The sequence below is a fragment of the Diadema antillarum genome, unplaced genomic scaffold (genome assembly GCF_040938485.1).
Source record: "Diadema antillarum isolate AM-2024a unplaced genomic scaffold, OU_Dant_1.0 seq00001832_RagTag, whole genome shotgun sequence".
Taxonomy (NCBI): domain Eukaryota; kingdom Metazoa; phylum Echinodermata; class Echinoidea; order Diadematoida; family Diadematidae; genus Diadema; species Diadema antillarum.
Genome location: NW_027272505.1, coordinates 72,701 through 216,879, shown reverse-complemented (window position 1 = coordinate 216,879; position 144,179 = coordinate 72,701). Strand labels below are relative to the sequence as shown.

Genomic DNA, 144,179 nt, shown 5'->3' with positions numbered 1-144,179 from the left:
GTAACGTTTAGTTTTATTCCATTTTTTTTTTTTTTTTTTGTAAAACGAAGGATGCGAGCTACGTCCACGTGCTCTTCGCTGTTCGAGAGCCATCCATCGGCATTTTTTACTTTTTCTTCTTGAACTACATGGAGAGCATGATGAAAATCCTGGAGCAAAGGTGGCCGGACATCGTTTCCGACATCGAGCGAGGGACTATCCACAAGGACATCGAACTCGACGATGGCGTCAGGGCGGCTCTGGAGGCCACCTTGGGCTCAGGCGACCGAGAGAGGGCCAGACAACTGCGAAGCGAGTTTGAAAAGGGGTTCAAGGGGATTATGACGAGAATTTGGCCCGACATGGCCATGGTTGTGGGCATTGATAATACTAAGATCTGGCCCACAATGGAGGCAAAGTATGCACCAGGTAATCCAAACACAAGTAATAATAATGGATAAATGAATAATGTCTGTGCTGTAAGACTGATATCTTCGTTGTTGTTCTTTTAAAGAAAAAGAAAGAGAGAGAGAAAAAATTGGGGCCCTATAAAAATGATTTGCACCAGACAATACTAACATAAAACAAACATTATAGACCTTAGAGCTATTAAACAAGAATATTAAATATATACCATGTCTCCACGAGGGAGCTCATAATGGACGCCTCCGCAAAGGACTCATATAGGAGACACAAATGTTAAAATATCAGTTATCAAAATAATATCCAATACCAACAATGATGATCCTGTCTCAAAAAATGAGCTCAAATCTATTCAAGTTTTTATATCTATTCAAGTTTTTATATACTCTGCACAGAAAAATAAGCATAATTACCATACGTTTTTCTTTTATCATTTGCATCATTTAAGTTATCAAAATAATGTTATAACTGTACATAGATGAATTGTGCAAAATGTACGTTATTGACATTTTGATTTTCAAGTGATCCACGTTTTACAAGCTTCGCTTTGAGAAGATTTGTTACCATTTGTTACATTGCAGAGTGTGGGTTGTTTTCTATTTATGTTATTTGTAATCGTTTCTTGTGTTCGTACATGCATTTTGCATAACACTTTATGGCTTGTACTTCTCACAATTTGTTAAACGATATGCTTTGGCAAATGTATACTTTGTATTATGTATTACTTTTCGTTAGATAGAAAAGTGGAATTGAACTGAATTGAACAGAATTGAATAGAATAGAATAGAATTGCATTGAACTGAATTGAATTGAATTGAATTGAATTGAATTGCATTGAATTGAAAAGAAAATATGCTCAGTCGGCATTGGATCAGCCCAACAAATTAGAAGTCCCTGGGATTCGAGTCCTCGGGGATTAGAGTCCCAATGAGCTGCATGCTTATTCCAGCTCCAAAAAGCTCTATACTTATGATAGTTTAAATCATTCGCTGGTGACTGCAGGATCGTACCTGATTTGAGGCCGACACCTAAAATCATGGCAGACTATTAAAATGCAAGGATGAACACAAACAAGAATAAGAAAATTATGGAATTTGCAACTTTTCCCCATGTTTTCACACAAATCGGTTACAACGGCGTAGTTTATGCCATTACAGAAGAAAAATTGACGTCAACGCGATTGCCTTATAATTCCCTACTGGCCTTACTCAAAGTTTTCATAATTATCTTCATCATTATTTAGTAACTACAATCATTCCCCACTCCAAAAACTAGAATGTCATCATTTTTAAAAGATAGAAACTTTACAGTTCATAAAATTTTAATTCTAATTGCCATTGCTTTGCAGTGTATATGATTAGCAAATCTGATAAAACTGTGTTGGCAATTATGGGTGAGAGAATTGTCGAGTTATTGATGTATTACTCGTACCAGTATTCGTAAATTATCGTTCATCATTGATAATTCAAAATCTCCCATCCAGTTTCATTTGAACATCAGTTGTGGAGTCATTTTCATGTACTCACACAAAATATCATCACCTTTACATCCTTCTTTTTAGGGATTCCTTTGCTTCCATTTGTGTACGGATCATCCGAGGCCATTTTGGGTCAGGCCGTCTGGTTCGCCAAGAAACAAAGAGGCTATTACCCTGTCAGCACTGAACTCATCTTCGAATTCATCGAGTTAGCAGATACGTGAGTATGATATGGAGAGTTTGATTTCAACATTGTGTCCTCGATTTTTGATTTCAAGATGACACATACAACGTGACAAATGCCTACGTAAAGAGGGTTTTTTGAGCTGCAGAGCTGAAAACAAGAAATAGGCCTCTTTGGAAGGTAACTTGAACACAAGGAAAAACTTTACCTTCCAAGGACTAGGTGATGAGCATGACAAGTGGCACATCCGCAGCTCTTCATAGGGGACTCGATGGAGAAATGAACTCGGGGTCATCCCACGAGATCGACGCCGACGAGTCATACAGTTCGACATTGAATAAAGGTCCGCAATTAGTCATACAGACCACGAATTATGCAGCCCATGAGCGTGATGAGTTCGACACTAGGCATGTATATGAGTCCGACACTAGGCAAACGAGGCCCACGAGTTCGACACTAAGTAAAAATGCCCACGAATTCGACACTAGGTAAAATGGCCCACGTCTGTCATGTAGACCTACTTTCATTACCGCATTGTATCGTTTGCTTTTGAAAATATAGATATATGAATATAATCTGAAGTGATTCTGAAAGTAGAATTATTAATGCCCTTGGACGGCACTCACTATATGATGATGTTGTGGTGGTACAGGGATAAAGACCAGCCCAAGACCTACCTACTCGACGAGCTGGAAGTTGGAAAGCAGTACGAGGTCGTCATCACCCAACTCAGCGGTCTCTACCGATATCGTATGGGCGACATCATTCGCGTGGACGCTTTCGATGGCAAAACTCCCATCTTGGAGGTCCTGTACAGGTAGATAGGCCTATATAATTGAGTGATAGACAGACGACCTCAGAGTTTCATTTTGCTTCCAAAGATATTGAACTAGCCAAAACAACATCACAATCTGCATCTGAAAGATTGACAGATTCTCGAACTCCATACACGTGGGTGCGACTCCACAGCTCTCTGAAATGCTAATGAGTAAACAATGAAAAAGACGTTCAGTAAATTACAGAAAGTTTTTTAGTTATCGAGTTTGAAAATCACCTGAGAAATGGCTACGCTGTCAATTTAAAGGGGATGGCTGGTAACTGATCAGTGGGAATCAATGGGAATGCTGGGGGATGATTGTTCCAATCCTTGTGAGATTCATTTAAGAGTTTAAGAGTACATTATATATCTATTGTTGTGTGAAAATTATTTACTTCAGAATGGTCTCATATTCAAGTAATGTGCAGTTCAATGTTTCCAGGTTAGCATGCCTGTATACAGTAACGGGGCGGTTAACGATCGCCCCGTCACTGTACAGGCATGCTTTTGAATAACCATAGATATCCCCATGACGAAGAAAAACATAGGGTGGGTGTAGTTATGGAACGATGGAACAAAATTGCTGCATGTTCTGCACATTGTTTGAGTCATTATCATGTTGCCCTGCTTTTTGCAGGAAGAAAGAAAGTTACAAATCGGCAGTACTGACAGTAATTAGTACATTATTATGTACGTGTTTATTTTGACTTGTAATGTGCTAGTTGGCTTTAAGTGCTTCGCAAAAGCATTTCATCCTGCATAGAGGTCAGACATTCAGACACCGTTCGCAAGAAAGCACGTACTGCTTGCCACTTCATTTCTTTCAGCCAACTGTATATGACATGATAGTTTGTCAGCTCATGTTTTACCTATTACCACTTCTATGTAATACGTGTCTTGTGTTTCTCCACCCATTCATTTCAGAGTTCTGATCACCTCGCAAAGTGGGTGATTTTACATTTTCGATGTTTTAGCCGTCTTTTTCCGTCCGTTTCAACCAACAGGTTGGGAACGATGCTGAATGTACGATACGAGAAGTTGACCGAGGTAGTCGTAAGAGAAAGCATCTACGCAGCAGTTGCCCGCTGGCCCGGCCTGACCGTCTGCAATTATGCGGCAGCGGAGAGTTCCCTCATCCCCGAGACAAGCCCCGGTGAGTTCATTCGGATCCACGGAGGGAAAAACAAACAAACAAACAAACAATAAACTATAGTAGATTTCTAAACCCGTCATGAGTATTCATTTCTTACTCTTGCTTGCAAGATGGTTTCATTTATTACAAGGGAGTCCTAAACGATGACTAACTTAATACCTTGTACATTGACTGAAAATGTTACTCCTTGAACACTGAAAAGCAACTCAGAAAGTGACTATTTTAAGAAGAAAAAGCACTCGATTCGTAATACAGATCGACTAGGCAAATTATATTTGGACAAAACTTGGTTTATTACTGAAACACAGACACAGACACACACACGCAAACATAACAAAAATAATTACATATAATATAAATTTTTGTAATACTATTGAAATTCATATTGAGGATAGAGGCAATATGGTAGGCCTATCTAGCAGGTCGCTTTTAATGTTTTCTCAGACTATGTGTCTATTAATCAAGATGATTAGATTTTACTGTCGTATATCTCGGATTTATCTTTAGGTAGTTAAGTCAAGTCTTCACTTCCTTTTCCTGTCATCTACGAACCACAGTTCCTTAAAAGTTTGTTCGAACTGATATGGTAGATGTGTGTCTTCCAAAATGATTAGCATTGTAAGGCACTGATCTTTAAAGATCAATGCGTGTTGTCAATTAAGTTACTGAACATGTCGTATATAGATGGTAACGCGAGTATGCAGCGAGCGTCACCTATACGTCGAAGTTTCGTCACCACTATGTATTGTGACGAGTACAGATACAAAGCACACAGATGCCATATTCACTGGCAATCTTACAGGGTCATATCGAGAAGCATTCACATTGTGCTTTGTGATTCAATTAATCATCGCTATTGCATCTCTCAGTTGTATTATCATTACAACTGATTCTAATCATTTTAATGCCGTTAATTTCCATTTTCATTTCGTTTATCGCAATGCAACTATACTGCTAACAATAATGGTAACAGTGCACATTTCTATAGAGCAACCCTCCTTCGTCAAAGATATTATGCTCTATGGCAATGCAAGGTTTTATATAGCGGAAGCAGAAGAGAAAGTATTTTGATTTATTTTCGTTTTCTTATGTCATGTCAAACAGACACATATTCATTTAAGAGAGACATTCTAAAATCATGATTCTACTGAGGATGACTGGCGAAGAGTATAATAACAGGAAAATCATTCGAAACTTTTGGTTCAATGCTGGAAAGATCGAGTACCCCATAAAGGCTATAGGTCCCTGCATAAAAATGTAAGAGAACTGGATGATCGAAGCTTGTTGGGAGGGTTATAGCAATACAGAGAATTCTCAGTATATTCAGTTGCAGTTGCTGGACGGCATTATGAGTGGATTATCCTCATTATTGCCATTCTGATAATTTATCACTGTTTGCTACTTTTTTATCACAGCGTTCGAGCCTGATGAGGTCATGCCGTTCTACCTCATCTTCCTAGAGGTGAAACAAGAAAACGGGCACGGAAAAATCACACTCACCGAGGAGCAAAAATCTATGGCAAGTTGATCATTTTACATTTGTACATTTTTTTAAAGGACTATTTATGGCATACGCAGTGAACAGACCCCAATTTGTGTGACACTGTAACTATATCAAATTGGTAGAATCAAACTAGACATCACTAAGGTTTGAAGAAAAATGCAAATAAATCAGCAAAATGTTATTCCCATCTGCGCCATTTTTAGAGGACCAAAGCATAAAACGGGTCGTATTCGTCAACCTTTTAAAAGTCACACTTGTATGCAATACCATTTAAAAATTGATATTTTTTCAGAAAAAAATAGATTAATTTGCTTGATTTTGTTTTGAAGGATCAAAGAAAATAGGGCATAGCACGGAGATTATGTCTCTCCCTATCATAGGAAACACACCATGGGAAATGAATTTCCTGCTACCGCAAAATACAAGATTTACATAATATAAAGTATAAATGTATTATTTAGTACTTCATATGTAACAAGGAAAAGTAGAAATTACACGGTGCGTAATATATGTCCCCGCCGGAAGTAGCATTTTGTAACAAAATGTACAATACAGGTCAAAAAATCAAGGTCAAAGGTCAAAGAAGTCAAAGGTCAAAATTCTGTGTAGAAGTGTTGAAGCCCTCACCTAGTGCCATCACATAAAGCAAACGGAATCGAAATCGGGTTAGAAATGGCGAAGGAGTAGCATTTTGTAGCAAAATGTACAATACAGGTCAAAAAAATCAAGGTCAAAGGTCAAAGAAGTCAAAGGTCAAAATTCTGTGTAGAAGTGTTGAAGCCCTCACCTAGTGCCATCACATAAAGCAAACGGAATCGAAATCGGGTTAGAAATGGCGAAGGAGTAGCATTTTGTAGCAAAATGTACAATACAGGTCAAAAAAATCAAGGTCAAAGGTCAAAGAAGTCAAAGGTCAAAATTCTGTGTAGAGGTTTTGAAGCCCTCACCTAGTGCCATCACATAAAGTAAACGGAATCGAAATCGGGTTAGAAATGGCGAAGGAGTAGCATTTTGTAGCAAAATGTACAATATAGGTCAAAAAATCAATGTCAAAGGTCAAAGAAGTCAAAGGTCAAAATTCTGTGTAGAAGTTTTGAAGCCCTCACCTAGTGCCATCACATAAAGTAAACGGAATCGAAATCGGGTTAGAAATGGCGAAGGAGTAGCATTTTGTAGCAAAATGTACAATACAGGTCAAAAATCAAGGTCAAAGGTCAAAGAAGTCAAAGGTCAAAATTCTGTGTAGAAGTTTTGAAGCCCTCACCTAGTGCCATCACATAAAGCAAACGGAATCGAAATCGGGTTAGAAATGGCGAAGGAGTAGCATTTTGTAGCAAAATGTACAATATAGGTCAAAGGTCAAGGTCAAAGGTCACGACTGAAATTCTGTGTTGAAGTTTCAAAGCTCCCATGTAGTGCTATCATATAAAGCAAACAGAATCAAAATTGGCTCATAAATGACAGAGAAGTAGCAAATTGAAGATTTTGATCACACACGGACGCACACACGGACGGACACACGGACACACACACGTACGGAGCCCGTTTCATAGTCCCCTGCTCGAACTCGTTCGGCGGGGACAAATATTGCATTTTGCGATCGACATTTAAAATATGTACTATTTTTTTTAAGTAGAAGTGGGGATGATATTGTGGATGATGATAATGATAGTTACAGTTTTATTCATATATACCAAAGATTTGGTAGGAACAAAATCATATCACAGAAACACAGTTTATTTCACAGCATTGGCATCTGATGTCTCCTTGATCTTTACAGATCGACACTGAATTGCGTCGCCGAAACAGCGTTTACGAAGGAATGCGCAGAGACAACGGGATTTCACATCCTAGAATTCATCTCGTGAAACCCGACACTTTCGACAAACTCAAGACCTATGTTCTGGCGAACACAGGTGCGACTGCCAACCAGTACAAAACGCCGCGAAAACTCAGGCTCTACGGAATGGTAGAAGTCCTGCTGAATCACATTCAAGATTAGGCCGGATGAGATGTGTCGGGGGAGACGGTTCTTTTTTTCAGTGACAAAGCACGATTAATGCAGTCGTCATTGTTCAAGCTTCTGAATGTTTTCATTAAGATGCACATAATCAGGTGGCGGTAGTGATCAGATGATGGGATCAAAGAAAAACATCTGTTTAATGGTCCATGCGTGTAGTAGGTCCATAATTACAGAAATTATTTTATATATCTTGTTTCTATAACGTCTCTATGTTTATCGTTGTCCTTCGGTTGAATCTCTGTCAATTGCATCTTTTATGTCCCCATCGGGCGTGCTTGGATCTGCCAAGATTTATGAACATCTATATAATGTGATTTATGAATGATATTTGCACACAGCCTGATTTCATTCGTTTTTGTAAAATCATGAAAACTATCTCTTACAGGTCTAGATCACACAATAATTGTAATGTCGTTTTCTCTCATTTCATCTATCTATCTGTTTGGGTGTTTTCCATATCCATGTGTCCTTATTGCATAATGAACACAAAGTAAGAATAAGTTGAGGGTTTTGTACACTAAAACATATATAGCTTACATAAACAGAAGATCAATTGTACAGTGTACATGCAAAATATGTGGTATTACTTGATATTCTTCCAGTGAGGGGCTTGTTACTTGTGGGGCCCTAAAAGCTATTCATGTTTAAGTCCTGTATTTTTTGTTTGTTTGTTGTAACAGTGATTCATATAATCTTTTACAACCTTGATTGGCCTATATGTCTGGGTTTTATGAATCGAAATTGACATTCAAATTGATATAATAATGCAAAATGCCTTCTGGCAAATTCACTTCTTCTACTGTATTCTGACAACTGTTCTTGTGCACGGTCAAATTGTTCGCACAGCTTCAATGTTATACATCTGCCCCAAGATGCTTTCAACTGTACACTTTAACTCAGTTTAAGCAAGTGGTGCAGGATATTCAACTCGGCTAAATGGGAATGGGTTGTTTTTAGCTGCACTGTAGAAAATGTACATAGTTACCCATGGTATTTTAACATGCACTATACATAAACATGTCCACACCCAACTATACACAGGCCAGTCGCTGTAGCATTTTTACAGCGAATGGACTATGTATACACACCATGCCCCAGCCAACAGTACAATACACCAAAGGTGAACTGTCTTGAACAGGAAGAAGAACAATGATGTGCTCATTAAACAACACATGCAAAAGGCTAAAGTGGTCGTGAGAGTGAACCACACAGTGCCAACCAGCCTGGAGGTTGGAAGACTATAATACAGTGGACGACGCTTGAAGAGAAATGGCGTTAAGAACACATGTAAAGCAATTTTTTAAGACACTGCATGGTAGCATGCTAGGCATATATGTGCAAGAACTCAAAACTTTCTTTGGTAACATACACTCATTTGGTACATACAATGCAGGTAAGAATGGGCTCAACTGGGTGATGGTGAATCTATGAAATTCTGTCAACTACACATGCAATTCCACTGCTTTAACATAATCCTTTTGATCCTTTTTTTATCTCATGGGAATATCACTCACAGGTCACTTCATCTTATATATACAGATCACATTTTCTCTTCAGCGAATCCATTACAAATTACAAGCTAAAGGTGTTTTGCCATCAACTGGGCAGTTGTATGAACACAAACACTGCACAATCAAGGACAGTGACAACTACAAACTGTACAAGTGATTATGGCATTTATTTATTCTTCAAACTTGCATGTTATCAAAAATTTTGAAGACAGTTATTTCCGTATTGCACAGATTACATTCAAGACACCCATTCACATCATTGTTCTAATTCAACAATTTGCAATATCTCTCAGCCCATCAACTTCTTGGAAGTGTCTGTTTGGTGCAGAAATCATTATCTGGTAATCATCAAATTGGCACCTCTAAATATCACTGCACATGATAATAATCCTGCAATGGAGAGAAATTTGATGGAACTCACTAAACAGGCAAATCAGATTGTAGCAAATTCCTTGGGACTGGCATTTTTCTTTCATTATATCAAAATTCCATTATGACCAAACAGAATCTTGCACCACAGACTTAAACAATTGTAATTTTGGGCCTTGAATTTCAACAGGAAGTTTGTAGTAATGAAATTTTGTTATAACGGTATTCATTGTAGCTGGAGTGCCCTGTATTCACACTCTGAACAAAGTCAAATTTACAACACACTTGGCAATTGGAGAGAGAACCATGAATGTTATTGTTATTCTTTTAAGACGTGTTGCCCATTTAAGAATGAGCTAAAAATCTAGCAGTCAAGAGGATTTTGACAGTTCTGGAGCCATAGCAATCATAGATGAGCAAAAAAGAGGCTCAAACGAAAGGTACAATGTACATAATATACCAGGGAACCTAGTTATAATGAGCGTTTGCAACCACTGAATTGTCATCATTATATCAAGAATCTCATCATATCCAGGATAAAAAAGCATAAGAATACAAAAGGAATGGCAGGTGGATATTACCTCAAATAGCTATCTCACTATATCTGATCTCATTTTACCGAGGTTGTACTATACACATATAATTAAATCCATTCAGTGGACCTTATGAAACATGGATAATGAATGGTAAAAGTCATAATTAAAAGATATGACATCAAACCACAAAAATATGAAATTGATGGGACTTGCTGAGTTACCAATCTCCAATACTTCCGGTGTGATAGTGTTATTCAATGCATAGTGTGCATCTCGCTTTGGACTTGGGGTACAAAGCTGTACAAAGCACAATTAGGGTGGTCCAGTCCCTCAAGTTCTTTTAGAACTTTTATAGTAGATTTAGTGGAACTTGTGTATCTCATAACAACAACATGGCCCCGTTTTATCAAAAGATATAATTGATTATAAATTTCTTTACCACACAGGCTGCCATAGACTTATGATAGAAATCAGCTATATAACCAATTATAATTCTTCATAAAATAATACCCATGTCTTGTAAACATGACAATCGCAAAGCCCATATTTCTTCAATGGATGCTTTTCTACGCAACATGTCATAATTTAACGGCTTCCACTAAATTTAAGCTGGCCACAGGACTGACGTAACATCACACGTTATCTCACTGCAATGTGCAATATCAACAGGATTACAGACATACATATTGATGCATTATAATAAAAAAAAAAATGTTCACTGTTTTATGATATTTAGTACACCCTGAGTTGTGAACAAAATTATGATTTTTTTTTTTTTTTCAGCATGATTGTTTTTTTTTTTGTCTTATACAAAAATATATTTCACAGACAAAAATTTCATACTCTCTTGTCAATGGAAATATCAGTCCCAGTGATTATGAAAGATGGAATCTGTATTTCATGTCAACAGAAAGCTAAGCTGAATATTCTGCAAAACTGATACAACACAAAATACATCACACCACCTGTAAATTTGTGCTCTTTTTTAACAACAAGAGTTGTTAAAATTCTAACAATCCTTCATCATAGGCATTTGCTACCATTTACATATGCATGTATGCTGAATGTGACATAACTTCTATTTCATATTTCAAAGACACTGCCATCTCATCGTCCTTTCTTCAAATACAAATTCCTTACTGTTTCCTATCACATTAATGGCAATACAGATTGTTCAGGCTCTCAAATATTTGTAGGCACTGTCATAGTATGATTCCAAAGTAAACCTGTAGATGAGAACTTACAGTGTATAAGAGAATGCTGCTTATCTGCTCAAAATACAACCAAACACAAATTAGAAATCATTCCAATTTTCCCCCTACTTTTTCTTCTTTTTTCATCATTTGCCTTTCACAACGTATTATGGTTTGGAGACAGAAAATATACCGACAGTGCTACATCAAAAGATTTCCACATGCCTAGACTTCCATAATTATGATGTCTGGTTATCAGTAAGGCAACTTCATCGATAAATGTCAAAAAAAAAAATATCATCATATCTAACAGCTTGCAGCATTACATGGACAAGAAAACCGCATTGGGTCTTGGCAAGTTAACACCAACATTAATATCCAAGCAACTGCATGATGGATTTCATTTTTATACTGAATGTTGCCATCAGTGACTGTATCTGAGTGTCCTGCCGATGCAAATCCTTTGATTAAATGATGTGGCACAGCGCCCTCTGTAGGTATCTACTTGCCAGGGTAGTAAAAGACGGCTGCAGCACCCATTCCTGTTCCAATACACATTGAAATCACTCCGTATGCCCTGTAGCGTGGGAAAAAAAAAAGAGAGCAAAGAAAAATGTCTTGTAATGTGTACGTGTAACATTTTCTAAATCATGGAGGTTTTTGTATTCTGTTGTCTGGACATGATGAAGTATAATAATACCGGTACATGTTTTCAAGAAAACCTCCTACAGAATCAGCAAGACTGTCAGCTCTGCTTCATTTGAGGTTCTATAGGTTCAAATTTTATTCAGTGCATGCATTGTTGATTGGGACATTTCATCTACTTTGTACATTTTACAAGTCTCTCTTGAGCAACAGGCAAGTGGCAATGCCGACATGATAGTACAGCGCACTTCAATTAACGAAATTGCGGTTACAACGCAGCAAAAATCCAGGTCACAAAATCATCGCCTCTTTGTCTTTTTTATTGTTTATTATATTTGTTCGGTTATAACGAAATTTTGATACAACGAAAGAAAACTGCCGGTCCCGAGGACTTTGTTAAAACGGGAGTCCACTGTACATGAATCTCACAAGGGAATGAATGATATCGCTCACCTGTTACCCCTGCGCTCCATCTCATGAAGGAGGGTGGCTACCTGGCGAGATCCTGTGCAACCCAGGGGGTGTCCGAGGGCTATGGCACCCCCGTTGGGGTTCACTTTCTCCATGGGGATGCCCAGTTTCTGCACACAGTAGAAGGCCTGATACAAGCAGCAACACAAATGAAGTAGAAATGTCACAGAGTGTACGAACACTATCACAGATATTACCAGCATGACACACACGTAGTCAGCAAACCTTAATATTCAGAGACAGATTGTCCCGTTCTCATTTCAAGAGCTATTCTGCCTTGCCAATCGGGAATTTACGTTTAAAACAAATCATTTGGGATTGACGATTGTGCTGTTTGCATCATTATGTCCGTTTAAAAAATTCCATAAAAGTACATCTAACTTTGCAAAGTATACAGTGTGCAGTATGCCAACCTTTCATAGCTGTGCCACTGTATTTAATCAAATTTTAAAGTCTAGCATGCTATTCCGTATCATGATTAGGTTGACTATAACAAAAGTATACAATCATAGACACAAAATAATAGAAGTTTCATTACATAATTTCAGGCTTCATGTTTTGAAGAAATGCTGACATTTGTTACAGCCTCATACATTTTATGCAAGTTGAATTCTGGTAATGAAATATACTCAAAACTCTCAAACTGGTTTGTTCACAAAAGTAATCATACAACATTTGAGTGGATTGATATGTTTTTGTTTTGCTTTGCTTTGTTTTGTTTTGTTTTGGGGTTTTTTGGGGGGTGGGGGTGTCTAATTACACTTTATTTATCAAATACAACTCAAACACGATGTGGAACTGAACTTTAACCTCACCTGACTTGCAAATGCCTCGTTGATTTCGAAGATCTCAATGTCATCAGTTGTTAGACCTGGAAATGACAGAGATAATCTGTGATACGTGGCAGGTCACAATGTGGTAGTGCATGGTATACAAATGCAGCAGGGTAATGAGTTAGGGTGAGATAAGAGTACATAGCGATAGTATCTGCCAGTATATTAGAATGGGCGCATCTTGTGTTGATTATACCCTTTAATACATGTATGCAGCAGAGGCACAAAGCAAGCTTTAGCAGAGGCTCCAACCCTTAGCACATCTTTTAAACAGGAGATTCTACCATCTGGATGCCCTAGAAAACTGGAAACTCTAGACTGTATTCCCCTTTAAGCATGCTCAATATTTATCATACACAGCGTTGCTCGAATAAACCATTCTTTGATTTAGTAAATGTTTTATTGGCAGGGTGATATTTCTTCTCAGATCTCTCGAAAATGATGGAAATATTCTCAAAACTTTTGCATGATAGTGTGTTTTGTCTTGCATTTGAACATCATCAAACCACCCGGTCAGCAGAGTTTTGAAAGTGAGTTCACCACAATACTAAACAGTGCCTGTATTCATAACAATGACAGCATCCGCATGAAAGTAAGACTTTTAAGGATGCTCACCAGCCTTCTTGAGTGCTTCTGGGATGGCGTAGGCGGGGCCGATACCCATGATGGCAGGGGGCACGCCCACCACGGCGTAGGAGACCAGCACCAGTCGGGCGGGTAGGTTGAGGGATTCGGCCGCCGCCCTGCTGGCCATGAGAACGGCAGCTGCTCCATCGCTCACCTGGCTGGAGTTACCTGGAGAAGGTTGGTGAGATTTGTAGGAGGGAAAGAGGAGAGGGAGTTGAAAAGGAGCAGCATGGGAGGGGAAGGGGGTAAAGGAGGGGCGGGGGAGGAGCAGAGTACATCATGAAACAACTGCGCAGTATGAAGAGGATATGTTATGAGTATTTACTGTTTGTTCAATCATGAAAAAAAGATGTTTGTTCATCACTGGTAGACAACAATAAATATATTGAGGTGTGAATTTTCTTCAATTTGTCTCCCTCTACAAATGAAATTTGTAAGATCGCAACTGCTGATCTGTAATTTAACAATTATGCCGGAAAAAAGGAACCACGGGACTCGAACCTGTCATCTACTGCTTTCTGGACAGCAACACTACCACCAGACTATTCCTGGTTGCCGGCAGTGACAATGCTTTCAATGAATATATTAGTCAAACACGATCATACAAACTGACATACAATATACTCACAGTTGTACACACATCTGTTACTGCTCAATCTATAGTGTGCCTGTCTGATGGCTGTCTCTATGAAGCTGGGATAAACTTATTCTCATCACAGCTACAGTTTGCTCAACTTATGTTGTTACTACAGCTGCAATTCAAAATCAATGCTTTTTTAAGGTTATGCCGACACAAAAACAAAACACAAACGAGCTGTTGCTGGACTCATTGTATGCCATCTACCTAGAGAACTTTTTAAACCTCTGTTATTCATCTGAAATTCTATTATTGCATAAGATACAGAAAATCCTTAATGGCATGAAACCATATACCAAAATTAATAATTTTGACAAAATCTGGACACAAGCCCCTGCCTTGCACCACCAATACTGAGGTCACAAAGTAAGAGCTGCTATTTCAATCACTGTCAGGCAAATGCTAGTCTGTAAGTTTTGAATTTGAAAAAAGGCAGTTGAAGTCTAGATATCAAAACTATGACAGGTAGGGTGCTGGTTGCCCTTCATTGACATTTACTGACATACACACACACTGATTTTATTGGAGTGTTTTGGAGTTGTCAACCAGTTGCACTGAGAACAACTCGATGCAAGAATCATTATAATCACTTATGGTAATTTGAATTAGGCTTCTGTTTGTTGATGTGATTTAGAGAGAAATTCTAGGCAAGATAACAGCGTGCTGTAAGTGGATCCGAACCTGCTGTCGTTGTGCCATCCGCGGAGAAGGAGGGTTTCAGTTTGGCCAGACCTTCAAGGGTTGTGTTCGCACGGATACCATCATCTTTGGTCACCTATGGTCAAGTCAAGAGGAAAGTCCATAAAGCAATACATTTTGCCATTTCAAATCAAACAAGATTTCAATTTTGATTACAGTAAAAAATCCATATATTCTTTTTCTTGTTACTGATGTACAATGTACGGTAAGGCCAAAAGGGTAATTTTGTTTTCCCTGCTCTAAAGGAGGCAAGTCGAGAGCTCTTTCACCAATATAAAAATGAAAATGTATGAGATTCTCTTTATAGTGTCCTTTTTCTATTGTTGCACTATTTTGACAACACAAAATACCACTGATAGCCGTTGCATTAAAAAACTAGAGAAGCACTCAGAGAGCGCAGACCTCCACCAAGCATGCAACTCATTTCCACCACTGATCTTGTTCTTCCATAGAGATATCAGTGATTTCCACCCATACGTACTTGTATTCATGCTGAAAGTGTTTATAATAGTGTACTGAAAGTCTCCCGATTTCCCAATATAGAAGCCTTTGTTACGTCATGAACCCTCAGCTGCACAGTGCGCCTTGCCCTAGCAGAAATTAGAGCACGCACTTTAGTGCGCGCATGCAAACCTTAAATACGCGCAGCCTGAACTCCCAAGTTCATTGACCCTACCTGCCAAAATATCAAAAATCCTTCATAAATTCCCCCAAAATTCTCGGATCACTACCAAAAATTAATCGTTTGTTACTTATGTCATTCTCAACCTTTCCTACAAGTTTCATCCTAATCCGTTCCCTACTTTTTGAGTTATTTTGCACACGGACAAACTAACTACAGCTGTAACTAACTAACAAACCAATGGTAACAAAAACATAACCTCCCCCCTTGGCGGAGGTAATAATGGCATGCAGGTATGTAGGTAACTGCTGCATATTTGACCAAAACTTTAAGAATCCATAACTCTCGAACAGACAATCTGGTTGTGCTAAAACATTACTAATTTATTCCAATAATATTTCTGCATTCACTGAATCAACATATTGTATGTCAAAAGGTAATTCCCGTTTAACCCTCTGAAAACCACCATCAACATCACACCACTGACAATGTGCACATTAGTGATGACAAGAGTTAATGATGCTGCTCACCGTGATCTCTGTTTCATTGCCAGACTCGTCTTGGATGACTGTCGTAACGGGGATGATCTCGCGGTCAAAGTAACCTTTTTGCTGTGCGGCTGCAGCCCTGTAAATCATAGGAAGAATTCATACAAAACACATAGAGATTGAAACCTGAGTTCTTAAATCACAAGTCAATTAGTATTTTCATGTATGTCACAGATAGATTGTACTTCTGTTTATTGACATATAAATCAGAAGATTCTCCATTCTTGCTAGTTTCTGATGATGTTTAGATTCAACACTGTATGGCATGTCATTCCATCGGTAGCTCTCCTTTCTCTTTACCAAGTTACACAAATAGCTACAGGGGTACCATGACGGAAACGAAGCATTCTTGTGGTTAAATTTAGCATACACTGCATGTGGATACCAAATAGTTGCCTGGCTGGAATGCTTGCCAGGGAGAGGAGAAAGTACACTGCACTGGACATGCAGGTTTGACCAGAGTGACCGGGGTAAATTGTGAAACAATAATGATTGCAATAGGAAAGTGACCCACAAAAACCAAATTCCACCATCATAATGATGATGGTGGTAATCACTAATCAGTATTATTATCATTACCACCATTGCTACTGCTACTGCTACACCACGTACTATTACTACTACTACTGCTACTACTACCACTACTACTACTGCTACTACTACAACCACTACTACTACCACTACTACTACTTCTACCACCACTACTACTACTACTACTACTACCACTACTACTACTACTACTACCACAACTACTACTACTACTACTACTACTACTACTACTACTACTACTACTACTACTACTACTACTACTACAGCTACTACTACCAGTGCTTTTATCCCCATACATTTCCAACAGTACAAAACCTCATATTCCAAGAAATGACATCAAAACAGATTATTTTGGCATACACATACTCACTTCTTCTGTGATTCGTATGCCATCTGGTCTTGCTGTTCCCTGGTAACTCCAAACTTTGCTGCCACGTTCTCTGAGGTGATCCTGTCAGAATCGAAGTGCAACAGAGTTTGTCAAAAGCCACATCAAGCAGAATGGCATTCATGAGAAGTTAGGAAGCTATTTTACTGCAATAGCTCCATATGTGCATTCTTGGTGTCCACACAAACAGATTATACTACACATTAAAACAAATTGGTCGAGTTTGTATACCAATGATTTAATAAGAAAAGGACGTCAATTGGGAAAATAAACAATTTGGAGCAATATTGGACTCATCTCTTCCAGAGAGATAAGTCAAGGAAAACATAAACACAATAAACAAAAACATTTGACTGACATGCATTTCTACAGACATACGTCATCAAACATGAACAGAAGAACTGTTGCATTAGTTCTATTCTTGTTTTGGTTTTATGCTTTTGCTTCAAACCTTGGAGACGAGATTTTAGTCAATCCTGTTTAAATTTCGTTGATGCAACTGTGCATTTGCTGCTGTTGAATCATTTTGAGAGGGTATATGTCAGTCTTAATGGCACCAGATTTTCCATTTCTTCCCATCAATCCATTTTGTTTTTAAATATTGATGCCCCCCATAGTAACATGCAGAGTTGGAAAACTCTGTTGATAATTGTGCAAGACCATTATCAAGATGATTCACGCTTTACATTTCAAGAGGCAAATGGACAAAGACCATTAGTAAATATATTGTTTGTATACAGTAGCATCTATATGTATATTTTATGTCATATACTTGATTGAATGCAATCCAGAATCATTCAAATAGTACTATAAAATAAATGAGCATTACATGCATTGCAAGACTGATGCATCAATAAGATATAAGCACTGAAGCAATGAAAGATTCTCAGGCAAATCATTCAAGCATCTTGAAAGAGTGGATGAAAGATTGTAAGTCATAAAACAGGAATGCCAGTTAGAATGAAAGGAGAGGGCATGAAACACATCTTCATGAAGCGGTGGCACGACATTTGCTTGTGCGACAATTGCTTTGATTATATTTTCTCCACAGACTTGGGGTTAGGGTTAGGGATATGATAGGGCTTTAGGTTTAGTTTGATGTAAGGATCAGAATTAGGGTTATATTTACGGGTAGCTTTTGTGATTGGCTTAGCATGCCAGATATTTCATGGGAGCAATTGTAGCAGGAGCAAATGTCATGAAACCACATTTTCATGAAGATACATTGTACCCTGAGCTACACGTATTTCCGAGATAAGGAGAAAACAACTAAATTCAAGCATCACTTGACCTTTGAACCTATGGCAGAAAACATTCACTACAGAAACTTGTCTGATAATGCATATACAGTAAGTTTCAAGAAAATACCTTCAGCCATTGTATTGGTATGGGGAAACAGTGACATTGAAAGAATTTGACCTTCACTTTTGACCTTAAGCAAGTGCATCAACAAGTTGATAGGCAAAACTTTGTTCACTGATACAAGTTTCATTATGATAACTCAAACGGTTTTAAGTTATCCTGTCCACAAAATTGATTACGGACAGAAAGATGGACGGACAGAAGAATGGACAACCTGAAAACATAATGCCTCTGGCGACACTTCCTGGAGGTGGCATAAAAAAAGCAAAAAAAAAGAAAGACAAGACAAAAAACAACAACACTATAACAGCAATGAGTAGAAAGAAGATGAGAGGGAGAGGAACATAATTATTCTTCTCTATAGTATAACTTCTGACAAGTGATTAAAAAAAAAAAAAAATCAATGACATTCCATATTACCACAGAAGTGCTACATTTTGAAGAATGCTATTGAACATTCTAAATCACCACTTCAAACTCTACCACCACCCCACCTACCAACCCCTCTTGGGTTAAAATGTCCAGAAAGAGGGTCATGTTTTTAGGTGACCTACCCCATCGGCGTGAGACAGTCCTGCGTGACCTGGCTCTGCAAGACCCTGGGGTTAAGATCCTCACCCTGGTACATTGGGGAGCGTGTCATGGACTCCACACTGGAAGGGGGCAAGACGTAATGCAGCTCAGAATGAAGTGAGGTGGTTTGGAAAAGGACGGGGTGGAGAAAGGAAGGGATTGGTTTGGATGGGGAGTTGACATCAGATATGTGTAAAAATAGTTATTACAGTTGACTATACACTGCATGAATGTTTGAAGTGAAGAGAAAGATACAGAATCAAAGATTAAATACAAAATGCACAGCGCATGGCTCCCAGTTTTTCATCAGAATGCTTGCAGAGGAAGGCGGTTGTCATGGTGGTCTGTATACACTTGACATAAATCCTCACCCCATGGGTATAAGGCTGTCTTCTGCGTTTTGCATTGCGTGAACGCGTGGGTTGAGATCTCGAAAGCCAGTGCCCCTTTCGCTCCGGCTCATGGACTCGACGCTGGCTCACACATTTAAACAGTAACGGCGGGATTGTACACATTAAAAACTCTTCTGCCTAATCAAGTTATCAAGTTAGCAGTAAATCAAGTAAAACCATTCAACAATTGTGTGTGATGGAGCATGAAACAATCGTATCCCACTGAGAGTATCCCAGCCTGGGGGAAAAAAAAATCTACTTAAACTTGTAAATATGCTTGTTTCATCATGGCCAACTTAAATGTAGAAAAGTCGAGGTATGTACATACAATGTGTCATCACAACAGATAAAAGATGAACCAATTCAAAACTAGATATATCTTCTTTTGAATAAATGGTACTAGTAGCCCTAATCCCCCTTTTTTATTGTTAAATAAACCTTCAAATTCTGTACATTTTCACTCAAGCTGTGTCTACATTCTATACTACCAGCTAAGCCAACTGATAAAAACATCTTTTAAATTTTGGTGCCTGGGACTACACATGGACAACAATTTATTCCTGTAGCACTTCTATTTTAATCAAAACTATCTCAACCACACAAATTGCAAATAATTGAGCTATCTGTTTATTCACAAAAATGTCCAAACGATGCATTAGTTTTGGCATCACTACTGCAGACTGGTGCTACGTGGAAATTGATGCCCGCAAACTGGACTGAAAGAAGGGTACAAGTAGATATGTACAACAAAATCTGCATTTTTCTTTAAAAAGACCAGTAGCTGCATTCTGCAACCAATCTGGTAGAAATAATACACCATGCTGGTGTTAAATTGTTTGCCAATGCCCACAAAAAAAAAAAAAAAAAAATTAAATGATTCTTGAGAAATATAAGACTCATCCACAGCACCTTTTTTCAAAAAAAAAAAAAAAAAATCATTACTTGGTGGTCAACAATGGACATTTGGTCTCTTTATACAGTGACCTCCCTCTGACCTTCCTTTGACCTCCCCTTGACCTACCCGCCAGCCATGGCGACATCGTACACTCCTGTCTTGATGCCTCCTGCAGCATTGATGACAGCTTGTAGGCCGGATGAACATTGCCTGTTGACTGTGTTAATTGGCACTGTTTCTGGAATGTCACTGAAAGGAAATCAAAGAACAGTATGTGTTTATCTACCCACGAGAACTACTGAACTCTGACATTAGCGATGCATTTGTAATATTTTCATGACAAGGACAAGATCACGCACAAAATTTGCATTTTGCATAAAAAGCATGACTGTTTAATGACACCTACAATGTACTGGTATATTGTGAAAGCTATCAAACCAAATCATTACATTTTATTGTGTTTTTTTCCAAAGATCATAATTTTTTCCCCTAAAATGCAATATCATAAATTAACAACTACCCTGAGTCGACAGAGTGTAACCAAACGGTTTCAATGCACAAAAGTGTCATCTGACAAATGTTTTCTATTTTGTGTGAATCATTACTTACTATTAAAAGCACAATGTCTTAAATGCTATGTGAAAGAGCTTTGAGATACTTATCAGTAATGAGCATATTCAACTTACATCCAAGTGTAGCAATCTGTTTGGCCCTATCATCTTCCGACACTATTAAGAGTGATAGTATATTTCACGGGACATCAGTTAGTATGTGACACTTACCTGAAGAACTGAGCGAATCTTGCCTGTATAGCGCCACCGCCTGGCAGGAGCACGTTGCCGACGACGATGTCTCCAAGACGCTCCGGGGGTAACTTCGTCTCATCCAGCACGCCCTTAAATGCAGCAGCCAGCAGATCGTCTGCTCGTGTGTCCTGTGCATAGTACAAACACAAATAATCACATTCGTACTGGCAGGGTATCGGGTTTATACAAACCCATCAGCTCTCCAGGGGCAAGTTATACCCACTGTAGGTCAAGTAAGGTAAAGTGTGAGGTCCCAGCCTGAATGCTCATGTATTTGGACAAATGGGAAAACTTGTTACCCGCGGTAGTTGTGTTGCGTGTTGGAATGTTTGTTTTTAAGTGCTTTGTGCAGGACGCGGATAGCAAACAGACTGATAGATTAATTTGAGCACTACAAGTTTGGATGTTTGTGACCAGTGTCTGTTTCATGAAGAAATCAAAATAGTTGCAATGTGAAATAACTGTGATCTTCTTGATTTTTTTTATAATTACCATGACTAAAACTGTTCATAGCTGACTGATGTGTAGTCTTGCTTATTTTTTTTTTTCTGTTCTGAACAGCTTAACCCGTTGAGGACGAGTCCCGAGTATACTTGGGCAGGTGTCTGTGGGAAATGCGTGTTGTAGCAAAATCAGTCCGTCCTCAACGGGTTAAGATACATTGTTCTATGTGACTGTGCATCACAAAACGAACAAAAGGTCGCACACACTGATTTTGTGTGAGGACTGAAAATAGGTGAAAAGGGTCAATTTGGTCAATCTTGACTTTTTTATATAAAATTTCTGAAAGAGCAAGTCTTCTTCTACACTATGCTAAAATTTGGTCTCATAAAATGAACAGCAAAGTGTGTGTTTTAGCAGTTTATCTTGAACATTTTTTTTTAGAATAGTGTGATTAGGTGTGTCTTTAGAGTCCCCCTTTCACTTCTTTTAAAAAAAAACCTGTACACACTTTCGACTCTAATAACGTTAGAAAGGATGATGCTACTGCTTTGAAAGTTGGCATTTATCATGGACAGAATGTGTTAATACAACATGCTTAATTTCATCTTAATCTGATAATCCCTTCATTGTGGTTAAACCGGTGGTTTTCATCCTTTGTTTCGTCCCATTCATTGCACAGGTAGCACGGCTTGGTGAAGATTAAATGCTTGAATATACAGTAGACCCTGTGCCCTTTTCTCAGTTCACACTTTTCTGGAGTGTGTGCTTTCTTTCCAATATTTAGATAGGTTAGGAGAGTCCATTTGATGATTTGGTTATACATCACTTTAAAGCTTGAAGTCTGCTCTTTCAGAATATACTCTTAACTAAAAGTCAATGTCTGGCGACTTTTTGTTGGTTTTGTGATGCAGGGTCACTTATAGTTTGAATGTTTGCACAATTTATAAGTATGTACAATGTTCAGTGAGCGCACACTGGAGACCTGGATAGCCATTTAAATTACAGTTCACATTTTGGTGCATCCACTACAGTGTTATCATGTGAGGGCACATACTATTACACTACCTGTACCATCATAACAAAGGTTACGCTAACACCTGAGTGATCTTTATCTTAAACGTAGCTCTACTTGTCAAATCTTTATAGATATTTTTGAGAATACAATGAACATGCAATTTGAGCAAGCATTGTGGATCTCTGTAAACCTGATTTGTTTGATTTCCTATAATTGCATTAAGCAAATGTAGTATCCTACATATGACCTACTGGTGATTTCAAACCATATAAAATGAATGCTGTAAGATGCTTTTCTCTTTCATTCAAAGTTTTATACATACATGTAGTCTACAGTTTTCATTCTAAAGGAAAGTACCAGCACATACAAAACTGTATGCTGTGTAGAGTTTGTGGGCATGTTTGTGTGCAAGAATATAAAGGGGGGGGGGGGGGGGGGATATGGAAGCTGGGTGTGAAATATATTGGAACAGGTAATGGATGGATTTAACTGATTCTTGCTGGTACATTTGGGCCCTGGTAGCATTTAATACACATTAATATGCTACAATTAATCATATGAAAGAATGCCTGGTTTTCAGCACAAAAATTTATCATGTCATTATCATCACAGCTGTACTTGTAGGGCCTACTTCATATTACTGTAACTTCTTATGAACACAGCTGTGTAGTACTGTAAATTACCATGAACAATTTCAGAATTTCTGTGTACCAAGGTAAAAAAATGTAAGCAGCTCTATAAGCATTTTAAGCTGTATCAAAATTGTGCAATTTGAGGCATAGTAATCTAATATTTTGGCTTATTTCAATAAAAAGAATATTGTCTCAAAATGGGCCTTTTCTTTCTTTTTTATTTGGTGGTTTCAAACCCTATCTCTTTGTGTATTTCCTCTTGTGAGTTGTTAAAAAGCTTGTCTGTCAGGCATGTGAGTGTGAGAAAGGCACCTGAAGTGTGAGTTTTTAATTCCACCTTATGCACGAGACTTGATAGGTTGCTTTAATAGCCACTCTTTATCTCCCCGGTAAAAACTGCACAACTCACAATAAGTAGGTTGAAGTGCAATCCACAGTCAATATTTTGTCTGTTGGTCAAAGTACAAATCTGTCCTGTTTGATTTGTTTTACTCTGTACAGCAAATGGCATGACCACAAGACAAGATATTCACTACGGTATACTGTACCCTTTCCCAGTATATAGAGAGAGTTTTGCATTATGGACAAATATGAGCAGGGTTGCTGTGCAATAGATTGCATTATGACAGAGTTTTATGTCAAGCTTTTTGGTTTTATAAGTTACAGCAAGCTACAATTTAGCTTCCTTGTGTCGTGAGCTTTTTTTTTTTTTGGGGGGGGGAGGGGTGTTGGGGTATGGGCTTGCATTCTGCCCACAGCATGGCTTCAGTGTGCATATATATCTAAATTGTATGAAGGAACATCTCAGTAATCTTCGCCTACCAGTAGCATATCTTGTGCCCAAATCATCCATTGATGTTTAAATACCTACAGTTTTGTAACTTACTAACTTATAACTAGTAGTATGTAAGTGTCCTACTTGTACGGAGTACATACCATTAATACAATTTAACCATTTCATGTGTGTAAACTATATTAAAAGAAAGGTTCTCTCACAAAGCGTACGCCGATAGGCTTATCTTCTACTTGCAACTTATTATTAGTATTTTTTTTTGAATGCATGTACTAAAAGGATGTGTTATCATAATAAGTGAACCTGTACAGTGTGTCTTTGACTGACTACGATTTGTAAATGGCATATAAGTCATATGTGTTGTGAAATTATGAAACTAAAACGATCAAACAAAATAACAGTCACAATAGAAAGATAAAAATCAGCAAACTCAAACTGAACAACTGAATATGTTGTACATAATGGAGATATGACTAATACTGTATACAGGTACCGGTACCTGATTTGGTATTACCAGACAGCATGGTAATTCCTGACATGAAAGTTTTTGCGTAGGCCTAATGACATTCAGTACGTGCAGGACTTCGTAGACTAGCCTCACAGAGTGTTGTATGGACCGAAATCGCAAAAAACGTGACACAAAAATGTGAAAACGCTAAGAAATTCACATTTTACCTCAGATTTAGAAGAACAATTTAGCACAAGATTTTATCGCGTGAACAGTTCAAAATTTTCATGTTAGACATTTCACCTTCCAAAATACGAAATTTGAGTCTCATTACTCTCATTTGATGATTTTTTTTGTTTTTGTTCTGTGCCGTCTGCTCGGTAAGAATGTGTACCTTAATCATGGGTATAAATTGTGGTTCTGGTGCAAGGACAAGGTCGATGCGAATGATGTCGATTATCAAATCGTGTCTGAAATTATAATGCAATTTTTCACCACACTAACTAACTTAAAAGACAACTTTTTGGAGAGCCCTGGGTATATTTGAAGTCTAATTTTTGTAATTTTGCTGAATTCGAAATTTCCAGGACTTTGTGAATAACTGGTGCTATTTTTAGCCAAAATTTCATCCTCTGAGTACAGAATTCAGAGCCAAAAAAAAAAAAAAAAAAAAAAAAAAAAATGTCCGGTGATACGATCCACTTAATATCCAGTCATAGAATGCAGGGAATAATTTTCGAACTCAAATTTGATTAGCAATTTCAGCTGCTGAACAATATTTCAAATGTTATCCTGTACACTTCTATGGAAGAAAACTGTTACACAAAAGTTAGTTTGTGTAGCAGTGTTGTAAAAATGCATAGCAAACTGCAATGCGATACCATGAAAATTGACCCTGGAATGTCTTATGGAGGCCACCGTGAAGGAGTGCAGATACAGCCATAGCTGCGCACAATGATGGACCTATTACAATTCAACCAATTATATGAGTTCTAGCCCTAGCCCTTAAAGTAGAAACTATGGACTAATTCTCCCATTTTGAATTACCTAAAAATGTTCACTTTTGTCACAAACATTGAGCATCTCAATGAAAATGTTTAGTGTGTATACATCAGACACAGCCGGTCTAATAAATGTTTTATTTTCATGTTTACATGCGTGTGCAAGAGACACTGATCTGCTCCCCCCCCCCCCCCTTTCCTCACAGACACAGAGTCACAGCTATCAGTGGTCCCAAGAAAAAAACAATGATTTCACACTTGAAGCAATTGAATGGGAAGTGATGAACTTCGATCAACTGAGCAAAATCACAGACATTTCATCACCACTTGGCTTGGATGTATCAGCCCCCTCCGATCCCCCTCCCTTCTTTCAAGTTGTTTTTCCTACCATTATTTGAAGACTTGAAAGAACACTGTAAACGTTTAAACACTCATCAGATCAGCGTTAAGTCTTCTACTTCAAACACATTTGCATTTCTACCTTGAAGGAACCTCTCTTCGCTTTTCCGATGGGCGTTCTTAGGGCTGACACAACTACCACGTCGTCGGGTTTCGATCGTCTTTCTGGCACGGCCCGACGCTGACCCGGTCGTCTGGCGGTGGCTGCCGTGAGGGTCGGGACGCAGCTGTGTAGGCGGCGTACTGCCGCACTGTGCTGGAGTCCATGGGAGAGATGTCCCGATAGAACAGACATTCGATGCATGGTGGAATCACTTGGGAGTGACATTGATCCCCAAACGGTAAGCGCGGGCCAACAAAAGTGAGTAAAAAGGACTTGACTGACAGGCTCTTCAGCGTGTTTGTTGTTCCAGCTGAGATTAGATATTTAGACAGTCTTTGCAGAATACTTCGTTATAATATGACCTCGATAAATACAGTAGGTGTATGTAGTCTGGCCTTTGGACTTGTACGCACGAGGGGTCGCCGATGCTTGAGCGCTCAGCTAGCTAGCTGCGTACACTGTGTCAGCGCAGCGAGGAGAATTGAAGGCGGTGGAAGACAGCGACTGTGTTGCTGGTGATCATGGATGGAGCTGGAGCTGGAGGCCGGTGGGGGTGGCTAGAGCTCCTTAGTTGTAATTGTGCCCCCCTTTTTTCCTACCGGACCGTATAAAGCTATTTGCAGGGGCGGATCCAAGAATTCCGTAAAAGGGGGAGGTGCCTTTACAAAATTAAGGGGGGGGGGGGGGGGGGGCACGCCCGGTGCGCTCCCCTCTGGATCTGCCACTGGATTCGATATTCCAAAATCGAAGCGCGATATTGATTTGTGTGGCTTGGATCATTGCAATAACTTTTACACTGTGATGAAGAAAAATTATGGCGAAGATGATTATGAATAATACCTGGTTTACATTTGGCCTATCCCGAAAGTCCAAGGGGGGTGGGGCACATTTGTGCCTATTATCCTATTTTCATTTACCGCTCTGTATGCCCTTTATCCAATTTCAACTAAATTCGATGACTTTTCCTAAAATTTTATTTCGAACATTTTGATTAATTCAGCTATGTCCGATATTGCTGGTTGCCATGACACTGTACACTGACAACAATGCATGTCCTTCAGATTTTGCATGATTTTCTGTTCCAATTCCAGTTAACAACATAATAATGGATGAATTGAATGGGGGTTTTCTTGGCTGTAATTTGGTGAAGGAAAATAATGTGAAGTAATTATGGTCATGAATTACAATGTACCCTGAAATGGTGTGTAGGTGGTCAGATTTTTATTTTCCTTTATTTTTCATTTTCTATATATATATATATATTTCTGTATATTTTGTTGAATAGCGCCCTCAATGGGTGATCTTGAAATTTTAAATGTTGGGTCATGTAGTGTATGAGTTGCTCTACTAATATGCCAAATATGATGGTGATACAAACTGTACCGGTACATATACCGGTAATAACGAAGTTACATAGCGGACACAATGTGTCCCCCTAGCTCCCCCCTTGGGCCTGGAAGGGGTCAAAACAGCTTGGGCTATATGGGAAACAAGACAATATGGTAAAAATTCCCATTTCAAACAATTAAAACCAAACAAACACACAAAAGACCTGTGGGTCAAGTACTACTGCAGCAAGTGCACTTCACCTTTATGGCACTTGACCTGAGCACATTATTTCAAAAATCTTGAGACCTGGGCTAATTCTTTCATTCTCCTGGGCCAAAATATCTTCCCTACTGCGGATGTTTGGGCCCCATCACTACCCTAGCACCACCACCCCTTGAACCACATACCAACATTTGTACCAACTAGTTCATCTCATCCCCATGTTAATGATTCCTGCCAAGTTTTAGTCAAACCCAGTCTCCATTTTCATGAAGATGAAACTGTTAAAAAATTTCAAAAATTTAAAACACATACACACACACACACACACACACACACACACTCCTACACACACACACACACATGTGAATTTCCAACTACAAAAAAGTCACATTTTTCGGCAATTTTCTTTTATCAGTATAAACCAGGAGATTATTTAGTATGCACCTGATCGCACAATTTATGCTGAAGGACTTTTCTGTGGCAGGGGAACCACTACTGGCACTACTGACAGGGATGCCGAGTTCAAAAAAAATTTTATGAGTGAGATTTTCATGACTCAGCATCTCGGCATGCTAATGTGCGCGCGAGCGAGGGTGTGGGAGGGTTTTTTCCCCCTGTGGCCCCCCATGGTAGGGAGCTTTTTCAATTTTTAGCTCTTAATGGTGCGATCAGGTGCATACTTAAGTGACTATTTTTTTACTTATTTTGAAAGACAAAAGGGAAGTATACCTTCATTTGCTACTATCACTTTAATCTTTTGAGCTATGCTCATTATTATAGGCCCAAGTTGCAGACTTCACCCGATGTGTGAGAAAAATGGGTGCCATGCGTGAGATCGTGAGATGGCCCCTAAATGTTTGAGTCTCACGCAGAATGCGTGAGACTTGGTAGCTCTGTACTATCAGTACTACATACGTACTACTAATCAGAGGGCAGTACTAGCTGCAGCCTATATCTCGGGTTCCATAAACAAAGTTGCACCTCCAAACCCGTCTATCTAGCATGGCTATCATCAGTTCATTACTGCTATCAAGGCCTTTGTCTTTCTTCATTACACGGATGAAAGTGGCCCTACTTTTTCCTCTTTTTGCGATTATTCCCTGTTTGGGCTCCCAGAGTATGGGGGAATTGGCAGATAGCTCAGGGTGCCGCGCACAATGTCGCAGCTAATCTAATCCTTCTCTCACGCCTTTGTCAGACACTTGATAATCTACCATGTAAGTTGGCATTTCTAATGTACCGTACGTGTAGTCATTCCACGACACATTAACAACTACCGTACCCTGAGCATGTGCATGTACACTCCTTCCAATGCTTTCTCATGCTGGGTTGTCAGTGTCCTAGTGTCAGGTTGTCGGGCTGTAAGTGTTGTATTAAAGTGGCAGGGGAACACTTCCCCTTATCATTCTCTTTAATGTGCCTTTTACATCATGTACACAAACATCACCACAACCACTTGTGTGAAGAAAAACAAAACAAAACCACAAATAAACAACAAAAAGCATCTCAAAATACCAGCCTTAAAACATGAACCATGACTTCTCACGGAGACAAACGCAATGAAATGAATATCACGGAGAGGACGGCTCTTCTCTTGTCTCCACATTTGGAAATATGGACTTGATATATATAATCATAGATCACTTTTATTAGTAGTACAGACAAGATATTTACAAGACACAATTTTGAGGCCACTATCATCGTGACCTCCATCTACAGAAAGGCACAGAACTGTCTTGTATGCTACAAAGTGACAATGTGATTTTTTCCTTCTTTTCTTTTCCCACATGATGAAAAATCACAATTTGCATCAAATCACATTAAGAAAGTACACAATAAATACCTGGTCTCAATTTCCCATTATTTTTTGAGAACACGACCACAAGAGGGAAACTTTCTTCTGCAATGCTATGTGATCTTCATTTATCAAAGAAATTATGTAAACAGCAGAAAAGAAAAAAAATGAATATACATGACAAAACTTTTTTTCTTATTGTTTGCTGTGAAAAGAAGAAGAAGAAAGCCTAGCTTATCGCAAAGTACACACTTGCCAAATAAATGCTTATAAAGCAAGACACAGCCATAGTCTTACGAAACTCCAGGTCTGTTAATTGCGATGTTTTTTTAATACCAGACGAACTTTATGACATGGAAAGTGCACTGTAAGCTTACTAGAAGAATATAACAATATGGGAGGGGGAAACAACCATCAACATTAAAAATAAAGAACAGATCAGGAGGAAATATAACACAGGTACATGTTTTATATATAATTTTCTTCTTCTATATGGACACACAGCTACTTAAAATTGCAGAGAATGTACAATTCATCTTCCCATTACTCTACTGTACAGCTACATCGACTTAAAAGCATACTTGCACTGCTTCCAAACCTTTTTTGATAACTTTAATTCATTTGAAAAGCGCACTAAAAAAAGTGATAACTGTTTGACAGGAAACTAAAGTCCCTTCAAACATCTCATATTATGAGAGTACTTGGCACGACATTCATTATTGACCTTACTTACATATCCATTTCTGGCAATTTATCATTTCAATGACTGTGATGACAAAATGCACTCTTTATTGCTTGACAAGATAGATAATGAGATACACAGACACATAGATAAGTAGATAGATCGACAGAAAAATAGGTAGAGCAAAAGATGGAGAGATAAGCAGAGGTAAAGGAAGATAAGTAGACAGATAAAGATAGACACACAAAGACAAAAGAGAAAAAAAATGCCCCCCCCCAAAAAAAAAAAATAAATAAATAAATGATGAAAAAAACTGTGCATTTTGTCACACTCCACTCAACTCTTTTTTTCCCTACTTCTGTAAGTCAACCCATACCAGCAACAGAGTTGCTAGATTTGAAGCCATGACAATGAGCACCGCCGCATTTAAAACTTGCTCAAGTCGTCACTTTCATTATACACATGCCAGCTGCTGTAATACAATACAAATACTTCACATGGTATTGTACATCAGCATGCTTCCATTCTTAAATGGACCAACTTTGTGTAAAAGAAAAAGAGTTTGGACAAAGTTGAATTCGGCATTTACAATCCCCGCAAACACAACTGAGACAAGTGAGAATACCCTGGTATTTCAGAAACATAGTGTTGCCTGAACATACACACAGAGTCTCAATAATATTCTGTTTCATACTTAATTGAATGACTAGATTCTAAAAAGATGATTAAAAACAACATTGATGTCAAAAGCACATTGAAAAATAAACGCTTACTTAGAATAGTCAGCTCAAATGCAAGCTACATGTATACCCAAATTTACAAATAATGAATTTTGTTCAAGCATTTGGGAGTAACCTCATTCAGAATACAAACTACAATCAAACAATATTCTAACTTTGAAAATGACTGAGGCCATCTCGTACTCTGTGGTAACATGGTTGGATGGGGTGGGGGGGGGGGGGGGCTGGGCTTGAGGATGCTTATATTCAATAAATATGACAAATCAATATATTTCATGTTGCATGGCTATAAAAGACTAAGTACAAGACTACAAGAAAATTAAAGTAGACTACTCTTTCATTTATATAATTTTCAAAACTGCAAAAAGCATTTACCGGTATACAAAGTGTATCGTCTTGTGTTTGCATGGTGCTATGATTGGACAATTTGGCTTTCAACCTTTCGGTGTTTAAGTTAAAGCATCTCAGTTATAGCAGCTGGTAAATACTGACATCTACACCTGCATGTCATACATACATACACTCAGATATGAGAATAAAAGTCAAATCAAATACGGCTAACACAGATGGAATGGTGCAGAATTCAGAATTATATCAACAACAAAAAAATCTGATAACCTACACACCAGAACAAATACCATGGTGTTCTGGCACAAATATTTAAAAACAATTATCATGAGGTGTAAAAACTTGGTCCCATTTTACTACCTTTCAATATTAGCACAGCAGATTTAACATTACAGTTTGCCGCAATGAAGTTTACACCATACCAAGATGCAAAACATATTCTTTCAGACTATTTCAAACATATAACATGTACATTATGTACAAAAACATGGGGGGGGGGGGAAGTAAACAAACTGTGAAAAAAAAATGAACAAACAGTATTCAAAAAACGCCATTGTCATAGTTATAATTTGGGGCTCAAATATGTTATTAAACTCACTATATATTTGCTATTTGAGTGTAAAATGTCAAAAAAATTCATTTCTTTGAAGCAAGCTTTTGTGAATGATCTGAGACTAAAAAGCCATTACTGCATAATCACTTACTGGAGTAAAAAAAATAAAAAAATAAAAAAATACCAGCGATTATGAATCCCTTTCATGACCCCTCTCCCCCAACTCCCGTCCCCCTTTACTGTTGGCAATTCAGAACACACAGTCCTTTGAAGCTTAACTCATTTCCTACCAGATTCTGAAATCTCCATATACTCCGTCCATGGCCCATCTAGTGCAAAAAGTCAATGGGTTAAAATAGGGGAAAAAAATGTCTAATCTTGATAACTGCTAACCATCTCTTTATTTGTCTATTGCCACTTCATTGTTACTCATTCACTAATATTGATTCTTACAACTAATATACAATCTAAAACAAAAAAGTGAGCACGTGAATATTAAGTGACCTATGCTGGATGTGTTCAGATTACTATACTACATACATACACATGAAATTTGCCTCCCAACACATGGGAAGCCATTAATATTCTGAAAACATACAGCCACTTTTTTTTTTCCAGAATTGTCAATTCTGAAAGCTACAGAGTGCTGGCTAAGGCACTTTTAATATCGCATCAAACAATTGAGTTGGCTTGATTGAAACTTGAATAGAAACAAAGACTATGTACACACGATTTGAGTGGCCAATGATGAACTGCCCACACACATTCCATACAATTTCAACTCTCTCCAACTTGGGCCTGTCATTTCTACATCTGTGATTCTCCACACACTCAATAAAAAAAAGAGAGCATAATTTCAGACACAAACTAAACAACCTTCCACAAATCAACTTTTTCTTTCGCATAAGGTGAAAAGTTTGTACAAAAAAAACAACCACAACAACCCCATAGCTTTGAGCATCAAAGCAAGCTTGCAAGACAAAGACCTATGACCGGTCCACATAATTTATCCCAAACCTCGCAGCTGCTCATAAAACTGTATGTTTGCATGGTGACTAAATCATATCATCAATATTAGCAGCACCATCATCATCATCATCACCATCATCATCATCACCATCATCATCACTATCATCACCATCGTCATCACCATTATCAATCATCACTATTCTCTACACTAACTCAATTGTCACCATCACTAAAATTGCTGTCAGCGATATCATCATATCACATCATGTCACGATAAGGATGGAATCACAATCTGTTTTCTGCATTCAGTATCTAAAATATAACAAAACAGCAGCTCTTTCAATGTAATGTTACCAATGAGACGACACTTTCTGATACAGCATTTTTACCTCTATGAGTAGGCAGACTAACAACACATATCTTTGAGCAAGAAGTATTGAGGGTAAAAACAAACAAATAAAAAATAAACTACACATACAAAAAAGGAAAGAACTATTTTCTCTGTAATTAAGTACACAAGAAATAAGACTTCTCCACATACAAATATACATGTATGTATGCAGCCAAATATACTTGTACACCTCGATGTAAGAACATGTCTCAAAATATCCCACACAGACACAGCCAGCTCTGCGGTGCTACAGTGAGCATTCTAACCGAAGACTTCAGCTTGCTTCACCATCATGCGAAAGTCTCACATACACATATCAGATCAATAGCGTGGTGGTGTCGTGACTCACTGTGCACCTAGCTAACTGATGTCGGAGAATACTTCACAGATCCCTCATCCATAATCAGTCACTTATTACCTCGTGAAAAGCTGGTAAAGAACTGATCATTATAAATACCCTCTAAGATCAACATATAAAGTGTGACCTGATAGATAAAAGCCTCACTTTCACACCACATGTAGGAGAAGAAAATACGGACAAGGTTGTCACCACGTATGTACTGAAAGGAGCCAATTCATACAAACATCAAAGTTGACACAAAAACACACATTTCTTTGAATTTTAGGTCCATGGGGTTCCAGTGCATCACCCCCCTCAAAAAATAGGATAAAACAAATACATACCTGAATGATAAAAAAGACAACGTACAAGTTCTACTGCCAATTTTTTCCTCTATGTACTACATTATCTAATATCCATATGAAGGTATACAAAGTTGTATACATGTATGTACATGTAAGTATCAGTTCCAATACACTATTTGTAACCTTGGCTATCCACTGTAAAGAAAATAAATTGAAATTAACAAAAAAATGGCATTTAATTAATTTCTTTGCTTGGGTGCTTGTTTGTTTGTCTTCTTGACAGACACCTCTATTATGGAAGAAGATGACACAATGCTTTGTAGTAACACACACAAAATGATGACACCCTGCACACTAATTCCTTCGCTGGTTTGCCTCAGCAGGTAAAAACAAACTCATCATCAACCATGCATGGCTCAGAACATCATGCATCAGCGTGACAATAAACCTTTGGCGCTTCGCTGCTAAATCAGCAACGTCAGATTGCATTGCCTGTTGTTCAGTTGTTAGCAGTGATGCCTAAACAACAGGTATGCTGTCATGTTTGCAAGAAATGTACAACAAAACTTCAGAGCAATCTGAATCTACACGAATTTGAATTTTTTTTCCCAATGAAATCACAGTACCTAGCTTTTCTTCAAGTTAGCAGGGCATACACATCTTGCACCAGTGGACCAAGTGGGGCCCTTAGAAAGTAAATCATTAGCTAGAAGCAAGGCGTAAGTGTGGTTGTAATGAGTACTCCTTCCGGAGCGAATGTGGCATTGATTGAGTTCTGTGTTAAATATTAATCCCTTCCATGCATGTGGGTCAACTTTGCAACAGGATAGCACTGCTAACACATGCAACCTCAAAGTCAAGGTACTTGCCAAAGCCTGTGAAAAAATGAACAAACAAACAAACAAATAATATTTAAACCTCTTAACCAAAAACCTACCCTACTCATCTCTTTCCAAACAAACAAACAAAGAAATGAGAGAGAGAAAAAAAAACCCAAACAAACAAATACATGGTAATTATATGTTTTCTAAGAGAGGTTCATAAAGTGTACAGTATACAGGTGGCCACATAATTGTTTCATAATGAAAGAACAAGTCAAACTCACAAGTGCATGGAAGACAGAAACAGGAACTTGTAAAGAATCATGATTACACAAATACTATTCATGCCGGATTAGTTAGAGGTGTAGCCTGGCTGCAAGGCTGAGGACTGTATTTTTGTTTTGTTTTGTTTTATTTGTCCATCATGCAGCATGTACATTTTTTTTCTAAGTGGTCTGGGGTAAGAGTGTACAACTGCCCTGAATATGATCTCCCTCTACTACATTGTACATCCCAGCCTTGCAATAGTAGGCATGCCAACTTTTGAGGCTTGCTACACAATCAAATGGCCTTTGATCAAGACTGAGCTGCTAATTGCGCACAATGTGTGTAACTGAGGTGAATCGTACAAATATATGGCATGTAATCCTCCTTGACAGCCAGATTTATGGGGCAGCAAGATAAATTTGCCTTGGATCGAGTCTGTGGGCAGCAGACACTCAAGAGACATGAAAAAGTAGAATATTCATGAAACCGGAAAAACTGTTCAGAATTTCTGAAGAGAGTGGCATCACAAATATCTATGCAAGGCATTGTATTTCAATGTTTTCATCCTACACTGTATATGAACTAATTTGTATATTTGAGCTTCAGGCTTGCAGCCCATGCGTTAGTGCTGCAGAGACAATATTGAAAATACATGTAGAGTCTTTGCTGATGTAGGCTGTATGTGTAAATACAATTCCACCATCTGCAATCAGCACTCACTATCAATGTAAGCATAAATGTAGATCAGTATGTAGGTATGCCTTGAAAAATAAAAACAAGCACATCAACAAACAGAACAGTCCTCTTCAGTAAAATTCTGCATTAATAAGAATCATTACTTTGTGTATGCCCTTTGCCCCAACCCAGCTCATCAAAGTACAATTGTAAATCACTGCTGTATGTCTCAAACTCTGATCTCTCTCAGGGAAAAAGAAAAATCATCTTCATTGACGTCATATAGAAATATAGGCCTTCATGTTTGTCCTTCATGCATGCCTGTGGTCAAGGTGAACCATAAAGATGAATTTGACAATTAAGAGAGAGAGAGTGCAAAGATGGTCATATACAACATGTATGGTGTACTTGCAGATTTCATCTTTGACCAACTGCAGAGTTATTACTTCGGATTATGCAAACTACAATATCTGCCACATTTCTTCCCTGCACCGTTAAACATGAAAGATGAAGTAGTTTGACGAGCTGCACAACCTAAAAAAAAACCAAACAAACACGCAAAAACATTAAATAGTTGCCGGATTCCTTCGGACATCTGACGGAGGGTTGCTGTTAATCGTCCAGTGCCAACGTCTTTAGTTCCCATTTTTGCGTCTTCTTTCCGTTGCAGGGCTGCACGGTGGGCTCCTCCCGCGATTTGTCGCTCAGATCCAAACAGAGTCCACTGCTGTGCTTAAGCTCTTTCGTCTGCAGGAAAAAACAAATAAACAAACAAAAACAAAACCCAAATGACACATATTTTGGCACCATTCCTATAGTTACATTCAGTTAAACCTTATGATAACTTCTGTATAATATACAATATACATGTTCTGTAAAAGTACATATGTTCATTTTTTTTAATGCTCTATCTAACAACGAAGGTACACTGAGATTACTCAGTCACACTTGAGTGGTCAATCATTGCAAAATCCTTAATCCAACTCTATCTGAAGTACAGTTGAACCTCTCATATCCGGACAAGTCGGGACCGGGGCTCATCCGGATAAGGGATTTGGCCGGATACGGGAGACTCAATGCTTTATACATGTACATATACACAAGTACTGATGTAGCCCATTGTAGTACCACATGTCGTAATGTGTATACTGCAACCTTGTCACTGTTACATTTGGGGATGTTTGGGGATGTTAAAATGTCTGAAGAGTGAAGGTAAGCAATTTGGAAGGAAATTTGATGTAATGTATGTTAATCATGTTGGAAGTAAATATGTAATTCATGTGTGTTTGTGTAGGAGTTCTCAAGGAATTGGGAATCCCCCTTTCCTCCCATAATTATTTTAAAAAAATAAAAAAAATTCACGGCGAGATTGCGTCCGTATAATAGAGAGATCCGGACAAAGGGAGGCCGGATAAGAGAGGTTCAACTGTACATGTATGGTAGTCTCATATCAGGAGTGTGAGCTGAATTGTGCAAGCAAATTTTCCAAGACATTTGACTTCACTATCAACCGATGATACTGACAATGTTGAATGTGATTTCAGTGCTTTAGTCAAGTAATCTCATTAAATTTAATCAATCATAATCCAATGACAATATCCAACCATTCTATGTGTAATGGATGAAAGGAAAGAAGTTAAAGAAACAACCTTCTGTACCAACCCTGATAAGCAAGTAGCATACATAGATTAAGGTATAGTTTATGAAATATCATTTTTTTATTAGATATTTCTATATGACCAAGGAAATCATCAAGGATAGCCCTCGGAAAAAATAGAATTATCTCGCAGATGTGCACTAGCTATCAAATCACCATTAAAATGCAAACATGGATTAGCAACAACCATTTTCAGCATGTCAGAAAAATTACTTGATTTGCTCAATCATATTCTTCATTTCAAAATGACCACCATGCCCATGGCCTCATTTTCCACTGACTTTTGCCACAGCAAACAACACAGGAGTCAGCATCCTTGAATGGGTGAGGACAACCCCTCCCCCCATGAATATATACCACTGACTGATTTCACCTCTTCATGATCCTCCACTAAGCTACTGTGTCCTTCTCAAAAGTCTTATACTTCATATGCAATTTCTATGCGTAATGCATGATCTCTGAGCCTAATGGAAAGGGCACGCTTCAATAATACTCGCTGATTTTAATGAATATGATGACGGTGGGTTGGAGAAGTTGTACTGATTCCTAATCTTGATAGGGTCACATCTAGTGCACATTGCTAGGCACTCTTAATACTCGAGTACTGTATATATGCAGTGATTATCATGAAGAAGTAAATTGCACTGATCAGAATATTTTTGTCCTTTCAGCATCTCTCATGATCAAACCTCTCACAAAACAAAGAAAAAGAAAGACCATGATTCCCCCATCACAGAAAATAAGGGATAAAATTAAACAAAGAAAATAAGGGGGGGTATCCTGAAGTGTGGGCGGTATAGCAATCAATTATTCACCGTAGCTAAAAACCCTCGACCAATACTAGATGAAAAAGGTATGATCATATTCATCCAACTTTAATAAGAGAATCCAATAGACACAACAGGTTCTGTACAAATAAGATCTACTGCATGCAAAGAGTCATTTGTTGTATAGACTTCATAGGTTGGCAAATACTACTTAATTCCTGACCTGTCTTGCAAATGAAATTACATATTAAAGAACACAGAAAATCTACATTGTATACGATCCGCCAAATGATGTCCATTATGCTTTTTTGCCAAATTCTGACTTAGAAAGAGCAAATTAACATCCAGGTTTTATGTGACAGGTAGATATGATTAACCCATCTATTCCCAGAAACACATTTTTATGATTTGGTGCTGTATCTTTTTATGACATTTTTTTTTTTACTTTCCGCTCTTTATGTTACATAAGGAAGAGTACAAAAACATTCCATTAAGAGCCCCCTGTTTTTCATATCATAAATTATTTGTTTCAGTTGCAAAAATTAACAAAAGCCTCTTCTTCACTGCTAAATTTGTCACAGATTCTTAAAATTGGCAACACAATTCAGAAGATAAAAAGATCTTGTTTGTCTTTGAAAATTCTTTCCTGTTCTGGGCAAATTTAATGACTTTGCTGAACAGTTCCATCCATTTTTTTTTCTCACAGATCTCTATAGGAGGTAGACTAATGTCTCTGGATATCTCAATGGCCTTTTCACACTGTACAAACAAGTGAAGCCGCCGCGCCGCCATCTTGGCAGGCACATTCAATGGGACTTTGCCTGCATATTCCAGCAGAGACATGTCACCAAGATCATGTGATGTCCTGGGCTCTGTACACAAGTGAATGGGTGATGTGCATGGTATTAAAGAAGGTGGCGTGGTGGCTTCAAAGTGACTAGCCTTATGAGAATACATTACTGGTATGCATATCCAGATACATCCTTTAATACAGATCAGTGTTTTTTCCTCTAATTCACAGTTGCCAATCTACTGTAATAAGATAATATCTGCAACATTCCCCTGGGACTCACTAGATTAAAGGATGATGATTTGCTCCATGAAGAGTTATTTTAAGCAAATTGAAAGAAACTAAAACACAACCGCTTGTCCAGAGTTTGTGTATGCACCATTGCAATCTCGATTTGCTTTAAATCATTTTAATGTCAGTCAACCAAACCAGCCCTTGCGCTTTTTTTTCTAACGATGAAATCGCAAGCATTTTTGCTCCTTTCAATAGACAATACATTTAATATATAACCATCATTACTTTCATACTTTTATATACATGTACATAATGTATAAAACGTTTTATATTTTTGCACAAAAAAGGGCATTGTACGGTAGAGAAGTAGCAACTTAAAGCAAAGTTTGGAAGATTATTTGGGTCACTACTATGTATTGAAAAGCAGAAATGAAGATGATCATGAACTAGACATGACAGACGGTATGATGAAGATGACGACTATGAAAGCATCGAGATCAATTGCATGTTAAATGATTCAACGGATTTCTCTGTGCTGCACAGGGTTTCACAGCTATGTTCTGTCTTTGCTGGCTTTCATGGGGAAATTTCTCTGTATTGGGTAAGGTCCAAATTCTATGCTCTAGATTGACCATGAAAATTTGAACAATCAAACAGATGCAGTGGTTGAAGTGTCATCAAAAGTACCATGTAGATCGATGTTCAATTACTGTAAATGCACAAATTTTTGTGGTACCGTACATAAATTTTTGCGCTTTTCGTGCTACTTTTGGCTAGCGCGAAGTCTAAAACCTGCGAAAAATATCTTCACAATTTTCTCTGCACATTCAAAATGGGTTGACGGTAGTGCAGCGCAAATTCATGACCCCACAAATTTGTTATTGAGCTGCTCAGCATGAAAAATTAATTGTGTGCAAATAAGGATGTTTACAGTAAAGAAAATAAATCAAGTAATTGCTAGGTTTCAATAGCTGTTGACAGTAAAGATGCCTTTTACAGAGAGCGTTGTAGTACCAAAATAATCAATCAAAACATGCATTTAAAAAAAAATGTTCTTCACGCATGCACTACTCGGAGCATTCTGAGGTAATGCCATGACCACCTCATCGACTTTGTATGTTGTGAAAACATGTAAACAACTCAAAATTCCCATATGTTCTCATGTTTTGTGTGATTTAAATAGTGACTCTCCGACAATTCTGTGTTTGTTCGATCTTGGACTATAGATTGTGGTCAACTGGAACATAGAGGGGTATTACACGGAACACAAGAGAGACAGATTTGTTCTACACCTAGTGGAATGGTATTAGAAACGATATGTCTGGTACAGTGTAGTTGTTGCCTGCATGCCCATAATACTGCAAAGCGAGGGGATGGCATGCAACGAGACAGGAATTTGAGAATCCAATGAGAAATGTTCATGCAGTTTCACCATGTTATTCTCACCCACCCACCCCCATATGCCCCCATCCCTCCCCCCCCCCCCCCCCCCCCCCAACTCGCTCTGTCTCTGTCTCAGTAGTTTCTCCTATACAATGTAGTTCTTCAGGTCCCCATTCTGGTAAATGTTCTGTATCTATGCAATCGCTTATCATCTCTTTACCTTTAACCTTCCAATTTACATGCTCCATCAGTTGGGACAATACGTACAGTACTTGAAATCTACCAGTGGCATAGAGTGGAGTGTTAGTGAGGAGGGGGGGGGGGGCATAACTTGAGAAAAGCGGGCAGACTTTGTATTGAAGCTGCTGTTTTGTGAAGCTTTCACTCTTTTTGCAAAGGTTGCAAGTCAATACTGGCTTCAGAGTCACCTACACACAATAATTTTGCTTCATACATTCGGTGTGACACAAGACGCACTGTGATGGCACACATCACATCTCATTCCAGTAAACCAATATATATGTCTGAAATCGCTTTGCTGTGTGGTTTAATATAATGATGAAGCACAGTACAATCTTTATCAGCTGTGGCCATGAATGTTTATACACCAGTCCTGTAGCTTTACAAGCAGAGACACATGAATGTTGCAAAAAATTGCATTACAGTGTTGTTGCTCTTTTTTCTTTTTTGAGGGGGTGGGTGTTAAAGCACTGCGTATGATCAGGTTAAAATGCAGCATTTTAGTGGCAGCAAGTTGGAAAAAAAATCCTGTTCTTTATTCTTATTTTCATCTTTTTGAAAGACTGCAGAAGAATTTTTATATGTAGAAAAGCAAAGAACATATCTCCACTTTTGGGAAGATAAAGCGGTTTGCAGTGTGCTGAAAACATAAGTTAGCAACTTTCAAATATGTCATAAATTGTCTATATTAAAAAAAAAATGTATGCAAAAAAACACACAAAACATTGGCTTGTACAGTATACTGCAAGTCAGCAATTGCAACTATATAAAATGGTATGTATTCGGAAACAAAGGTAAAACATTTTTGGCTTGTTTCTTTGTTTTAAGACAATAAACAGAGCTGTGGTACTGTCTGTAGTGATGAATTATTTGATGTTTTCATTCAATGATGTATGCCCAACAAGTTTGTTGAATTCATTATTAAAGTTAGTAGGGCCTACATACAATATGTACAATACAAGTTTTTATTACAAATTGCTCAATTCTGTGTATGTTTCTTTTTGTTTGTTTGTTTTTTCTGAGACTGCCATCACTATCAAGCACCTGCTTAAGATGGCAGACTCCTGCATTTTTCCCTTTCTCTCGAAAACTTGAAATAACCATGATATCGCTGATTTCTTTGATTTCATTGTATTTGTTCAAATGATTTTGAGATTGTTGTGATTTTCATACTGTGAATTTATTATGTACAAACAGTACATTGATCTTGTTCAAAATAACTGTACATGTACCATAAATTATGTATGATTTTCATGGAAAATGCAAAAATAAAATCAAACTGAAACTGAAGGTGAAGCTATATACAGTACCGGTGTAGTAGCTATAAACCTTTAGCATAGCAGATATTAATGCCCTGCTATAAATATCTCATTCAAAATACTCTGTCTTCCCATGGAAATGAACTACGGATGGTTTGGAAAGCTAATGCAATGACACACACACTGACAGACAAAGTGTATGTTCCCACACAAACAGACAGAGAAACTCAGAATATGAAAGAATGAAACGCATATGAAAAGGCAATGGGAAATCATTGACTTTTAACCTTTCTGTCATATGTCCACACTTGACGCTTTGGAGGGACACAAAATAAAACATGTAAACAAAGGACAAGAAAAGCAGGAATTAATATCAAGCTACATGTTGCCATTGAAGAAGTGAAAACTTGGCTGTATGACTTTACTAGACTATGCATGTCAAAGAAGTGCAAATTAAAACAATAAAACAAACAAACAAAAAAGAAGAACATGTCAACAGGAGTACAGTAGTCTCCACATAATCAGGTAGTGTTTGGAAGAGCGTTTCTTGCCATGTTATTAAAGCTATGTACCCTATTAACATTGGTAAGTGTGTTTCATTTACGGCATTACAGCCACAGCTCATTTGTCTGACACTTGCACAGACTAAAGTCATACAATATCTTTTCACAGAATGCCTACGTTTTCACTAAATGCTTTTAAGGAAAACAATGTATAAACTGTATGACAATAAATGCTTCTTTGCTACTGCCCCCTGGGTTACTCCTGGAACTTGAACAAATTGTGCAGCTAGACTCCTATGAGGGACATGCAGCTATGTGCTGTAGCAAATTCTGCTTTACTTATACACTGTTGGCTTGATGGCAACCACAGGTTTATTTTTCCACTAAACAGCCTGAAGAAAGGTTAGAGTTTCAGTTGTGCTGGCTTATCCCCCATTTTATTTGAGAGCTAACTAGATGTGTAGTCATTAATGTGTCACTGTGCGTGTGGTTTGGGTTGTGTGTAGGGCTGGTGCAAGGGTCTATACAAGGCATCCAAAGTGAGTGTCTCCTTTTTAGCAAATGGGCAAATCAATCATACACTGCACATTCAATGTGTCAAAACATGAAACCGAGCATTCTATCGCCTCTCACAACCTCAAACTTTCTTCAGAATTTATATCTACACATATTTTAATGATATTCTTCAGGGTTATACATTGTATGGAATATTTGTAGATTAGGTTTATCAGGAAAATTTCTACCAATCTAACCGTTACGCTTACGTGATTATCAGGAAAGTATGACATAAATTGGAACTGTTTGTTCAGCCTGTGCGTCAATCAAAAGCAGAGTACCTAAAAACATGATATATCCCATTATGCGGAGACTACTGTACTATCTTCAAGTTGGAAAGCCAGCTAAACATGCAGCGGAGATGACACAAATGGACTGGCCAGCACGGAAGCATGAATATTCATGCATTTGTCATTGTGAAGTGAGGAAACCAGTCGACGGCGCATTACAAATGCCATTCAACAACAACAAAATCTACGCATTTACGTTGCCAGCATTTCTCTTCCTACCCACATTCCTGCCCCATAGAGGATGATCTCTGTAATGCATGTAATAGCAGCCACTATTAAGATGGTGACTCTAGTGAGTAGTTGACCAGAACACCTAAGGGAAGGGATATTTATTCTCACTAGCGTTCTACCGCAGGAGGACGCATGGAACGCTCGAGGACGATTTTACGCGTATATAGGCGCATCTGACATGATGTGCGCGCTGGCGATTTTTTTCTGTAAGAGAGAGATCGTCCTACCGCGGTAGGACGACTGGCGTCCCTCCGCGTTCTACCGCCACATTTTGGTCACGTCTCATGTTTTGTGTGTGTGTGTGTGGGAGCCCGGTTTGGTTGTACGCCGTGTGATCCCAATCAACAGAAGTGAGAATTCGAGCAGCAACGCAACCACCGAGAGCCAGAAGCTGGGGGTGTACTACGATGCGTATGGCCATTTTTATATCGTAAAGACTAGAATTACACGGCTTGAAATCGTTTGTGGCCGTATGGATGCCAGTTTAATCACAAATGAGGTGGAAAAATATCGTCGCGCAACCTTCAAGCTGAGACACTATTCTATCGGGATCACTCAAAAAATAAAGTGTAGGCCCTAATTTACATCCAAGGATGAAGTGATTATGATTAAGTAGGTCTAGGCTATAGTTCGTACCTGAATCCTGATTTAACGACAGTGAAATGAGCTATATAATGTGACATGACAATTCGCGAGTCTTGTGTTGATATAAATGAACGAAATCACTGAAAAAAATATCTACACGTGACTCATATTCTTTGTCAGGCAATCGAATAGCGAGAGTGCAACGTTTGACATGTTAAAATGCCAATGGGAAAAATAAAGACGCTTCAAATATCGAAGCTCCTTTGTTAAGAAAAAAAAAACCCGACAAAACAAAACACAAGTCACAAAAAGAACATCGTGAAGCTGCATTTTGACAACTCTTATGATTATTTACATAGAATACGGAATGTGCCACGGTCACACACCTTCCTTAGACTCGCCTTTTTAGACGTAAATTTTGGTGGATGAATTTCACTTCTGATGAGCGAATGTAATATCATGTCTTTCTTGTAGTTTGTAGATTGTATTTTATACATTGTAATTACAGCTTGATCGTCACATTGACATTATTTTACCGACACGGCAGTTCTTTTCACTGTCGGGATACTGTTTTACGGAAATTAGTTCTTATTGGTACATACTACACCTACAGAATATTTACCACGCCTCGACGGGCAACTCATTCCGTGTGTAAGGACGCCCAAGGTTGTATTAAACGATGTGCAATTTCATTCCTGATCTCCCTATCATTACAGGAGTATAGGCTGCTGCTAAAATACCGTTGCAATCCCACGAAAATCGCTGGATTTTACGTTAAATTGGTTGGGCTTTTAGGGGAGATTGCCTGTACATACCACTTTGGAAGACAGGAAAGCAAATTCTTCTCAAATCAGTAGTAACCTGTGATATATTCCCAACAATTCCATTTCAAACACGCTGTTGTTTTCCCGGCCTGCAGCTGCAGGCTATATATTAACAGCACCATAACAATATGAGGAGAAACGCGTACCGCACACTAGTTGAATGATTGAGAACAACTGTAATCAAGTCAGTCTGCAAGAAAATCTGTGAACAGTCTATTGCAGAAGAAGAGGTGCGCAATAACCACGTGCTGTCATTCAACATGTGCGTGCCTGGGAAGAACGCAACTTTCATGTTCAGCTCCCACGGTGTCATGTATAAAGATGTTCTTTGAGTGGTGGGAGACCGACGTGCAATCAACACGTTACGACGCGAAATGTACAGTTGTTTTCTTCTCTAATTTTTTTTTTTTTTTTTTTTGAGAAGCACAGCGGTGTTTTCAAACACACTATGTTATGTTAGGTTGGTTTTCGAGGGGTGGGGTGGTGGAGGGGGAGGCGTAGTACAAGACTTTGAGCAAGGAGATGCTACATCTTTCAGTTTTTTCTCGGGATGCGCAGATTGCTGTAATTATAATTATGGGATATTACACGATGAGAGTTGAATTAAAACACGCAAGTAAACGTATGCCCACATACACGCACTGACATAAACACAAAAACACGATATAGTTTTGACGACATGAAATATACTGGTGATCTGTAATTTTCTTAAAATTCAATGATAAAAAAAATATCCTTCCATCTGCCACGTTTCCCTCTCTTCTACATCGCCATTAGGATCAATTTCAGGATCAAATTTGATCATTTCTTTCACTGTTGTAATTGTCAAATACTATTACATGTACATGTATTGCTCTTTATGATAAACTAACTTACAACTTGGATGGAATTGCCGAATAACCAACCGTTTGACCTTTTTTATTTTCGGTTAAATTACGAATGCTATTACCAGCAAAGAATAAGGGGAAAAAACATTGACGACAGTAAAATAAAAGCGAAGAGCTGATTGTGCGTATGCAGTCTCTTCGGATAGAAGAAACTTGACCCCCCCCCCCCCCACACACACACACACACACACACAACATACACTTGTGGGCATTTCCACAAAAACAGTTGCCAGACTCCAGGTGCTGGACGAAAGAATGCGCGCACTTCTGGTAATAAACAGCGTATTACATAGCCTGGAAACATCGATCGAACAACGATCAGCTTGTAATTGGCAAAGATCATGATTCTAAGCAACACATCATGATTGTGTATAGCTTTTCTTTTGGCCAATACTAGACAACATCGAACAGTCGATTATATATGCTTGAATACCAGTATTTTAATGCTCACTGAACTATAAAAGGGATTGATTAATCACTCAATCAAAAATGGAATTACAGAAATATTACTAGTATGAAGGGTCTCGTATGCCGAGACAAATTCACTACGAGAATGTTATGCAGCCGCATGCTTATTGAGAGCTATACATGTACCCGATTAGACAGCAAAATCATGACAATTTCATGCCCCTCAAAACTGCGTATCCCTATTCAAAGTTCGAAGGAACTTCACCTGTGAAAAAAAAAAATATATATATATATTATTATATATATACTGTAAATTTCCACTAAATTTTACTTAGATATTTTGGCTAGCAACTTTCGTTCGGGGTTTTTCTTTTCTCTCATTTTTATTTCTTTGCTCGTAAAAGACTTCTTGATTTCTTCAACTAAGTCATGAGGGGCATTCGATCCATCGAACTTGCAATAACCTCATTCCTTTGAATTGAGTGAAACCACGTGTTTCGTACGGAGTGCTGTTCGTTATTCCGAAGGTTCGTTATTCCGAAGGTTCGTTAATCCGAAACACGCAAATTCCCTATACTTAGAGGCTCGTTAATCCGAAAATGAAAAAGGGTTCGTTAATCCGAACATTTGTGGCGTTATTCCGAAGATTCGTCAATCCAAAAATGAAATTCGGAGCAACGAACCTTCGGAATAACGAATCTTCGGACTAAAGAGCCTTCGGAATAACGAACCTTCGGAATAACGAGCTGTAACCGTTTCGAACTTCGGCACATCCACGCAAAGCGTGGCGTTTAGCGATCATGCATGTGGCAGACTTTCAGATTATAGTTAGGGGAAAAGAAACTGGAATAATATACTTCGGAAATGGTGATGTTTAAAGTTAAAGCTTGAAAACAATGCATGTCTATGTTTTATAGTAAACGATAATTAAAAATACCCAACAAAGTTTTGCATTCGCTCTCACAAAAGCTCGCTTGAGAAGATCAAAGTATCCCCCTCTCCTGAAAGGCAGTTGGAGTTTCCGCACCCCCCCCCCTTCCGAAGCATTTGGAGATCAGATATTGCGTCCTTGATATAACATAAAGCAATCAATGAACGCTGAACATAGGAATCTTTATTCTTAGGGCAAAATACGAATTTTGGAGCTGCTGAGTATGTCCCTACTAATTTCTGCTTACGAGCACATAATTCTGTGAGGAATTCAAAGTTGTATTTGATGAAAATTTGTTTTGAATTACGAACCTTCGGAACAACGAACATCATCCCATTTTGACTGGAAGGGACTGGCATTTGTTTTTACCGTTTGGAATTGCAGATCGGTGTGTAAAGAAAGAGTAAAATATGGCCACCACGTAGTATTTTGCGGAATTCTATCCGGACTCTTTGTGGAGTTTTCCGACAGTTCATTATTCCACAGGGAAAGGTTCGATAAAGGGATGGTACAGTTTTGTTTGAGATGGGACTAGATGTTTTTTTTTCTTTTAGATGAGACATCTCTAATGAAATAATAGAGAACAGTGATGAAAATTGGTTTTTAAATGGCTGAGATATCAGGGAGGTGGAATAAAGCTGTCTGCAGTTCAAGAAAAGTTAGACCCACTTTGACGATCGTTTGTTTTACACTGTTTTTATATCAGCCATTTCAAAATAGATTTTGCTCAAATGAATGTTCAATTCCTCTAGAATTGTATGTTCTTCAACATTTCATAAAGGTTGATTGTGAGTATCTTGCTATGAAATAAAAAAAAATCACCCAATATATTATACCTCTCCTTTAATCGAATTAAGATAAACTTATTACAGCAGTGAATAACCTGCGGCGAAGACGGGGGGGGGGGGGGGGGGGGGGGGGGGGGGGGGGGGGGGGGGGGGTCATCGTTATAAAATGATGATGAGAATAAGGGGCTGATAAATGACAAGGGGAACACGCAGCCCATTATTTCAAAGAGGATGATCAGGATCAGCAGGCCCGTAGCGGGGGTGTGTTAGGGTGCGTATACATTATACGCCACCCCAAAAGAATAAATACTGTAAAATAAATAAATAAATATAAAATAAAAGTCTGGAAGGTCACTGTTTCAAAAAATACCGTAAGACATATTCATAAGCCTCATCTGTATGCACTACTCCAATGTCCAATGTCTCGTTGGATGACCCCGACACCTGACCACTCGGTACCCCTCACCTTACCTTCGCACACAAGTGTGGATAGTATACAAGAAGCAGAATTTTTTTTTTCTTCATCATCACAGTTTCGTAAGAAGGGAGAGGAAGAGGGAAAAAATGAAAATTCTCTAGGTATTATAGGGAATTTGTGTGTTTCGGATTAACGAACCTTCTGTCAGCTTTAAAACGGGTATGTGCGTGATTCTGTATAGGTGTGTGTTTTCATTTAATTTTCATTCCTTGATATCTCCATTTTTAAAACTTTTTGTAATGGAGTATACGCTGATGAAAACATTATCAAGTCGCGACTCGACCACTCACCTATCATCTTAACCCATCTCCGCACACACGTACTCTCTAAAAAAATCGAGTGAAAATATTCACTCTTAAAGGAGTGAATAAAAAAGAGTGAATTTAGTGTGAAATTGGAGTGAATTTTGGAGTGACCTCAGGGATCACTCGAAGAATTTGGAGTGATCCCTGAGGTCACTCTAAAACGAGTGAAAATGAACATTTTCACTCAAAATTCACTCGAAATTCACTCGAAATTCACTCTTTTTTGTATTCACTCCTTTAAGGGTGAATATTTTCACTCGATTTTTTTAGAGAGATTCAAAAAAGCAGATATTTTTTCTTTCATCACAATAATGTCAGAGTAGATATAAAATTCATCAATTCCACAATCATAATAGAGATTACGATTGTATTCCAGTTCGTGAATCGTGTGTTCTTGTGTTTGTAATTATGTGTTTACATGCACCTCAACATAACACCATTTTTTCAACATATACATATGGTTACAATTCGTTATTCCGAAGGTTCTTTAGGCCGTACGGACCCTATTTCATTTTCGGATCAACGGACCTTCGGAATAACGAACCCTATTTCATTTTTGGATTACCGAACCTTCGAAATAACGCCACAAAATGTTCGGATTAACGAACCTTCGGAATAACGAACAGTACCCTATTATAATATATGAACTAACGAACCATCACAAAATCGAACCTTCATTTCGGATTGGCAAACCTTCGGAGAATTTAATAGGCCATATCATTCATCATTTTCGGATTCACGAACCTTTGGAATAAAGCACTTTCAGAGCAACACGCTCTAAAACCACTCTTTTTATTCGGGCATTGGGAGAAAGTTCAGAAAAGAATAATCTTTGAGGTATAAGAAATCAGTTTCATTCTCATTCGGACACTATCGATGATTTCTAGGCGTGGTGTTCATTTTCCGACAAAAAAAAAAAAAGAAGAAGAAGGAGGTTCGTTATGCCGATGGTTCGTTATTGCAAATCCGATACACGCAGATTCCCTCTGTCGACTAATAGAAGTTTGTCAATCCGAAAATAATCAACAAGATTCGTTTATCCCACTTGTGGCATTATTCCGAAAGCTCGTTTCTCTGGAAATGAAATAAGATTCGTTGATCAGAGAATGAATCACGTCGTACGAAACTTTTTCTGATAAACGAACTTGCAGTATACCGAATCAATTTTCGTTATCAAATGAACGAACCTTCGATCCTTTCTTCCTCTCATTTTTTTATATATTTATTTCTTTTTTATTATCGAACCTTCTGGTTATTAGGGATAATCAAGAAAAGACAAAATCTTTAAGGCAAGATAAGTTAACATACATGGTTCGACATAGTTTACTGTACTTTTTTATCGAGGAGTATTCATATAGCAGTGAGTGATATCTTACATGAGGAAGGAGGTATGGAAAACGTGGAGATATAATCGTAACAAATAAGTATAGTATAATCTTTTGGTTTAGAATGGTTGATTTCTTTCAGGCACGGTATGCATTATTCCGTTGAAAGGAAATTCTGATGTTTCGTTATTTCGGGTGCATGTACGTCACGATACCGACACCCACGAGTCATATTTACATAATATACAGTCCAGGAGTCATACACCTCACGAGTCATACAGCCCTGAGTTCGACACGTATAGATGATGTCCACTGGCGGGGAGGGAAAATACCGAATGTTCCATCCGAAGGGTTTAAAATGCTATTGAGGGAGGTTATAAGTCCCGAGACGAAGTCGAGGAACTTACAGCCTCCCGAAATAGTGTTTCAAACCCTGATGGTGGAATGTTTGGTACATGTTCCCGACAACGAAAGTCATTATCTGTTAGATTAGGCCTATATGGGTTAGTCAAATTATCACACTTTCATACGCATTACTCGTATCGGTCATCTGCTTTAATTTTCACATTGTACGGAATAGGCAAATTTATATCCTATCGATTGCGTGAAAAATATGATCGTTCAATCGTTTGGTATCGTTTGTCATTTCTTACGTGAAAATGTTTTCCCATGGGAGAGCATTACAAAAATGCTCTGCCCATGGGCGAACATAACCAATGTGCCTCCATCACGTGACTGTGTTTAGTCAATCAATCAAAACCGGTATTTGAATAACCCATTTAACGTGAGCAAAAAAGGCCTAACGAGACCGACACATTAAATCCCGTGTTGTATATCCATCGAACTCGTGGACTGTTTTTATTTATGTCGAACTCGTGAGCCGTTTTCACCGAGTGTCGAACTCATGAACTTCATTTGCCCAGCGTCGAACTCGTGGGCTCTATGACTCGTGACCTGTATGACTCATGGACCTGTTTTCAATGTCGAACTCGTGGGCTGTATGAGTCGTGGGTGTCGGTCTCGTGGGATGACCCCGTTATTTCGAATCTGAAACACGCAAAATCTCCAGATGTTTGTTAAAGAAAATGTAAGGATTCGTTAATACGAATATTACTGTGGCATTATCCCCAGGGTTTGTAAATCTGAGAAAAAGTTTGTTTATCTTAGAACGAACTCTCATGTATAGGTATGCGTGGTACGAAACTTATGGCCTATTAGTTTCGGGATTGCGGAATCTTCAGAATTACACATTGTGTGTCGCTTTCGAATCAACAAACCTTCAAAATTACTTAACTTTTCTTCTTCTTTTTCCATATTTTGTTAAGCGAACCTTCGGAAAACCGAAACTTTTTTTTTTCTCTTTCATTTTTTTTTCTTTATGAAAAAACAAAACAAAAACAAAAACAAAAACAAAAAACTTCGGATTGTGAACTGTGAGAAACGAACAGTTACTGTTGTTTTTTCCCCGATCAGTGGTGATAATTGAGGTAAGATATAATTCAGTAGAAAAGAAAATAAGGCACACAAAAAACAAAGTTATTTGAATCCTGACATCAATTAATGTTTTTTTCTTTTTACCGATAAATGAAAGATCAGACAGATAAGAAATGAGAGGAAAAAGAAAAAATAGCCTGTGATAACGAATCGTATTAAATGTTTGACATCCTTGGTCTTCGCCCTCGGTCTTCGATTTGCTTTCCTTACCTGTCCATCCCGGGTCCCCCAGGCCCCAGACTGTTTATAACCTCCAGGAATGCACCAGTGCGCGCGGTTTCCTTTGTTGAATGCTCTCTATTCTACCGCCCCACCCTTCCCCCAAGTCTGGCACCTTGCCATCGTGGGATTTTTCATGTTTTCCTTCTTGGTCAAGTTGGTGTTCACAACTTTGTCTACGTGACTGCGTTCTGTTTTGTTTCTCCGAATTCGCTGCGTGCTCTACAGACACGTGGTGCACAAACAGTATGGCTGTTTACAAGGGGGTCACCTATACTCACCTGCAAACAGCTTGTAAACGGCGAGCAGAAAACGGCAGTTTCCTCTGCTGTGGCTACTTTTACTGCCAAAATATTGGGCTTTGTCACTACGGAATATTATTCACACACAAATTGCAATGGAATAAATATTCAAGTACATTGTATAACTACTCGTACTTCCGATCATAGCGATCTCTCGAGTGTTCGTGTTTCATCGAAAAGTAAGTGTTCGAAAGTTGTTGAAACTGCGTAGCAGCGCTAGACAGTCGTTAGTTTAGGGCTTCCGTATGCTCGATTTTTATGGGTTTATTGATATTGGAGCTCAGGGAAAATATGGGGGAAAAGGATGACTTCAAAATAATTTGCTTGCCCGATTCGGTCAAGCATTTTTTTCCTTGTTCCAAAACGCTTGCCCAACTTTACTACTAGTATGAGAAAGTGTGTGATAGATTGAAGTTTACTTCACATGTCATGATCGTACTGTACAAACTCAAAGAAAAAAAAATTACTCGCAATTTTCCTGAAAGTGAGATCGAACAAAAACTTTAAAAAGATAAAATTAGATTTAAAAATGTCATGATCGTGCTGGAGAGAGCCCAAAGAATTTGCTAGATTGTATATTTGTAGACAAATCACACGCAGTTTTGCCGAGCATGATTTCCAAAGAATTGAACAAAACTTTGTCATGATCGTGCTGTGACAGAGCTCAAAGAATTCGTAAAGTGCAAACAAGTCAAACGCAGTTTTGCTGATGTTGAGATCGAAAGAAAGTGTATTATGTTTATTAATACGATCGTGAGAACTCAAAAATCGAAACGCATCGTTACTAACCCCGCGTGACACACTCGAGCCGCCCAAATACACTACAACATGATACATGTACAACAAGGTTTGTAACTAGATTTTCAGCGCCAGTGTACGAGTGTATCGTGCATGCATCATTAACGTTACAAAGGTTGTGCCACAGAGATACGATCGACGGGGAAAAGATGTGCGTGCACCACTTCAGTATCTGCCCGTAGTTGCGTGCACACGAAGAATGAATCATGCCCGTCCTACCGCGGCAGGACGATCAGCGTCCTACCGCGTTCCTCCGCACGATTTTTTTCCCCTGCCGTTGCGCGAGGAAAAAAACGTTCAGCGCGTATTACGTGTTCGGCAAATCGTCCTACCGCAAATTTGCGGGATCCCGCGGTAGAACGCTAGTGAGAATAAATATCCCTTCCCTAAGCCTTCCCAAGCGATTATCATATCCTGTCATGGCAATGGCCCTTCATGCATGTAAAGATGGAAGTCCACTGATCTTTGACCACTGAAATCCCAAACTGACCAGCAGCCCCTATTTGCACTAATGAGAGATTTGCTAATTTATTTCTATCCATCATACTGTACCACATAACACTGTCATTGGACTTCAGTCTATAGTTTTAGTTATGGTAGAAAAAAAAAACACCCCATACTTTGTAGTTATTATAGTTGAAGTCTGATGGTGAATGTTAAACATAACCTTTGACCTTTCAACCATCATGTCAGTTAAATACATACCATTTCTATCTTTCTGACAAAGTTAAATTACTACATTCCTGCTGAACTTCTTGTTAAAATATTACATAACAACTCAGAGTGACCTTCAACCTCGACTTTAATCCCTATGACCATTGCCAATTCATGCAAGTAACTGCTTATTTCCATCTTTCACAATAAATCATACCACCACTGGACATTTCTAGCTGAAAATTACATCTTTGGGAAAAACAAAATTCAAGAACGCTTGACTGTTGACACCAAATGATTTTTTGTTTTCCTCCACAATGCACCCAGTGCATTTACACCTCATGTACAAAGTAGCACGTTATCGTGAAAGTCCACCCAGGCAGTTTTTTTCTTTCTTTCCTTTTTCTTTGTGTTAATGAGATCCAGTGCACACGGATGGACAGCAAAAAAACATAGTGCTTCTGGTACCCTTTGTGATATGTACAATGTATATAGCAAAAGTGAAATAAAATATTACCCTTGGCTAGACACTTGCAGTATAGGCAACAAAATGCCCCCCCCCCCAAAAAAAAAAGAAAAGAAAAGAAAGGAGGGCTGGACTTACGTCTTTATTGAAGCTCCACTGCTGGTTGCCGCCTTGCATGTGACAGCTCAGCATCATGACCGGACCTCCTCGCGCCACGTCAAGGCAGAGGTCGTCGTGTCGCAGCTCGCTGTGCTTGGTCAGTGCCCAGATCTGATCACAAGACAGCCGGATGGGGACAGAGGTCAAAGGTTGCATTACATGTTGTGTATACTAACACTGGAACTTTGTTATAACAAGGTTGGACATAACAAAACCCTCCTATACATGAACTGCAAGATGAATTTGGCAGGTCACAGCCCTTCGTATGTCTTTGTTTTTGTACCTGATACAGTGCTACACCTGATATGACAAGGTAAATGTCATGGTTTCTAGGTCTTCCGTAATGCCTTAAAATTTTATTGCCAACTTTAATGGAGCATTATTAAACAAACAGAATGGATGAGGTTTCATCAGAATTACATATGAAATACAAAAGTTACAAAATGTGAAAGTTCTGCATGTTTTCATCAGACATCAGTTGCAGCCACACGTTCAACTTACCCTTAGCGATGATATCATGACCCCATATCAAGTCTTAATTGACCTACGCACAATTCTTCACCAAATTTCTTATCTTGACATGAAATAAACTTTATCACTCCCATCAAATTATTGTCATGTTGTCAAAATTTTACATGGGGGCAAGGGATTTATCTTTCAGGGGGTAAGGGATTGTACCTGTAGGTGCCATCAAAATTGACAAAAATCATGATCTATACAACAACATACCAATGCAAAGACCAGTAAATTTGAGTCATGCTTGCTATCTTTTATCTAGTTTGCATAATATATGTGGTTGGGTTGGAACCAGCACTAATATTGTTGGCAAAATTTGGAACTTTGAAAGCATAAGCTTTTTTTTCTGTCTAATTTTGATCAAACTTTCAACTACAAAACTTTGTATCTGCTTCTGTGATTCTACCTTACCCATTTTAAAAGTCCATGTAAACATGGAGTTACATATTAACACCTCATCCATTTCAATGCAGACAGGACACAGTGGTATACTGGAAGATTAACAGCTGACAATTAGAAACTTTTGAAAGTCATTCTGTTTGAAGGAGAACTTCACTAAAAGGACAAAACTGATTTCAATTGACAAGAAGAAGGAAAAGGAAGGCAAGTTGGGCATGATCACAAAGCCAAATGCGAGGGGATTATCAGCACAATGGCCAATGTTACTCAGCGAGGGCGACAGACAGAGAGAAAAAAAAAGGACACATCACCTGGTTACCCCCTTGACCATGGCATCCAAAGAGGCCGACCTTGTGACCCGCTTCCTTCATCATGGTGTCCAGACACACATGGGTCTCTATATTTCTGACCTGTGGATCCAGGATGGAGAAAAAAAGAAAGAAACTTGAACAAAATTTGAAAACAAATAAAACAAGTACCCTCTATGCACATTCATTGTGAAGTTCTGCAGTACATTTTAAGAAGAACATAATCGTATTACAGGTTATTTCATTTGATAGCTAATATTAATGGGATATTAACAGATATTCAAAACATCACTGAGTCATGATGAAGAACACATCAGACTGTAAAAATACACTTCAAGAGCATTGTGACGTAATGCATGACATTAAAGACAAACACATGTTTATAATTGGAGATTCTATTAGTTTACAATAATGGGAAGTCTAAAAAATCACAAGAGCATTATCTGGGAAATCGTACCAACCTCTATATAAATACTCATATTACGCTGTGAAGTCATGTAATGCACTAAAAAGACAGTGACTAATAGTGGAAATTCTATCAGTCACTGTAATGGCAAGTCTAAGGAGAAGAACATCAAACTCATTCAATTAGGATGGAGAACATACCAAACTCTAAAGACTTTTATAATATTTCATGCACATTTTGAAATATTAAAGATGCAACACACCAAACATAAACATGTGCACTATTAGTGGAAATTGAATTAGCTATCAGTAATGAGAAACTTATAGAAGAGTTCCAATATCATGAAATGGGATAGAGATCTAATACCAAACTCTTAAAATATATTGCACATGTTTTGTGATGGTAGGGAAACACACAGGGGAGTTACAAACATATCACTGGAGATTCTCTGGGTCATTAACCACTGGGGAAAACAAAGAGAGTATTATTGTGTCAATTGTGTTATTGTCATGACTCTTTCATGGCTAGCTCACCCCTCCTCTACATGTACACTGGGGGAGGGGAAGGGGAGATATACTGTACATTGCCCCTTTCAGTAATACATACCTGCCAACATTTCAAGATGAAATATCTTACTCGTGGATTGCAAAAATCTTATTTTATACGCAAACTGAAGTTAAAAATCTTACTTTCAGTCAAATCTTCAGAAAATACACATGAAGGTACTGTACAATGTATATCCAAATTTTTTTTTTTAAATCTTATTTCTCCGACAGAAAATCTTATTTTGCTATCTTCAATGTAAAAAATCTTACTGAATCTGATAAAATCTTATTAGTTGGCAAGTATGGTAATACTGAGCAGAACTCCCTTGCCTTTAAACAGTTACAGGTACAAACTGAATCATCATCCTTTTAATTTCCTTCTCTCAGAATACTGAAAATATGTTCATTGTTGCTGGTGGTGATGTTGTCATAAACTCCTAGCCTCAATTAACGATTTCTCATGTCGTGTTGTGTCTGTTGCAACTGATTGGCAAACTGCCCATCATCAAAGTAAATACATATTGATTATTCAGTATTTGGAGTAATGGTCATGATCAAATTCATGGGAATAAATCATAAACATTGTACTCTGGTAGGATTGAACCCACAACCTACTGACTGCTAGATGGGCATCATATCCACTAGACTACCAAGTTTCTGCCCTGTAGCCAGTGATGGCTCTTATTCCTTGTAGCCGCAGGTACTTCATTTTTATTCATATCAATAATTCTTGCATCCAGTCGAGTTCGAATACCCAAAAGTTGTATGTACATGTATGCCTATGATTTTTATCATGGCTATTTTGTACTTAAAAACACTGAACAATACATGTGCATTTACTTCGTTGAAGAGTAATTTGTCAATCAGTTGTAAGAACAACAACAACAAAAACAGCTTGAAGTAAAAATTATTAATTTGAAAAAAAAAAAAATCAAGGTCTAGGACTGACCTCCCCCATAAATTGGTAGTTGACCGGCCAGGATGACTCTGGGTAGATATTCTCCAGGTACCACTTGAAGGACTTGCAGTTCAGGCTGCTCCTCAGGTTGAGTCGGTCCGACAGGTCGCCTGGGTCCGTCTTGGCCACCGAGGGCGATATACGGTAGTAGAAGTTCTTGTACTCGTCCAGCCAGACCTCGGCCAGCCGCTTATTGTTCTTGTTGACGTAGTTGGTGCCGGGCGGGAAGTGGTAGGGGGACTTCTTGCGGAACACGTGGCCGACGTGGGAGCAGGGGATGAATTCCAGCTTGCCTCCACACATCCAAAGCTGGGAAAAAAATTAAACATGCCCCGAAAAGTGTTTTTGTTGTTTTTGCATATCACCATACATTTAAGATACTTTACATAATAATCTACCGAAGAATTCAAGACAAAGTACCAACATCAGTAAAAAATTCACATCTGCCTTTAAAATGCTTCTTTTCAATGTCTAAACAAACACGAAACTCGGTATCATTGCAAATGAAATCATATTATTTTAGCATAGTCGTTCCTTGCCTTATGAAAGCGCATAGCCTCATATACACTGTGTTTCACGTCAATGTGCGTGTACATTAACATTATTGATCATCATCATTATCATTATCTAAAATACACTTGTAATATCATAGACTAATGTATACACTCATAAACTCTATGAGCTTCATTTTATCTCCACATATCCAAAGCTGGAAAGAAAATAAGCAGATAAAAAACAACAAAAACAGCATTTTTCTTGTTTATTATATCTTTACATTGTACTTTACAGCAATCAAACGGGTGATAATCAGAATATTATTGCTCATCACTGGAAACATACAGTGTACTTTCACTCACCACCATCAATATCATGCCTGCACAAATACAAGCAACTTTACGGTTTTCACATGATACATGTACATGTTATGTATGTACCACCAAAGTTTAAGCAGAAACATTTTCTCAGCATAGACTGACACATCATGGGCCCCCTTGATCTTCCTGTCTCTCCTAATTACGATATCTGCCACTGGCATTAGATGTGTGTCAACCTCACATCCTCTCTTTAATAGAATGTGACTTGGAACCCCTTTCACACCCAAAAAACTAGATCACTCTAAATGTATAAGTGCAGTGACACAAGTGTGCACAGCACAGTTGAATATGCCAAGAGTTCCTGTAAACTACATGTGATGTTTATGAAACTGCTGTAAATTTTAGTGTGAAGACAAAAGCACATTGCACAGAAGATTTTGTTTGTTGTTTGTTAATTTGTTGTTGTTTTTTTAGCATTCAGCAGTCAATTATTACCATAGAAACAAGTCTCCTGGGTCTCACTAAATTCTCACCAAAATAGAGTCTTGAAGACATACAGTTTGGTGACTAACACAACTGAAGTTTTGCAGATCACTCTGTAGGTAAGGAGTGTTTCTAATTTTAGATGGTACAAACTGTAAATAGAGATCACAATATATAATTTCACATCCCACAACCTTCACAGGCCTAATGCCCCCATTTAAAACAAACAAACAAACAAACAAAAACAAAGAAGACTGAAAGACAATGGAGTAATACTCATCAAGGCCTATGGCTTGTTATGGGATTAGATCTACCTTTAGCAGAGTCACTTATACATACATCCAAGGTAGTCACTGTTACGTAGAATACATACAAGTACAGTTGTACATTGTGGGTATGTGTGTATTGATATACATTGTATAGGCATAGGCATGACCTACACTGGTTTGTACCTCCACCTGGACAACTTTTCAATCAGGAACTAAGATTCACTTCTTGGCAGCAATGTGAAGCTCAGGAATTTACAAAGATTTAGGGGAAATTTCAATATCCTAGTAACTTCATGGAAAACGGTATATAATGTACTTGGCCTCTTGTACACACACAATTGCATGAAATGAAAAAGGACATTTGAATCACACGACCATGCCAACCATTATTATATCATGTAGCTACAGGACACCTCATTAAAGTTTTTCACTGACATCTAAATCTTAATAATTTGTTCTAAGTTAGCTTACTGGTTATAGAGCCATATATGTAGCTTTTGAAATATTACCCATATTAAAAGTTACTATATGTCACATTTGTAATGTTGACAAATTTGCAAGTGAATGCAGTATGTTTTGCTCTTTTGGATAATATCCTCCCAAACTAAGTGTTCTCTCTCTCTGTTAGCATACAGATAAAAGAACACATTTTTTTCCCTTTTTTCAACAGATAACAGGGGCTACCTTTTTTTTTTAAACCATCAACACTTCTTTTCTGCAGTCCCTCCAATACGAATATTACAGTACTTTCAAGAGACCATACACACATGGTGTAATCCAAAAGTAAGTTCCTAGTATACTTTTTCACTAAACACTTGTCTTACTTTGAAAGACAGTTCGAGATTCTCCCCTCCCCAGATGTTGAAGCCTGGGTCGTACTGCCCAAGCTCCTCAAAATATGACTTGTCGATGGCAAAGAGACCTCCAGCCATTGTCGGCGATCTGCATTAGGATGGGGGGGGGGGGGGTGGGAGTGGGAAGGGGGAGACAAAAAATACAAGTTAAACTATGAAACATGAATCTCTAGCAAATTTCTCAGCTGAATGTACAAGCTGTATTATGCAGTATATCACACTGAGGTGACAGTAATGATGTCATTCTTGACCAAAAAATCTGTATTTTTCTCTGTATGGACTGAATAGCCTTTAATCACATCATGGAAAAAATCAAATCTATAACACAAGACAAAATAAAATGTCTGTTTACTTTTAAACAAAAGAAATATCAGATGAATCTACACATTATGCATTCATGTACAGGAGAAAAGGCCTGTAGTTCCTTGGATAACATGACTTGACATTCCCCAACATTTATGGGGTTTTTCTTCTATGTACAATTTCAATATCCTGGCAACACAATTGACATTCACTGATAGTATCATGCTCGATACAACAATGCCTTGTCAAACAAGTGCTTTGACTTGGAATTTGAATTATGATTTGCTATGATAAAACTAGTAAAAAATGGATGGGGTGGTTTCAGGTGTTTCAGTTACTAATGGGTTATGGCCTACAAATGGTAATTACCTCACTGGCTCTGTTGGATCCCCTTTCCGCCTAAGCTGCTCCCTCTTGGGTACAGGATACCACTTGAAGAATAGGGACCAGCCAAAGCCGCCCATTTGGGGGTCATTCCCGTGTTGGTACTGGAAGGTGTCGTCGCTGATGACATCGATCACCGGACAGACGGACGTCGTCCTGCAGAAAAGGAGGAATCAACAGAATCCATGAAACAGAAACTATGATTATAGTAGACTGCTGCACTGAACACACCTTGATCGACAGTTCATTGAAGAGAGACAGAGAAAGACATAGACTAACACACTAACAGACAGACAAACAGACAGAGGCTGACAGAGACTGAAGAGGAGAACGAAGGAGACTGGGAGAGAAAGAAAAACAGCTGGAGAGAATGAGAAACAGAGAGATACATTAAAAAGAGGCTGATAGAAATAGAAATGAAAGGAGAAAGACTTGATAGAAAGAAACAGTTAAACAGAAACAGACAGACAGACAAAGAGACAGACAAGGAAAAGGAGAGCGACTGGGAGAGAGAAAACAGAAAGAGAGACAGAATCAGAAATAGGCTGATAATGATTGAAAAGGAGAAAGACAGACTGCGAAAGAAACAGAGAGACAGACAGACAGAAATACAGACAGACAGAGAGACAGAGAGACGGACATACATACAGACAGACAGACGGACAAAGAGACAGACAAGGAAAAGGAGAGCGACTGGGAGAGAGAAAACAGAAAGAGAGACAGAATCAGAAATAGGCTGATAATGATTGAAAAGGAGAAAGACAGACTGCGAAAGAAACAGAGAGACAGACAGACAGAAATACAGACAGACAGAGAGACAGAGAGACGGACATACATACAGACAGACAGACGGACAAAGAGACAGAAAAAGAAAAGGAGAGCGACTGGGAGAGAGAAAACAGAAAGAGAGACAGAATCAGAAATAGGCTGATAATGATTGAAAAGGAGAAAGACAGACTGCGAAAGAAACAGAGAGACAGACAGACAGAAATACAGACAGACAGAGAGACAGAGAGACGGACATACATACAGACAGACAGACGGACAAAGAGACAGACAAGGAAAAGGAGAGCGACTGGGAGAGAGAAAACAGAAAGAGAGACAGAATCAGAAATAGGCTGATAGTGATAGAAAAGGAGAAAGACAGACTGCGAAAGAAACAGAGAGACAGACAGACAGACATACAGACAGACAGAGAGACAGAGAGACGGACATACATACAGACAGACAGACAAACAGACAGACAAAGAGACAGACAAAGAAAAGGAGAGTGACTGGGGGAGAGAAAACAGAAAGAGAGACAGAATCAGAGATAGGCTGATAGTGATAGAAAAGGAGAAAGAATGTGAGAGAAACAGAGAGATAGACAGACAGACAGATAGACAGACTGACTGACTGACAGACTGACTGACTGACAGATAGAGAAAGGAACAGAGAGGGGCACGCCTGGACAGAATGGGGTGGGTGGGGGAGGGGCTGGGGATTGGAAAAATCAAGGAAAAGGAAGAGAAGGGAAAACATATCTCACATACAGGTGTGCCAGGAGGATGTTTTCGTTGAAAGCTGAGCAGCATTACTGGCAACGTATCAGCAAACAATTAGGTCAACTAGACAAAGGAAACTAAATTTTAAACCTCTATCTAACTGTCAGTGTATCATCCCATGTGGTGTCCCAAGGGCACCTATTAATATCTGTCCGGGTCATGTGACCATGAAACACTTTCCCCTGGTGATCCTACAGCTTGTTTCCTACACTCACACACAGAAAGGACTGAAACAGGGAGTATTTTTTTTTTCAACTTTAATTTGAATAGCAATATTTCAGCTGATGAATAATGCTTCAAATGGTATGCTGGACACTTCTTTGGAAGTACAACTGCAACACAAAAGATAGTTCGTGCAGGAGTGGTACTAAAGATGCATTGGAAATTGCGATGCGATATCACGAAAATTACCCCCTGTAAAATATACAGCTGTATAATACATTTTTCCTGAAAATGTGAATGTGGGAATGAAGACTTCTTCTGTCATGCAAAGTGTGTGTATTAACCCGTTGAGGATGTGTCCTGAGTATATTTGGGAAGGTGTCTATGGGAAATGTGTGTTGTAGCACAATCAAACCATCTTCAACAGGTTAAGTAGACTCTCAAAAGATGCTTCCATAGAGAAACAAAATGTGGAACAAAAACACTTCACAAAAAATTCACACAAGACATTAACAAAATCCTTGTCACAAAAAGGTCACCAACACAGGTCTCTTGGCATATACTGTGTACATGCAATGTATACTCCAATGTGCAATATGTTTGATGCCCTTTACTAATCTGTGCATGGATTTAACTTTTTTTTTTTCATATTTTCAGTCAGATTTCCCCTAAATCTTCCAGAGACCTAGATATTTCTCTCCCGTCATCCAAACTAAATTTCCTTCCTCTTGGACCACCGCAAGTCCTTCTTGAAATAGGTAAACAAAGAATTCACTTTACCAGTTTGCAATGTCTGTACAATGTAGCATACATTAAAATGTACATGCTGAATACATAATAAACATATTTTGTATAATATTGTATATTTATATAAAGTGACACATATAGTGAGAGTATATCAGCCACCATGTTGTTGTTGTTGTTGCCATGGATTCTTGAGCTTGTAGCATCATGCGGAGTTCACCTCCCAACCACCAAACAACAGGATATTGACAAGGTCATGCAAAATTACATGAATGGCTTGCTAGTACTGTGTCTAAATACTCAAAAGGAGGGGGAGGGGGCGAGAGAGAGGGAGAGATAGTCTACCTGCTGCAGTGTTGCAATGCGCAGGTGACTACCGCTTTTTTTTTGTTCTTTTTTTTTTAAGATACACGTCTAATGCAGCCCAAAAATAGTGTACATAGACGTGCTGCAAAATTTTCTTTCTCTGAGGCAGCTTTGAGAAGGGGCAACTTGACTAATATTGCAATGTTTGAAAACAGAACAAAACAAAAACACACCCAAAAACTCAAACGAACAGAGACACTGAAGAATGGGTATAATACTAAGTAAACAGATAATGTGACAAAGTCAAACTTGTCTATTGCCGCCAGCCAAGGAAGACGAAAAAGGAGGCCACTTTTGACAGGTGGCCGCTACAGACAGGGTCTTCAAGACGGCCTTCTTCTCAGAGGGACTTTTTGTAGTGCCTGCCTGTATGGCAGGTGGCCGCTATAGACCGGTGGCCGTTGAGACAGGTTTGACTGTATAAACCATACCTACTACATCAACAACATATAGTCTTTGGTCCAACAGAACACTATGTATCTCGATGTTTTCCTGAATCTATCATTTTCATACTTAACAGGAATAAATCAAAATATCCCTGCCTCGGGGATATTTTTCATTCCGCCTTTCCATTGTGCGTGACACTCAATGCCACAGCCTAGTCTGTGTTATTATAGTATGTAGTGTGTCCATAACATCAATTACAATTCTAAGAGAAATCCAAACCTTATTTGATGAAAACTGGTTATGAAATGGCCAAGATATCCAAAAGCAAAGTAAAACAAAGTGATCCTAATAAAAGGTGGGTCCCACCTTTTATCATGATTGCTTTGTTTTGGATGTTATCTCAGCCATTTAAAAAACAATTTTCATCATACAAACTTTGAATTGCTCTTATAAATTATTGTGCTCTTTCATATTTCATAAGAGGTTTCTCATTATCTCAAAAAATCATCATCAAAAAATGTTGGAAATGGCAAACCCCACCTCAACAGAAACTGTACCATCAGATTAACTATAACTGCTGGTAGTTCATATCAGTTTTTTTTTTTTTTTATCAAGCTCTGATCAAAAGAATGAATACTGGGTACTCTAAGTTATTAGTTTATACATAGATGTGTAGACTACTTCTCTTCACCCAATTATTACCTTCTCATGCCTTGGGTTGTTGCTGTTGTTGTTGTGGGTTTTTTTTTTTGTTTTTTTTTTTGTTTTTTTGTGTTTTTTTTTTTTGGGGGGGGGGGGAGGATCTGTGTGTGTGTGTGTGTGTGTGTGTGTGTGTGTGTGTGTGTGTGTTTTATAAACCAACAATACAATTTCACTGAATCATTGTGAAAAGCTTTGCTCCACTCATATATTTCATTTTTTTTTAATCAGTCTTTATCTTTTATTTTTTTCTGGCAGCACACGAGCTGCCCAGACACAGGATGTATAAATCAGACAGCTGCCTTTTGTCTTTAAATATTTTTGGCCCAGGATTTCATGTAGAATACAACACACACACACACATACCACGGCACATCATAAACCACAATGATGCAAGCTAACCCTGGAAGGGGGGGGGGGGGGTGGCGGGAATCAAAATGTCGCTTGTTGCATACATGTACAGTGTACTACAATGTATGTGTGGGCAGGATTTTTCACCCAGAACTTCTTACTCAAGACTGCAATGTCACTGTTAAATGTTTGAAAATTTGTTTAAACAAAAAATAAAGCTCAGTGATTCTAAAATCATCAAACAGCACTATGTATGGAACTGTGTAAAGTTGAATATAAAATGCTACACTACACGCTTGGTAGGGACAGAAGCCAAGAATGGTTAATACATGTACACATGGGTTTTTTTTTGAGGTTGCTGTTCTCATAACTATTCAAGGTTATGCCTTATATCATGATTTACATGTCTAACCGCATTAGTGATGCACGCTTAGCTAAAAACATTCCCACAGAAGTGATACCCTACACTGTGTTAGGCAGTCTCACAAAGGCACATTGAGAAAACTCTTGTACAGATTTTGAAGGAAAACAAAATATTCAAGCATAAAATATAGCATATGAAGTTTTTAGTTGCCATATTATTATCCTTCCCCCACGACTGGGAAAAATTGTTGTTCTGCATGATTGTTTTAAAACATTTTTTTTTTTGTTTTTTACAGAGAGGCACTATGACTGTACCTTAATCATATCCAATTATTCATTTTGTTCAAACGGTGCTCCTAACATCGCACAACATCCCACGTATCGATCTCCAGCTACACTGTAATTTCAAGTTCATATACAACTGTACCAAGATTCAAGGTCAAGGACAGGATTTATTCCTAAAATCTATTTCTTTTTCTCTTTTTTTTTGGGGGGGGGGGAATGGGGGTGGGGGCTTTTTTTTTTTGTCAGTCAATCTGTAGCTGTATCCAAATATTACACAAAATAGTATTCATGTGCATACATGTACAATGTTGTATTTTGTACATCTTAACAACAGGTCAAGGTCTTTCATTGTGCACAACAGATACATTTGTGCAAAGTACTAGCTTTGTCAGCCATTCCTCGTTCACGCTTGTTTCCGAGTCATGGAGAATGGCCCACAATGAGGGGGTTATCCCCTCCAAAGTCAATGTGTGAATGATTTTTGGGGTAACAAAAGCCTCTCCCGTGCACTAGCAAACTTGTTGGCTTCTGGGACAAAATCTCAGTGGAGGGTTTATGCCCTAGGGCGGCCTGCACCACACGCTGGCATGCACACAACCTAGTAGTGGCGAGTTAATGACTTTCCTAAAAAAGCGGGTCAGGAGCGCCATTTCTGTGCGTGTGGGCTGATCAGTCAGCATTGGCTTTGATGAGCCAGTGACGTATATAGACTGTGCCCCCCTGCTTTGGGGAGGGTAAGGGAGGCACAAGTGTGAACAGTCCACAGTAAAAGAGCAAAACTTTTTTTCCCTCCACTCTGGCTTCGGAGACAAATGTGAATGCAACAGTTCATATATCATATTGATACCCATCTGTCAATTATCTGAACCTCCTGATACCTGAGAATCCAGATTGTTTTAGGAGTAAATTTCATAAACTTGGATCAGTTCGTGCTGCCGTTACTTCACCAACTTAACAAATTATTGCCCATGGGAATTCTGGCTGGGGTATAAAAGGAGAGGCTCTTTGGCTTGAGAAAACGTACTGACAGATCTGAATTTTCCATCTTTCCATTTGACACTCTACAAGTTTTCACGGATGGGAGATATACACTTCATATCAAATCAAGACTGTATCACTGGATTCCATAAGATAACTTTACAGCAATACGATGCATTGTGATATTAGTATGAAAAAATGGTCAACAATGAATTTGGGACATGCATACAGCTGAAATTTAGAGGTTAAACTTGGGAAAAGTTTAATTCCTAAAGCCATACTACTAAAGGCTCACACAGTTACTTGTTACTGGTAAGTCCTTGTTGCTTTCAAAACACAATGCTTGATCTCTAAATCCCTAGAATCAAACACACCAAAATTTTAGGCCTAGACTCTGTACATATTTGTCAATGCACACAATTTTTTACTCACATTTACAAAATCAGTTTTAGTGCACCCACTCTCTTTTGAGATTAAAGGAAATTTCTACACCAGAGATATGGTAAAACCAGAAATTTTCATGTGAAATAAACTTTCACGAATTTTGCGAGGAGCCAAGATTCACAAAAATGTTTGTCAACACAATGCATGAAATGCGAGTGGCCATTTGTGAAAGTTTTGTGCCGTGAAAAAAGGCAATTGGCTCAAATTTCCGAAAGTTTCATTCTGTGAATGTTTCTAGTTTTTACAGTATTTAGCTTCACAGTGTTTTTTAAAGGGGTTGTTGGTATTTGCTTGGTTTTGGCCATCAAACACAAGCTGTAGACTGCTCTCACGTATCACGGAGTTGATGACTAAGAATAACAGCACAATGCTCGCAGAATCCTACGTGGTCGCAGCGTGGGGGATATGACTGTCAGACGGGTTTTCCCTCGTTTTCCATTGTCGCCCCATGAGAAATTGAGTGAAGGATTACGGATTGTGTCTGGGGGTACTTCTATTTCCATTGTTTAGCCTTGCTTCCAGGCATTAACTTCTCCATTTATGAAAAGTTATTTTTGTTTTGTCTGTTTTTCCAAATAACAAACAAAGATCAAATTGGAATGCAATCAACCTGAGTAATCCTTTTGTAATCATGTGATGAACTGTAATTACACGAGTCAGTCCAAAGGACGAATGGTTGCTATTCATATCTTGGCATTTGATATACTTTTTGTACGTGTTTACTGTATGATATTATGTACTGTACAGCATGAGTAAGGCTTCAACACAGAAAATGCACAGACTCATTCAGACATCACATTCATTATCATGGCTAGAACTTCCACTGTTTCTGCTATAAATATGCTGAAATTCAAGTCTGCCACATGCCTCCATTTTGTTACTTTTAGCACAAAGTTTGATCTACAATATAAGTCTGACTATACAGGACATATAAAAGAAAGAACTTTGCAAAAGCACTGCCACTTCTCTCTACATCTAAAATCAGCCATGTATCCACCTCATTATGAACATAACAGTCCCATTAATTTCTTCTGATGTGTGGTCTTCAAAATTCATCACGAAGACTTTGTGCTACTGTCTGACAAAGGAGATTGACATACAATAATCCGAAATGCACCCAAAACATCTGGGCAGGTCTTGCCATTTCTGAAGATGTACAACAATGTAATACTCTCAGATGACATGGGAAGCGGAAGCCATTTGTGCACTCTCCACAAGATCCACCATCAAACTACATGTACATCAAACTACATGTACATCAAACACGGTATTTCAGTTTTAAACAGACTTTAAACTTGCACTCCCACTATTCAGGGTGAACATTAGCCAATTTTCGCTAGAGCGATCTGGTCCGAAGATGCAAAGGACATGCACCACCGGTAGACACAACAATTACAATCTAAATTGCCTAATGCACTTACAATTTCCTGAAAAAAAAAAAGAAAAAAAAAGCAGAGTGTAATCAGTTCTGAAAGCACTGCCCAGATCATACAAGATGGCTGTCTTTGTCTAGTTGACAGTGCTCTCACGAGGAGTAGAAGCAGCTGTTATTATTTACAGTATACGAGCAACAGTAGCCTCATGATGCAATTCACAGGAAAGTGTCCTAAAAATTTTGTAGGCAGAGACTTGCCCATTGAGTCGAGTGAATTTGGGAAGATTTACACAATTTCACGGACCCAAACCCAAAGTTCACTTGCTCTGATGACTAACTATTCTATTTTCCACTCAGAGTATTGTAAAAGTGTCTGTATCAATGGTGAAAATATCATATGAGGCATATATTTTGTATCATTCACCATCAGACCCCATAATCAGCACACTTGTGCAAGTAAATGTAATACCAGCGTAACAAAGATTTAGAGGGAATAAACTTGTAATGAATCATTACAGTTTACAATCAGGCAGTCACAAGCTGGAATGCATGAAAAAGCAAATAAAAATTCTTACGCAAAAATGTGAAAAAAAAAGTTCATAGACTGGCTTCTTTTACTACACTGCTCTATCTTCATTTACTCAATTTCTCTACCATCATTTGCTCTATCACTTTATGGCCTTTCGCTCAATTATGCTATCATCTGTAACGTGGTTAAATCACAAATTCCACACACATAACGCTATAATCACAAATGCCTAAAGATAGAATTTCTCCCCAGGTATTACGAGCATCCATCCACCATATTTTGGCGGAGTGTATATTTTATGCACTACTTGTGAAATGATGACTTTGAAGAACCTGGTCAACTTTAATGTAGGTGCCATTCTCATTGCACCAAATATAATGTGTGGGTTTTTTTTCAAAACTTTCACAGTGAGAACAGAAATAATGCACTTTTTTGCGAGATTTTGGTTGCGATCCAAATTGCACAAATTACTACACAAATTTACTGATGTGAAGTTGTGGAGTAAGAACGATGGTGGAAAAAATTTTGAGACTTTATATCCCAAAATGCACATTGCGTGTCACACCTTGCTATTTTTACCATGCTGTGGCATGCAACAGCATATTGAATTGGCCTTGAGACGCAGACTACATGTACACGTGTAGTATTAAAGCATACCATTCATAACATGTGCAGGTCAGCTCTTTGTAAATAATCGCGACCCAAAGTTTTTTTCTTTTTCTTTTACAGTGAGAACGCTGAATCAAACAGACGCGACCCAAATTTCAAAATTTTTGCAATGAGCATGTCACTATTGTCATTGCTCTTTATATAAAATGCTCTTGTTTTCAGCAATGACAGGGTTAAGGGGTGCCTGTATTCTGCCTGTTTGTTAGGGGTGCATTGTTGATCTCATCTGGTGTTATTTCTATGCTTGTATGTTCTTTACAGGGGAAGTCAACCCATAAGATTAGTTTGTGTGATTAGAAGCAGAAAAGGACTTGAAGACAGTGAAAAATATGAGCAAATTCTGCTGAAAACTATGAAAGTTTTGATTTTTAGAACTTGTGATCAATCAAGCACAAATTGGCAACATTTTGATGTACATCTCTCTCTCTCTTTCTTTCTTTCCTGTTATTGATAATAGATTTTTTTATGGGGACGGAAGATAAGTTCTAAAAAATACTGATAATGACTGTATTACTGCTGCATGTATGATTGGAAATCTACTTGATGGGACAATGACAATTAATTAACGAGAGGATACTCGGATCACCTAATTATTTCATAATACGAGCAAATTGGAGTGACCTAAAATGCTACACATGATGCCAATTTGTGCTTGATTTGATCAACAACAACAAATATTTTCTTAGATTGTGCTCAGAATTTGCTCAAACACTCACAGATAAATGAATGAATGAATGAAAAAAATCCTGCCTACAATCTCCTGCATCTCCAGCCTTTACTCACTCCTGAGGACGGACAGTCAACTGTCCGAAACATCGAGTCCTTCTCCTTGCTCTGACATACTCTTCTCTGGTTCACAGTCCTCTTTAGGACTACACACTCTAGAAAGAATACTCTCACTCACTTTTTCGCTTTTTCGTCTCCTATCATCTCATTTCCCCCTTTCATTCCAACAGTCCTTTTCAGGACTCACACATGGCGAACTGCAAAACCTAGCACTTTATGAAAAAAAAAAAATCCTGTTCCTCTCATTTTTCTGCATCTATTCAAATACACTAATTTTCATGGTCGTCTTTCCCTTTAAACTCTGCCATCACTGTTGAAAATCTGTTTTCATACAATGCAAAATGACATTTAGGAACAGTAGGCTTCTAAGGGTAACTGATGTGCATATCATGCTACCAGTCCATTAGCATTATGGTAGGCACATATATCACATCTTATTATGTGGATTCAGCTTTTTCAGTCTTAAAAGCAGTGCGGTGCAACCAACTGACTTGAGTGCTCTCTGCATCAATAACACATTATTATCCATGGTGGACATTTTTTGCGACTCTAATGCAATCTTCCTTACAGATACTTATATCAGGGTGTCTGATCGTGCGCTGCCAACCTGCGGATGAAAGAATGTGCCCCTATCTTATAACACGCAAGTCCAATAAAAAACAATAGAGTTCATAATTGGCTTTTCACTGAATTTCAAAAGTTGGGAAAAACTCCAGACACCCTACTTGTATGTCCAGGCATGTTGATCCATGCTTTTTTCATTACCACTCGGTTGATTTAAAAAAAAAAAAAAAATTGACCCAATTTAAATCAGCTAGCCCACTCAGGCTAACAATGTCCTTCACTCCAACAGGAATGCCATGGCGACACCATAAGGATTAAGGGAATTGGGCAATCTCTGTACATTGGCAATTACATGTAGTTTCCAAACATCAGTGCCAATCAGGAAAGAGACCATGCCAGTGGACTTCCCAATTGGCCAACTCATCAAAGTAAATGGTTACAGGCAAAACACTACTCTATTTTTTCATCAGGTTGACTTTGATGAATGGAGTCGAAGCAATCATACAGACTATCACCAGTCCTGTAGAAGCAGTTGCATTTATAATCCGACACAAACTGTGGAAGGTTGTTACAAAAGATATGAAACTATGAAATGTTATGATTTTAAGAAACAGCAATCTAGTAAGGCTACAAAAGTACTGTAAAACGAGGATGTTCGCATGCATTTTAATTTCCGTATATTTCGCGAGAGCCAAGATTCACGAAATTAAAATGCACGTGAAGGCTCTTGTTTACACTATATGCTTTGAATGCTAGACGCACTTTGCGGAAATTTCATGCCGTGACAAAGGTCGTTGGCTCCAATTTGCAAAAATTTCATGCAGCTAAAATATCATGTTTTACAGTAAATTTTGTATTTGAATACAAGGTGAAGGAGTCACAGCCCCTCAGCACTCCCTTCAGTTTGTACAAAATCTAACAAAACAATCTGATTGAAAATTTAGAACATGTGCTAGTAACTACTTCAATTAAAAAGTTGCAGGTGCTGAGTTTTTAATAAATAGGTATTCTGTACATCTTTGATGCCAAGGATACAATTTGTTCTTTTTTTGTTTGATTTCTAAAGATGGAAATTTACTGAAAAATTGTGATGAAGCCAACCGCAGACTTGTGATGCCCTGATGCCATCATCTCACCCAATCTACCATACACGTACACGCGTATTGACTTTGATCACTATCATTGCTTGATGAAGATTATGTGAAACCTTACTGACTCCATGACTTTGCATCAGAGCTTTCATAAAAGTCATGCCTATCTGCTGGGGGGTGTTTCATAAAGCCGTTCTTAAAGTTACAAACGACTTAAGAAAGACCGGTGATCAGTTCTGATGTGCTATACTTATCAGAATTTCAATAATTCAGCACAAGAACTGATCACCAGTCATTCCTAAGTCGTTCGTAACTTTAAGAACAGCTTTATGAAGCACCATCCCCTGGTTGGATACTCTATTGACCAAAGTCAATCTGTACGTTGAGAGTCAGTTCACTTTAAATACTAACTCCACTGGGCAGTATGGCATGGCCAGAGCTCAGCTGATTGCATAATCCCCTCATTATCATTCATTTGTCACATGGGGCCCTCTTTGGACTCATCTGAAGGGATTCCACTCCCCCACACTCACCTTACCCCACCCCCACACTCACCCTACCCCGCCCCGCACACCTCATACATGTACACATACTTCTGCCAGCTGCCAATGCATTGACGTGGGGCTTCCGACCCTGCCAATTATTACTCTTCTCCCCCCTGTACCGCTGCCTCGCGACAAATTATGCCAGCCCCGCTTTTTGGTGGCAGCCACTTCCACGCAGCGTTTATTAAAGGACAGCATTAACCTTCAAGGAAGATGGATTATTCTAAATCAAAGCAACAGGGACAGCGAACTCACTAAGTCAGTGAAAAACAAAGTGAAAGTGATTTATGGCCACTTAACTGTCATCAACTTTGCCACGTTCAGTACATACTGTCAAAAAAGAATGTGTCTAAACTATAAGAGTGTAAAGTTGATTGAGTTCACCTTTCTTCCTTTATTTGAGCACAGAATCCCAACTGATGTCACACTTTCTATTAAAGAAGGCTATTTTTCTCCATACATTTGCCGAGCATACTTTGCAAAATGGAACTTCAAAGAAACTCATGCGCATGGTAAAAATTCACGATTTAGAACCACCTCCACATAATTAAAAACACGTAATATCCCTTTTCAGGCAGTAAAAGTTCTTAATTTTCCACCCTGACTCAGGCAAGCATCACATCACATTGTGATAATAATTGAAACAAATTTGCATCAAAAATTCAAATAACAGAAGTCAATATCTTGGTGTGTTGTTGGTCAATTTCCATTAGGCAAGGATTGAGACAAGACTATTAAAGCTAAATGTTTATTTGATACACCACACCGAACCCACCTTCATCGAAGCCAATCTGTCCATGATACCCCTTCTTCCCCCTAAAACAAAACTACTTTCATGGTACCTCTATGGCATAACGGGAAAGACTCTTGACTTTCAATCAGAGTTCAAATCCTGTCACACGCCTACGTCCTTGGACAAGATGATTTACCTACCATGTCTCTCTCGACCCAAGTATAATTATTAAAGTACACGGCGATGCTAGGTTCATAATAATGGCAGGGCCCTCTGATAGGACAGTAACAACACTGAAGAATCCACACTGGATATTAAACAAGATCATATTATTTGCATTCCAGCAGCCTGAATGTGAACTCACCTGTCTTCTGCTATGCGAGCCAGCAGCGGCTCCAGCCAGCCCTCCGTCACCTCGCAGTGGGAGTCCAGGAAGGTGAGCACCTGCCCCTTGGCGACCTTGGCCCCCCTCATGCGGGCGCGGATCAGCCCCGACCGCTCCTTCATCTTCTCCACGTGGATGGAGATGGGGAGCTTGGCGATGTAGTCCTCCAGGGGCTGGCCGAGATGCTCTGTGGTAGGATGAGGGGGAGGGGGGAGGGGAGGAAAATCACAGGTGAGGAGTGGAAGGTATTATGGAGGTGCAAAATACTTGCATTGGAGTGTTGCATTACTATGGCAACCATTTGGCCGAGTTGAAGGGTAGAAGAACGACTGATCTACAGTAAGACACCTTTTTCATTCTGGTTACCTCAGAATCAGCTTTTGCTTTGCTTGTTTGGAGTTGTTGTTATTGTTGTCTATCTTCCTTTTTTCTTTTGCTCATCAACAGAAGGGGAGGAAAATCACAGGTGAGGAGTGGAAGGTATTATGGAGGTGCAAAATACTTGCATTGAAGCATTGCATTACTATGGCAACCATTTGGCCGAGTTGAAAGGTAAAAGAACGACTGAACTAAAGACACCTTTTACATTCTGGTTACATTGTACCATCATTCATCGTTTACCTCAGAATCAGCATCTGCTTTGCTTGTTTGGAGTTGTTGTTATTGTTGTTTATCTTTTCCTCTCTTTTTTTGTTCATCAGCAGAAAAAAGAAGGAAAAATGACAAAGCTTGCTCTGAAATACAAAATGCCACAAGGACACAGTTATGGATATATGGGACCATTACTATTTTGTCCCTTGAATCAATACCTTAATGGTTTTTGCTTGCCAGGACTTTCACATTTGAAAAACGCTCTTCTCAACATTCTGACACCTCTTGCCCCTGGTGCTTATGTCATATGATGCAAAGTTTAATAATGATACTCTTAAAATATATGATATGATCATACTCTTGTTTCATTGTAAATTGTTGAAGTGGATTATGCATCTTGAAGCAATGAGTGATACTCTCACTTGAAGTAATAAATACATTGTGCATTGTGCAATATAAATATACAACTGGTATGAATATTTATACCGCTATTGAAACTCTGTTTTTGATAAAAGAAATGATGAAATAAAAATCAAGAGTTCATGAGATTTCGCATCACACGTTCACACCTTTAACAGTGGGAGAAGGAGATCTACATCACAGTATGATAGTTTCTGATTTTCAACCATAAACACGATATACAGTACAAATAACATACAAACAGACCCAAGAAACAATGAAATCATAATAGGTGATCACTGCAAATATGATTTGACAACTGTGTACATCTGATTTGCTTTTCAGTAATTTCCACTGTTCTAATGCATTGAAACATGCTTTCTTTTGAGCAAGTTAATATTGACAACTATCCTAGTACTGCGAGTATCAATGTGCTATTTAAACAACCTGGAGCCTCTCGCATGAAATTCTGTACATGCAGGGTATATGATAGCAACCATTTATCAAACGCACCTATTTGGCACTCAGCCATTCTGGATCACCCAAGACATCTCTTGCACAGTGATGACAGTTTCTGATGCCAAATGGGTGTCTATAGGAACATGTATTTAATGCTGTGGTTCCTGGCTGCAAGCATACCCAGCCATGCATTTATATGTGAAGCCAAACTGCATTGCATCATCACGGTCCGTAATAATTCTGGCTTACGAGTGACACATCAGCTCCTCTAAATTCCCATTTGATTGTAAAATTAAAGGAGATCACAAGTGGTTAAAGGACAAGTCCACCTTCATATATACATGTGGTTTGAGTGAATGCAGCTCAATATTAGCAGAATGCATCAGTGAAAATTTGAGGAAAATCAGACTTTCCATTCAAAAGTTATGAATTTTTAAAAAGTTTCTGCGTGGTTACTGCTGGTTGAGGAGACTATTGCAGTTTATGATATCAAATACATAAGGAAAATATAAACAGAATTCCACAAAATTTTAGTCTTTGAAAGAAGTACACATTCCACTGAATGCTACTGGTGTATACGCTAAAGGTATTATTTTCCCTTGCAAGTCAAGTACTATTTTGTTATGCGAGAAAAATGAAAATATGTTTAATTTCTTTTCTATTTGTTTTTATATTGTTGTACGCATGTGACATCACAAGCTGTAGTAGTCTTCTTATCCAATGATGGTGGTACCGAAACTTTAAAAATTTATAACTTATGAACGGATTGTCCTGTTTACCTCAAACTTCAACTACTGTGTTCTACTACATGTATAATCCGTATCCGTATGTATATCAAGGTGAACTTGTCCTTTGACCCATTGAGGATGGGCTGATTTTGCTACAACACGCATTTTCCATTGATTGACACTTGCCCGAGTATAGTTGGGACTCGTCCTCAACGGGTTAATGCTGTAGTTCCTGGTTTCAGCAGCCAGCCATGTAATTGTATGTGCAGTCAAACTGCACTGGATCATCACGCTCTGTAATAATTCTGGCCTAAGTGTGACACTTCAACTCCCCTAAAATTCCCATTGTACAAAATTAAGATGAGGTCACAAGTGGTTAAGGCATAGTTTATAATGGAATGTGAATGCACTGTTCAACAGTACCCATTGGAAGAAAGCGTGTGTTGTGCAGCGTGATACAATTTTGTGTCTGGTACCTGGGCAGGACACACAGTTGCGTCATCAGCTGAGGTACTGTAAAACCTGAAATTTCTAAATGCAATTTAATTTTGCGAATTCGCAAGAGCCTAGAAATTCTCAAAATTACAATGCAAGCAAAAGTTCTTGTCTACACTATCTGCACTGAATGCCAGTGGCAATTCGCAAAAATTATATGCCACAAAAAAAGAAAAGAAAAAAAAAGGCCACCTGCAAGGTATACTAATGATATCTAAGCAATAGAAATCAACACATTGTATGTGTACATGCGAATACACACACAGTGAAACACACACATACACACACATTAACATTCTGACCAAAACAACAGCAGAGTTTGTGGCAAAATTGCATTAAACAAAACTAATTTTCCCCACGTATCTCTCTCTCTCCCAACGCGCGCCCACCGAGTTTAACTCGGGTAATTTACAAATTTGCCTCGCGGCTCTGATCTAATTTGGCTACTGGGGGGCATCTCGTTCGACAGGGACTGATATCCCAAGACTCGATTCCCGAGCAAAATCTATAGACTTCTCATTTCTGTGGCACTCCCTCTTTCATCTTTTCTCTGTGCTCTGTGTTACACTCGAGCTTACTCCTTCTCTATACTTTATCTCCGCACTTTAAAGGGATAATATACTCTTGGTTGAGATGGGGATTCAGGTTTCAACTTTTGCAAGATGATTAGAAACCTCTTATATGAAATGTTAAAGAGCTTACGATTCTATTCACATAGGAATTCAAAGTTTATTTGATAAAAATGGGTTTTGAAATGGCTGTGATATCCAAAAACAAAGCAAACAAAGTGGTTCCAATAAAAGGTGGGTCCAACCTTTTATTAGAACCATTTTGTTTTGGGGGTATCTCAGTCATTTCAAAACCCATTTTCATCAAAATAAACTTTGAATTTCTCTTAGAACTGTATACTTCTCAATATTTCATATAACTGGTTTCTAACATTTTCTGGTGAATTAATGAGAAACCTGTTATGAAATGTGAAAAGGCATGTACTTCTATGAGGAATTCAATGTTAATTAGATGAAAATGGGTTTTTAAATGGCTGAGATATCCAAAAAAGAGCAATTCTGATAAAGTGTGGGTCCCACACTTTATTACGATCGCTTTGTTTTACTTTGTTTTTGGATGTTTCAGTCATTCCAAACCCGATTTTCATCAAATAAACTTTGAATTCCTCTTAAAATGGTATGCTCTGTACTATATCATAAATGATTTCTTGGTATCTCGCAAAAAGTTAAAAGCCCAATTCTCATCTCCACCAATACTGTACCATCCCTTTAATATTGATTGTAATGTTGAATGTTTTCGCATTGGTTGTTTCTATCCTTAACTCATATTTTAGAACTACTTTGAAGCACTAAAGCTGGGTTTTTGTTTCATCTGCAAATGGTAAATAATATCTTTAAACTCTTCTTTTTCTCTTTTTTCCCTATATTTCCCTCTCTTGCTATCTTCCCATCTTCTCAATCCCTCTCTCTCTATATATCCTCCATATCTCCCCCCCCCCTCGTTCTTTTCTTTTCTCTCCTCTGTATCTTAGAGATACATCCTCATTACCCATCCCCAGTAATTTGTCCTCATCTGGACAAAATGATTACAGCAAGGTTAAATTGCACAGACACGATTTCTCGCTGCCCCTCGCTGCCCCTCCCCCCCACCCCCAAACAAGCATTCTCACATTCTCAAAATCAATATCTCGCTATCGACCGTCAAGCCACCTTACTCCTGGGCATAATTATCTCTTGTTCTTTTATACTGAATACATGCACACAGTAGATTTCATACTGTATGAGGCATATAATGTACGCATATTGATGCTCACATTTTGTCAAAGTTGATGATAACACTTGCAATATGCAAAAAGTCAGGTTTTTTTTTTAAGCATTTCATGTATTACATATGTTTTGAATGATTGACTAGGGGCAAATGCATTCTAAACAGGAAACAAGAAATGATCACTTTCAAATTGGCTATAACAAACAGAGTAGTAAACACCAGAGGAACAGAGTGATACAGGTTTTAATTTCATGAAAATTAGACCTACGGTAGGACAAGTAAAGAATTGAAAAGTTTACCACCTTTCACAGTTTTAATCTGTGAGATAAAAGTTGAAAAACCACATACCGACTCAACTTGGTAATGGTGGTGAATTGTCATAGCACCACGACCATTACAATAAATTTTATTAAAGCTTGAAAACTTGACATGAAGTTGATAAAGAAAAGGTGTACAAAAAAATCTTTGTATTCTTGTAATAACCTGATAAAGTTTTTTTTTTTCCCAAAAATGATCAATATAATTTTCCCATGACTATCAGTATGGCAGACTATGATTACAATTATCACTTTTCCATACTAACAGCAAACTTAAACACTTATCAAGTGCCATTCCTACTGTGCACTGTAACATCAATCATCTTCCCACTGATTTTGAATTTTGCCTTTATTTTCTAATATAAACCAACCAGTCAATAAAAACAACACCAGCTACTGTATTTTTGGTTGTGCTTCTGCAATTCTGAAGACATTTTTGTAATTTATGGCACAGCTGACATTAACCATTACAGGGGTGAGGCAGAATTAGTGACACGCTCCCAATGGCTTTTCGTGTATACACATCATCAATCAATTCCCAACTCTGATGTTTGTTCAAAGCTTTCTTCAACATATGTCCCGACTCCTCCACAATTTTTCTTTTTTTTCTTTTTGCAATCACTTGTGATTACTGCACACCAGACTTTGAACATTAACTGCCCTCAGATGAAAATATGTCCTCAAAATATGTTATAGCCCCTAAACAGAAGAAGCAAAGTAAGATGACTTCTACACGTTTTTAAATATATCAAATAAAATATAGAGCTATTCATCCTCCAAAAACAAGTCTAATCAGATATTTTCTTTTACTATTATAGGTGACTTGTCACAGCTGTGAAAATCCCTGTAGATCAAAGATACTTGTAATAGTTTTTTTTTTTTTTTTTTTTTGTAAGAAGAACATGACCTGTCATGTACTTTACAAAGGTTTCTCGATGAGGACAGATCTGTATGATAAAGTAATTTGATGAAAACAACAAAAGACAGCATGCAAGTTGTCATTCTTTCTACGAAAGGAAACGCTTGCATAAAAGGTGCATTCAAATTACGGTGAAACACCTCAAGTAGTATTTTGTTCAGCACTTTCCAATGTGAATGCAGATACACCATGGAATACACTACAAAATGCATTGACAAATACCATGATATTTAGAGTGGTGATTGGAATTTTGCAAATCATGTACAAGATGCATACGAGACTGGATTGCTAATCATGTCCCTCCAAAAACATCAATCTTACAATCGCTTTAACAACATTTCTTACGTGACCCGACATACTCTCTGTCTTTTAACCACAGGAGATGATACGAATGCGTACAGTGCCTACCTCAGAGAGGTGTACATGTACTTTCGCACCAGAAATAGCATGGTATTTCATGAATGACAAATGGTACCAAATGAATCTCCATGGGTATCTATAACCATGGTATTTTACCTATGAGAACAGTGAAAAAAAAATACTGTGGTAATTATCACCAGGATATATCAAAATATGAATGAACTAAAAATTGACAAAAATCCGCTCGTTTCCCCCTGAAACCTGGTGGGCGTGATGCACAGTGTACAGAGACAACAGAATCTCATGAGATCATAGACTAGAGTGTGAGCAGGGGTCAGTTCTTGAGCCAGCCAAAGTGGACATTGCATTCACAACAGTCCTATGTAGGCATATTCTGAATGTACAACCACTAGTCTGACAGTGAAAAAAAAGAAGAAAAAAGAACAGTAAATATTATACGGATGTCCACTTTATTGGCACTTCCAGTGTACTCCCCCTCCCCTCCCCCCCCCCCCCCAGTATGCAATGGACAGTTGGAAACAATTGTCCAAAAGTAGACACATACATACTAGGGTGGGAATGCTCTTTACATTAATACCACACTGCTGTCTTGTTTTCCTGACAACAAAAGGGACAAGTGATTTGCTTCACTAGCAGATAGTGCTTCGGATAAAAAGATAAATGAGAATGCACTTTACATGGGCTTGAGGGACATCTTGGGGGTATACGCTGCATACAGTATAATGTAAAGCCAATTTCACAAAAAAAAGAAGAAGTTCTGAGCTACTAGCTGTTTCATGCAATATCAACTGGAAAACGCTGCTGATGACCATGTATACCAACACAAAAACTTAGTTTTAAGAAAATGAAGAATAGCAACATACAATCATCCATCTGGACGGAAGAAATTGTTTCAACTTTACAATAGAGAAAATTTGACTTAAGAGGGATTAAAATCAATAGACTATACAGAGAAGAGGACTTGAAAAGACCTTAAACTTAGGCAATTATTTGAGGTTGACTTTAAGCAAGGTTGACTGTAGGCATCCTACAAAGGCATTAATTACTATAACTGAAGCACATCACAAAACACGCAAACTACATTTACAAATATTGAAGATCATCAATACCTGCTATTTGCCCTTTACTATTACCACCAGCACAAATAGCCTTTTTGAATTTTTTATTCTATTAATTTAATTCAATTCTATTCATTTATTTACTTATTTATCACTTCTGCAAAGGGAGGAGGTTATGTTTTTGTTACTGTTGGTTTCTTGGTTTGTTGGTTTGTTGGTTTGTTTGTCCGTGTGCAAAATAACTCAAAGAGGTAAGTAAACGGATTTGGATGAAATTTACAGGAAAGGTTCAGAATGACACAAGTAACGAATGATTAAATTTGGGAGTAATCGGAGAATTTTTCGGGAATTTATGAAGGATTTTTGATATTTTGACAGGTAGGGTCAATGAACTTGGGAGTTCAAGCTGCACATTTGTGAGGTTTTCAAACGCGCACTGAAGAGCGTGCTCTAGTTTCTGCTAGGGCGAGGCATGCCGCGCAGCTGAGGGTTTAAGATGTAACGAAGGCTTCTATACTGGGGAATCGGGCGATTTTTCAGCATGTACTAGCATACCTATGGGTGTGGAAATCACTGATCTCTATGGAAGAGCCCAAAGAGCTTTTCCCCAGTGGTGGAGAGGAGAAAAATCTCTTTGGGATGAGCAAGATCATCGGTGGAAAGTAGCTGCTTGGCAAAGGTCTGTGTTCTCAGAGTGTTTTTCTAGTTTATCTATTTATTCATTAGTTTATTTACATCATACATTTGTATTTATTCATTTATTTGTTTATAAATCTATTTAGCAGTGATAGCCTTCAACAAGCAAATCAAAAGCAAATGGGACAAGTTATGATATTCAGTCCATTCCTCCATGACTAGTACCCAACCACAAGTTCTACTCGCCCAAGGGCTATTTGGGCAAGCGCTTGTCACGACTGTACATGTCAACCACAGTATGAAAGTCTCAAACATGCATCACTGTCCAAGCCATGTCTGCTCTAAATGCCCCTCACCCCCTCCTCCCCTTCCACCACTTAAAACATTATGTTTATTTTCCATCTGATACACTTGATCCCACTTTAAGCAGACTTAATACCCAGGCATGTCTCCTGGTATTTTATGGCCAGCTCAGCATGGGCATCTTAATACACTTCTTGACACTCTCCACGCATACCATATGGGCTGACGGGATTTATTCAGGAAGTGCAAAGTTTCTGGGGTAAGATTTTCCGGATTATGAATGCCGCCCCCAGAGTAGGTCCTCTCAGACAAGCTGCACTGTACGTGGGAGTATTAAAAATGTGTCTCGTCGCATTGCATGTCAGGGTAAGTCGCACACGGTTAGTGTACAGAGAATCATTCACGTTTATTTCCAAGGTGATGATTATTTGCCCTATAGTAAGTGATTTGAATTGCATATTTGCATTCAAGAGCACACGGTTTTTGTGTTGTTTTGCTGCTTTTTTTCCAATCCTCAAACCTGTAAAAGCAACGCTCCTGTTAAATATCTTCACTACTACATGACAGGTATTACAGTCAGTGATCCACTGTTAAAACGCCATAATTTCAGCAGAACGAGAAATACCCAAAGGGCATTTATAAACGACTTTTCATAGTAGGTAGTGAAACAGGCATTTCAATTTCAAACATGGGAAAGTTGATAAACGCTGCCTTTGGCAGAAAGAACACACTAAACACAGTGCATCCCAAATCATTTTGATACAAAAGGTATTTTATAACGCTGATTCAAAATGCAACAAAAGTTGCATTACAATTGACAATTCTCTCTAAAAGTGTATAACATGGAAGCAAAGATGCAAATCATGTTTATGATCGACGATTCTCTCTAAACCCATAATGAGGAAGCATAAATGCAAAATCACATTAATTCTGATGTAATTGTAATTTGAACGCTTTTCTGGTTCACAGGAAGTAAACTTGTAATGCTAAACAGCTTGCTACAATAGGGGCTTACAGTGCTTCAACAACGCACAACTGCATGTTCCCAAAATCGGTCCTTTCTCAAGCTCAGAAAAGCTGAGCATAAATGGTGCCCCTATTTTGGGCATTTTGGATAGATTCCATGACAATTGCTCCTGTAACAATTGCTCCTACGAAATACCTGCACGCTATTAAAAGCCAAATATGAATTCTACCCATAAACATAACCCTATTAACCTACTCCTAATCCTAATCCTCACATGAAGCGAAACCTAAAACCCTATCACAACCCTAAGTCCTTGGAGAATATTCAAGACCAGAGCAACTGTCGCACAAGCAAATGTTGTGTCACCCTTTGAAAATCAGCGTTTTGAAATGCGGATTCTGTTTTTGCAAATTATTGTATTTGCTATTAGCATACAAATGTAGGGGAAGGACGGAAAAACAGACATATGAGAAAGAGAGCAGAAGAGAAAGAGAGAGCATGATATAATGACAGAGAAACATTTTTTTTTTTTTCGGCATTGTTCTGAAAGCGATTGTAACTGCATCACATGTGTCGATCTTGCCCTGGCAAACCTGGTGGTCCAAGATGGTTTCCCACTTTTGTCTTCAGGCGGTACGAGTTACGCAGCCCTTCGAGGGCCCATCAAGATTAAGGTGCCTTCGCAAAATGTGACAGGGACACTTTTTTAACTTGGCTTCAGCATAGAGAGCCCCGCCGATGGGGAACTGAAATATTAATTTGTTTGTCACTTTATCGCCAAACATTTGCCTCAATTTGTGGGGTGCACATCTACAAATGTCTAGCAGAGATTCTACGTCATAGCCATGCCTTATAATCATTCTAATGTGATTTACAAACAAACTGTGAGAAAAAAAGAAAATGTCAGTATACGTAACATGCACACACTGTCCATGAGCAGCTTTCCTTCAATGTAAAGCTAGTGCCAAAGTACAATCTTAGACTGCTGCATCTGCCGACAGTGCTATGTTTCGAATCCAAAAATAGACTGACAAAATTTCTCTGATGTTGCCCTTGTTTTTTTTTCTCACTTCTTCAAGAGAATGTTTAACGCTACTCAAATCTGACACTGCTATGAGACACTGTGCAGCATATTAAAGATGCCAGTAATATTTCTAGTGGTTGGTTGTGAAGGGCAAAATATAAAAATCTCCTTTATTCTACTTTTGAAACACTTGGTGTGCAGTGTCTACAATACTTTAATTTTTACTAATGAATATCAAACTGTCTCATCTGTATACATAAAGGCATTTACTGTCGTACCATGCTGTTTTAACATCATTAAATAAGAGAATACTTCTGATATATTTTTTTGTTTGTTAGATATTTCATATCTAGTTCAAAGAACAAAGAACTATTACACAATCCTTACAAATCCCATTCGTGCCAGATATCTCTTCCTGAGTAATGGATGGATATCTGACATGTACACCTACGAAGTAATCCAAACATGATTTGTTCACTTTAAGGACACTCAACTAAACCAATCATGAACAACATCTTGATTTCAAGTGGAGAAAAAAACTCAACAAATCACAGGAAGTGTGAGGGACATTTGACACACAAATGATATTGGGAATCATGTATTCATGAGTCATACAAACATGATCACATAATTGTAGATCATAGGTCTTGTTCTTCAAAGGGCAGAACATTCTGAGATGTTCTAACAGGAGAGCAGAATATTTTAGGGTGGGGTGAGGTTCTTCATTCTCAATAACCCATTGAGGACGGGCTGATTTTGCTACAACACGCAATTCCCATAGACACCTGCCCGAGTATACTTGGGACTCGTCCTCAATGAGTTAAGGTTGGTTAATCCAAACCGAAGTAAGGTTCGTTCATATTCCAAAACACACAAATTCTGTATACCTAAAATGTTTGTTAATCTGAACTTTTGAGCTGTTATTCTGAAGGTTTGTTATTCTGAAGGTTTGTACTTCTCAGAAAGTGGGGGGGGGGGGGGGGGGGGGAGGAATCCAATATATTTCCATACGTGATCAAGTGATTGACATTCACATATGCCTATGATTTTTTACCACACTCTTGGTGGTTTCTACTCTGACACTGCACAATCAGTGTCTATTTAAGTCGATGAAGGGTAATTTGTCAATCAGTTCCAATAATTGAGTAAAAAAAAAAACCTTGATGCAAGAATCATTAATTTGCATTAGATCTTAGTATATGGGTGGATGGATAGACAATATACACGGTGCATATTGTACCTTCTGGCAATCTCTTGGGCAAATGCAGAAAACAGGTTTTAACAAAAAACAACTAACAATCAAAAAATTTCAAATTTAAAACGGAATACTTTCTGGCTAAAATTACCACACATATTAGAATGGCATGACATGGTTTTACTCAAATCAACAAGGGCTACGGATTAAATAACAAAGTGAAATTTAAAAAAAAAAACTAGATATATCGCCACGGCGACTGATATGCCTCCGCCATAATGCATGGTTCTCCTAAAAGGTCTATAGTACAATGTCTTGACAATGTGTGATGACAGTTTCACACAATTGGCAAAATATTAAAATGACAGGTTTGCCACAAATGTGCTGAATGTTCACTTTCCTAGAACTAGGTTCAATTGGACGAATGATTAAAATGTCAGAGTGCAGGTATTTGGGGAACTGATGATTTTTACTTGACTTTTGACCCTTTTATAAGTTTATGCATTGAGTAATTTTCAAGGTATTGAGAAAAAGTATAATTTCAGTATCAAATGGGAAAATAGCATTATCTAAACCTGGTCTTTGACCTTTGACCTCACAGTTCCAAAGAGAATCACTGTTAGGTTGAACATGCATAAATATGTAAGTTTCATGATGATACCTTGAGTTACTTTTGAGATATGGAGGAAAAAGTGCAATTCAACACTTTCACTTGACCTTTCACCTTTGACCTTTTGGCAAGAAACTTCCCACAGAATATATATCGGGTAATACATGCATACATCAAGTTAAAAAAAAAAAAAACCTTCAGGCATTGCATAAATATAAGGAAAGTAGTGATATTTTGAGGAGTTGACCTTGACCTTTGACCCCCTGACCTTTGAACCATGACCCCCAACTTCCCTAGATAATCACTGCCCATTGGAACAAGCATATATACTAAGTTCTATGAAGATACCTTGAACCATTTGCGAGATATGGAGAAAAACATGAATTTTCAACCTTTTTTTTTCACAAAATAACCTGTGACCTTTGACCTTTGACCCTCAAATCCAAACAAAGTATTATCCCCCCAGGATATACCCTCATACCAAGTTTGATGTAAAACCACCACACGGTTCTTGAGATATCGACAAAAACAAAACGGGACGGACGTACAGTGTATATGGACGGATGTACGGACGTACGTACGGACGGACGGACGACCCGAAAACATAATGCCTCTGGCCACTTCGTTGGCGGAGGCATAAAAAGTGTACATACACAACTACACTGTATATGTCCTAAAGTGGCTATTATACATTGTATGTGCTTCAGTACTTAATAGCACATTTTATAGCTCTATTAAAATATTATACTGCAACCACTCTAACAAACATGAGCAATCCAGCTGTTTCCACTACACCTAATTGATATCTTACGTCTCAAAAGGGCGATACATCAAAACATTGCAATTTCACACCACAAACAACCTCTCTGTGCCTTCAGAATGCCAAATATATACTAAGTGATGTATCACTTTCTGATTTACGACTTTGCTGCACGGATTCATTTTCGCCGGCGAGGCACATTTCGGGCACCGAACGAAGCCATCTGTTGCCCGCTGCACAGATGGTGGAGAAGTTCAAACAAATCAGACGGCTGCCTAACGGCAAACAGTGCATCAATTTACAGTTATTATAATATCCATCAGCTCTGCATCATTACCACTGTGATATAGTGGGCCTAGGTGTACCTGTATAGCTTGGATTCATTATATGCCTGGTTTCACGGCAAAGGCTTATTCCACAAGTCTGGGGGGAAAGCTGGCCAGTGATATGACGATAATTAGCAGGTTCCAACTGCTGTATTATGCTTTATTAGATGAACTGCATCCTTGCCTATAACCGCAAGGCACATCTGGAAGTTGGATCGTGCTGATACACAACCCTGCATTAAATCTAGGATGGTAAATCCACAGCTGCCTACTGCCTACTATATGTTAATACCATCACTTCAGACACTAACGCATCTTTCGTCATTGTGCATGGATCTGAATGATTTCTTTTGCGTCTAATGATGAATTGATGAGTAGACACAAACTGGCAGAGTACAACAGAGCAGTTACACACAATTTTTCCCTCATCAGTAACAACATGATACCCCTCCCCCCTTTTTTAAATCGGGGGGGGGGGGGGGGAACAAGTTGTAAGCTTACACTAGAAAGTAATAGGTTACAGGTTTATGCAACAAATATGCTTGGCTTGTGAACTGTTGAGAAAACTTTCTTTTCATATAACATATATTATCACCAATATGGGGTACAGGTGAAATATGATTTCTGTGAGTACACCTTCCCCCTCTCCCCTCCCCTCCCCCCCCCTCCAAAAAAAAAAAAAATAATAATAACAATACACCTTGTAAGCACTTACATTTGCCCCATAATATTATGGCAAGGATCTGATAAGGCAGGGTGGCACATTAACCCATTTTCTCTACAAGTCCGACCTGTCCCTGTCGGACCAGTAAATACCCAGTTTTTCCACCTTTTACTGGTCTGAATGTAAGATTGATTGGTCCTATTCATTTGTTCATTTTTTTTCTTCATTTTTTTGACTGGCCGCGACGATGTTATTTTTATTCCAGTAATGCCCGACTGGAAAATTTTGCAATTCCTGAAAAAAAAAAAAAAAATTACTGGGCGTACAGTGATTTTTACCAGTCTGGGACCATCAGACCAGTGCCAGTGTTGTAAGGATCTCCCAATTTTTTTCGTGTAGAAAATGTCTGGCAATATGCACTATGTTATAAAATGGTGACAATAAATAGATCCTAATCAAACAATTAGCTGGCGGCTGTCAAGGGGCGAGTCTTTTATTCTGCCCAGAGGCCTAATTTTATTTTTCAATGTTTCTCTGTGCTCATGCCAAGAAACACATTTAAACCAACAGGAGATATGAAAAGTGATGATATCCAAACCTTGTTCTAACTTGCATTTTGTGATCATGGCAGATATTACTGTTTTGCAAAAACATGGCAAGCTGCATAACTCTAGAATTCAATACCATAATTTCACCTTTTTTTGCGTGTGTGAGTGAACGGGGTCCAAATGCTAATCATACTATGTTCCTTTCCATTTGATTTTACTCTACTTTATTGCTGGAGTCATCTAGAATGCAGAGTGGAGTTATGCGTCCACAAAAGCGGTCAGTAGTACGGCAGTCAGCTGGGGCAGAATGCATGAATGAGAGACAATCTGGCTCTAAAGCAAATATTGGCACTTTTCGCAAAAACCTCCCTCCAAAATTACATGAAAGAAAAAAATCCCACTACAAAAACATCAACAGCCCTGTTATACAAATTCGTGAAGAATTATTGACCTGTTTCAGCATCATATTTACCGTGACAACCACCTGGTCATTTCTCACTGGACCCAATACAGAGAAGATAGACACCCATTATACCGCCCTGCATCCTGCCTTAGTTTCTGCTTAATGAGATTACCGCTTACAGACGCATCTGCCGTATAACACCTTCAGCTGTACAAAAGAGGAACTGCAAAGGGATATGACACACAAAACCATTCAAGATCTCTGATTAGGATGAGTGTTGTTCCACTGCTTAAACTACAGTTTGACATTACCTGATGAATAGGTGACAATTTCAAGTTTGGTGCTAGCTCTAGTGTTAAAGGCTATCTTAACACTAGCATCTAGGCAATCACACCGAGCTTGAAATAAGTCAGTATTAGCAGGTTGACCTAGAAATCATGACATATTTCCTGCAGAAGGTCTTGGGCTTGGGCTTTAAAGGACAAGTTCACCTTCATAGACATGTGGGTTTTATGAATGCAGCAATATTAGTAGAACACATCAGTGAGAGTTTGAGGAAAATCGGACGATCTGTTCAAAAGCTATGAATTTTTGAAGTTTCTGCTCAGACACGACTGGATGACAAGACTACTACAGCTTGTGATGTCACATGTGTACAACGACATAAAGAAATTATAAAGAAAATTCAACATATTTTTACTTTTCTTGTGTAACAAAAGAATACTCGACTTCTCTCTTTCAGAAGGCAAGCAGAATAATATTACCCTCAACATACGTCAGTAACAAGTCAAAGAAATGTGCATTTTATTCAAAAAGTATAGAATTTTGTGAAATTCTCCTTTTATTTTCATTACATCGTTGTACGCATGTGACATTATACGCTGTGGTAGTCTTCTCATCCAGCAGTGACTGTGCAGATACTTAAAAAATACATAACTTTTGAACGGATTGTCTGATTTTCCCCAAACTTTCACTGATGTGTTCTACTCATATTGCTGCCTTCACTCGATCTACATGTCTATGAAGGTGGACTTGTCCTTTAAGTGTTCAATATCAACTGCTGAACTGGGCTCCTCTGTTTGCGTTGGCGATTTACATGCTTTTTCCACATTGGCTACCACTAGCCTCCTGGGATTATCACATACATGTACACAAGACTTAATGAATTTATAAATGAATGAGTGAATGAACGAACCAACCAACAAATGGATGAATGAATGAATGAGTGACGTAATTAATCAATTAATTAATTAACTAATGAAGTCAAATTAATCATCCAATGCAACAACAATCATTGTACATGTTTACAAATATGCAGTCACATGGAAAAATAGCAAGGATAATAGCAACCAGAAAACAGCATGAATGCTACTTGAGTCTAGGTCCTTGCAATTCAAGCAATTACAATTTATTTCCTATTTTTTTAACGTGTCATAATGTGTTACCACCGTTATTGTTAGATAGTTATCAATAAGATATTCTAGTACTAACAAAAAAAGAGAAAAGATTAGATGAGCAAATCATTCTGAGACAGATCTACTGACACACCTGTACTTATGTTCACTCTTAACAAAACAAAAAGTACTTACATCTATATAAAAAACACCTCACGAGCACATTAACTTCAAATGACATGTGTCATTTTGTGTTTGGTGTTGGTGTTGGTGTTGGTGTTAGCATACAGATCTGGTAGTACATATAATGTATAAGACGGATTCTCAGGCATCACTACACAAAGCTGAATTTATATTTCTGGGCTCATATGTACCTGATATCCTGAGATTGTGCTCTGAGTTTCCACAGCTCTCGCTACGGAAGATTATAAGTTTCATCGAGAGAAAAAGATAATTCCTTAACTTGTCGACCTTTACGGGGTTCGAGGAGACAAGATTTGATAATAGAATACCGAGTATGATGTCATAGCTATTCAACACCATGGAAACCGGTTCTAAACAACCTCATCTGGTTCGAGTGTTTACGCGAGCTTCTTCCAGCCCAAGCTGCTACATGTATACATTCTAAAATACTGTCACATCATCACTTCAGTACTCTATATCTTGTCTTCTTGAGTCTTTGAAAAGATGCAGTGGCTAGGTGTATTGAAAAGAACATAGCAAATTAGAAGAGCACTCTGAGAGCGCAGACCTCCGGCGAACAGCTCATTTTCACCACTGGTCTTGTTCTTCTGTAGAGATCACTGATTTCCATCCATATGCACACCGAAAATTGCCCAATTTCCTAATATTGTAGCCTTCTGTTACATCATCAACTTTCAGCTGTGCGGCGCCTCATCCTAGCAGAAACTAGAGCATGCACTTTAGTGAACGTACACGTTGTATGCAAATCTCAAAAAAATACGCAGCTTGAACTCCCAAGTTCACTGGCCCTACCTGCTAAAATACTGATAATCCTTCATATTAAAAACATATCCATAAAAACTCCCAGATCACTACCAAATCATCTGTTCCCATGTCTTTCTCAAACTTTCCTGTAAGTTTCATCCAAATCCACTGACAACTTTTAGAGTTATTTTGCACACAGACAAACAAACAAACAAATCAAAAACGATAAAAACATAACCTCCTTCCTTGGCTGAAGAAGTTATGGTTCTGGTGTTGTTCTAACTGACGTTTGCATCAACCAATCTCTGGGATTTGCTCAGTACCTCTATCAGTAGCTCTTTTGTCTGCTGCCTCCACCCCCCCCCCCCCAAAAAAAAGAAAAAAGTTAGCAATAAGCTTTCTACTCGACTCTGTGACATGGGTATGCACAGTGATTTTAATCACTTTAAAGCACACTTGGTGATTGCACTGAATCATTCATACAGGTCATTGATGGAGGACAACCCTAATTTCCTTCTTCACCTCTGCTTTCCTATACTTCACCTTGTACAGAGAGGCATTACGCCTCTGTTTGGGTTTGCGAGCAATTAAAGTCAACGAGCGCAAAGACATTCAGGAGAAACAATGCATGAACAATAAATCAACAACAACAACAACAACAACAACAACACAACAACAACAATAGTAATATTCTGACACATAATGACTCGGCAACACAAGAAATAATCATAATTAGCAACCGTTGGTTATTACCATCTGGGCGCAACCAACTAATAACTATGACTGACGGTATAGTCGCACTTTCCTACAAATTGTAGCTAGGGCAGTCAATATACACTGGCAACGGCCAGCCACAGGGACAGCGGGGTTTATTACTCGTTCCTCTATCGAAACTTGCTAGACTTTAGCACCAGCTCCTTATCTATAGTTCAGGAAATTTAAGATCACGCAACACACTTTGCTTATGAAGTCTGAATGTAAATATTCAACAGTCTCCTGGAGGAAAGGTAAGTGTACTTGTGAAACTGCATGCTCATTAAATAACAATTCATCTTTTGAAACTGGTCAGTTTGGTGAATGACCTAAACTGAAAGATGTTGGATCTTTCTTTCTCAAAACATTTAGGTCACAGCGAGTCATGTTTCATTGTAGTTACCAAAACATGCAGCAAGCAAATATCTATGCCTTGACAGCTACGCAGTCTAGCTCCAGACACTAGTGAAAATTAGCCGACAAGTAGTATAATAAATACAATGCTGCTATGCTGTATGCTGTACATTTATTCCTGGTTAGTAATAAGGCAGCTTTTACTTGCTTAACATCAAGCATTAACATTATAATTAAAGGAGAGAATCTAGCAAGATTTAATTGTTCGGTTCAAACTGTTGCTCCTACAGCCGTATGTCCTAGCCAGCTGTGTTGACTGTACATGTATGTAGTATGAATGGACAATACACTGGCAGAACAAAAGGCTGGCTTCCGCATCGTAGGATCGCATCGAGCAGATTACACAAGTCGACATATGTGTAAAGCTGCGAACGTCATGCGAATAAAATAGTGTGAGATTCAAGTCACGGAATCAACAGTAGAAATCTCACACGTGACAACATACTCACATGAAGAGATGAAAAATTGCAAAATCATAACTTTTGTGAGTTTTCATACAAATTTTGTGCACACCCACAGAAGGACTGGAGCCAAAAAGAGTTAAAAAAAACAACAACATCAAATGAAAAAAAAAAACTTGTAACTCATAATATCAAGTATACCGTTAGTTTCATTGGTGTGAAACGATATCGGTCTGGGTACTATGAAATCATAATTGGTTACCCCATACCTTGATCGCTGGCATCATCTACCAGAATGATTTCTGCCAGGAGGTCGTGCGGCGACCGGTTGATGATGCTGTGGACATTCCTGAGGAGAGTGCTCCATGCCTCATTGTGGTACACCAAGATGACGCTGGTAGTGGGAAGCTTCTTGGGATAGACTTTATTGGCACAGCTGGAGGGGAGACAGAAGGGTAGGGCAGTACAGGTAGATAGGAGAGCAAAGGAGGGCGGGCAGGGAAGGGGCAGGGGAGGGGCAGGGAAGAGGGAAGGGCAGGGGAGGGGCAAGGAAGGAGCAGGAAAGGGGCAGGGAAGGGGCAGGGAAGGGGCAGGGAAGGGGCAGGAAAGGGGCAGGGAAGGGGCAGGGAAGGGGCAGGGAAGGGGCAGGAAAGGGGCAGGGAAGGGGCAGGGAAGGGGCAGGGAAGGGGCAGGGAAGGGGCAGGGAAGGGGCAGGGAAGGGGCAGGGAAGGGGCAGGAAAGGGGCAGGGAAGGGGCAGGAAAGGGGCAGGGAAGGGGCAGGAAAGGGGCAGGGAAGGGGCAGGGAAGGGGCAGGGAAGGGGCAGGGAAGGGGCAGGGAAGGGGCAGGGAAGGGGCAGGGAAGGGGCAGGGAAGGGGCAGGAAAGGGGCAGGGAAGGGGCAGGGAAGGGGCAGGGAAGGGGCAGGGAAGGGGCAGGAAAGGGGCAGGGGAGGGGCAGGGAAGAGGCATGGGAGGGGCAGGGGAGGAGCAAGGAAGAGAAAAGGCAAAGGGAGGGGAGGGAAAAGAAGGAAGGGAGGGGAGAGGGGAAGATCCCAGAAAGGGGGGGGGGGAGAGGAGAGGAAGGGGGAAGGGAAGGGGGAGGAAAGGGGAAAAGGGAAGAGAAGGGAAGGGGAACAGGAAGGATAGGGGAAGGGAAGAAGGGAGGGGAAAGGGGAAGGGAGAGGAGAAGAGGATCAAGGTGGGGAGAGAGGTGAAGAAGGGAAGACAGGGTGGTGAAGAGAAGGGACAGGAGGGGAGAGGGATAGGAGGGGTGGAAGGGAAGGGAGAAGTTACGGGAAGGGAAGGGAGGAAAGAGGGGAGGGAGGAAAGAGGGAAAGGAGGAGAGCATGGGGAAGGCAGAAGGAAGAGAAGGGGAAGATAGGACAGCAATGGACAAAAATTAGTTTTAGGATCATTGCAATGCATAACTGATAATTGAATGGGTCTCTGACAGCAGTTTTACTCTTACTAGTATCAAAATCTACTCGAGGACAGGCCATCAAAATTTACAGATATTTCCAAATATGTGCACAGCCATATTTTCCAGTGTAGGACCAGGGAGGTGGGAAGAGAAGGCATTGTACATTGTACATGTTGAGCTGACAAATTGCTGGCACTATCAAAAGCATAATGTTTGGCACTCACAGGTGTGCCTCCATTGATACCATACCTAAATAGTACAGTATATCATTCTATTTTCTGCCCACCATCCCCCACCCTACCCCAGAAAAAAGTACACACATACACACATCCTATGATTGTATTTAGTACATTTATAAGCACGTTGTAAATATGGTGAATGGATTTTATACATCAACAGAACATTGGTCAATGCATTATAGGTTTCATTTACATGTTATTTACAAGATATGTAGCAATTTTCCCTCTCTTGTTCAACAAGAAAATTATTTTCAATGTTTACAAATAAGCATTAATTCTTCTTCAACATATTATTCCCTCTCTGTAACCCTTGCATCCTGTGATTTAAAAGTCATTCTTGTTGGAGTGTACCGTATCATCATTCTCTATACTGGAGAGGCTAAGCGTTTAAACACAGCCTGTGTTCAACTGAGATAATATTCATAAGCCTTGAGATCAAGAGATTAACAACACTTGACCATACTGTCTATGATATACGAAAATAAAAGAAAAATCAGTGTGCATAATGCAGTGCCAGATTTGAAATAGACTATAAAAAAAAAATAAAAAAAAAAACAGACCATGAAAATGACAAACAAAATGCAATGTGTTGCAGAAAAATCTCTGTTGCCAAATACACAGTTCAAGAAAATTATGATACACAGTTGATGTACATAATCTTATGTACTGCTGCATACTTCTGCTTTCATGAAACTGGATACGTACAGCATAGTGTCAATCAGTAATTGGTGAAATCACATGCTCAGTGCTGAGCTCAATGCAGCATGCATTGGTTGATGAGCACATCTAAAAGGCATACCTCTCTGCATTCTAACACGGATGTGGTATCCTAGTGACGATTTACAATTTAGGTCGCTATTGACTGAGGAGAATCGACCAACACAATTGCACTTGACCTTCATGCCTGTACATAGCATCAAGCATAAGTGTGGGGTTTTTTTTCAATTTCTTCTTCTCTTTAACCCCTCGAGTCCTAGTGTGGCAATTTTGCTGTTCTTTGCATCAAATTGGCAATGCTGGATTTTACTAAATATTCCAAAGATTAAATTAATTAGATGGAAGTGGTTATAAAAATTCATTTATCTGCACAAAATGGGTATGAAAATTACTACAATTTGCCAATTTGAGACAGAAACAGTTACAATGTAAGTTGGTGATATTCCAAGATCTGTGCTACCAATATTTAAGGAGCAGCAGTAAATATAGCGATTTAGAGGTTTTTGATGATTCTGCAAAGCAGATGCCATATATTGCATATTTTATGAAAAAAAGGCTCATACAAAAAAAAAGTTTTTATTCTACCTTTTGAAATACTAGCAATAAGAAACAACAGAGAAAGACATAGCATCATATCACAGAAATGTGGATTCTGGGATCTGATTTGTTCAGCAAAGATCAAGCAAACAGCTACCACTACAATGTAGTTATAAAATATGCAAGACTGGAGGCACTCACTAAACATTCTTTTCATTCCTCAAGCTCTATCATTTTCCTTACAGTGTATTGTATTATCGTGTGTAGATGTTAGATGTAGAACAGGTTTCATTCCCTCTTTTCCAGGATCAATTATTCCAAATATTGTACAATATTGCATACATGTACCAAAACACAGAACTTCTGTGACTGTGGTTTGGTTATTACAGCTCTTTTCAGTCCTCAAATTATACATCCATGTGACAGAGGGCAAATAGTGGAGAAAAAACAACAACAACACAGAACATAGACCATCTCATTCTGCCACTTCTTCTTTTTTGTGAAAGGTACAAGAAGATATCTGAAGGCATGATATATCTCATGATGATTTTGTAGATGTTTGAATGATCAATGATCAATATCAACATCATCATTTCGTTTTTAGAAGAGGACTAAGCATTATCATCATAATTGCAATCATCATCTTCATTCTGTTACACATGCCTTTGTCTTTAAAATCTTATCACTGAAATCTCACAGGTTCATGCTGAAAAAAACAAACAAAAAAAAACTTAAAATCTGTAAACTTAGCTCCAAGAAACATCTTTGCTCAATGAAATATCATCTCGGGCTCTCTATCTTGCTCTCCCTAAGAGAAGTGTTTCAGAGTACTCAGATAGGTTCCCCTGTACTACATGTATACCACATTGTCGGTAACCATGATTTGATGAAGTATACTCTCTGTGATGAAATGGGACCGTCATGCCCCTGCCCTTGAATATTTCACCTCCCCAGACAGCCATCCTCAGTCCTACAACCACCTATCACTAATTGACTTGACAAGGGTGAAGAGCAAGTCTGTGCTACAACAGCCATCTTTCTCTCCCACACCCCACCCCCACCTTTAGCCAGAGATAAACACTACTGTAAAAGTGGTTTCTTTCGCGTACAGATACTTTCGTGGTTTCCATCGGTGCCGACTTTTTCGCGTGTGTTTAAATTCGCGGTCGGCAAAATCTGTGAATTCACAGTTGGCAAAAACTGTTTTATTTTGCACATGAGAACCCAAACTATAGTCCAATGATTCTTTTATTTATTGAATAGAAATTAGAATTAAAGGCAGGCTTACCTGAAATCCAGTCTCTCGAGTACTTTATAACATGCTTGTACAGTATTGCGCGGTATCGCTGTGTGTGCTTGTGCGCAATAGCGTTGTAACAAGCGGCGAGTTCAAAAACATTTTTGCGTGAAGTTAAATTCGCGGTTCAACCTCAAAGCGCAAAAAGCGCAAAAATAAAACCATCGCGAAAGAAACCACTTTTACAGTACATACATGACTTACCCCCTCGGCCTGACATCGGGCAGCGTCCGGTTCAGTGCTATCCTGTCACTGGCCATGAGGTTGAACTCGTTGATGTGCCATAACCGCTCAGACTCTGCCTTCTTTTCCGGTTCGATGATGACCGGCTTGCCCATCTCGCCTGGACCGTCCAGATTGACCGGCTTGGGTATATCTAGCAGGAACATCATGGAGAGGAAATAATTACTACACGTGTACATGTCATGACAACTTGGAAGAACATTAGAATTAACACTGATTATTCAACTCAACATCAAAACAAAACAAAAACAAACAAACATAAAAACAACACAGAATTGAGTGAAATGGAGGATGAGGCACTGAAGTTTACACATTGTATCTTTTAGCTTTCCTGGTTAGTCTATACTGTATCTGGTTCCAGTCTTTTGCTGAAGTCTACAAAACCACAATTATATATAATCAGTACATACATGTAGATTTTATCAACTCTCCACATCAGTCTACCACTGGAAAAGTGATGCCTTCGTACTACAAATACCATACCCAAGGAGAATTGAAATACCAGAGCCTTTGTATCAAAGCAATAAAATAACAATAGAGACAGATGATCATCGTTCCAATCTGCAAGATAATGCCTAAAAGAAATGGTCAAATTACAAAATTGTACCTTTGTAGCATGAACGATCTGTAGTGTAAACACAGAGTACCAGCATTGAGAAATACTGTGACAACATGATACGTGATACATGTAGTTGTAAATGTACACTAAGCTGTCACATTTCAGGCATTAACCCATTGGGAACTCCAGTCTGTGGAAGGAGAGCTAGACATTTAAAGAAAGGAAGACATTCTCCAAATCCAGCTCCTGGATACCACAGGGGACAACTCAAGCCCTGTGTCTTTCTTCTGCCTGACCCAAGCTACAGGCAGGATCAGTTGACCTTTGACTGAGGTCAGCTGAAGTATACATGACCCCACCCCTCTCTCCTTTCCCCCTCAAGACACTCTCTCCCCTTGTCCTCACTTTCCACTGATGAGGTTATTTTGCTGGCATCCCTATAGACACTTTGTATGTCGCAGTGTCACAAGCAATACAATATGGGATGGTACACATGAAAACTTATACTCTAGCTGTACTATAGTAAATACAGGTTTAAACTGCAATAATATCAGTTTTCTCCTGAAGCTCCATATGTAGCAGAACTGAACTGATAAAATTCAGACCAACTCCTTAGTGAACACTAGTTTTGTACGTGGATCTGCTAAACCTTGGCAAAAACTGTCAAGTTTGGCCAACTAAATTGTTGACACTAGTTACAGTACAGGTTGCATATGTACTGTATGTTCTGTTCCTGCTCAGTTGTGTCTGATTGATGCCATTTGGTGAATATTTCTAGTCACTTTGGGTTACCCACAAGCCATCAACGGCATTCACCTGTACACTGGTGTACATAGGCTAGGCATGTGCTATAGAAGGACCACTTCACCAGGTTAGCACCCTGCTCTTTGCGATGAATAAATGAAGTGGGACCTTTATACATGAGTTGTGACTCCCTCAAAAAGTGCACAGGACCTCCATTTCATGTCCTACATACTGCATCTGAGGGCAAAGTATTTTTGCCTCATTCTAGAGGGGACAGCATGATTACATACACCACTGCTCAGCTAGACTTGATGGGACTCACACTGTACAGTCAGTCGATTGTGAGGCAGTCGCGCTACTGACTGAGCCACGTCACTACCTTTTGCGCAACTGTGTGGTACGTGCACCAAACTCTCCAAAGGGGGGTACAGTACAGGTAGGCCTATACTGTATGAGTGGCTGAGGTCAGCAAAGTTTTGAAAACACAAATACAACCCTTGTATGCAAATAATGTTTTCATACAAAAACCCACATTATTGAAACTACAGACCAGGAATATAAAGATATTATGACTGCCTCTTATGAAAGCAAAATCAGGTCATGCTTGTAAAACACATGTAGAATAGTGCAATGAACCGATTTTGGCACAGTAATGTTAATCATGGTCTGCAGGTGAATCACATGGAAACTGCATTACTGTAAAAGTGGTTTCTTTCGCGTACAGATACTTTCGCAGTTTCCATCGGCGCCGACTTTTTCGCGTGTGTTTAAATTCGCGGTCGGCAAAAACTGTTTTATTTTGCACATGAAAACCTGAACTACATTGTATAATCCAATTATTTATTAAATAGATATTGAAATTAAATGCAGGCTTACCTGAAATCCTGTCTCTCGAGTACTTTATAACACGCTTGTACCTACATTGCGCGGTATCGCTGTGTGTGTGTTGACCATCAATACACTCAATGCGCAGAATCTTCGTGTGTGCATGTGCGCAATAGCGTTGTAACAAACGGCAAGTTCAAAACATTTCCTTGCGTGGTTAATTTCGTGCAACTTTTCAAAACATTTTCGCGTGATGTTAAATTTGCGATTCAACCTCAAAGTGCGAAAAGCGCGAAAATAAAACCACCGCGAAAGAAACCACTTTTACAGTAGTCTGCAATAAAAGCCAGCGAGTGTGTAAATCACGTATGATACAATTGAAGTAACATTTAAACGTGTGATAAAAATGGAGGCATAAATTCATCTGTGGATTGTACCACAATAAAACAACAACAATTGCATAAAAAGTGTAAAGCAACTTGGTGCAGAGGTCATTACAGCACAAAAACATTTACCTCGAATACTACATTGCACAATGTATGTTGTCACTGAAATTTATACTGCTCACATACAATACTGGATGTAACACATTCTCACTATTAATACAACTTGGATGGACACAAATGAATCATTGTGGAAATCATCTGGCTATTGACTAATAGTCACATCTTTCACCCTTCCTTTTTTTTTTTCTCGTCAATCTTTTGATTCTCTTTCTGCAATACTAAAAATAAAAGAATGTTAAGTTTGAAGTATTTTAGTAGTCAAAGACATTACTATGTGCTTTAGATATTTTAACATTATCTCCCACAATGAGACATACAAGTATTTGTACAACCGTGTAGAATGCACCATTGGATATAGGCTGTCTGTATAAAGGCATTCAGTAATGCATCAACTGTGTGGGCATTGAACAGGTCTGTGAAACTGATGGCACTTCATGCAGTCTGCACCAAAATGCTGTCCCAAATGCTCCTTGAAACAAAATGATATCAAATTGAATCAAGAGTATAAAAATCTATGCAAATAAAACATTAACGGCTAATGCTCTTGAAGATAGTTGTGTGCTTTATAGAGAGAGTGAGAGAAAAAAAGAAGAAAAAGATACATATATGTACCATACTAGAGCTACAACTTTCTTGGACCCATGAAGGAGAGTGGGGCAATTACAATGTAGCTACTGAGTGAGACTGTTCTAAAACACTAAAGGCCCAAATTCACAAAGGTGGTACATGTACAATTGAAACTATGGTTTAAACCATGGTAATATGCACATTTCTTCTGTGTAAAATGCGACTGACAGAGTGTGTACGCCAACAGACGTCCAGTAGCAAATGCGCATTGATACACGCATGTCAAAGGTACGCCTATTTCACCTAATTTTAGACCAGGATGGTTCAAATTTTGTATCATGGTCTAACAAAGTTTAAAACACCTTTGTGAATTTGGACCTAAGATGTTGATCAAATGCAAAGTCCATAATTTGGATCTTACAACCTCCAGAACCTCAAGAAGATTCATTTGCTTTGTGGCACACGTTCAAGACATGGGTAAACAAATTACAGCATACCGGGTAATTTCCAAACAGGGTACATGTACTTGGAGTATCTAAAAAAAGCTTAGACCTATTGTACTAGAATGCATTTATCGTAGAGGAGTTTCAATGTCAGTTTTTCTGTGAACATTGTGACAGACATATCATCATGAAAAATTCCACGATCAGCTACTAATGGCCAATTGTGGCGTGCGCAACTGATAGCATGACCGCACTTGGGAACCCCGCATTTTGCACACCAGGCAGTAAAGATCAATGTCCCTCGGAAATGCTGCCATGATATTTCGAGTTGTTCCTTTTTAGCCAATGTCCCTACCAAAACGCAGAAATTGTGTACACACTTTCTCATCAATTATAATACAAATTTAGCAGTAGTAATAGTGTGTAGTAGGCACACAACTGCTGCACTTTTGCAGTTGAAATGGTATTGGCAGTAGCAATCATAGAAGAGATTTAGAGAAACAGGAGTGGAATGAATGATATCATCATCAATACTCTAATGTGATACCCATTAAGCAAATAAAGCAGCAATTAATAATATCAGAAGAGCATTATACTCATTGGAAATTAAGCAGTTCAAGGTACAGTACAACTATTATAATTATAGTGCAGTGCAAATTAGCCTTCTGTATATTATACACTGTAGATCAGCCTGATGACTACGGTCTACGTGAGACAACTGACTTTTCCTTCGGTGCATTTATAATCCGTTGAGGACGGGCTGATTTTACTTTTAACACACATTTCCCATAGACACTTGCCCAGGTATACTTGGGACTCGTCCTCAACGGGTTAAAGCGGCATTTTTCTTCCCAGCATCTTCTTCCTTACCAATTTGCTTCCTCTCCTCGGGTAGTTTATTAATCCACTCGTTGGCTCGGTCGATCATCCTCTTTATGGCCCCTGCTCCCCCGTTCTCCTCCGTCTTTTGGCACGTGGGTCCTATACATGGCGCCGTGTAGTAGAGCAATAGCACAAAGTCCACAAATATCCAGAACAGCGAGGTGGCTATGATTATTTTACACTGTCTTCTCTTTGGCAACATGCTTGGTTTAATATCTAGTTCTTTCAGTCCTCGGTTGCACCGCTACCTTCTGTACTTCCTCGAAACAGATTCCTCTCTCGGCAATCGCTCCCTATCTCGTCTCTGTTCACCGCGTCATTGGTAGAAGCGTGTCCCCGTCATAAGTGAATCTGCAAAGAAGCGTAAATAGGTGTAACGAAGGCATCATTTCGATGTTGTTTCTATTACCTAATGCATTCAATAACACATGGTGATTGGCTGGCAGTTGGTTTCAACCATTCACTCAAAACTCATTTAAACCTGCTTTGACCCTGCCAGCGTTTCATTTGGGCATTTGTTTAACTCGTAACAGGCTACATTCTGGTGCTCTCGCCTCGAACAGGGTACCATGAAGGACTTACTCACTCATAGCAGAGAGCACCATTCAGCGAAGTGCCATGTTTTACTCAGAAACTGCATTCGGTCACGGTCATATCTGTGCCCATTGATCTTGACAGATTGTATTTAAATATACATTGTGCATGACTGCTTCTATTGTTCAGGTTGACACCCATCTGCGTTCCATGTTTACTCGCTATACAGTGCCATGGAAATCTACACTGAAGTTGATGTGGATAAACTAAAATATCATAAAAACGAAATGGTACAGATTTCTTTAAATTCTAAAATGAAATCAGATAGTGGGATTTTCATGTTTTGCAGTAATTTTGTGACACAGTAATGAAACATCAAAGTAGAGGAGGTAATATCACAGACCTGTGTATCAATAAGCAGTAAATCTACTCCAGTAAAAATATATCAGATTACTGGTAAGCTGTCTGATGATCGAGACTGTTGTTGCAGTAAAATAAACTACCCTACAATGGACCCAGTAGTTATAGTATCATGACATTACAGGGAAAAGAGTTGTAGATGGGATATGCTAATGTAATTAACAATAGACATGATTTGTGTAATCATGGAGCTTAACTCTGGACATGGTGTAATTGTCTTGTTCCTAAACCAACAGGAGAATTTGTGAGGAAGTGCCAACAGTGAATCCCTTGATTTGCTTATGGTGGTTGTTTTAATGTAACCAAGAGCAACCTTACATTTTCTTTTTACTACTTTTTCATTGATCTCAATTTCCCTTAATGTCAACTATAGACTTGGGGCAGCACTGCATTTGAAGAAGTCTTTTGCTAGAGTCGCCAAAGTCTCATCAAGTAAGTCTCTTTATGTGGTGCAATAGCTCATTGGTGCAAGTGGCTCTAAGGTACAAGGTGTATTTGTATCCATGGGGTCAAAGTGATACTGTAAAACGAGGATTGTTCGCGTGCATTTTAATTTCGTGAATTTCGCGAGCGCCATGATTCGCGAAATTACCGGTAAAGTGCATGTGAAAGTTCTTGTCTACACCATATGCACTTAACGCCAGTGGCAATTCGCGAAAATTTCATGCCATGAAAAAGGCCGTTGGCTCCAATTTGCGAAAATTTCATGCCGCGAATATATCATGTTTTACAGTATTCCATATTGTGGCATGAACCTCACGCCAGGGTCAAAGTTCACATCTTGCAACATGTCTCCCAAGGTAATGACCAAACGACTGTGTGTGCTTGATCCACAGATAGTATATCCCTGGGGCATTTATATAGCTCATACTAGTTATGTTCACACGCAGGTGCCAAACATGAAGTTTAGGTCGAAAACTCAACTGTCGATGATTAGCTCCACTTGTTAATTCATGACGCTGGTTCACACGCGCACCTAAACTGTTTACAACTTACATTGTACGAGCGAGCCCCACTCGATGATTACAACGGAAGTGCAGAGGCTTTGCTACAATTGTGTAGATGACCTTGTGCCCATACAAAATAGTGCAGCTCGAACGAGACCCGAGGTCCATGCTAACTCACAAGCTCGTTGATTATTGTGTCCACACAGAGCGAAACTACAAGTGGGGACCCCCGTGGATCGTGGAGAGAGCGTAAACCCTAAAATGTCTCATGGTTCTAATCATCGACTAACTTCCAAAACTTTTGACTGCGTACACACGGTGCTAAACTACAAGCTAATCATCCAGAGTTAAGTTTTCAACCTCAACTTAAAGTTTAGGAACAGTGTGTGAACCTAACTACTGAAAGAAAGTTACCTTGTCAGTGGCTTCAATTATTCAACAATTCTTGCAGTTTTAACCGTATGTGTGTCTGTTTATCTGTCTGTGTTTGTGTCTGTGTGTATGAGTGTGCAGCGTATGTACAAATGAATAATAGTTCTATGTGTTTGTACTTTTTAATCACATGAAAATCTAGAGCAATAATGTATTATATAAAGGGACAACTTATTCCTGACCCTACAGGTATTCTTTGAAACTGAGTATTCAACTTTGCAAATACAATTGTAGGCAAAATAAATTTTCCGCAACAAATAACATCTTGACTTTCACAAGAGTGTACTGAGATGTTTATTCAGTTTTTCCTCCTCTTCTCTTTGCTAATGAGCTATATGAACAAAATTTGAGTTCATACAATCCAACATTAAACATGCTTTGAGATTCTATATTAAACATTCCTATCAAAGTGTAACAGACCTTGACAAATCTTTGGCATATTTCAACCACATCAAAAATCTTTTCTTTTTGCTGAATTCAATTTTTTTCTGCGGTGCTCTTCTACAGCTCTTATCCAGCCTGTCGTGGCTAGTTTCAACAATGTCCCCCGTGAAGATGAAAGTACCGCTCTTGAAAGAGTTCGAGCACCAGTGCAATCACCAGTTCTAATCACAGAACAGAGCAGTCCCACACTCACGAAGATTGCTAGTAAATGACAGCCATGATGAGTGAAGCCTGTTCTCTCAGGGTGTGCGACACTTTGCCTCGAAAATCACCTGCTACTGTAGTTTGTGGTTTATCGCGATGCTGCCTGATGTAACAACCACAATGAATACAGTGTACCCTGTAACTTGCCTTCCTCATACCAAGTCATATATTGGCATGGCATAATATCGCTTTCAATTCTCTCATTCTGTTTAAAAAAAAAAAAAGGTTTCCATTCCCATATTGATAGGGTTATTGCCACTGCAACAAGCTCTCTACATACAGTGTACTCTTCAGCAATGAGAGGTACAGTATCATCATTCTAAAATGTTCAAGGGACTATGTACTAAACCTGTCTCAACTTTCTCAAATTTTCGCCATTGATTTGACTTATTTTGTGATAACTATTGGCAGAGGAGGACAAATTTTCTCCTTCAACAGCTTGTGTAAGCACCCATATGATCTTAAAACAATCTATGGGTAAGGGCAATGGTGTGTGTGTGTGTGTGGGGGGGGGGGGGGGGGGAGTTCATGAAACTGAAAGCCAATGTACAATGTATGCCTGAGATGACAATAACCAAAAGAAATGAAAAATAACATTCAGAGAGACCTTCATAATCCACTCAGTGTGCATACAGTGTAGTACAGATCTCATAATTCTACACTGTGGTACTCAAATACCCCTACTCCAATGCAAATAATTTCTAGATAGCAAGGAAGGATATCTCTAGACTTGAAGTGATTGTAGTTTCGCATCCAGATAATGAAGACGCACTTACAGCACCGTCCCACACAAGCACACACAAGGCAGTTAGATGGACATTTCAAAATACAAGTATATGGGGGGGGGGGGGAAGCGACGGTTTTCCCCCATGACAAATAAAGCAGACATGCCCATAAATTTCACAAATTCACAAGCATACCTACTCTGTATGATTCAAAGTATAATTTTCCTTTTTACCTTTTATGAAGACATCTTGTCATATATTTCATTTTTATGCCTGTTTTGTATACATTTACATGCGCATGTTTAAAGGGAAGGTAAACCCAAAGAGCAACGCGGATTGAGTGAAAGCAGCAACATTAGTAGAACACATTGATCAGTGAAAGTTTGAGGAAAATCGGACAATGAATCGATGCAAAAGTTATGAATTTTTAAAGTTTTGATGTTGGAACTGCTGGATGAGGAGATTACTAGAGGTAATGATGTACAAAATAGTGGACAACAATATAAAGAAAATATAAAGAAAATTCCACAAAAATTCATTTTTCTTGAAAATTACAAATTCCATCAACTTGATACTGATATATGTTATGGGTAGCAATTATTCCCCCTGCTTTCTGAAAGCGGCTAGTCAAGTGCTCTTTTATAATGCTGGAAAAGTGAATTTTTGTGAAATTTTCTTTATATTTTCTTTATACTGTTGTCCATTCATATGTCATAACCTCTAGTAGTCTCCTCATCCAGAGGTTCCAACACCAAAACTTTAAAAATGTATAACTTTTGCATCGATTGTCTGATTTTTCTCAAACTTTCACTGATGTGTTCTACTAATGTTGCTGCTTTCACTCAATCCACATTGCTCTTTGGGTTTACCTTCCCTTTAATACACATGAAATATTTGCCCAAAAAGGAGGACTACCCTGAATATCTCTGCAGGGATGTCTCTGCCCCTGCTGCTCCACTTCTGTGTTCTGCTCTTGTCCTGTGTAGATAAGCAGGACATACCGGTAATCAAATCAGCTCTCCATGTAGGTTTTCCTGGAAGAGGTTTGCAATTTATCAAACATGTGTGGCTGATAGTTCTAAACGAGACATGAGAATTAGATCTAGTGCCTATAGATCCCATCCTACAATCTTAAGGGCTTTTTACACTTGTGTTTCTTAACCCCGGACTTTCTCTGACCCAGGACTATCTTTAGTCCCGTACCAATTTTTTCAGCTTTTTACACTCGCCAATTAGTCCCGTACTATCTCTTGTCCGGGGCTAAGGAGAAAACTGACCTTTTTACACTCGTATTTCTTAGCCCCGGACTTTCCAAACCACATGAATATTCATAATTACGCTGTGTACTGTACACGTACACCCACGCACCGGCAGCACTTGATGACCTCGTTTCTGATTGGTCAGTGAGGGTCGGACTTCGTCTCCGTCGCTTAGCCCAGGATTATTTTTTCGTTCTGTTTACACTCACTTCGTTGGCACCGCAATTGCGGTGCTAGCACCGCAATTGCGGTGCTAACCCCTGCTATTTTGCAGGGCCAGATAGTACCGTACTATCGGTGGGGCTAGCCCACTTTGGCAAAAACGAGTGTAAACAGAAAGTGGGCTAAGGATAGTCCCGTACCAACGGTGGGGCTAAGGCCCCCCCTTAGCCCCACCGTTGGTCCGGGGCTAAGCAAAATTTTACAAGTGTAAAAAGCCCTTTAGTATACAAATTTGTTGGCACACGATGTGTACATTCATGATTTGGGTTTCACTTTTAAGAGTCCATTACTGTCAGTAGAAAACGAAGGTAATGTCATCATTTTTCATGGGCGATTGCATTTCACCCTCATTGCAGTTAATATTGAAAATGTGTATAGTTTTGGTGTCAGTGATACAGTGCTGTCTAACTCATGTAGTGGAGAGAACAATATGTTATCAGGAATGACTGTGGTTGCTATTAACATACCAGTATTATATTTATCAGATAATGTGTTTTGTTGAAGACCTCAATGCTTCATTGCCCCACCAATAATGAATGACATCATTGCACACTGCTTCTAAAAGCAAAAGTACAATACCTACAGTGTACCTGTGAGATTCCTCAACAGCATCACCTTCACCGCACAACTTCTCACCTCCCTAGTTCCATTTTCGTTTAAACTTTTGATCCAAATAATAAGACAAAAGATAAAAGCTGCCTAATTTTGATTTACGTAAAGAATAGATCTGTATACTATGCTGGCCATCCGTAGAAGGGCACTTCTTACTCATAGGAGGGTAGTGCAACATTTTCTTTGACACAGAAAAGCACTCGAAGTCAGCATGAGGTCCTTCCTATATACATGTATGTACTGAGTGCGGCGTCCAAATTTGTCGGACAGTTTGAGCCGAAAGCAGCCGCTTCACAAGATGTCCAAAAATAGATGAGGAAGCACACAGCCTATCATGTGTCATCCTTTCCACGTTTCCAGCTGTGTGGATCACTCTTCATTTAGTTAACGCAAGATATGTTTTACACAGATTTTATACAGGCTCTACATGTAGGGTGACTGGAGGACACATGGGCTCTACACAACACACACACATACACATTGCTTGTTGATGTTATGGTGAACACTGCAAGCAGGGAGGTGGGATTCCCACCTCACTGCTACAAGCCTTACTGTACCATAAACCACTTTGTGTGTCATGCAATGCACACTAGTACTCACTACAGTAAAATTTTGAATAAACATGACAAATAACAGAACATAATGTCCTTGACACACCCAGAACAGTTCACTGGAAATAACATTGTGTCTCTATAACCATGCATGTACATGGGTTGTGTAAAATTGGGTTGCATTTTATGTACCATGTACACGTACATGTATAACACTACTGCAAAACAAGGAATGTTCGCATGCATTTTAATCATGCAAATTTCGCGAGAACAAAGATTCGCAAAATTAAAATGCACACGAAAGTTCTCGTCTACTTGCTGATGCATTGAATGTTATAGGCAATCCCGCTAAAATGTTATGCCGCAGAAAAGGCCGTAGGCTCCAATTCACGAAAATTTTGAAGATGAAAGCGACAATGGTGGCATGCAAAGTTAACGCACTGTGTTTTGGGTAGAATGCTAATAACAAAACTAAAGTGAAGTTGGAATGTGGCTAAGTACAGCAATTGTGTAATGCAGTTCTAGCCGACTACAACCAGGCCTCCCCATATAACCAGGTACAATGTAGGTTTGAGCAGAGCAAATCTTACAGAATGGTATCCAACAGTGCACTCCATTAATTGCTCTGGAGTGTACTGATAAAACACACAGTGCAGGGATGCCAAGTTCAAAAAAATTGTATGAGTGAGATTGTCATGACTTGGCATCTCGGCATGCGAATGTGCGCGCGAGCGAGGGTGTGGAGGGGTCCCCCCCACTCCCCTCCGGCCTCCCACATTAGGGAGCTTTTTCAATTTTTAGCTCTTAATGGTGCGATCAGGTGCATACTTAAGTGACTATTTTTTGCTTATTTTGAAAGACAAAAGGGAAATATACCTTCAATTGCAACTATTACTTTAATCTTTTGAGCTATGCTCATTATTATATGCCCACGTTGCAGACTTTGCCCGATGCGTGAGAAAAATGGGTGCCATGCGTGAGATCGTGAGATGGCCCCTAAATGCTTGAGTCTCACGCAGAATGCGTGAGACTTGGTAGCTCTGACAGTGTCACCTTCAGTGACACACAAATAACAGTAATGTGCAATGGTGTGCGTGCATTGAAGTTCAATGTACATACATTTAATGCAGGGCACAATGGTACAAGTGTTGCATACTCGGAGAATATTGTACAGGTATGTTCACTGTCCTCTTGTAGGACAGATTGATTCTCAAAACTTTTGTGTGTTGATTTGTTTTTGTTTTGTTTTGTTTTTGGTTGTTGGTTGTTGGGTTTGGTTTGTTTTTTTTTTGGTGAGGGGGGGGGGCTCATGCATATATGAATATCACCATAATGCTCAATTAACAATGTTTGACAACCTGTTAAACTGAGTCACTACAATAGTCAATCATGTCTTTCAATATTAACCCGTTGAGGACCAGTCCCAAGTATAATCAGGTAAATGTCTACGGGACATAGTGTGTTGTAGCAAAATCAGCCTATATAAAGCCTCAATGGGTTAATGAGTGGTGCACACTGTTTGAATGAGCTACTACTGTAAAAGTGGATATTTTCGTGAGACTAATTTTTCACGCTTGGCCAGGTAAGAAGAGTTTCTTGTGTTTTTAATTCCGCGTAATCAAGACATCACACACAGGAACATATGGCTAGCAAAAATATTCGCATGCTTTTATTTTCGCGGTAGTTTCTGGTTGCGCGAAATGCGCGAAAATTTCCACTTTTACAGTATTGATGGTAAATGACCTTCTTCACCAATACTCATGTATTTTTTTTCTCAGTCTTGAAATAGATCCAAATGATAAACAATTTCAGACCTACATGTTAAATGGCATCGCGGAACTCAAAAGGTCAATGACTGCAAGAATGGGATACAATCTAGAATGTTTTAAAATGCCACGAAACTGTGAATCAAAGCTGACAGACCTTGAACTGTAGATGACAGGAGCCATCTTAGAACTATTGTTGTATAGTGAGGTGCCTGCACCTCGCCAGGGGCCCGAATAATGTCACCCTGCTTAAAATTTCTGCAAGCGCACTGAACAAAAATTTATGCCTGGGACTGTTCAATACGCGTGAAACTTGGCAGGGTTACCACAACCAAGCAAAGTGTGGTGAAAACCGAACAGTTTTTTGCAAAAATCGTAAATTTATATTAGGAATGTATACATGTTATAAGTATCATCATGGTCACCCACACAAATGTTTTACGTGCTTGTCAATGGGAGCATCACGGTCACCCGCACATGTCTTTTGGTGTATTTTACGTGCTTTGTCTATACAGTAGATGGGAGCGCGGGTGGCGAGTTGCGGGCCCCTTCCTTTAATAGCGCACAATTATTCCGCATTGTTCGTGTTTGAGGACGATAGCTGCAAATTTCCGGTATCGAACAGTGAACTTGTGTGGTTCCATTGGAATCTTCAACATTTTTCCTACATGTGAATGGGATTTCATAGAATTTCAGCGACGAAATGTGATTCAAATATGCATTTAAACATAAACTATGAGTATGACGAGGTGCGGGTTACCCAAATATACATCTACAACTGTACAAGAAAAAGCTGCTTCTCTCAATCTCTATCTCTTGTTACAACAAAACATTCAAACAACAGACAGCATTCCTTCGCTTCACTTCCCAACTAGCAACTCTCTTCTAACTTATATTTGCACTTTCCAGCAGAGCATAGAAAATTCACAATTTGGGCAAGGAGAACATGGTTTGTAAGCAGAAAATAATGTGAGCAATGAGTACTATTTGGCATATAATTTACTGCAAGTATGTAGGTCTAGTAGAAATTGTACTTTTTGTAGGTAGGCCTATGTGTGTAGGGTAGTCAAACTCAAAACAAATCACATTGAATCCATCCATGGCCATAGATAGTCTACATGGACACTCTATATCTAATCATAACGTTAGACATGTAATAATGTAGTCAACTCTGCTCTCGTAGCTCTCGGAATAACCTACTCCAAAAGTTAGAACCTAATTGGTACTCAGGCCTCTCAAAATTTCAGTCTCAGCTAGACTTCTAGTGCAGCATGCAGCAGCAGCGGACTTTGTCTTTATTCTCAAGTTCAGCCTCCAGGCAATGGGCAAGGAATAGCTGGTCTACGTAGAGTAATTTATACGATTAGAAGCAAATGAGGTCATATCAAGGAATGTACATTTCCGAGTGCAGCGTCTACAAGTGGAAAGAGGGTGTAGTAGAACTGTATTTTCCGCCTGAAAAGGACTGAAGACTTTAGAATCAGCTCATGAAATTCGACAGCGCGCAGCGGGTTAAAAGGGCGATCGATGGCAGCACCTCACGGGGCTGCACCGGCGTGGATGTCGCACACAGAGAAGAAATGTCGCTGAGTATTTGCACCGGTACGCATCAACAATTTTCACAACGTCCTGAAAATATTAAAGTAAAATAAGTACATCAAACCATTCCTTATTATATCAAAGATAAATTGGTGACCTTAAAACATACTTACTCGTAAGAATCCGTGGAATCACAGTTAATTTCCCTTTTGCCTCAAAATAAGAGGTGGTTTCCTGCTTGTACGTTTTCTACGACGACGTACACGCATGCGATCGCGCGCGTTTAGCATGCCCTCGCCCTGGGCCCTGCACTGACTGCGTTGAAAAGACAACGACGTGCGCGCTGAGCGAACTGTGGAAATAAAAGCGGCTCCTCTTCGTGTGCACGCTGTTCTAGCTAGAATGTAAGGAAAAAGAGGAAATGAAAAACAAAACAAACACAAGAGAAAAACTAACAGGAGCCACGTATTTTGTGTACATACTGACTGTTACGTGGACAAGCTGTGGTGGAGCCAAGTTTCCACTACCGCTGTAAAGTATGAACACAAACAAGTTTATTTCGTAAATATGATCGTGTAATTCGCACACATTTTCTTCTTTTGTTTTTAATTGAAGACGAAATTTCCCGATGGCCAAGGATGAATACCACCCATCGAGATTCATTTCGTACGTTTTCCAGCTCTTGCAACCACTCCCTAAAACAAACAAACAAATTAACAAACAGAGCTCTGCACATATGGAAACGGTCTCCGACTTGTACTTCTACCCAGGTACTACTTGTTTTTTTTTTCTTTTTTGTGTGTGTGTTTGCAACTGGAACGCTGTAGCTCTGATCTCTTCTAGTAGATGAAATCACTGTCATAATAAACTCAAAGACCCATGCGAAATACATCCATATACAGTGTACAGTACATTGCAGTCATGCAAAGTTTCGGGTCCGGCATACGCTCATGTTCTTTATAGGAGTACAATGTACCTCGAAAATCGAACAATAAGAGCGAACTGCCTGGGTTGTTGTTGTTGTTTTGATCATTAAGATCCGGGATCAGATTACAATTACAATCATCAGTGGCGGATCGGGGGGGGGGGGGGGGGGGAGAGAATACCAGGCGTCTCCCTCATATTTTTTATTCATATTTCCAGGATAATAAAGAGTTATCAAATCATAAAAAGTATGCCAAAAGCATGAAATCGCACGATGAACAAACAATCTCCCTGCCGTGGAGGGGGGGGGGGGGGAACCGCCCCTCTCACCCCCCCCCCCCACCCCCTTAAGGAGTTCCTGACCAGTCCTGGATCCGCCCCTGATCATGACAATCGTATATCGGGACCTTCTTTTTCAGTCTGGGAGGGGGGGGGGGGGGGGACGATACTAAAGTATCTCGGAGCACACCTCTCCCCATGCCCATCAATACGCTTTTTACGCAGTTAGCTTTGCTGAGCCAGGTACTACTTGGTGGCGCTTTTCCGCTCCGCTGCAAAATCCTCTAATCACCACTTTCGTCGAGAAATGCGGGGAGTCCCCGCGTTTCTCGAGGGAAAGAGTTGGGACCTCCATGCAGAGGAGGTGGTTGAGGTAATAGGCCTCACCCGGTTGTCGGTATGCCTATCTTTCTGATCATTGTCAGTTTGCAGAAAGAATGTAGTATAGAGAGTCCCTGAAGAATAACTATTGGTTACAGTGAACGAACTGCTTTCAGGCTTCCAAATCCCCTGTTGACCATTGGAATGTAATAAGGTACTCTGGGACGGTTTCCGTTTGTTTTGTTTGTTTGTTTGTTGTTTGTTTGTTTGTTTGTTTGTTTTTGTTTTACCCGAAACGGGGACTCAGCAACGCTATAACACAGAAAAATTGATGAAACGTTCAGTGAGCGTTTGAGAAAAACCGGACGATCCGTTCAGAACTTTAGTTGTGTTCTATACCAATGTTTTTTTTTTACTTCAATTTCATTCTTGCGCCGCCCTCTCTGTAGTTGAAAATCTTACAACAGTTTGTAACACATGGCGTGTGTCTTGTATACTAACTAGTAAATAAGATTAGTAGGTCCTATACATGACTATGAATGCTAAAGGGAAAGGTATACTAGTAGTTTTGGTTGAGATGGGGCTTCTGGTATCCAACTTTTTCGTGTGAGACAATGAGAAACTTCTTATGAAAGATGAAAGAATGAACAATTCTGAGAAGAATCCAAAGTTTATTTGATTAAGATTTGTTTTGAAATGACTAAGAAATCCACAACAAAACTTAGTGATCCTAATGGGACCCATCGATAGGATCGTTTCGTTTTACTTTCTGTTTTGGATACCTCAGCCATTTTAAAACTGATTTTCATCAAATGAACCTTGAATTCCTCTTAAACTAATTAATTATACGCTCTTTAACATTTGTACTTTTGTAGTTATCTCGCAAAAAGTTAAAAACTTAATCTCACCTCATGGTATGGCACATTAATAGCAGTGACTATAAACATTGATAAACTAACTGAAAATCATCGATTAAAACAATATAATACTATATTATTTCCCCAATGTCTTATTCTGAAAAAATGTTAATGAAATCATTATTCTCTCCGCGAATTCTGGAGTTGTATACTTTAAAAGAGTGCATGTTTTTTTTCAATATACGTAATACTTGTATCTAACTTTTTTGTGAGCATGTAAAACCATTTTATAGGTCAATTTTCCCATTGTTATCTTGCCCACTCACTCAATCTCATAGCAGCTATATCAAGCTGCATTTTACTTTATGACAGTGGATTGTGGAAACAAAATAAGTTACTCTCTAAAAAAAAAAAAAAAACGAGTGAAAATTTTCACTCTTGAAGGAGTGAATACAAAAAAAAAAAGTGAATTTAGAGTGAAATTGGAGTGAATTTCGAGTAAAAATGTTCGTTCTCACTTGTTTTAGAGTGACGTCAGGGATCACTCCAAAATCTTCGAGTGATCCCTGAGGTCACTCCAAAATTAGTGAAAATGAATATTTTCACTCGTCATTCACTCCAATTTCATTCAAAATTCACTTTTTTTTGGTATTCACTCCTTTAAAAGTGAAAATTTTCACTCGATTTTTTAGAGAGTACTACGAGAAGGCAAACAGCCATTAGTACGATAACGAATTCAAAGATCAAAGCATGATAAACAAAATAGCTGTTTTGGAAATCATTTTGTGATGTGCAAGCTCTTTTCTCAATGTGAAGAGTTTCATCACAAATTGGGCTAAGCACCGTTTTTAAGCAGCCGTTTTCAAGCATTTTAAAGTAAAATAAAACCCTCCCAATGATATCACGGTGTAACAGTAACATAACAAACAGGCGGGTTTTTTTAGAAGGTGTTTCAAAATATGATTATATTTTTAGTATTTTCCCTGTTTTAGAAGTCGCAAATATTTCAACTTAGAAAGAAAGATTAGGTCTAGCTCGTTTTGTGATACTAGTAAAACTCTTCATCATATCCATTTGATTATGACTTATTTGAAGAAGCTCCCATATATTTTCAAGTATGAAAGTTTCGTTTATATTCTTTTTCCTGAAACCTACTTTAGTAAAAGATACATTGGGATAAACGGTCCTCCATGATAGCACGTGTAAAAATCAAACAAACGAAAACTTAAGCTATAATAGTGAGCGTATTCTAATCTAGTTTCCCATTTCTCTGAAACCTACTTCAGTAAAATGGATATTGGGATATACGGTCCTCCGTGATATTCTTTAATATAAACCTCGCCATTGTTAGGATTTAATCAGGAAATTCGCTAAGAAAGATCGTTTATTTATATATAGTAGCAGTATAAGTATCAGGCCTAATTCGAAACTCAAGAAAATAATTTACTTCACTTAACCTCTCACAACACAGTCATATAGCCCAAACAGAGGAGTCGGGATTGTTTTTACTTTATTTCTTCTTATTTGTATCATGTATTGCATATACCAATGTAAGATGTAAATCACGATGCATTAAGTATGATTCCAATGACATCATAATCAAGTGACCAACTAACTTTTCGGCTCAGAAAATAAAATGTGGATGTATTGCCTAGTCTTTATAAAAATCTAAAATTTCGTCACGAGAGCTGCTACTCATAATCCATAGCCTTGCGATTGTATATAGGGCTTACATTGGTCACTGTTGGTTTTCCTTTGACAATCCCTAGCAGTTATTTTGTGCCACAATCTCTGAAGCTGTTTTGTACAATAATTCATTTTGTTTTGAATGTGCATGCAAACGAATTTCGCATCAAATGATATTATATACCTTTAATAGATTTTACTGTTGCCCCGATTTCTTAGTTTCCATATTCACAAAGGAGGCCTCGGCTATCTTTGTTATAAAGTTGATTATGTCGAGTAAAAACGTGAACGGGCAGTTTATCATGATTCAAATTTTCAAGACTATAATGTTGCATGATTATAATATGGAAGATTTTGATCCAGCTGTTCTCATGAAGTTGCTCGCCGTCATATAAGTTTAAAGGGGATGGCTAGTAACTAATCAGTGGGAATGCTGGAGGATGATTGTTCCAATCCTTGTGGAATTCATTGAAGAGTACATTATACATATTCTATTGTTGCGTGAAAATTATTTGCTTCAGAATGGTCTCATATTCAAGTAATGTGCAGTTTAATGTTTCCAGGTTAGCGTGTCTGGTCAGTGACGGGGCATTAATCTGCACATTACTTGAATATGAGACCGTTCTGAAGCAAACAATTTTCACACAACAGTAGATATTGTACAAGGATTGGAACAATCATCCCCCAGCATTCCCACTGATTCCAACTGATAGGTTACTAGGCAGCCCCTTTAAAGGACAAGTTCACCTTCATAAACATAAGGATTGAGAAAATGCAACAATATTAGTAGAACACATCAGTGAAAGTTTGAGGAAAATTGCACAATCGATGCAAAAGTTATGAATTTTTTAAATTTTTGTGTTGGAACCGCTGGATGAGGAGACTACTACAGCTTGTGAGTCATATGCGTACAACAGTATAAAGAAAATGTAAAAGAAAATTCAACATATTTTCACTTTTTTGGCATAATAAAAGTGCACTTGACTTGCCTCTTTCTAAAGGCAGGGGGAATAATATTACCCATAACATTTGTCGGTAACGAGTCAGGGGAATGTGTACTTTTTTCAAAAGACGGAATTTTGTGAAATTCTCTTTATATTTTCCTTATATTGTTGTACGCATGTGACATCTACGTTATTCATACACTGCAGTAGTCTTCTCATCCAGCGGGTACTGCACAAAAACTTCAAAAATTCATAACTTTTGAACGGATTGTCTGATTTTCCTCAAACTTTCAATGATTTGTTCTACTAATATTGCTACATTCTCTCAATTCTTATGTTTATGAAGGTGAACTTGTCCTTTAAGTTGTATATTGGCATATAATGTTGTACCAGGTAGAGATTATACCATTTCAGCCAGATATCGGTTATAGAAAAATTCCAGGCCAGTTCGAAGTTAGTCTGATAAGAAAGCTGAGTAAAATACTTCAATGGAGTAGGGCCTACAACAGTGAAAATTGATTGAATTGTGAAGTTTCGATAATTTCGGCAGAACAGCTCGTACGTAAACAAATGAGTTATAGCTGATGGTGTCATCAAATCACAATTTTCTACTAATCGTGTAAAAATCAATGCTTATGTTATCAAAGTGTAAAGCATTATGTTATTCCTATCAAATAGTTGAATAAATTCAGATCAGTTTCATTAGATATACACTAAGTCAGGATATGAGACCAATGGACGTAATTGCCTTTGCATGAATGAAAGAGCTGGAAACGCCAAAATCTATAATTTACAAATACAAGTAGTTATATGGCCAGTTGTGAGTGGGGATAGCATCATCACTTCCCTGTTTGCAGTAATTTTCATGTGGACAGGTTTATTTGGCAAGAAAACTGTTTCCTGAAGACTTTGCGAAATTTCAAATTGTCGTAACTTCCTTATATATATATCATATAATAATAATAATATATATCCGATATTGACTACATTTTCATTGTTGTGCTAAAAAGTGTTCTCCTTCTTTTCCGACTAACTTTTAACTGCTGCACTGGAAGTTCACTTTGACACATTCCAGTTAAGAATCACTGACAACACACTGGAAACAGAGTTATAATAACAGATTTAATCCAGACTGCATAGTCTATAACCACCCCTGATGGATACATAAACTTTCAAGGCTCTGGGTCGAGTCAGGATCAGATCCTGTTGTGCTTGATCGGATTGTCTTTTGTTAGCTTTACTCTAGCTTGACTTGAAAGTCTAAACTTTGTAACAACTTCGTGGAGCCCTTTTTACCACCTAGCCATCTTATTAAGGATCAAAAAGTCAACCAAGAATGTAATAATCAAGGAGAGAATGATTGTTCAACACTTTACTGTTTTCGGCCAAGAGATGGCGACATTGAACATTGTCACGCGAAGGGGAGGAGAAAAATCTCTTTGCGCGAATCTCGAAAGTGCATGCGCATGCCCGCAGTGCTACCTGGTGCACGATCTCGTTGTGATTGGATGGGGCTCGCTCCGGCCCAAAGTTAAGTGTGTGATCGTGATGTGGGTTGGCCCCACAGCCAGTTCTGTGTGTAAGAGTTCTGTGGTTGGCCCTGTGCTTTGATATTGACTGTTTATGTTCAAGCTCCAAAAACATAGTTGCCAATGATTCTTTCAACACAGTGTATCCAGGCATTACTACAGACAGAAAGGTGCCAAGCATACGCATTCTTAGGTGAGTTTGATCGATAGTGGGTTACGTTGACTTGACCAATAATGATTCGAATGGTTTAGAACTAATTTACCTGGAAGATTACGGATGGGACTAAGGCAATTCATCAGCTGACTGAGCCAATAAAAATACACAGCCTTGCATTGACCCCTGCCCTGTCGCCGTGCTAACCCCGGCGCGGGGCCGGGCGCGGGAACGGGCGCTGTGCGTGTTTGGGTGCTGCTGCAGTTATCGCCGTGCTTGCTTGGTCGGGCTACTACAGTCTACAGCTACAGAGACAGTGACAGTGTGTGGATGACCTATACTTGACAAGTGCTTAGCATCTTTTGTCCTTCCTTCTTTCCCTTTTATTTCTCGTTGTTCTTCATTATTTTATTCTCAGAAGGACTTCCTAATGACAATGTCCCTTGACTAATTAAACAGCCAATTTAATCATAAACAGTGATAAATACAACCCTAACCTTTTAGAACCCAACCTTGCTTGCTGATGCATGGTCACATGGTAACTGCGACCAGCCCCAACACGCAGTGTTGGGGCTGCGCATTGTAGCAGACATGATCATGACAGGCGAAGTATAGCGCCTAAAAATCAATATGAAATCGCAAAAATTCCGCAATATGAAGACTTACAGGTGAAGATGTAATGTTGAAGACTGACTGCGTTCAACTTTTGGTTCTGGTAATAGTCCCTTTCTGCTCGGTTTGATGAGTTAAATGCGACTCGGTCGAGAGGAACTCGGGAGAACTACATCTTATACAGTAAATGGATTTGAGATTTGTGCGCATGCGCTGGCCATCAAGTCGTGTAGCTTTGTGGTAAGGCCTTATCATACTGTTGGCAAACCCTCTCGCTGTATATTGCGTTGCTTTCTGGGTGGGTGCGCGCGCGCACGCCTTGTCAGAAGGCTAAACGCATTGCGACTCCGCCAGCACATGAATATTTACGTGCGCAGTGTACTGCATACTGATTTCGAAAATGGTGAATGGGATGGGGAGCTAGGACTACGGACCCGTATATGGCCGTGAAAAAAACGTTTTTTCAAGATCATTGGACCAATGTGAACAAGAACAAGGTGAACGAAGGGTATTAATTAGATAAGAATCTTATGTATACTATAAAAGTACGTTTTTTCCTCGTGATATTCGAAACCTACGGAGGTGCGAAAATCTGTGACAGACTGTGTATGTTTTTCAAGCTTACCGATATAGCACTCTATTGACTCAGGACGCTCCCACAGTGTGTAACTGTGTATACGGAGCGTCCCGGGGTTAGGTCACATGGGTGCACGCACACTGCGGTGGGGCCGATTTCATGATGAAAGGTGTGCCACTACAATGTAGACCAAGTGTTTCTGTGTATAAGATGTCTGCACACTGACCTGTACAATTGTATTTAGGATGTACCTTTTTGTGCTGTTTCCTCTAAAGCTAGGTGAGGTCGCTTCCTTTGATGGCTGCACAGCATTCATCCAGTGTGCAGTGTGAACGTGACAGCCCACCCCGTATCCTGCTCCTGGAACCTTTCTATGGAGGGTCTCACAAACAGCTCATTGATCTCCTGCAGCAGAACGTCCCCTCTACCACCTTGTTCACACTCCCAGCCTCCAAATGGCACTGGAGAGCCCGGACATCGGCCCTGTATTTCGCTTCCGAGATCCCTACCAACCACAGCTTTCAGTGAGTGGAAAATTCTTCATTTCTAATTATTGATTCAAAGAAGAATATCTTGGAATCGAGGGTTTTGAAGTCAAAGATCACGTTCAATGTGGTAAAAAAAAAAGAAGAAATTAAACTTAGAGGTTTGATAATCATAATCAAGGAGAAATTATAAGAGTTTTTGCATTTAGATGATAAAAAAATATGTTGGATGATATGTAACCAAATCTAACAAAGTTACAAGCCATAGAGCATAGTAGCCGTGTGCTGGTTTGACTTTTTGGAAATGTGCGGAGGTCAGAGGTCACTGTCAAATTATGAAACTTTCCTGTAATGACTGCAATTCAAGAAATACATCAAATTCAGTCAAGCTTGGTGAAAATGTAAGCTATGAAAAATGAGGTTAGTGTATTACACTGTAATATTACTTGTGCTGTTGTATCTTTTAAAGATTAGAGGTCACAGTTTTTTCTTTTTTTGTGTGTACAATTTTACCTCTTTGGTAATAAGATACAATGAAGCTCTCTCTGTTAGGGACTTTGGGCATTGTTTGCAATGCGTTTTTTTGTTTTTTGTTGTTATTGTGCCAATTGGCACTGAAAGGATAATGATAGATGCATAGTGTATGAAAGTAGCTCAAAACACATGCCTGTGCTCTTCCTCTCAACAGGCTCTTGTTTGCCAGCTCTGTCCTCAATCTTGCCGAGCTAGTAGCCCTGAGACCAGACCTTGCCTGCCTGAGAAAAGTGCTCTACTTCCACGAAAACCAGCTGGTCTACCCGGTGCGAAAGCAGCAGGATCGCGACTTCCAGTATGGCTACAACCAGATTATATCTTGGTGAGCATGACATCTGTTCAGTCCTGCAAATGTTTCGGATACCCATAGAGCAGATTTTGGTCTTTAGCATGATATTTTCCCATACTATGCATTCTTTCATAGTTGATGTGTGTAAGTGTAGAATTCTAATGGCTTTGTAGTTCATTCACTTCTTTTCTTCGAAAGTTTTTTGTTTACTGTAAAAGCTGTAAATTTCTCTTACATAAAGCTGTAAATTTCTCTTACAGATGTTTTCGCGAATGAGGAGGTCACAGACATTTTTAGGAGATGCTGTTTTTGTGATTTGAGGTTTGATGATAAACAGGGTGTGCATAACGTTAGACATGCTAGCCGCTCAGAAGGCACCAAATGCTGTGAAATGAGCATGTTGATATTTTTGCCACGCAAATATAATGTGATCAAGATCGGGTGGTGATATTTTCGCATGTTTTGAAATTTCCAGTGTAACAGTGATTTACAAAATTTGTGAAAATAATAGCTTTTACAGAAAAAAAAAAAAATGTCTGTAGCTCAGGCTCCCCACTGCATGGAGAATACTGGTTAAGAAAAAGTCTTGGGAATACAGAAAAATTACTGAGATGTCATCATGCGTTCTGAAAAATTATTTTAACGAAACGTTGCAGAATCATGAATTCCTTTCTCTTTTTTCTATGCTTATCCCATAAAAATGTCAAAGTGGCAAGTTTCCCCACATGCTACACTTTCCAATTCACACAATAATGCTGATTAGAAAGATACTTAAATCCTATCCTTGTGAATTATGTGTATTTCTGTTTCCAGAAGAAACATGGACAGTGTTGACTTTTGGTTCAGTGGAAAGTGAAAGTGATTCAGGTCTTGTGGTTCTAGTATGGCTAAACGTATGAACCCCTGCCCTGTGACAATTCCCCTGGTTAGATTTGTTTTTGTATGTAAAGTCCACCTTGCTTCAGTATGCCAAAGGGACTGATTGAATACCTTTCGACTGGTGTGAATTTTGACTTACACCATAAAATCAATAGATAGATATATTTGTCCAAGGTAGGGTTTTCCTTCAACTTGTGCGAGGTCAAATAGGCAAGGTTGACTGTATGTTTTTGTTATGATATTGTAAGAGTGTGAATTGTAGATCCCTTGTGGGTGATGTAGAGTGGTACGTATACATTCACAACTCTTATGCTTTGACGGGACGAAATGCCAAGCACGTACAACTGTACTTTGATATGCAGTGTAGACAAGTGCACATTTAGTGGTAATATGTAGCCAGCGTAGAATAACAACAAATGCATAACATGCATGCTCCCTAATTTCGCTTGACAGACATAAATCTTCCCATGACAATGGTCATGGGTATGGCTAGGGAGAATCATGCTTGGGGACTTCTCCCCAAGACAGGGGAATCCAGACTGACTGCTCTAACCATGTGAGGGTTACATATGAGAGATGGGTCTTTGACGTAAGAATTACTTTGGTTACATGTAGCAGAACTGGACAAAGGACTGACTGGGGAACTGTAAATACAGGAGTCTGAATTACTTGGGGAACAAAAGAAAGGATTATAGTATTAAGTTCAATACGGATTATTAGGAAGGAGTATATTATGATGGTGGGCTTTTACAGGGGAAGTTTGCTTGGGAGTGTGATGACATTGCTGATGAAAGGAAATAAGAACTATTAAACTGTGGAAACTGTGGCTGTATCTCTGAATGGATTAATGGTAAGGTCCTATTTTCCGTCTTACAATATCAGTTCAATGTACTTTAATTCTGTTTGCAGTCTTGTTGCAGACACTGTCGTCTTCAACTCGTCATACAACCAGGAGTCTTTCCTCACCTCCATCGCCTCTTTCATGAAGCTCATGCCAGACCGCCCTCGCGGTCTCGCAGACAAGATTCGGCCAAAGTGCAAGGTTGTCTCCTTTCCCATCAAGTTCCCCGACAGGGAAGCCGTGGAGCGAGCAGCGCCCTCAGGCCTGACGTCGACTTCGCTGCCGCCGCAGGATGACAAATGCGAATATGCATCGTCCGCAACTAGACTTGACAAATCAGAAGTAGCTGTTGAAGGGAAGAAAGCGGGTAAAGTGACCTCAGACCCAACCTCTGTTTGGTTAGAAGCAAAAACAGCCTGTCCTCGTGGTGACCACGATGGTCAAACTGACCAAAACAAGGAAAGCAAGGATAACCCTCCAGCAAACACTGATTACTGCAGTGGTAGTGTCATTCCATACAGGAACATGGATGTGAGCAATAAAAGACGTGAAGTACGGGAGAAAGAAAGCAAAAGCAGTTGTGTCTGTGATGTCCATGTACATGAACAAGACATTATGCAGAAAAGTCAGATAACTGTGCTTAGCATAGGTGACTCCATTGACCTGCGATGCAGTGGTGGCGATGATGAGGAGACAGGTGGAGGTCCTGGAGGCAGTTTCCATGGCGATGCGCCAAAGGATGGACGATGTGATGGCAGCCGCCTCTCCTATTGCACTCGGGATGAGGAAAGAGCTGTATGTTCATCGGATACAGGACCTCTGCACATTGTGTGGCCACACCGATGGTAGGTTGTTGTTGCAGTTGCTGTTGATGTTACTCTGCTTCATCTCCCTGTTCTTGTCTTTGTTTTACCTCCCTCAGTCCGGAAGATTTACTGTAGCTACTTTGTGAGTGTTTGTTTGTTTGTTTTTTGTTTTTTGTATTTGTATGGCTAGTGTGCAAAGGTACTTGGATAATTTGCAGTAAGACTACAAGTGTCCATAAGTGACCCTGCATCACAAAACCAACAAAAAGTCGCCAAACACGAATTTTTAGTAATGGATAGATTCTGAAAGAGCGGACTTTAAGCTTTAACATAGTGTATAACTCATTTCAAGAGGGCTCTCCTACCCTATCTAAACATTGAAAAGAAAGCACACTCTAGAAAAGTGTGAACTGAGAGGCTCTGAAGTACTAGTATAGGGTCTATTCAAGCACTTTATCTTTTCCAAGCTGTGCTACCTGTGCAGTGAGTGGGACAAAAAAAACAGGATGTAAGCCACCACAGCGACAACAATGAAGGGATTATCAGATTACGCCGCAATTAAGCATGCTCTGTTACAGCACATTCTGTCCATGATTAATGCCAACTTTCAAAGCATCATTATTAACCTTTCAAAACTTATTAGCGTTGAAAGTGAAGAGCATGTAAAGAATTTTTAAGAAATGAAAAGGGGACTCTAAAGTCATACCTAATCACACTATATTGTGTAGAAAAGTGTTTTAAAAAAAGCTGCTAAAAACACACTGTCTCATTCGTTTTATGATCCCAAACTTAATAATGTAGAAAAGGAATATCCTTTTCACAAATTGTGAAAAGGCCAAGATTGATGAGGTTGATCTGTTTCACCTTTTTTTTTGACTCCTCACATAAAATAAGTTGGTGCAACTTTTTGATGCGTGGTCACATTATGTAGGACTGTTGTAAGATGCATGCTATGTGTTACGCACAAAGACACCTGATAAAAGCATATTTTGCACCTTCTCTGAACCTACCACTACTGCTGCTGTTTTCTATTATTACCACTATACCTGCTTCATGCAGAGCTTCTGCTACTCTATAAATGTACTGTTACTACTATGATCACTAGTGCTGACTGTACTGTTACTCCTGCTGCTACTTCTACTACTGTCACAGCTTTAAAACTTCAACCTCTAGAGCACTGCAAAAACTGATCAAAATGTTTGACATGCTGGTCCTGTTCTCATTTCAGGGAACATGACAAGAACCCAGAAGAGCTCTTTGATGTCCTCTTTCAACTCCATGACGTAGGATGTGAATTTCACGTGTCTGTCCTCGGCGAGACGTATCAAGAAATTCCATGTAAGTAAATCTAAATGGGCTTTTTGCTCACAATTTATCAAAGTACTGAGTTGTCCCCTCGTTTCGTGTTTTTACAGAGTTTCTTAAGAAGCTATATTATAAACAAAAACATGCACACACACAAAACAAATGCAAGGCAACACACAATAGTGAGGAAACAGCAGAGCTGTGCTTTTTTATCAGTATACATTATGTGTATATGCTAAATAAAAAAAAAAATGTTTTGATATTCTATTAGAATGTTTTCCTTTGCTGCAGGTATTTATTGTATGCTGTAATGGTATAGGTAGGCTTCCTCCACGAATATTCTTTATTTTACTTGTGTGATTTTTGTTACAGAGACTCACTGGCCTCCATTTGAGAGTCGTGGTCGTACAAGGCTAGTTGCCTGATTTCAATGTTTCAATATTGTTTCATAAGTAGTGAGAATTTAAAAGGTCTGAATACATTTAATTGATCAACTTTTGTTTTGCCTTTCTGATTCTCAGCTGTGTTTGCGGAAGCGAGGGCAAGGCTTTCTGGCTACATTCTTCACTGGGGCTACCTACCCAGCAAGCAGGACTACTACAACGTCCTGTCCGTGGCTGATGTTGTCATCTCCACTGCCCACCATGAGTTCTTTGGAGTAGCAATGTGAGGAAAACTGATTTCTGGAACACAGTAAGGGAAAGATGTAGTGTAGAAGACCTCCATAAAAAGAAAAAGAAAACACTCACACATAAGAAAAAACAGAACAAAACAAACAATCTTATACATGTCTATTGATAATTTGTAGTTTTGTTGTACTGTTGGGTGTTTGTTTGTCTTGAGTTTTCATCAGATGGGCAAGAGGGTTTAAATGTACCACACTGTGAAAAAGGAATGGAAGTACAGTTGTGTACTGTTAGAGCATGAAAGAAACAAACCAGGATTTGTGTGTGTGTGTGTGTGTGTGCTTTTTAATATACATAGAAATGCCCTAACCTGTGAAATGCTAAACAAGTGAAGTTCACTGATGCTGGCCCAGTGCACAAACAAAGCAAAGCAAATCATGAGCAATTAAATTTTTTTATTTTTCCAGTATTTTATTGCATCCTAATAAACACTGTGAAATGTACAAGGTGCATGTCCTAATAATATTAATACCCTTCTGAGAAATGTATGTGGTTATTCTAAAGGTGTGCTGTTAATCAGTTTGAAGTGTCCGTACAGCATCATAGGTCCTTGCTGTAGTCCACACTGCCCTTTGTCTCTTTGGTGCTACGGCTCCCCTTGTTTTCTTGTAAACCCCCAGCTACTAGATAAAAGCTGTACTCAGGACTACTCACATGCCACAAAGTAAATCTTTAACCCTCTATGCATCTAGGCACTGTATCAACAGCAGCCTGAACTTGCCAAGCCTTGTCATCAGCATTAGTAATCTAATCTATTCAAACTGACCTACATGTACAGGTAGTTGTAAATTAGCACATCCATTCAGGTTTAATAATGTGCTTCAGTCCAACAGGTTGGCCTTGGTGAAAGAGAGTAGGGATTAGGGGGATTAGGGGCATTAGGTAATCTCTATTCATTGACAATTACAAGGTAGTTTCCTAAAATCTTTACAGATCAGCAAGGAAAGCACTCCAGTGTGAGTACCAACTAGCAAACAAAGCACAGTGAGGTTTTAAAATACTGATCCACCATTCCTCATGGCAGAACAGAGGCACTAAGGGTCTTGTTAACACTGCTTTGATACTCCAGCCTCTTGAATTAACCTTGAATTTATCTTGAAGGCCACGCCTCGCTATGCGGTCGATCATGGTAGGACATTACTGTAGCCTGTAGATAGTGTGGTGTGGCAGGGTTTAGGGAGTCATATAGGACCCATTTAAAAAAACAGTTCTTTATGAATTCATTCTGTGTGATCCCCTAATTCATTATCAATAAAAGACTTAAGTCTTATGTCCTAAAAAGTTGTTGGCTATTGACAATGTGATGTAAAGCACTGTAAAACAACTACAAGACAGTATAGTTGGTAAGAGTGCTATACAGATGTTATATTGTGTTGTATTGTATTGTATTGCATTGTATTGCATTGTATTGTAGGAATAATTGCATGACAATTCTTGCTAGAATAGCATCTCCTTCTAGCAATGTCCAATCAGGAAGCAGGGACTTTTGGCATTCGTATAGCACTTGCCATTGTAGCAAGAAATGCTACCCTACCAACCATCTATGAAATCGGGCCTTAGGAAGTGTAGATTCATAGCTACTGCATGTTTTTGCCAATATCAAACTGGAAAAAAATGTTTAATACATCTTATACCTGTGTTAGTAAAACATACTGTTTTGTAAAACATACTAGCAATATAGATAGAGAATTTTATCACCAATTGTAAAAAAAAAAACATGTTACCTTTCTTCCCATCCTGTTTTGTACAGGCTTGAAGCTGTTTATTTGGGCTGTTACCCCATGTGTCCGAATCGCCTTGTTTATCCTGAGATATTCCCATGTAAGTATCTTGAGCACAAAGTAAAGACTGCAAGCCAGTGCAGTGAAAATATACAATTTCTCTCAAAGTTTCGTGCTGCCTGTATGCATATATACTTATTATATGACATTCTTCCTCTGATTTTTAGTAAGGGTGAAAAGAAAGTCCCCCCCCCCAATCCTTTCTTTTTTTGATATTGCTTTTGATGATTTCTGGCCTAAAATATATGCAAAAAAAAGGTAAGTTTGGTTTTTTAGGAGTGAAAACTAATTGATGAAGCTTGAATTTATAGTTCTTTCTGAATTTAAGGTGATTTCTCAAAAAGTTGTGTGGTAACTCACAGAATGCTAGGGCTCTTACTTGAAAAGGTGACTTCATCTGTATGTTTATGCCCTGTGGTATTTACTGATTACTCTTTCTACAGCTCAGTACATCTACAGGACTCCAACACAGCTCTTGAAGAAGCTGAAAAGATTTTGCTCTCGACCCGATCTTGCTCGAAATCATCTTTGTGAGGTAAAGTAGGTCTCCAAAATTACCAAGCAGACATACAGTTTGTATGTGTTGTTAATGAAATTTTTTATACTATTTTCTGTCATTATTATTGAGATAATTTTGGTGCATATCTTTTGAGTGTTTACTATAAAGTGTATTTGCATATAATATGTGTATGTTGATTGTGCCAAACTTTGAGGATTTGTAAACTCGGGAAATATTTCTCAGCGAGTTGGAAGTAGGAGCCCTACGTTGCAAAGTGCTATTTTGAGGCTCAAGCCTAGATAAGCTGTGCTTAGTTTGACATAATAACTGTTGTGGAAAACAGCATCGCAACATTTCGTTTAAGTCATGCTACTGCATTTTCCTGTAGTGATATGAAACCGTTTTATCACAGGTGACCAGATAATACCTGTCAAGCACTGAAAAAACCTCCCAGAAATTGTCATTAACCATACTTTTTTATGCCTCCGCCACGAAGTGGTGCCGGAGGCATTATGTTTTCGGGTTGTCCGTCCGTCTGTCCGTCCGTCCGTCCGTCCTTCCGTCCGTCCGTCCGTCTTTCCGTCAGTCCGTAATGAATTTTGTGGACAAGGTAACTATCAAAAGCTGTTGAGGTATCCTAATGAAACTTGGCATGTATGTGTATTAGGGGGTGAAGTTGTGCCTATCAACTTTTGGGTGCACGTGCTCAAGGTCAAAGGTCAAAAGGTCAAGGTCAAATACATAAAATTTCACTATTTCCACCATATCTATGCAATGCCTGAAGATATTTTCTTGTAACTTAGTGTATGCATGTATTACCCAATTTAGATTCTCTGGTGAAAGTTTGGGTCATGAGGTCAAAGGTCAAAGGTCAAAAGGTCGAGTAAAAGTATTAAAACTTCTTTTTTTTCTCTGTAAATTGGAAAATTGTTCAAGGTATCTTCATGGAACATAGTATATATACATGTACTGACTGGCAGTGATTATCTAGAGAATGTAGGGTTCATGGGTCAAAGGTCAGGGGTCAAAGGTCAAGTGCAACACTTCAAAATTTTACTATTTCCCTCATGTTCATGCAATGCCAGCAGGATTAGTATTTTTTTTTAACACTTGGTGTATGCATGTGTAACCTAATAGAAATTCTCTGGAGAGTTTTTTTTTTCTTTTTCTTATTTATTGCCTCAAAGGTCAAAAGGTCAAAGATCAAGTGAAAGTGCTGAACTAACTTTTTCCTCCATATCTCAGAAGTGGCTCAATTTATCGGGAAACTTACTGCATATCTATGCATGTTCTACCTGAAAGTCATTATCTTATGAATTTTAGGGTCAAAGGCCAGATGAACATGGTATCAATTTACTATTCAGTACAGAAATTGCACTTTTTCTCCATACCGGTACCATGAAAATTACTCAATGCATAAATGTATGAATGGGTCAAAGTCAAGTTAAAGTCCTTAAATCCCCAAATACATGCTCTCCTATTCATCCAATTAAACCAAGGTCAAGGAAGGTGAACATTCAACACATTTGTGACAAACTTGTCATTTCAATATTTTGCCAGTTTTGTGAAAATGTAATCACACATTGTCCACATGTACTATCTAGACCTATTAGGAGAATCATGCATTATGGCGGAGGCATAACAGTCGCCATAGCGACATTTCTAGTTTACACATGCCATTAAACCAGGAAAAGAATGCTATCATTTTGACAGATTAAGACTTGAATTTTATTTTGACATGACATCATCAAAGTAGGTTCTGTAGTGTGACATGGTAACCAGGGACCATGTCGTGATAAATAGTAAATCAGGGACGAGGGGTGGGAAATCTTATGTACTCACGGTCCTACAATCTATAGTATCAGTCAATATACTAACATCTGAAAGTGTGATTCCAAGTGAAATAAATAGTGCTCCAGCTTATTGAACTCCATGTGTATCATGGAAATTATTCCAGAATTTGGTACCAGCACTTTTATAGGTGACATTTTAGATTATGGACACCTTTGTTAATAAACTTTATGTTAGATATACAATTGTATTTGGCTACATTCAAATAAAGCATTCCATGGATGGCTGTCTTTGCTGAACTTTGATGCATGAGGATTTAAAATCACAATAGCCCCTATGCATCCAAGCACTAATTACCCCAAGCTTAAATTGGCCATCTTTCATCAGCATACATTCCATCCAAACTTGACCCAGTTGTAAAGTTAGCAAGCCCACTTGTGTATAGCAGTGTGCCTCAGTCTAACAGAAGGGCTATGATGACACAATAGACATTAAGGGGATTAGGGTAGGTAATCTTTATACATTGACAATTAGTTCTCAGACACCTGTTCATGTATCACTGGGTCTAAAGAGAGCACTCAAGCATCAGTAAACAGTGCGCAGATCAAGCTCTTCCATCAAGATAGCCTTCATGCGAGACTGTTTTGGTATACAGAGTCTGCTGAACCCACATTTTACAGTCATTCCTTACTTCTAGGATGTGATACGTAGGGAGTATCATAATTGACCAAATGCCAAGAAAAAAAAAAGCTTTAAAGTTACTTATAAGTACATAGGCATGATTAGGGTTTAAATGTCTATGATAGATTTGATTTCAAATTACATGGAAGTTTATTTGTGACCTGCCCCAACGAACGGATCCTACATTGTAAAGTCACTGACGGCTTAGCCAGGAAAATTGAGTTTGAAATCAGATCATCAAAATTGGTCAAAACGATGAGATTGCTATTTTTGGCATAATTTTGTAGTCTAATGTATTGTCTATTATCTGCTGAAATTTTGAAGCTAAACGATCAAAGGAAAGGCAAGAAATTAGTGTTTTTCTGGGCCATGATTTTCTGACTTTCAACAGAACAGAAACATGTCTGAAGATTTGGATTTAGCGCCACAGATAGACTCTGCCCCATAACAACAAGGGAGTGATCTTATTGGTCAGTAGGTGGCACCCTGGTTACTGATTGGTCATGCGTAGACTGCTGGCGCTAAGCTTGAGTGAACAATGTGGAGGTTGCTATGAGCAGACCTTCTATTGTCAAGAGGTGGTTACTGTCTTACAGTACCTCCCCTTGATCACGATTGCGTCAGTAAGAAATCTGTGAAAGCGGTTTTCTCGAAACACCGATTTCCTAGACCTCTCAACATGGTCTCATAAAATCACCAATATCTCTACAATTGAGTACTTTTATGAGTCATGTACAAATTAAAGTGGAAGGGTAAGGGAAGAAGGTCATGTCATTTTCAGAAAACTGTCCTCCCCCGACTTTCAGATCCTTTTCTTGTAGTGGGTCACAGTTTATTTTAGTAACATTTATTATTATTTTTATTGTTATGTTGCATTTGCACTGCTCTCATATTATACTGTAGGTGGAACTTTCCAAGTACAGCTGGAAACACCTGAAGCAAGACTACCTTCAGCTGTTTGAGGACGATCAAACGTCCAGCTCTGAATGCAACGCTGCCACATCTTAGCCAAGTGTATGCTTAACTGCTGGTCTTTTCAATGGAATCAGCGGGACTATTTCTTGTGCGGAGCCAGCCAGTGCACATCTGTCATGCAGAATTCGAAAAGGTTACCATGGTAATTGTTTACACTTACTGGTAATCCATGAATTGAGCAAATTTTAGTGTGCAAAAAATGCTCGTGACACATTGTGTATGCCAACAAGCAACATTCAACTGTGAAGGCACAATGACACATACATGTGTAAGGTACATGAAATGCCTGTTTTGTGCTTATTTTTGTCTATTGGCTGGTAAATTTGAACCATGTTTTGCCATTTAAACTCTCTTTGTGACATTAGGCTGTTGTTTTCCTCTGTGATCAGATATTCATCTATAATGACCTTAGTGGTATATGCAAGGGAATCTTGTTGTAACAAGGTCCTGAAAAATCATGACAATTCTCCCTATCCCATAGCTCTCCGAATCTGAACCCGTGTGGCGCTTTAATTCTTTTAACCTTTAATTCTTGAGAAAGAACCTTCTGGTTATGAACGCATGATGTGTGTTAAAATGTACACTTTTATGCACATGGAACGCCAAAGTACACTACTAGTATTTATAGATCTTATCAAATTCTGTCTTATAATCTCACAAATAATAGAGCTATTTTCTAATCTAAGCAACACAGACATTCTTCGAAATTGGTCATGGCAGGTCGATCCATGTTTGCTTGTGCATGACAAGTTCTAGGCATTTTAAATGTACGATCAAAGATCCTACTCTATAGTACGTAGCCTTGTAGGATCTTGATGTTGTGATTTTCCAGAACCGCAAAACCGAAAGTACACATCCCAGAAGCGATCGATCAGATATCGGTATTGCCAGGTGATATCGCTTGATATCGGCTATATGAGATAGGGAGCATTGCCTTGTCATATCAGGTTTGTCACTACGTCAGAGTAGAAAAAGAAAAGAAGAAATACAAAGAGTTGGGGCCTGCAAGATTGCTACAATATAAGAGGGTTTGGCAGAGATGCCAACTTTCAGAAATCAAAATCAGGGAGGATTTGCAACCAACACCAAATAATGTGCGCACATCTCGAGTAGAGTGTGGAGTGCTTGACCATTGTGGCGGGACCCAGGGCCTGCCTTAGGGCCCTGGAAGCTCTGGGGTTCTTTATGCTCTCTGGTGCAATCTACCACTATTTTGCAACATTTTCATTAAGGAAAAATCCCAATTTCATCACAGCACAATTAAACTCCCCCCTCCCACGAAAAAAAAGATAACAATTGATTTTTATTTTTCAATGTAGTGTCTAGACTTTAGAGTCTGTCTGGACCCCACATACTTGACTTAGAAAAAAAACAAACATGGGAAGACATAGATTATCAACATTTCATGCCCTTGGGGATAAGCTATTTTGTCAGTCTAATTTAACACTATTTTGAAATTTTTTGTAGCAATCAAAATAATGAAGAATTCACCTCTGGAAAAAAAAAATGCTGGGGGAAAATGTAAGTCTACAAATGACAGGGAACATAAAATAAGTGAGGGTGATATGTCATTTCTATCAATATAAAAAACAACAACAACCCATTTCATTCAAGATGTGGGTAAATGTGTGTTAGACTTGATATAATCAATCCTTGATTGTGTTGATTGCAAAATCAAATGCATTCAGTTTATTCATAAGATGCACTATTAAGCTATTTTGACCAATTAACAATGTGCATTCTCATGAATGACTTGCAACTTTTTTTTACATACTGTAAATGATTGCATGGAGACACACTGTAACTTTAGCGATAATTTGAAGCCTTACCTCACTACCCGATTCACACAGTGTCCTCTCGTTTGCTAGTTGTCATAGCCTTCTGTGTTTCATGCTTTGCTCTCCTTATCATGTTAGGAGAATAATCTCTTTGATAACAGCATTTCTTCTGTGAGAGTTTTTCAACCAATATTGCTTTTAAAGTTTTTGCACCCAAGTTTGGGCAGAGGTCAGTTTTGTTCTTTCTAACTACACTGAATGCTCTCTCGCAGAATGCATTAGAGTGGGGTATGACTAGTATTCCCTTCGAGACAGTGGCCAGAGTTGTGAACTTCATCCCTCCAGTTGATGGTTCACGAATCTTAGCAATTTCATCCCACTGCTGATCAATTCGTAGAGATGTGTCTATGGTACAAAGTGGATCAACATAGTGAGCAAACTCAATCTCTAGTTGATCCATCTTGTCTTCTTTCAAAAGACAGGGAAATCTCTGAACAAAGTATTTGACTGATGCAAATTTCTTGTGTTGACACATATGAAGATCTAGTACCTCTGCATGTTCTAGCAGTTCATCGTGAAGTGGTCATGTTTTCATAATGTAGTCAGATGCTTTTTCATTTATAAAAGCTGCAAACTGTGCTGAAGAATGCACTAATGTCTGTTTGTGACAAGCTGGGCTGGTATGTTCATTCAGTGTCAGTTAATCCTTAATTCTTGACTAAGTGTACAATGACCAAGGGGACCCCCCCCCCCACCCCCAATCCCCCCCCCCCCTTGTACCTGTGTGCCTATGTCTGCATAGCCATGGAACTTCTTTCTATCCCATTGTTTCAGTTTTCTTGATTGGCATCTCAGCCAACATGAGTGCACATTGGAGTTCATCTCCTGACTGTTTGGCATCTGTTGCATTTGTCTCAAGTGTGCGAAATACTTCTTCCGGAAGCCTGGCTTGCCATCAACTGTACTTTACCATTTCCTTAGTAACGGATGGGTGCGGTAGCTGAAGGTCAAATGTCTTGCGGACATGGCAGGTACGAAAAGCTGTGATGTGCCACATTATAGGAAGATCCGATTAAAAGATGCAATGGAATGACTGTTTCTTGTCAAAACGGTTTGTTCTCTCTTCGTTTCGATCTCATCTGATCCAACTTTGCTCAATATTCAAAGAGACAATTATTTTTGGAGTGTTAATTCAATGTGCTGACTAGTAAGGTGGAATCTCAGAGATAACTCTGTGAGTTGACAACACATCCCTTGACAGACTTTGGTAATTATAGGCATTGTATAAATTTACCTCCCACTAAGAACCTAAAATATGAGCGGAATTATTACAACAGTGTATTTAGTATTAAAAATGCATTTGGCAAGAAAGCGTTATTGTATTCCTTTGTATTCTTCTCGCAGAACTGCATAATCCACCACTTGGTTTGCTAGTTAACATAGCATAGGTACTTTAATACAAAAGTTGCATTTTTTCTTTTTTTTTATAACAAGAGGACAAATACTTGATTGAAAGACTAGTAGACACACTTTAATAACTTTGCACAATACAACAAGCAGAATTGGTTTGGCACAAACATAAAGCACTTTGTCAATGCCCACCACCACCTGCTAATAATAAATCAACTGAATGATTTTTTATGCGCTTTTTTCGTGCTACATATTCTACAAGAGTGAAATAACTCCTCTTCGTGACGTACATAAGGAGTGTCAAATGAAAGGCCTCTAAGCATACCGTGTGGCGGAAGTCGGCGTAATACGACAAGGCTTTCATGAATTGTTTGTCATGTAGTACATCATACAGCTTCTCATGTGGGAGGCTTCCTGGTTTCAGCCATGTTGTGTCCCTCTCTTCTTCAAGCTTGTCATGTTTGCACTTCTGTGGCCTGTCATCTGTAGTGAATGGCCACTCATGCTCATTTACGATGTGATGAAGCAGGCCATTCAGGTTACCAGCAAGTTTGGCTGCATCATTCTCACATGTCTTGGCAGAGTACCAGAAGTGATTGGGTATCTTGGGAATCCACGGCTGGAGCTCTTCGCATCCCTTTTGCTGTGATGCATGACTAATCTTCTTCAGGAGATTCTTGTAGCCATGCCATATGTCCCATTGATGACGGATCGGCTCATATTTCTTTGATTTCATCAACATGGCTGCGATCTGGAGATGAGAATCTGTTACAATACTGGTCACATTTACAATGTACCTTGCTCCTCACAAAATCCAGTCCTCACTTGAAGCCAATGCGTTCCATGTTGGGGGATTTTCCACCTGCCTCCTGTACAAGCACTGTTGTGGTGTGGAGGATCTGTTTCTGTTCTTCATCACAGAAGGTGTATGTCATCATGCTAGCGCTGTATCCCGGCGAGTCGGCACGACCATCTCCTGACAGAACAACATCAAGCCCACGGTACCTCTCAAACAGTTCATCTTGTTTCCTGCCATAGTATTCATTGATTGCAGGCGCCACATAAACCTTCTGGATATTCGTGAAATGAGTCCTTGACAAAAAGTACAAATTGTGGCTGCTATTTTCTGGAAACTATTTCCAGGTGCTATGATGGATGATGCTACATGGAGGTTTCTTGGCTGTGAGCTCCAAGAACTCCCATTTTGATTTTCACATTCCCACATAATTAGAAGAGCTGTCCCTTTTTGAACACTTCACTAAAGTATTTTTGACTTGCATTTTTTGCGCTTTTCTCCAGGAACGCTTTTCAACAACTTCATCAGTCGATCCACATATGCAATGCACTTTGATGTGCTCTCTAGCCTCTTTCTTGTAGTCTTCAGAGGTGTCCTCTTCACCGGTGAAATCCTCTTCAACATCCTCTTCAGCTCCCAGATCCAGATCAAAGACTTACAGTATACAATACGTCCAGTCCATCCGGAAAGTGACTCTCCGAACTGTGAATAAAACACATAAATGTGGGAGGGGACTTTTTGTTATTTTCAGAGTAGAATTATGGGTTCTGGTGCATATCTAAGAGGGGATTTTCACTATTTCTGTGCTTAAATAATTGGTACTTTAGCCATGTTGTAATCAGCCAGTTGTAATCAACTGTACACATGCTTCTAAAATAAACATACATTGTAGTACAGTAAAGCTAATTACATGTAATTGATTCCAGTGCTGACACCTATCAGTATGTGAATTAGTATACTGTATAATGATTCACATACTGAATTACTCATATTTCTCATACTTGTCGTACTTCTCATTCACATACTGATATTTCTGTACAGCAATATCATGTATGTAAATACCTATGTTCGTCTGGGCTTTTTAGACTTGTTTTGGACATTTACTGACTTCCTCTTGAGAGCAGCTTTTTTGGCTGTCATTGCTCTAAGCTTGGTTGCTCTTGAATGGACTGTCTCGTTTCTTTGTCCAGTTTTTGTCGTCCCTGGTGTTGCAGCTGTCTTTTCCTTTGAGACTTTGGCAAGTCTTGCCCTTGAGGTCTGCTGGTGGTAACAGAGAGGTTTATCTACAGGGGAGTAGAGGGCATCAGGCCTATGCAACAGTTCCAAGCTCGACTTGCCAGTTGATTTTAGGTGATACCTAATTGTCTGGACAGCACTGAAAGTGCTAATTTCTAGCCTATTTGTTTTGGCACTGATGTAGTTATTCATTTGGCTGAAATGCTGCTCCACAACTGGGGAAGTTATAATTGACAAGCATGCTTTGACAACTTTCCCTAAAGTCGGATGCCTGTCCAATACACAAGCCCACCAGTGGTCTAAACGAACTGGTACCTCACCAGCATATGGAGATGGCAATGTTTGGTCATTACAGATTCCAATCACCTCCTGCGAGTATGAATCAGTGTCTTCATCACTTTCTATGAGGGTTGGAAAATGACGAACCAACTTTTGGAAAGTTTTCACAGTTACAGAGTGTCCTGCACATATAGCAATAGGATCAAGGGCAGCCATCCTTTGTAGCACGATGTTTGTCACTGGAAGTTTACTGACCAAATACTTGGCTGTATCAATGTAGGCTGACTGTAGCTTTGGAAGAAATACAGACACTACTCTCTGCTTGGCAAGTAACTTCCTCACTTTAGAACCAACAAATATGTCTTTGACATCAGCAGATTCTTTTTGTCATCAAAGTCTATTGTCTTGATATCCTTTGGAGAGATGTTATTGAGTTTTTCCTGTTTCACAAAGCAAGCGAGGAAATGTGTCAGCAAACTCATATGTTCCTCGTGAGCTCTGTGTATCATAGGAGCTCGTTGTTCAAATATGAGTATGAATGATTTCAGCAAGGGCAGCACTGTCAGATACATATTAATATGCATCAAGGTGTTGTTCCTGGTCAGAAAGAGACGTTCAACTACTAGTATTCGTTGTTTTCTGTTTTTGCCATCTTCAGTTAGCTTTTTAGCTTTACAGGTCTTAACAATGTGTGCAATCTTAAGAAGTCCACTCTAAGAAACACCTTCCAAGATCTCATTCACAATTGGTTGAGAAACGTCTTTCTCATTTTTAGGCATCCATGATGAGTACAGTACAGTTAGTGCATCAAGCATCCTCATTTGGTTCCAGCACATCAAGAACAGATAGCCATCTATGGGGGACTCTCTGCTTTAATAGGCATGTGGTACGCGCATTGAAGAACTTCACATAGTTCTTGAAGGTATTCCCGTAGATCGGTGGAGAATTTGAAGTCTGTGTGAATATCATCCATAAGCTTTTCTACTACACCATCGAAATGACCACAAAATCTCCTGGATGAATTGTGTATGTGGTAGCAAATGTCTCCGTCAATATCTAACAAATGATTGGCATGGTCTTGACGTAATAAAGTCTCAAATCCTCCTTTTTTTCCCTCTCATATAATTTGCAGAGTCACACAAAACTGACATTAGGTTTGACATGGGAATGTTGTCCTTCTCCAACAGCTTTGTAATGGCATTGGTTACAGTCTTGGAATTTGCAACAGTGAGGCTCAATGAATTGTAGTGTTAAATTACAGTTTCTTTTCTTTCATGTGAAAAATAAGCTACCATAATACTGAGAACCTTCTTGTTATTGTTACTTGTTCCTTCATCCAAATTGAGTGAAAAACAATTGGTCTGCATCTGATGAACAAGGTGCTTCTGGGCGACAGCACCAAAGCCATGGACCATCTTGTATATTGCTGATGTCCTCTCCATTTGCATACCATCAAGTGCCTTTTTGTCCTGTGCCATTTCCTTTGAATAGGCAATAAGATCCCGTGCGTCACTGAGTTTATAGTTATGTTCAGCCATGAAGGCTAAGGTTCGCCCTTCAGCATGGGATATTCTATCTCTGATGTGCACATAAGGTCTTGGGGTCTCACTTTCACTGAAAAGAAAAGAAAAAAACAAAATAAATCAAGAAGTCACTGGTCAAGCACCAACCATAAGAATGCACACTAAATATACAATTTAATTTCAGATAACAAAGCTGATTACCACAATACTTTGGAAAAATAGCAAAATACATTGGCAGCCAAGTTGTTGTTGTTGTTCATTTTCCATCTGTGAAGATGGCTGGATAGCCCATATTCAGCTACACTAGTTTATTTGTTACTTCCTCAACTAGTGCACTAGGAAGGTTTTTCCTGATGTGCTTATGCAGGTAAATGTCATTGGTGTCTAAGTGGTTGACAGTATCATCTACCTGCAGCTTGGCAAGTCTCTTCGAAATGACGTCCTGGAGTTTCTCTGGTTTCATGAAACAGCACAGAAATTTTTGAAGCAAGTCACACTGCTCGTCATTCAAGAGATGAATCATGCTTGCATCCCTCTGATTGCACTACCATATTGGCGATGTGGTCGCTCAGTGATGAGTACCATACCAGGTATGGAAGGGCGGTTGTTGTCGCTCTCTCTGTGAGTCTCCTGTAGACAGAGGACATCACATTGGAGATTGCTGCAGGGTTCTGCTAAGATCTGTTTTGCTTGGCTGTTGACAAACCTTCAATGTTTGCTGAGACGACTGTCAGGGCAGGCCCTAGGAAGGGTCTACTCTGACTTCTTCTATCATGTCCATTCTTAGCCATAATGGCGATGTTGATTCTTGTGCGTGGTGGTGGTAGAATTGGCATTACCCAGGGCCGCGACGTGGACGCTTCTACCGTCACTGCCCTAATACTAATCCAAATAGAAGCAAAATGATTATCAAACAACTATCACAAGAGTATTTCTGTCATTTCTAATTTTATTTCTCAACTGCCTCACAAGATTAGAACATTCTATAACAAAATCCACCATACCACCTTTACAATAGATGATGATTCTACATCACTTCAAGAATTGCTATTGATTCACCTACCCATTTCCATCTCACAACTATTGCTATTTTTCATCACAATAACTTCTAAATATACACATATATTTAGATATTAACGATGGCCCTTCCCTTTTGCATTCCTTCCCAAATAGCACAGAACATGATATATTCCACCAGAATGACAAGACTATTGTAAAGCTATAACATTTCTGTGATATTTGAAGGTTGTTAGCCGTTAAAATTCAAATAATGCACCAAACGCTCACCGTAACGTATTCTGTGTACTAGGCACAGCTGCATACATTAATCCTCCTGTGGTCGTAATATGATACTTACACTGTATACTTCGAACAACAGATATACATGTTAAAGCTGTCAGAAAAGAAGAATTCACTAGCTTCTCTTACTTTGTTATCAATGGCAAATAACAACACACCACTTACATGAACTACATGTACAACTAAGTGCATCACACAGGTTTGTAAAACTAAACTAGTATATAGATTTGTAATCTTTGCGAAGTTCGCAAAAATTATTCAAATCTTAACAGTCAATTTATCTAAACAAATAAAGACCCTCTTGAGTTCAAAACTTACAGGAGGTTTCCAAATAGTGTTTTTTTCACTACCTAAGTGTTCTCACCAATTTTTCAAAAATTTGCATGCAAAAGGGATTGGCTGTCTTTTAGCTTCATAAAAATATAAATTTCTGCAAAAGTATTCCTTGTAATCACTAACATAGATAAAATGTATCTGAGAATAAGGATATTTATACTTGGATACCGCAAAATGACCAAAAAAGGCCAAACAAAGATGCACTATTAAACACATACTGTACATGTAGTTTTTTTGCTACCTCATACGTGTACATTGTGCATAATATGATGATTTTCTAAACGTTCGGTAAGCCGCCCAAAGCATTAAACAAACTCCGCATGCGTGCATGTGGAGGAAACACTTACAGGCACCGCAACACGTTGTAACATGGGCAATGAACATAAACATGAACACCAAAATATGAATTAACTACAACCCTGTACAATGATCATTATTACCTCTACAACATCCCCAGACACACTCAGCCTTCTTTTTGATGGTGACCCCTTGGCCTCCGCCACTGACACCACATCAGGCCTTATGTATTTTCCAACTGCTTCCTCATTCACGGTGAAGTTGCTCACCTTCAAAATCACTATATTGCTATTGTCTCCTTCACATTCTTAAACTTATCTCTTACTGCTCTTTTGGAGACGTTGCTGTTTTGTCTTTGGAGGTTCTGTGTGATTTCCCCCCATGCTCGCTCCCTTTCTTTTGAGCGTTCTTTATGCTGATACGGGTTCACAAGCTCCGCTTCCCTACATAGCATCAGAATCATGTCGTCTGTCCACGATACTGGACTGTAGAATTAAAAGGAATAAGGCCACTTAAATTACAAATTGTCAGGAAAAATTGAATTACCACACATGTATGAATAATCAACAACATGAAAATCCTGAATAAAATCAATCAAATGAGTTTTTCTTTTAGTCTTGGTATGGTCAGACATATATATAATAGGTAGCGGTATTACCAGGGTCCAGCTGTCTGCATACATGTACACTTGCAAAATCACCTAGGCATTCATCTTCATGGGGGATGGATGACATTGTTAAGTCGATGGGGAGACTTGTCTCCCTCCCTAACATCATCATATTAGGGGTTTCCCCTGTTGCGTCTTTGGGTGAACTTCCGTAAGTGCTGGTGGCATAGGATGGGAGAACTTCATCCCAGTCCTTGTCACTGCAGCTTTCCCCAATTAACATTGTCAACAACATGCAGTAGCGTGCGGTTGAATCGTTCAGTTATCCTGTTGGGCTTGGAGTTGTAGGCTGTCGTTCTTGTTTTTTTTTTTATCCCTAGTAGTTGACACATCTCTGCAAATAACTGCGATTCAAAGTTGGTCCCTTGATCAGAGTGCAGCTCGTGATGAACCCCAATGCAAATTTCTTGGCCACCATCTCAGCCCACGCATCAGGTCTGGCATAGGCTTTCATCCAATTAGTGCAATAGTCTCCTACCACCATAACCAGCGGATTTTCCTGACTGCTTTTTGGTAGCAGCCCTAGCAAATCAATTTGCTACTCGCTCCTTGGGTGCTCCAAACCAGTACTGTTGGAGAATTAAGTGCAAATCTCTTCTTTTATGGAAGATTTTCTGCGCTCAAACAGTTCATACTTCCTGATACACCCACACACATCAGCTGTAATTCCCGACCAGTACAACCTAGCCTTTCTTATAGCTAGCGTCTTCCTCAGCCCCAAATGTCCACCCATTGAACCAGCATGCAACTCAGCTAAGGCTTCATTCTGCAGTTTCACAGGCAAAACCACTTGTCTCCGCAGAGACTTGCCATCATCTGCCTCCCAACCCTACCTGGTACACAAAACGCTGTTGTGCATCTACAACTGTTACCACTGGGACCAACACGTCTTAGCTGACTTAGGCGTGTGCGAAATTTCAGTCCACTTTGGTTGCATCCTGTTGTTTTCTTTGGCTTCAAGCCTTCAGCCATTCCTGAGTGATGTCTTCTACGTGAGCCTTTTTCACGTCTTGCCACAATAGAGAGGGCTTGGTTGCAATGCCCCTGACCATCTTCTCACCTTCTTCACTTGGTGATCTCAGACTCTCAGTGTCTCTAGCATGCTCCACCATATCCTCTTGGCTGCATTGTTTGCGTCGTTGGCGAGACAGCCCACCTGCATTCCCATGCTTCTTCCCAGGCCTGCATCGTATTTCAATCTTGTTCTCCCCAATCTGTTCCAGCCATTCAGCCATTTGGGCCTCTTGATTCTTCAAATTGAACAGCTATCCCAGGGATGCGTGATCTCTCCAGGTGATAACCTTCCGTCCATACAAGTATGTTCGATATTGCCTGAGTGAGGCTGCCACTTATACCAGTTCCCTCCTGGTAGTGCAGTGATTTCTTTCCAGTTAGCAATGACCTTCCAAGCACTGGCTCCAAATAACATTTGGTATACTAGTAACTTCCAGTACATTTTAACTCCGTTTATAAAGCGAGCTAGAGCAGACAAAACATATCTTTGAGACCAACTGAAATGCATAAATTATCGGTCAACGTATGTACCACATAAGTTAACAGAATGCACAGAGTAAGAAGGAAGGCAGAAAAGAAAAGGAAGAACAGAAGATGGGGAATGGAAAAGGACGTAAGAAGGTGAAAAAAGACAGAAGGACTGAAAGGAAGAAGGAACGCATAATTCTCAGCACAAATCTCGTCATCAGTGCCATCAAACATAAATGAACCGCAGATACATATTTACTTCATAAAAAGCTCTTCATAAAGCAATGACAAAAGAATACATATGAAATGGCAAGATCAAACTCGACAAGAACATAATGGCAAGATCGACCTCAGCGAGAAACACAAAAAGGGTATGTACACAAGATCATGTATTACTGTTGGAGTATAAAATTACTTCATTAGTAAAAGAACTGTCATGTAGAACAAAGTGAAACCAAAACTGCCATTAAACCTCAATCATGCGATCCATCGACATCGACAAAATTAAGGGCGATGGACCTGACGACCTATGTACACATTTCACAAGAGCTGAGATAATCTTGGCAAATAAAGAGATACCTGGCGACAGAGAATGAGAATAGCGAAAGTATAGAAGGAGAGCGAGCAGGAGGAAAGAGGAAGAGTGCCTTAAAGAAGATTAAAAGCAGCATGAGAAGGAGTGAGAAAACCAGGGCAGCACAAGAAAAGCTTCACAAACAATACAAACAGCCGGCTGTACATTATACAATGTACATCGTAAACAGAGCAGGTAAAAGTTAAATCTGTGACAACGTAAACCTGTAACATTCAACGCCAGACTTATGAGGTACACTTGTAACAAAACATCGAATTGAGGAACTTCATGCGGATAAATGGAAGAGCATGAATTGGAGCAGCTATACAATTATCAAACACATAATTTATGTGTGATACACAGACTCTCGCCTATTTAAATGAAGAACTGAAGCATTCTACTTCCGTAATGCTTACATGTATTTCACTGTTTCACAAAGGAAAGCATAATTAAGAATACACCTCTAAGTGGAAGGAAAGTGTTATTTTATGCTTGGAAAGCGAAGGCGAGAGACATGAAATATATGTATAAAAAAACCAGCAGAGAAACTGAGATAATAGAACTTATTTGTCAAACAGCATGAGGTACAGAAAACACTCATACAAGGTCTTGTAACTCCATGAAAATAATCCACAACGCTCGGTTAAAGGCACAGTGTTGTAAATCCATAAAAGCAATCCACAACGCTCGTTTAAAGGCAATGGAAAAAAAAAACCAACGGTATCGAGCATGACAGTTGTAAATCCATGAAAACAAACTCGTGGTTAAAGGCACATAAAAACAAAATTAAACAGTATCTACAGTTCTCCATTTGCAAACTGAATTCATTGTCCCTGGAGATATTATATCATAATACGCAAGAATCATAGTTCACAATCCTGGTTCCTCGCATTGATTAAGTCCACCAGGTAGTTAATTCCCCTGGTGAAGTTCAGCTGCTAGTTGGAAGCGTAGACGAGACTGTTTGCATCGAGATGAGATACGTTTGCCGTCATGTCCTCCACCTTACTCCTCAGGTTGGCTATTTCCGTACGAAGGGCAGCGAATTCCACGTCCATTGTCTTGTCCATTGCAGCTAACGTATGGAGAATGGAGTTAACTGAAGTGGGTTGAGCCAAGGTCGTGCGCGCCACGGGCCTTGCCGGTAGCGGGGTCGGCTGGAATAGCGTGCTGGTAGCATCAGATCCCCTTCTGGTTGTCACTGCGTCGGCAGATGCACCTTCCTCGTCAGAAACAGGATCAAAATCATTGTTCTCGTCCACAATTGGGGTATTTGGGGACGGAAGGGATAGAGGATCCATGATTGAGAAGAGGAGTCGCTGAAGATTATAGAATTACAGAGGAAGAATAAGAGAATTATAGCCAGGAAACAACAGCTCTGCAATGCTTTAGAAAATATATAGCTAGGTAGTTCAACCGTAAAATACAGTGTCACGGTTGAGTCCAAATCAGGCTTTTATACTGAAGCGAAGAAAACAAAAGGGTGACGGATTAATTAGGCACCGCCGAGGGTTGAATAGCCAAATCGCCTCGCAGGTTGTGGTGTCCGAGAAGACCTGTGTGGGGGCATTAAGTCCCGAGGCCTAGTCTGCGTTGCAGCCTGCTTCTTGTCACAAAGTGCAGAGTCAGTTTTCATCTTTATACTTGACAGCTTTGTCGGGAATGTGTTCACTGGTGAAGGGTTTGAAACGATCGTGATGAAGCACCTGCGGTTTCCTTTTTTGAGCAGCTGTGATTTCAAAGATCAAGTCGATGAACTTTCTCGTTATTATGCAAGGGCCTATCCAATTCGCAGCTTTTAACTTTGGCAACAGCCCCTTTCATTTAGTTGAGTCTAGATAGTAGACTAGGTCTCCAACTTTGTAATTGTTCACTGATAGCTTAGAGTCATGGTGCGGTTTCTGCCTGGAAGTAGATTTCGCTACGTGGTCAGGAGCTAGTTGATGATCTTCTGTCATTGTGCTGGTAAGTGTAGCGGCATAGCCGTCGGGATCGCTCACAGACGGACCTAGTCGATCAATGCGAAGCGCCATTTCGAGTGGGATGCAAACTTCTCGTCTCAGCATGAGGAAATTTGGCAAAAACCCAGTGCTCTCATACATGTTGCTGCTATAGGCTGCAGTTAACCAGGGCAAATGTTCATCCCACTTTAGCTGCCATTTGTCCGCAAACGAAGCAATCACATTCTTTAATGTCTGGTTGGACGATGATATGGGGTAGTCCTGGTTTTTGTCATTTCTCTCAGCATTGTCTATATATGTTTCTCATCGTTACACAGAACCTTTTATGAAACCTCTATAGATATTGGTTGGAGAAGGGTATGCATGCCTTACTCGAAGAACCACACAGGATGGACACACTCGGTGGTTTCCAGCACTCAAATGTCTGTGGGTGATGTATGTGTACTGACGGTAGGCATAGTGCCTATAACTCTCATTGTTTCTGGGAATGTTCTGGGGAAAGTTACTGTTACTGGCTACCGTGACGGCATGGCCGATCTGAACCGGAAGGTTCATATTGATTTTCCTCTTTGCCATATCAACTTCGTAACAATCTTCTGAAATGGGATTTAGGTCCCAAAAGAACTACTATTGACATATTTCTGTGCTTCTTCTTCATCGCACACATCAACTTATAATGCTTAACTTATAATGCTCTTAAGGATTAATGTCTCCCTTACATCGAGCATTTGACAAGCTTTCACCA

The 144,179-nt window shown here is 39.0% G+C and overlaps 4 protein-coding genes and 2 pseudogenes across 4 annotated transcripts in view; 2 read left to right on the top strand and 4 right to left on the bottom strand.

The window, feature by feature from the left end:
- LOC139712633 (uncharacterized) overlaps positions 1-7,539 on the top strand; it is a 9,204-nt gene extending 1,665 nt beyond the window's left edge. The window contains exons 2-7 of the mRNA XM_071624441.1: positions 51-408; positions 1,964-2,099; positions 2,716-2,880; positions 3,885-4,033; positions 5,449-5,552; positions 7,318-7,539. Coding sequence (XP_071480542.1) covers positions 51-408; positions 1,964-2,099; positions 2,716-2,880; positions 3,885-4,033; positions 5,449-5,552; positions 7,318-7,539 — 1,134 coding nt within the window. The remainder of the gene's footprint in view (positions 1-50; positions 409-1,963; positions 2,100-2,715; positions 2,881-3,884; positions 4,034-5,448; positions 5,553-7,317) is intronic.
- A 1,702-nt stretch (positions 7,540-9,241) lies between these two features.
- LOC139712629 (3-ketoacyl-CoA thiolase A, peroxisomal-like) lies at positions 9,242-26,527 on the bottom strand. Its single transcript, XM_071624440.1, has 11 exons — positions 26,031-26,527; positions 21,193-21,344; positions 20,537-20,659; positions 19,105-19,203; positions 17,171-17,251; positions 16,234-16,330; positions 15,064-15,157; positions 13,734-13,913; positions 13,101-13,156; positions 12,268-12,413; positions 9,242-11,746 (listed from the first exon to the last, which is right to left on the bottom strand). Exons 1-11 carry the CDS (start codon positions 26,274-26,276, stop codon positions 11,671-11,673), a joined length of 1,350 nt encoding a protein of 449 aa, XP_071480541.1. The 5' UTR covers positions 26,277-26,527; the 3' UTR covers positions 9,242-11,670.
- A 9,355-nt stretch (positions 26,528-35,882) lies between these two features.
- Positions 35,883-110,631, bottom strand: LOC139712628 (polypeptide N-acetylgalactosaminyltransferase 13-like). The gene is made up of 11 exons (XM_071624439.1): positions 110,535-110,631; positions 100,695-101,057; positions 96,142-96,313; positions 91,999-92,165; positions 73,240-73,447; positions 60,246-60,416; positions 59,544-59,661; positions 57,144-57,461; positions 55,247-55,345; positions 54,000-54,131; positions 35,883-36,235 (listed from the first exon to the last, which is right to left on the bottom strand). The coding sequence occupies exons 2-11, from the start codon at positions 100,906-100,908 to the stop codon at positions 36,101-36,103; spliced, it is 1,734 nt and encodes a 577-aa protein (XP_071480540.1). The 5' UTR covers positions 100,909-101,057; positions 110,535-110,631; the 3' UTR covers positions 35,883-36,100.
- A 7,896-nt stretch (positions 110,632-118,527) lies between these two features.
- On the top strand, positions 118,528-130,331 carry LOC139712635 (tRNA-queuosine alpha-mannosyltransferase-like). Its single transcript, XM_071624444.1, has 9 exons — positions 118,528-118,768; positions 119,418-119,585; positions 121,341-121,576; positions 122,093-122,117; positions 123,307-123,416; positions 123,905-124,049; positions 125,820-125,890; positions 126,294-126,385; positions 129,725-130,331. The coding sequence occupies exons 1-9, from the start codon at positions 118,542-118,544 to the stop codon at positions 129,827-129,829; spliced, it is 1,179 nt and encodes a 392-aa protein (XP_071480545.1). The 5' UTR covers positions 118,528-118,541; the 3' UTR covers positions 129,830-130,331.
- Positions 130,332-133,165: 2,834 nt separating this feature from the next.
- On the bottom strand, positions 133,166-134,920 carry LOC139712632 (uncharacterized; annotated as a pseudogene).
- A 4-nt stretch (positions 134,921-134,924) lies between these two features.
- LOC139712631 (uncharacterized) lies at positions 134,925-136,773 on the bottom strand (annotated as a pseudogene).
- Positions 136,774-144,179: the final 7,406 nt, after the last annotated feature.

Excerpts from the sequence above, each read along its gene's own strand:
- LOC139712629 (XM_071624440.1), bottom strand. The coding sequence starts at position 26,276 with ATGTCACTCCCAAGTGATTCCACCATGCATCGAATGTCTGTTCTATCG. Across the intron at positions 21,345-26,030 it reads CGAAGAGAGGTTCCTTCAAG|GACACACGAGCAGACGATCT; the intron begins GTAGAAATGCAA and ends TACTATGCACAG. Across the intron at positions 13,914-15,063 it reads GGATGGCACAACGACAGCAG|GTAACTCCAGCCAGGTGAGC; the intron begins GTTCGGATCCAC and ends AACCTTCTCCAG.
- LOC139712628 (XM_071624439.1), bottom strand. The coding sequence starts at position 100,908 with ATGTTGCCAAAGAGAAGACAGTGTAAAATAATCATAGCCACCTCGCTG. Across the intron at positions 60,417-73,239 it reads GCTCGCATAGCAGAAGACAG|GACGACGTCCGTCTGTCCGG; the intron begins GTGAGTTCACAT and ends CCTTTTCTGCAG. Across the intron at positions 57,462-59,543 it reads ATCTCGAACTGTCTTTCAAA|CTTTGGATGTGTGGAGGCAA; the intron begins GTAAGACAAGTG and ends TTTTTTTCCCAG.
- LOC139712635 (XM_071624444.1), top strand. The coding sequence starts at position 118,542 with ATGGCTGCACAGCATTCATCCAGTGTGCAGTGTGAACGTGACAGCCCA. Across the intron at positions 118,769-119,417 it reads CCTACCAACCACAGCTTTCA|GCTCTTGTTTGCCAGCTCTG; the intron begins GTGAGTGGAAAA and ends TCCTCTCAACAG. Across the intron at positions 122,118-123,306 it reads ATTGTGTGGCCACACCGATG|GGAACATGACAAGAACCCAG; the intron begins GTAGGTTGTTGT and ends TTCTCATTTCAG.